This window comes from Hevea brasiliensis, chromosome 2 (genome assembly GCF_030052815.1).
Source record: "Hevea brasiliensis isolate MT/VB/25A 57/8 chromosome 2, ASM3005281v1, whole genome shotgun sequence".
NCBI classification, from domain to species: Eukaryota; Viridiplantae; Streptophyta; class Magnoliopsida; order Malpighiales; family Euphorbiaceae; genus Hevea; species Hevea brasiliensis.
The window spans coordinates 76,433,154-76,577,332 of record NC_079494.1 but is presented as its reverse complement, the minus strand read 5'-3'; the positions used below and the strand labels follow the sequence as shown (position 1 = coordinate 76,577,332).

Genomic DNA, 144,179 nt, shown 5'->3' with positions numbered 1-144,179 from the left:
GAATGTATAAATATTATGATGAATGTATATATTATGGAATTTGTCATGAAATAATGAAGTCATAAAATGTAATATATTAATATTTAATGATATTATTTTCCCTTGTATTGCCTAGACATGTGTGTCAGATTGGATAGATTGGCATGCCAATAGGGTATTGTTTTAGCAGTACTACGAAAGGCTTTATGCCCATATTCATGGCTTTATGTCCTTATTCATGGCTTTATGCCCGTATTCATGGCTTTATGCCAACATGCATGGCTTTTATGCCCGATTACGTGTTATCATGGCTTTTTTGCCATACTGACTGCATACGTGGTTGATGTACTGCGTCCCATAGTATGACGGCCCGAGGCACCGCGGTGTCCAGTGCCCAATGACCAATGACCCATTATCCAGTTTAGTCAGCCTGTCGTAGGTTACTTGGGTAGTCTAATTTATTAAAATAAGTTATGAATATTAGCAATTAAAAAAGTTAGAAAGTAAATAAATGAGAAGAAGTTCTGAAATAAATTAGATTAGCTCTGAAAATTTGTTCATTAGAATGATCTGAAGTAAATTAAACTAGTTCTAAAAATTTTAAATACTACGAAATGATTGTAAACAACTTAGAAAGTATCAAGGAAGTGATACAAAGACTAGTAAAAGAATTATAACTTAAATAACATTACAAATGTGACTTTCATAAGAATATAAGTATAAGTATAAATTTTAGATTTATTTGTACATTATATAAATGATTATTATAAACTTATGAAAGAAGTGATTCTAGAGAGCAACATAAATGATGAAAGATATATTGTATGGAAAATTTCATATAAACCCAGTAAAATTCTTGAGTATAGAAAATATGCTCCAATTATTTTTACTTCTTATATTATTTCCTTGTTATATTATTGCACTACTAAGCAGCAATGCTTAGCGCGATGGATTTGTTCCTCGCGCAGGTACTGAAATTAACGCCCAGCGAATACTAAACAAAGATTTTGGAGTCTGATCTGCAGAGTGTTCAAGGTTGTCACCTCCTCGGCAATGCATGTAGATAGGGCCCATATAGATCATATTATGTATTTTGTACATTATAATTAATTATTATTTGTAATGTAAACTATGAATTGTATGTTGAAATATAGATTATGGAACTGTAATTAATTTGTAGATCATGTCAATTATGAATTTATTTAATCAGTCTGTAAATCATGTAAATTAATGAAACTTGAGAACTTATATATATAAATTGTGCATGAATGAAAATGCATGGAAATGAATATGAATGAGATGTGAATTATGAGATGATTATGAGAATAATTGATGAGATTTTTATTTTAAAATATTATTGAAATTTTTAAACAGGTGAATAGTAAAATACGTCAAATGATAATAAAATAGGGAAAAATCCGTTAGTTTCTCCATCGAAAAATAATTGATATTAAATATAACAAGAATAAAATTTTTAAAGAAATAAAGTAAGATAAGTTAGGGTGCTCCGGCACCAAATGTAGCACGCCTTGCTCGGTTATACAGTAGTTGGGTGAGGAGTGTTACACGACATCCACTTATCAAATTTTATAATCATAGTATATTGCTATTGCTAATAAAATCCTAATAGATTTCAGCATGGCTACAGGCAAGAATGTTTCTTCATAATCAATCCCTTGCCTTTGTTGAAACCTTTTCGCTACTAGCCTTGCTTTGTAGGTCTCTACCTTTCCATCAGAACTAATTTTTCGCTTGAAAATCCATTTATTCCTTATTGGTACAATAACTTCATGTGGATCTATAAGATCCCAAAATTAATTCTTATATATGGAATCCATTTCAGATTTCATGGCTTCTATCCATTTTGAAGAGTTTATATCTGATATAACTTCTTCATAGGTCATAGGATCATTAACATATCAATTTCTTCATGAACAAAAAAATTTTATTCATTCTCGTAAAAAAATTCATATCCATCCAGAGGATGAGATATTCTAGTTGATCTTCGAGGAATTGATGTGGAGACACCATTAATAGGTGTAGGCTCACTAGAAGGATCAATATCCATTTTATCTATTTGTTGGTCAGAAGTCTCTACTTCTAATTTTATCTGTCTTCCTTTGCCACTTTCTTGAATAAACTCTTTTTCAAGAAAGATAACATCTCTACTTATTGCAACTCTTTGTGATGTAGGAAGATAAAGATAATATCCAAAACCATCTTTTGGATATCCAACAAACCATCCCCTTTCAGATTTTGATTCTAATTTATAAGTCTTTAGCTTTTTAATATAAGCTAGACAATCCCAAATTTTAATATGTTTAATACTTAGTTTTTTTTTCATACCATATCTCATATGGGGTGGAAGAGACTAATTTGAAAGGGACACAATTGAGAAGGTACAAAGTTATTTCTAATGCAAATCCCCATAAGGAGATTGGAAGGTCAGTATAGTTCATCATACTTTGTATCATATCCAATAAAATATGATTTCTCCTTTCAGATATGCCATTTAATTATGGTATTCCTGGAGGAGTTAATTGAGAAACAATGCCATGTTCTTTTAAGAACACACTGAATTCAATACTTAAGCATTCACCTTCTCGATCTGATCTTAGAGTTGTAATACATTTTCCTGTTTATTTTTCTACTTCTAATTTGAATTCTTTGAACTTTTCAAAAGATTTATGTTTGTTTTTCATCAAATATAAATACCCATACCTTGATTTATCATCAGTAAAGGTAATGAAGTAGTGATAATCGCCTCTTGCTATTTCTTTAAATGAGCCACATACATCACTATGTGATAGCTCCAAAATTTCTTTAGCTTTTAATCCTTGTCTAACAAATGGTAATCTAGTCATTTTGCCTTGAAAATAGGATTCACAAATTAGCGTAGGTTTAGAACATAATAAAGATAAAACCCTCATTTTCTCTAATTTTATAATCTTATCTTCTATAATATGACCTAATCTTAAGTGCCATATTTATTTTGGACTTAATTTGCTTTCAATGATGGCATTAAACTCAATTTGATTACTTGAAATTGTTTTGTTTTAATTATCCAAATAATAAAGATCATCTTGTAAATAACCCATGCCAATAATTTTATTTCTAAAATAAATATTGCAAACATCATCTATGAAATGAAATTCATATCCATTACTAGTCAAACTAGATACAAAAATGATGTTTTTAAAAGAATAAGGTACATACAATATATGATCCAAAAATAAAACATGTTCTTTTAGATACAATGATTTAGACCCTATGGCTAATGCTGCAATAGTTGCTCCATTGCCAATCCAGAGTCTAACATCCTGTGTATCCAAGTACTCATTGCTTGCTAGTTTCTACATATGAAAATATATGTGAGAACTTGTACCAGTATCTAAAACCCAAGCTGTAGATAAACTATGAGTATTATTAGAATCTAAATAACAAGATATGGACATACCTTGTCACACCTTACCCCTCTGTAAGGCATAACATGATCCTGTAGTATATCTAATGAATTACCGAACTTCGCCTACCGATAACCCATTAAATACACTGCAAGGGATTTTAAACCAATTTTCATTTCTTTTTAAAGTGGTGGGTAATTTTGAACAGGTATTAAAAACCTTTAATTGAAGTTAAGTCATAATCAAATTTTTAATTGATTTAAAATCTCCACAATTTTTACAAAAATTTCGATAGAGTGACATCTATAATTTGGGAAAATAGTTCTTTAAAAACCTGTGAAAACACTCCCAATATATATATCTCAACCCCAAATTCCGACATTTTCAACTTAACTCAATTTCAACAACACAATCTCAGGCAATTCATTATAAAAAAAATTACTTTTCAAACATAAACTCAGGAATTTTCATAGCTAGGGAATAACAGTTTCATATTACAAGAATTTACATTGATCAACAATAAAATTTTAAAATTTTGTTTTACAACTACTCATGTCTTATGTACATATATACAGTTACATATACATTGAAATAATAATTTACAAGGGCATAATTTATATAACTGGTAGTAATACAAAAATTCTGATCACTTCAGTCCTAAGCAGCTTTCTCTGTGGCTTTATCCGTCTCTTTACCTGTGACAGCAATAAAAAGTTGTTGCTGAGCCAAAGACTCAGTGGTGCACAACTTTAAGAAACTAATAAATTAAACAGCCCATAAATCACAATTGCTCAAATTAAATCAATTGAGATATTAACACATATAAAATCACGCTTTATTTTCTAAAGCCAAAAAATTTCTTAGAATAAATCAAATCACAAAACTATTTCTTTTGAAATATCACACAGCTTAATCATAACCCAAATATCCAATTCATCCCAATAGCCAAAGACTAATGAGGAATACCAAGGCTAGTTAGCACAATATATGAGTACTCATTCAATTCGTCCTCAACTAGCGCACACCTCACTACCTCAGCCAAAGAGGGAATTCAAAACCAATTCAACCCACTAAGCAAGCTAGTGAGGAATTCAAACAATTAATCATGATTGTTGTGATTTCAAACCATTTTAACCAATTTTCAAACATCAAAATAGCCATCAATTCACATTCAAACTAATTTCCCAATATTTGGGCCAACAACATATAAATTGTATTATTTCAAATATTCAATATAAATAAGGTCATAAATTAAATAATTTAATTTCACAATTCATTCAAATCAAAATCCAATTTGCAATTCGAAAATGAACTAGTTGTTGTGCACAAACCTCAAATGAGTCGCCTCTTGGCCTTTACTTACTTTTTCCTTATCTTTCCCAGTTTCTTTCTCCACTAAAATACACAATTTAAGGCATTTCAATATTCATTCAACTCATTTTCATTATTAATCCAACATTTAAATGCATGCATACTAAATTTCTCTCACAATTTCCCCTCAAAGTTGAATTCTTTGCATGTGGTATGTTATGGTTACTATTAATTTGATCATTTGGTCAAAATATTGACTTTTCATACTAAATAGATATGCTAATTTTAATTATCCCCACATACCACATTTTGAGTCACAATTATATTGGCATTGATTGTCAATTGAAATTCCAAACTCCCTAAATGAAATTTGAAAATTTCACTTTTTGTCTTTTGGGTTTACTATTCCATTAGCCTATGCTACAGTGGAAATTTGGCCAACTTTCCTTTATCAAAGTTGTTCCTTAGTGTATCTAGTTTATTTCCCCTTTTGAATCACTTAATTTGGAGCTTTGTAGCTCAAGTTATGGCCATTTAACTATAACTGGCTGGATTGACTAAAGTCCAGATTTCTGGGTAAGTTTAGGGTTCTGGCAGTTTTAGTGAACCAAATTTTGTTGGCAATTTGATTTGGTTCTGGCTAGAATTTGAGTTTAGTTTCTCCATGAAAGTTATTTTACTATGTCATAGCTTTCTAATGGTATAAAAATCAGGTCATTTGGGCCTTTCTACACCAAGTTATGACCATTGGAACAAGTGCTGTTCATATGATCAGTTTTGCACTGTGGTAGGGCACCTAATCCAGATTTGACTAAATTTTTTACCCACTTGTAGTCAGTTTTAGGGCAGGCTTTTTATATGAAAATTTTTGCATTAGATCATAATTTTCATCTCCAATTAGCCTCATACCAATTGGAGTAACAGAATTTCAGTTTTAACCATTTAAAGGGACAAGGGTCAAGCTGTCCAGATTGGGACAGCATCACCTTCAATCCCACTTCAATTTCCATGCATTCAATCAACTCCCAAACATACCAATTGACCAATTTAAACATCAATTTGGTCAATAGGCATTAATTACTCAAATTTCCCATTTTTTCCCCAAAACCCTAAAGGTCAAGAACCCTAATTCCTCAATTGGTTCAATTCATGAAATCAAAGTGTATAATTTATATCTACACACTCATTTTGACCTGTATACATGATTAATTAAAATACAACACATCATCTTTCCCAACATCCCATGGCTGTCTAATTCTCTATGGTTCCTTAACTTGTCATTTTGTTTAAATTTTTAACAATTCCTAATTTAGTTTAAGTGCCTAATCATAATTATAAAGAGAGAAATTGAAGAATCACTACTAACCTCTTGTGTAGCTTTTCCCTCTTCAATTTTTCCACTTCCTTCTTGAATTTTTCTTTCTCCAATCTTCTTACCAAGGCTCAATTACAAGTTTTAACTAAGGAATTTACAAATTTTATGGCTAAATTTTAGGGTTTAAGAAGCTTCAAAGTGAGCTTTAATGGAGGAAGATAGAAGAGATGAGAGAGAGAGGTGAGAGAAGGTGGACGACACCTTTAGGGAAAAGAAGAAGCAATTTGTTTTCTTTTAATTTTTATTCTTATTTATGTATAATTATCCCTAAAATTAATTAATTAAAAATTAAAATTATTAATTGAGTCATGCTTACCTAAGCTTGATGATGTAATAAAGCTTTTTCATTTGAAATTTTCTTTTTCTTTTTCTTTTTCTTTCACATACCTCTTCACTTTGAATCTATGTTTCATAATTTTAATTTCTCACATTTTATTGGATATTTAGGCCATGAGTCACCTTTAAGGGTGAATTGACCAAATTACCCCTTACCGCTCTGATCCGTTTTTCCAATAACACTGTATTGCTTCCTGAACCCTGATTCAATTATTTGACCTTGTTCTCAACTCTTTTCCGTAGTTTTCACATTTCCCCTAGCTTCGCAATAATTTTTAGGCTTGGGGTGTCATAATATCCCACTCGAAAATAGGGCAGTGACTGATCTCACAGTCACTTCCCGGTACGATCACCCATCGCTGTGGCCTTGGCTCATTTAACTTTTTATACTTTGTTTTTCTTATTTCCATTTTTCCTTCATATAATTTCTATTCATTTTTATTTATAGCTTTTCTAAGTGACTTAAATATGTTTCTAAGCCTCTTGACTGTCTGGACTGGCACTGGTCACCGGAATAGTGAAATGTATAGAACTAGTGAATGTAGGGGTGTTACATACCTTTTGAAGGCTTATCCTTCTTGTCCTTCAAAAATGCCAAATACTAAGGGCAATTCCTTTTTCAATGCTCTTATTTCTGACAGTGGAAACACTTTTCCTTATCAGCAATAGCTTTAGCTTTCTTTTTCTTTTGTGATTGGTTCTTGGCTATCCTGTCAGATGGACCAGGGACAAAAGCTTTCTTCTTCTTGTTGCTTTTTTTCTTCTTATACTTTTTATAAGAAGAAGCAACCAAAGCAACTTGATTTCTTTTATAGCCGGACATATTTTTTTGTGCTATGACCAGCAAATTCAACAAACCAGCTAAGGTGCATTCTTGTTTAGTGATGTGGAAGTTTGTGATAAAAGATTCAAGTGACTCTGGAAGGGACTGTAGGATCAAATCCGTTTGTAATGTAAAGTCCATTGTAAAATCAAGAGTCTCAAGCTACTCTATGAGCCTAATAATCTTATGTATATGGGCTCCCACATCCATCCTCTCTTTTATCCTCATCCTAAATAGTTGCTTAGACATCTCATATCTAGCATTTCTATTGTGTTCACCATACAACTCTTGTAGGTGATCGAGGATTTTGGATGTAGATTGCATCTTTTCATGTTGCTTCTGTAACTCATTGGTCATAAAAGCCAACATATAGCACCTAGCTCACATGTCATGTTCCTTTCATCTATCCAAAGTGTCATATTCCTCTTGTGTGGCCCCTTCTAGTAGAGGACTAGGAACTTTAGAATCTAGAACATATCGCTCCAAATTCAGGACAATCTTTAGATTTCTTAACCAATCTGAAAAATTAGGCCCAATTAGCCTATTGTTATCAAGTATGCCAGCTAGAACATTGAATGGTTGTGTGATCATTTTATCAGATTAAATTGCAAAAAATAATAAAATTCCAATTAGTATATTATACCATGTAACTAACTAAAATAATTATAGTCTTTTAATCAAATTAGTTCTCCCACTAATTTGGCGAATTCTACACTTCCAAAATAGCAAATGGAAATTCTAGTTAGAATGGATTTCTAGTGAGTGATTGATTTCTTATAAATTGTTAATTATCTTCCAGTACAACTATTTTGGATTCAAAACAATTCATAAGCGATTAATTCTTTACTCATCATATCTCATGTGAGATTTAATCAATTATTTAGCCCCTAATGCTCAAAACCTCAGGAACATCCATTCTTGATTTATCTTGTATTAGTTAAGTTAAGCCCACTAAATCAGCAAGTATCCAAATTTGCACGTCAATGACCTCAGGTACATCCATTCTTGATTATTAAAGTATTTACATACTTACAACATCTCATGTTTAATAACTATTTTAAGAAAATCTCTTAAACTAAATACATCATTCCTATGTAACCATAGTCATCAATGTAAATATTTAAAATTTCTTAAATAATTGCTTTAGTAGAGAGTCATGATGCAATTTCTAAAATTACACCATTACTAACTTAATTATTTTATTGGAAGATTTCTCGGCCGACTTAATTACTATTCGGTCTCATTTTACACATTAACCATTTTCATGCATATCTCATATACATCATGAATATACATATCTCACACATACATTCATCAATAGTAATATAAAAGGCATGATCATGGACTATTCTATGGGAATCCAATCCCAGCCACAAGGATTAAATTCAAGGGGATGCTCATCCTAGATTATCATTCATCTATTTGAAGCCTTGCTTGACAATCTTCAACTCTTGAAGCCTTATACTCCTATTGATCTCCATCAATGATTTAAGCTCCTTTTCTTCTTGTAATCTCTACCAAAGCCAATTACATAATGTATGCTTGGCATACCAAGGTGAGAAATACAAAAGAATTGAGCATGCAAGCCCAAACAAATAAATTTACAGCCTAGTACTAATCAGAACAACTTTATGATATATCCCTTTATAAATAATTAGATAATTATTATAATCCCATAAGAAAAAATAAGAAATCAATCACATTAGTCTCCTAAATCCGTGATCATCCTTCATGCAATTCACACATCCAACACTTAAATATGTAATTTAATACTAAATATCCAATATTCAAAATTAAATTAATTTCACTTGAATCTCATTCACAAGCATACTATATTTATGTTGGGACTTTGGTTAAATATTTTAACCAATAAGAAAAATAAGAAAAGCCATGAAAACAACATTTGAACATCCATGTTCTCAACATGGCCAAACGGTATCACTCTAAATTTGGTAAGAAAACCATAAAACAACACTTGAATACCCATGTTCTCAACATGACCGAATGGTATCACTCCAAATTTGGCAAGAAAACCATAAAACAACACTTGAATACCCATGTTCTCAACATGGCCAAAATGTAACACTCCAAATTTCGTAAGAAAACCATAAAACAACACTTGAATACCCATGTTCTCAACATGGCCGAATGGTATCAAACTAGATTATTTGGTAATTTTTTCTTGAATTTTTCTTGCTCCAACTTACATCTCATGCAACTTTCAAGTGTCCCGAACATCATATAACATGAATTAATATTTCTAATGATAAATTAGGACAGCTCTGATACCAATTGAAAGAAAAATGCGCCTAAGGGTGCAAAGTTAGCAATTTTAAAAATTTTTCAACATAGGGTTTCATGCAACATATAAACTATTTTATACTATTGCAAAACCACATAATTTGTTTAAAACAAATAAGATCTAAATTGCTAATATGCCTAATTACCATTAGGAAACAAAAGCCTTAAATTCAACTAGTTAAAGATTAGGGATTGTACGCTTTAGGTGCAGAATCACGTCCAAATACCTAATCCAGAGAGTGAAGACCAACAATTGTTGGCCCTCTAGCTTGTTCACACAAGCAGGGTGATCAAAACACCCTTGATGAACCAAAGCCCCTTGATTCCTTTCCTTTTTGATTTGGCTAAGAGTAGAAAAGGATAGTTATTGGGTTTTTCTTGGTTCTAGGTCAATAAAAGTATGTAGATACACTTTCTAAACCCTTAATTCAAGAGTATCTACTTCTAATATCTCTTGAAATTAAGCAAAAAAGCAAGAAAGAAATTTGGCTATGGAGAAGGATGGCTCAGCCAAAGGAGAAAATGGAGGAAGATTAATTTTGTCTTCTTTCTTTTCCTTTTCTTAATTTCAATTTCTTTAATTAAAATTGATTTAACAAGTATCTAAATTTGATTCAAATATTAAATGAGTTTTCTAACTCCAAATGGACCACTTATCAAAGCAAGATAATTAAGAAAATGAAAATTACAATTAATTAGTATCATATAATAATTAATTTAATTTTCCTTCTCCTTTTAATCAGGTTAAACTAGTTAAAATTTGACCAAGTTAAAATAGTCAAAATTAATCAAAATTAATTTCCTAAATTAATCAAGATTAATTTTCTTTCTTATGCTTAATTAATCAAGTTTATATTTAAACACTTTAAATATTAACTTAAATACTTCCATAAATAAATTTCGTTTCAAGTCATGCTAGGGACTTTGTAATCTTATTGTTGTAGACACCATATTTTGGTCGACCCTCAAATGCAATGCTCTTTTAAAATTGAAATTTCATTATGTTATCCATTCTCAACCGATGACCCGATCACAGGTCACTTTCCGAACTCACCAATGGTCTTCGGAATAACTCATTCTCACGTTCAAGTTAGATTACTTTCCGATCTCTTCACCTTTATCCGATGTGTTTGGATCGGTGTTGGATCTTCGAACCATTCAATCTTACATGCTATTGTTTTCTGATCTCTCTATGTTCAAATACCTCAAAATTCCAAATCTGCATAGTATTGTGATCAGGTATCTCGCTCGAATTGTTCAAACATTCCTCAAACAAAGCTAAGGTTTTATCTAATCTTTAAATAATGATTCCAATCCTAATAAGCTCAAGTCATTTTCAAATCTTTACAATTCTACAAAAGCACTCTTCAAATGTTTAAGGTTTCAGTCGATATTCGGTCACAGCACTATCTGATCTCATGTTCACGTGTGATGGTTTTCCAATCACTCAAGGTGGCTTGATGTTTTATGATTAATAACCAATCTCAGGTTTAATGTTCAACTGTATTCAATTGATTAAGTACTCAAGCAATTTGGTTTGGATGTTTTCCGATCTCATCAAGAAAATTGAGCATGAAAAGACTAAGATTCATTTCAAAATATAAAAAATATACAAGTCATTCGGTAGGAGGGTCTCCCCTAACTTGCTCTCCATGCACATTTTCAGTTCTGTCATTCTCTCTCCCTCTCTCTCTCTGGCTCCTCCTCATTGTCTTCTTCAGCTCTTGGGATGAGATCCACCATCCAAGATATCGCCATGTGCATTCACATAAGCACTAGCCTCCCTTGCCAGAGCCTCTTCTTCTTTTGCCTTGATCTCTTCGGTAAGTCGAGCGACATCGGCAAATCGGCAAGCCTGAGCATCTTCAAGTTCCTGCTCCAGTTCAGCTATCCTTTCCTCGTAAGATTTCGTCTGACCTTCTATCTCAGCGATGTAGTCCTGAGGAGTAAAGAGTTGGGCCTTGGCGGAAGATGCATCCTAGACCGCCTTCAAAATCTCTTTCTCAAGAGATGAGCCTTTTCTCTAATCAAATATTGGTCCGAAATAGCCTCTAAACCTAGGCTAATCGCCTGAGCCAGGAGTTCGTCGATGCTATCCTGAGCCAATCTATTCTAATCTTATTAAAAACAGATGGTGGCACCCAGGACCTTAGCTAGGTTAGGATTACCCCGAACAGTACGGTTCCTTTCCAGAGAATGGATAAGGACCTGAGCACCTCGAGAAAGAGTCCTTACTGCTGATCGGGAAGGCCCCCCTTCTGCACTTGAAGAGACTGGCAGAGGTGGAGGTTTGGCCTGTTGAGGTGGAGAAAGAACCACCTCTACCTCTGAGACTGGCTGCTTTAGAGGTCAGAACGAAGAGCTCGATGCTTTTACTGGGTCCCACCTTGGTGTCTGAGCAGCAGCAACCTTTATCTCCCGCACTTTTTGGGCGAGCTCCTTCTTTTGCTTGCAGCTTTCCTTTGCACTCTCGCCTGAAGGAGCGAAAGCATGAAAAACACAAAGTTTATACCATTGAATTCAAAAATTTTCATCTAAAGTCACATGCATCACGCAAGATTTATTTTTATCTATTTGATTTCAATGATAATTTGGATCTGTATTTGCCATTTAAGATTTTAGAATTAATCAAATTAATTTTAGAATCCTAGATTAAATCAAGAATAAATACACTAACCTCTTGATGCACTGCAGCATATTTATACCTTTAGGATGCGTCTTTAGGACACCAGATGTTGTCCCTCTAGCTTGTCTACATGAACAGCTTCTAAAGCTTTTTCTATGAATTAGAAAATCAAGTTTTGCATTTTAAGAGATTAAAGATGTAAACAGGACACTAGAAACGATTTCTAGTATTTTTAATTTAAGAGATTGTTTGCTAATCTCTTGGAATTGATGAGAGATGAAGAAGAAGAGGGAATGGGAGCCTCAAGGATGGCGGCACCAAGGGAGGTAGCAGCTGGTTATTATTTTTCTTTTCATAACAACACCTATATAGCTAGGTCACCATTTAAAACCCTTGCCACATGTCACATTCTGATTAGCTCTAGGTTTAATTGACCCAATCACATTGTGCCAAGTGTCAAACCTATATTTAATCTTAATTTTAATCATCTTACATGATTAAAAGACATTTGCCAAGCTTATGTGTAATGCCATGAGTCACATGGTAACACGTCACCCTGTGAAATGACTAAAATGCCCTATGTCTTAATTTTGAGTTCTCAACCCAAAATAATTATTTCTCTTCTTCTAATCAATTTATATCAAATATAAATTAATTAATTAATCTTTGTTAATTAATTTTTCATTAATTAAATTCATATTTAAACACTTTAAATATAAATTTAACTTATATTATACATCCAATAATCTAGATTTGGTTTCAAGTCATGCTAGGGACTTTGCAATCTAATTGCAAACCAAACCTTTTTAATTAATCAATTAAACTCTTTAATTAATTAATTAAATCATATTTAATTTGGTGATTACTTGTGCATGTATGTGACTTACTAGGCTCATCACTAATTAGCAATGAGACATGATATCAACTCTTAATATCATCATAACTCTTTCTTACTATAAATGATTTCTCTAAATCATTTTATGCACCTCATAGACCATGGTTAACGCCTAGCATAGTATGTCATGGCTACCCAATCAGTAATAAGATTTACCTTAAATGAACCTATAATCTTATGTTACCATGCACTAGAATCTCTCTATTACAAAATCCCAATTCAAGCTGGAGTCATGGTTTATGTCAAACCCCATTTACTATGAATATTATGTTCTCTTTTAATTCCAGTTCTTGATTAAAAAGATTTTCTCATCAGAAACTTTTTTCTGATTAGATCTATCTGTCCTAGCTAGGAACTTGAAACATCAAGAATAATTAAATGAACATAGGATTTTATCCCTATTTACTTAAAGGAACAGATTCCATCTTGATCAACACCTACCTCCATATATAACTAGTAGGAGCCAACACATGCCCGTATACCCATACACAGTACAAGTATGAAAGTAATATCAAACTCAAACCACCTATATACAAGATAACTGTGCTATCTCAAGTCTAAAGATTATATGCACTGATATGATTTATGACAATACATTGACAAGAGTAAACTCCATGTGCTTGTCATAAGTGTCACTAGTTCGACCTACTTATCATTTATAAGTGCCTATCATGTTTGTCGTATGGCATGAGACTCACCATTCCATTTTATTTATGTGTCATATAAATAACTTAGGAACAAACATGAATACAATCTTTCTGGATAAGTCATGTCCTTTGTCACACCCTACTCCCCTGTAAGATGCAACATGATCCCGTAGTACACCTAATGAATTACCGTACTTCGCCTACCGATAACCCATTAGATATACTACAAGGGATTTTAAAACAATTTTCATGAAATTTAAATCCTTGGTTAAAATTTGGTATTATAATTTTTTTTTTTCAGAATTTTGGCAAAGTGCCGGCTATATTTTGAGAAAACAGTTCTTCAATCCTGCAAAAGAAAATACTCCCAATATGTTTTCTCAAATACAACTTCAATAACTTCATTTCAATTCACAATTCAATTCTCAATAAACAATCAATTCATTTTCAAACTACTCTTATCATAAAGAAACATTTCATTGATTACAAAACTCAAAATTTATAATACAAAACTATTCAAGTAAAAGAAAACTCAACTTTATATTTACAATAATTTACATTTAATTACATACCAAAATATTTTACAAGAGTTTTTACACAACTGCTCAAATAATTTACATACATTCTATTACATGCATACATCAAAACCTATGTACATGGGTATACCTATGATATACCTGGAGCTGATCTGAATATGTCTTCAAAGAAACTTATTCACTGCTCTATGTTCTTTTACTGTGAAGATACAAAGCTATCGCTGAGTGGTGAACTCAGTGGTGCACAACTATAATTTAAAACATAGTACAATATACATTGACAAAATTTACAGTAAATAATTTGGAAATCTGAATACTCATCAAATTCCAAAACTCAAAATATTCATTGACAATAATGTAAATCATTTGTATAAATGACTTTAATCACAAAATTCAATTTATCAAATCATGACTAACCATTTAAGTAATTCCAACAAAATCAATTATACATAAACCATAATTGAAATCACAATTCTTTACCATTCAAAAGCCATTCTGTATCTCAAAAATCATTATGTATCTCAAAAATCAATCTTTATCTCACTAACTATGCAAGACTAATCCAAAAGGGCCATATTCGATTTGATTCTAACTCCCTATGGTCGAGGAGGTCGAATCAGATTCTAACTCCCTATGGTCGAGGAGGTCGAATCATCGTGCACAATACCATCACAATAATGAATCTTCCGCAAGGGTCATAACGATAAAATAAACTTAGATCTAACCTCAAATCAGAGGAAAATCTAAGCCTGTGCACGTACCATGGTAATCAAAACACAACTAACTCCATTGTCTTCTCAACAAATGAGAGACGGGTAATAACCTAGTCAAGCATCTATAGTGAGATATAAAACAATATCACAATCCTTTTAGTGAGCATAAATCACAATATAATTCAATTCAAAGTCAATTCCAACATCCAATAATTTTTATGCTCATCACAATTCAAATCATAAATTTGCATTTTTCCATGAAAATTACCATCACAATTCAAAACATGTTCTATCACAATTTCCCAAAACATAATTTATTCAATCTATAACAATGCTTAATACTTGTGGAAATACCATTTCACAAAGCTAAATTCATACATACTATAACAATTTCAATAATTATTGAATTAAATCCAATGCTTATTAAACATAATACATAAGAAAAGTATGTCATTTAATCATATGAAATATTCAAACAAAATCAGTTAAAAACTAGTTGTGTACAAACCTCTGATAATTGTCTCTTGGTCTTGACTCAGTGTTTCCTTCCCTTTCCCGGAGTCTTTGCTAACTGAGAAACACAATTTGAAGTGTTTCAGTACTTAATTAAACTGTCTCTAACGATAATGTTTGATAAATAATTCACTGAATGCTATTATTTGCTTAATCAACTTAATATATCGACCCTCGATGCGTTTTAGGTGATTTAGGTTTTAACGTTACTAATATGTCACATTCGATAGTCTTTTAGGGTTGGTACATATTACCAAGTTCATTTCCGTGTATACTGCATTTTCTTTCAATTTGCTGGATTCCGGGACACTAGTTTGACCTAGCCGGACGACCTAGTTCCCTCGATTTTCGGGTTTCGGTCTAAACTACAAACTTGTAGATCTATGTCTTATGGAACGCGGGGAAAAATTTCAGGTCATTCTGAGTTATGTAGACCAAGTTATGGTCATTTTACTATTGCTGGTCAAATTGCACCAAAATTGGTCATTTTATGTCACTTTAGGTCATTTTAGGTTCGGCCAGTTTTTGGACCCGAAATTGTGCAAGCTGTTTGACTTGCTTATGGTCATTTCTGGGCTTTAGTGTCTTCATAAGACTTGTAGATATGGGTCTTAACTATTCATGGTTAAAATTTCAGGTCAATTGGACCTGTTTTGAGTGAGTTATGGCCTAAACACTAACTGCTGCCCAAATGGTCAATTTTCAAGCCTTACTTGCACTTAATCCGGATTTGGTCATTTTTCAAGCTACCTTGCAAGCAGAATTTTGGCAAGCTTCCTTCATGAAAGTTGGCACATTTTGTGCCTAGTTTCACCTCCAATTGGTCTCATAGCAATTGGAGCCACACAATTAAAGTTCTAGGCCTAAAACTCAAACTGCCTTATTGAAATTCTTGCATACACATCAAGCATCACTTTTAACACTCACCAAACTTAACATTTAAACCAATTCTGGTTGTACCACAACCTAAACATAATTTACAACATTTTATAGGTCATTTTGGCAGCTTACAATTACATTCAATGTGCACCAACAAGTGCAGAATTTGTCTAACTCAATTTACAACAATTCAATCACCAATTCATGCTCATTTACATGTCAAACTTCACACCATCATTCATGCACTCAAACTGCCATAACAACCAACACATTTTAACATCATTATTCCATAAACCAAGCATGAATTCCAGCATTCTTCAAGAGCTAACAAACTGTCACAATGGTACATTTACATTCCATTAATTTCCAAGCTTTAAATTTCATTTCACATTTACATATCCTAAATATACATCACCCAAATGATTACCCATACACATAAATAATTAATCAACCTTCTAATCCACCATTTACAAGCAAGAGTAAACTATCTTCAAGGTGTTTCCATGGCTGCCAAAAGTACACATTCCCATTCAACATCAAACCTCAAAATTTTCTTCATAAATCAAACACCCATAACACCCTTACAAACTTTAACAAAGCAACAATCAAAAACTCAAACTTACCTATGGATGAGACTTCTCAAATCTTCACTAAACTTCCTGATTTTGGTATCAAACTCTTCCTTGTGATGTGGGGATAAACTTTAATGAAGCAACCTAGGTGTTTGGAGGTGAAATGAAGAGGATGATGAAGCTTGAACCAATTGCCGCAATGGAGGTTTTGAGAGAGTTCAATTCGGCATGGTGAGTCTCAAGGTTGAAGATGAAGTTTAGTGGAAGTAATCTGCCCATGTGATGTTAATTTAATCCCCAAAGTGCTCCACTCACCCATTTTTAATGATTTAATAAGTGAAAAGTGTTAATTACCCAATTTGAACCCCATTTTTGCTATTTATATTAGGTACCCCTAATTTAATTTTTCATTATATTTTTTCAAGTGTAATATCATGTATTTTCAATGGACATTTAGTTCAAAAGACAACTCGGGGTGTCAATGACCACAATGCCCCTGTTCGGGTTGCATTCCCGATTTTTCGGTAACACCGGGTTTTGTCCGTTTTACGATTTCTCACTTTTCTTTGTACTAATTATTTGATTTTTCTTTAATATTTCTAATGATATTTATACTTCAATTGATGTCTCTTTAAGTCTTAAAATTAATTTCCAGGGTTCCCCGCGGTCCAGGGCTAGTCAATGGTCCACGCCATGACTTCCCCGTGCGGTCACCCATCGCTAGGGTTCCCGGCTCGCTTAACTTGGTTGCATTTCTTTACTATTATTTTTCCTTTGTTTTTCTTGTATTTTCTTTTCTTATATTTCATTATTTAATGTCTCCTCACTCATATCGAAGTGTAGTTCTAGGCATCCTAGCTGTCCGGATAACACTGATCACCGGAACAGTAGAACGCATTACCGAACATAGGGGTGTTACATCCTTATTGTGAAGTATCCTCGATTGTGAACCTATTTATGATACTTTATACTAGAAATACTGTCACTCATTTTCTTAACAACTTAAGAATAGAATTTCTAACAAAATATCAATGGACCTTTTCTATTACACATAAATATATTATGTAAACGGAAAAGTGAAAATGCCTTTTATTAATAAAAACATGTACAAGATACATACTAAATGATATGCTCTAGGGCATACTATAAACAATCTCCCACTAGCACTAGAGCCATTCATTACAATATCTTAGACCCATCTTCTCAAGATGTTGGTCTAGTTGAGTCTGTGACATAGGCTTATTGAATGGATCAGTTGAATTTTCTGCTGATGCTATTTTCTGCATGGCTACATCGCCTCGTCCAACTATTTCTCTGATAATGTGGTAGCACCTTTCTATGTGTTTGGATTTCTGGTGAGACCGGGGTTCCTTAGCTTGTATGACTGCTCCATTGTTGTCACAGTGTAGTGGAACTGCTGACTCAATGGAAGGAACTACTACAAGTTCTGTCATGAACTTTTTTATCCAAACAGCTTCCTTTGCGGCATCTGATGCAGTAATATACTCAGCCTCGGTAGTGGAATCTGCAGTCGTGCTCTGTTTGGAACTCTTCCAACTGACTGCACCTCCATTACAAATGAAAACATACCTAGAGGTAGACTTTCTATCATCGATATCTGATTGGAAATCAGAATCAGTATAACCAACCAATTGCAAGTTTCTACCTCCATAGATAAAAAATAAACCCTTAGTTCGTCTCAAGTACTTGAGGATATTCTTGACAGCTATCCAGTGTTTCAAACCTGGATTGGATTGATACCTGCTAGCCAAACTAATAGCATATGCGATATCCGGCCTAGTACATAATATTGCATACATTAAACTTCCAATAGCCGAAGCATATGGAATCCTGGCCATTTTATCTCTTTCTTCAGGTGTCTTTGGAGACATTTCTTTAGAAAGGTGGATACCATATCTCACTGGCAACAATCCTCTCTTGGAAACAAGCATTTTAAACATCTTTAACACCTTTTCCAAGTATAGACTTTGGGATAAACCAATTATTCTTTTCGCTCTATATCTATAGATGCGAATCCCATGAATATAGGTTGTCTCCCCTAAGTCTTTCATGGAGAATGTATTTGACAACCATACCTTTACAGTTGTCAACAAACCTGTGTCATTACCCATCAATAGTATGTTATCCACATATAAGACAAGGAAAGTGATAGCACTGTCACTAACCTTCTTATATACACATGGCTCATCCTAATTTTTGATAAAACCCAATGATTTAATGGCTTCATCAAAATGGATGTTCCAACTCCTCGAAGCTTGTTTCAACCCATAAATGGATCGCTTTAGCTTGCATACCTTAGAACCATCTTGGGATTTAAAACTCCTAGGTTGTTCCATGAAAATGTTTTTTTCAATGTATCCATTGAGAAAAGCTGTTTTGACATCCATCTGCCAAATCTCATAATCATAGTATGCAGCTATTGCTAATAGAATCCTAATTGATTTAAGCATGGCAACAGGCGAGAAAGTCTCCTCATTGTCGATTCCTTGCCTTTGGCGAAACCCTTTTGCTAGTAGCCTTGCCTTATAGGTCTCTACCTTTCCATCAGAACCAATTTTCTTCTTGAAAGCCCATTTGTTCCCTATAGGTACAATACCTTCAGGTGGGTCAACAAGATCTCAAACTTGATTCTTATACATGAAATCAATCTCGGATTTCATAGCATCAATCCATTTTAAAGAGTCTATATCTGATATAGCTTCTTCATAGATAAGTGGATCATCTCCATGATCTATTTCTTCATGAGTAGACAACTCTTATTCTTCTGCATGAAGGAAATCATATCTCACTAGTGGGTGAGATACCCTGGTTGTTCCACGAGGAATAGCTGTAGATATTTCATCAATGGCTGTAGGTTGACTAGATTGATCTATATCCATCTGATCTGTTGGTTCTCCAAAATTCTCCAATTTTAACTCTATTTGCCTTCCTTTGCCTCCTTCTTAAATAAACTGTTGTTCAAGAAATGTGGCATCTCTACTTACTACAACCTTTTGTGAAGTAGGCAAATAAAAATAAAATCCAAAACTAGCTTTTGGATATCCAATAAATCGACCCTTTTCTGATATGGTTTCTAATTTATCAGTGTTCAGCTTTTTAATATAAGCTGGACAATCCTAAATCTTAACATACTTAAGACTTGGTTTTCTTCCATGCCATATCTCATAAGGTGCGAAAGAAACTGATTTTGATAGAATCCTATTCAGAATATATAAAGCTGATTCTAATGCAAATCCCCAAAAGGAGATTGGCATATCAGTATAGCTCATCATACTACGTACCATATCCAATAGGATACGATTTCTCCTTTCAGATACATCATTCAGCTATGGTGTTCCTGGAGGAGTCAGCTGGGAAATAATGCCATGCTCTCTCAAGTATTCATTAAATTTAGTACTCAAATATTCACCTCCACGATCTGATCGAAGAGCTTTAATACTCTTTTCTGTTTGATTTTCTACTTCAGATTTAAATCCTTTGAACTTTTCAAAGGATTCATGTTTGTATTTCATCCAATACAAATACCCAAACCTTGATTTATCATCAGTAAAGGTAATAAAATAATGAAAACTGCCTCTTGCCATTTCCTTAAATGGACCACATACATCACTATGTATTAGCTCCAAAATATTTTCAGCCATTAGCCCTTGTCCAACAAAGGGTGATCTAGTCATTTTGCCCTGAAGGCAAGATTCACAAGTTAGAGTAGGCTCAAAGCCCAATGAGGATAGAATCCCCATTTTCTCCAGTTTTGCAATCCTATCTTCTGCAACATGACATAACCTTAAGTGCCAAATATATTTTGAACTTGAGTTGGTTTTCACCATGTCATTGCATTCATTTAGATCACTTGCATTCATTTTGTGTTTGTCATTATTATCCAAATAATAAAGACCATCATTCATATAACCCAAACCAACATATTTATTTCTAAAATAAATATTACAAACATCATCTATGAACTAAAATTCATAGCCATTTCTAGTCAAACTAGATATAGAAATGATGTTCTTAAAAGCATCAGGTACATATAAAATATTATCCAAATACAAAACATGTCCAAACATGTAAAAAGATTTAGATCCTATGGCTAAAGCTTCAATAGTTGAGCCATTGCCAATCTAGACTCTAACATCTTGAGAACGCAAGCTGCTACTATTTGCTAGTTCCTACATATCATGAGAAATGTGAGAACTGGCACCAGTATCTAAAATCCAAGCTGTAGATGAACTATGAGTATCATCAGAATCTAAATAACAAGATATAAACATACCTTCCGAAGGTCTATCCTTCTTTTCCTTCAGAGAAGTAAGATACTCTAGGCAGTTCCTTTTCCAGTGCCTATCCTTCTGATAGTAGAAACACTTTCCTTTGCCTCTATCAGCTTTAGTCTTCCCTTTCTGTTTAGCTATTTTCTTGGAAGGACTAGAAATCTGAGGTTTCTTTTTCTTATTACCCTTCTTCTTGTTGGACTTTCCAGCAGAAGAAGATGTAATCAAAGCTACTTCTTTTCCTTTATTGCCTGGCATATTCTTTTGGGCAATAACCAACATATTGAGTAAACCAGCCAAGATGCATTCCTGTTTGGTCATATGGAAAATTGTCACAAAATTCCCAAAAGACTCAGGAAAGGACTAAAGGATCAAATCCGTCTGCAGTTGGAAATCCATGTTAAAGTGAAGATGTTCTAGCTGCTCAATTAGCCGAATCATCTTGTGGACATGATCCCCAACATTCTGTCCCTCAGACATCCTCGTGCAGAATAGCTGTCTAGATATCTCACACTTAGCATTCCTGCTGTGCTCACCATACAACTCTTGTAGGTGAAAGAGGATCTCACTCGCACTTTGCATATTCTCATGCTGCTTATGTAACTCATTACTCATGGAAGCAAGCACGTAACACTTAGCTCTCATATCATGCTCCTTTCACTTGTCCAGAGTTTCATGTTCCTCTTGGGTGGCCTCTGGAGGTAAGGGACTAGGAACATTTGAGTCTAGAACATATCCTATATGTTCAAGGTTCCGGACAAGTTTCAAATTTCTTAGCCAATCAGATAGATTAGGTCTTGTCAACCTATTGCGATCAAGTATGCTTGCAAGGATATTGGATGGTGGTGGTTGTTCTATACTCATTATTATCAGAAAATTAATTGCAGAAAATAACTAGATTAATTAGTAAATGTATCATGTAATTAACCAAAATGATTATGGTCTTTTAATCAAATTGGTCCGCCCACTAACTTAGCGAATCCTACACTTCCAAAAGTAGAAAACGGAAATCCTAGTAGGATGGATTTCTAGTGGATGATTGAATTCTTATAATTCTATTGATCATCCTTAGGTACATCCATTATTGGAATTATAATAAACTATAAGTGAGCAACTCTTTGCTCATCATATCTCATGTGAGGTTCAATCAATTACCTAGCTCCTAATGCTCAAAATCTCAGGTGCATCCATTATTGACTTATCTTGCATTAGTTAAGTTGATTCCATTGAGCCAGTAATTATGCAAATAATTTTAATGTCCTCAGGAACATCCAATATTAGCCACCAAACCATTTACATATTTATAACATCTCATGCTTAACAATTATTCTTAAGAAAATCTCTTAAATTAATTGCATCATATGCAACTATTTAAAATTTCTTAAAATAATTGCTCCAATGGAGGGCTCATGTTATAATTACTTTAATTATAGCATTTCCAACTTAATCATTTGTTTGGAAGATTTTTTGGTCATCCTAATTACTATTAAAGTCTCACTTTGCACATTATCCAATTAGTATGTATATATCATATACTTGCATGCATTCCCATACATCTCATGCATTCATGGACAATAAATAAATATGATATGATCATGGACTTTCTAAGAGATTCAATTCTGAGTCACCAAGAATTGAATCAGGACATTCCTAGGTGCATTTCATTCATTCATATTACAAGAGTTGCTGAAGGAGTATATAATCAACACTTGATATTAAATTCCTCCCACTGGTCCCACCAATGCTCTTGACCTCCTTGATCTTCTTGCAATCCAATTACATAGTAATCCTTGGCATACCAAGGTGAATTTATAAGAACATAAATAAATGAAATTACAACCCAAAATTATTATAACCTTAATAATACATGCCCAAAATAAATTAAAATTAATTAATTAATTTACAATTCCAAAGAAATATAAAAGAAATAAATCCAATCACATTGGTCTTTTATAGTCCATGATCATCCATCATGCATACTACTATTTAACAATTAAATAAAACATACATACTTAAATTAAATTGAATATCTCATATTCAACTTAAAAATCCAGATTTGAATATGATTCAAACAAATTTAAAAATTCAGATTTGAATCATATTCAAACAAATTTAAAAATTCAGATTTAAATCACATTCAAACAATCTTAAAAATTCAAATTTGAATCACATTCAAACAATTTTTAAAAATCAGATTTGAATCACATTCAAACAATTTTTAAAAATTCAGATTTGAATATTATTCAAAAAACTTTAAAAATTCATATTTGAATATGATTCAAACAACTTTAAAAATTCATATTTGAATCACATTCAAATAATTTTTAAAATTCTGATTTGAATCAAAATTTAATTGTGAGATTAAAACTATTAATTAAACACTTTAATTAGTCATAGGATAGGCCTTAGATCATACAACAATTGCAGAATTTAAAACCAAACCTTACGCCACCCATGAAGCCTAAAGATGGCGGTGAGATCAAGTATGCTGCCACACTTCTTTATCCAACCAGCAATGGATCTATCATCTTATAATTATTTCACACAATTAAATCATATAATCAACAATCTAAATGGCAAATATGGTGGCTTTGATACCAATTAAAGGAGTGGAAGCAAGAAAAACACAAAGTTTATACCATTGAATTCAAAAATTTTCATCTAGGGTCACATGCATCATGCAAAATTTATTTTTATCTATTTGATTTCAATGATAAATAATATATTAAAACTCTTTTAATATGTTTTTGGATCTGTATTTGCCATTTAAGATTTTAGAATTAATCAGATTAATTTTAGAATCCTAGATTAAATCAAGAACAAATACACTAACCTCTTGATGCACTGCAGCGTATTTGTACCTTTGGGATACGTCTTTAAGACACCAGATGTTGTCCCTCTAGCTTGTCCACACCAAGTTCACCTATGGCAGTGCTTGAATAGCTTGTAAAGCTTTTTCTATGAATTAGAAAATCAAGTTTTGCCTTTTAAAAGATTAAAAATGTAAACAGGACACTAGAAACGATTTCTAGTATTTTTAATTCAAGAGATTGTTTGCTAATCTCTTGGAATTGATGAGAGATGAAGAAGAAGAGAGAATGGGAGCCTCAAGGGTGGCGGCACCAAGGGAGGCAGCAGCTGGTTATTATTTTTCTTTTCATAACAACACTTATATGGCTAGGTCACTACTTAAAACCCTTGCCACATGTCACCTTCTGATTGGCTCTAGGTTTAATTGACCCAATCACATTGTGTCAAGTGTCAAACCTATATTTAATGTTAATTTTAATCATCTTACATGATTAAAAAATATTTTTCAAGCTTATGTGTAATGCCATGTGTCACATGGTGACACATATCACCCTGTGAAATGATCAAAATACCCCTGTGTCTTAATTTTGAGTTATCAATCCAAAATAATTATTTCTCTTCTTCTAATCAATTTATATCAAATATAAATTAATTAATTAATCTTTGTTAATTAATTTCTCATTAATTAAATTCATATTTAAACACTTTAAATATAAATTTAACTTATATTATACATCCAATAATCTAGATTTGGTTTCAAGTCATGCTAGGGACTTTGCAATCTAATTGTAAACTAAACCTATTTAATTAATCAATTAAACTCTTTAATTAATTAATTAAATCATATTTAATTTGGTGATTACTTGTGTATGTGTGTGACTTACTAGGCTCATTACTAATTGGCAATGAGACATGATATCAACTCTTAATATCATCAGAACTCTTTCTTACTATAAATGATTTCTCTAAATCATTTTATGCACCTCATAGACCATGGTTAATACCTAGCATAGCATGCCATGGCCACCCAATCAGTAATAAGGTTTACCTTAAATGAACCTATAATCATATGTTACCATGCACTAGAATCTTTCTGTTACAAAATCCCAATTCAAGCTGGAGTCATGGTTTATGTCAAACCCCATTTGCTATGAATATTATGTTTTCTTTTAATTCCAGTTCTTGATTAAAAAGATTTTCTCATCAGAAACCCTTTTCTGATTAAATCTATCTGTCATAGCCAGGAACTTGAAACATCAAGAACAATTAAATGAACATAGGATTTTATCCCTATTTACTTAGAGGAACAGATTCCATCTTGATCAACACCTACCTTCATATATAACTAGTCGGAGCCAACACATGCCCGTATACCCATACACAGTACAAGTATGAAAGCATTATCGAACTCAAACCACCTATATACAAGATAACTGTGCTATCTCAGGTCTAAAGATTATATGCACTGATATGATTTATGACAATATATTGACAAGAGTAAACTCCATGTGCTTGTCATAAGTGTCACTAGTTCGACCTACTTATCATTTATAAGTGCCTATCATGTTTGTCGTATGGCATGAGACTCACCATTCCATCTCATTTATATCTCATATAAATAACTTAGGAACAAACATGAATACAATCTTTCTAGATAAGTCATGTCCTTATTGTGAAGTATCCTCGATTGTGAACCTATTTATGATACTTTGTACTAGAAATACTGTCACTCATATTCTTAACAATAAGAATAGAATTTCTAACAAAATATCAATGGACATTTTCTATTACAAATAAATATATTATGTAAACGGAAAAGTGAAAATGCCTTTTATTAATAAAAATATGTATAAAATACATACTAAATGATATGCTCTAGGGCATACTACTAACATCGCCTCCCACCATACCTACAAAGAGAACAAGTTAGTGAGATCACCTAAGTTAGGTGACTAAAGATTTAGATTATACCGATCCCGGGGTCGAGGTCAGAGAGCTGCAGTTCATAGTCCTCATGGGTGATCACTTGCATCAACCACCATTTCAATTCGGCCATAACCGCGTCCAGACATGAGTACTTCTGAGTAGCTGCCTGATCCTTCAACTCCTTCACCATGGCATCCTCATCTTTATTTAGGGCAATCTTCTTTGGAACTGAGAGAAAAAAATATTGCCAACTACGCGAGATGCCCTCAAAGCCTTTCGGATCCTTGCTCCTCAATATGAAGAACCGTTAGGCTTGAACTTTTTAGCTCGGCATAAACCTTTGAAAGCCACCAGAGTCCGCTAGGAGTTTGGATGCACCTGGGCTACACAGACATGATGGAACTTCAGAACGGCTCTATAGAATTTGTTTAGGGAAAACTGAAGCCCGACCTTTAATTATTCTTCATATACCATGATTAGGTCGGTTTCTTCAAAGAAATGATCGGCTCAGAGATCGCCATGACATCTGATAAGTTTGAAGGAGTTAGTTGGAAGGTTATACTCTTGGCTAATGGACTGGAGATCGGTCTCCTTGAGAACCGATGGCAACTCATCCACGGGTAAGTTCTCTTTCCCTGAAGATGATGCTTGTTTTGATTTAGTCGCCCAACCATGGGCTGGGACGGTGGTTGTAGAAGGTTCGGGTCGCTCATTGGCTTTGGCCACTTCACCTTTATCCGATGTCCATGAGATGTGAATAGAAGGAGGACTAGCAGCTCTCTGACCGTCGGTATCACTCATTTTTAAAGGTAAAAGATAAAATTGATCGAAAAAAGATTAAAGCTCTTACCGGAGTATAAATCAGCATCAGAAAACTCTAGGAAATAAGGGAGAGTGTCGAAGTCACTAAAAGGAAGTCTGAAAAAGACATAAGGGAGCAAATGGCTAACCCCCTCTCTATTTATACCCGCCCTAGCATTAAATACTCACGAAGCCCCAAGGGATGCATCAATTAGCGAGACTAGGCCGTTTCAATGACACATTGAAAGAAGATTCCAGAAACATAGTAAAAGGTGGGACAAATAAGATTGGTTAACGAAGATCATAAGATAGAACAGGGTTCCAAACCAACATATCGGCAGAATAGCGATTCGTCTAGGGATCAAATCGAGCACATTTATCAAAGATTGGAATAATAATCATGCAATAATAAAAACAAAATAAGCAAATCCAAATTTCAATAATAGATTTCATTTCATTTCCAAAAGGTTAGATTACATCATTTGGACGATCTCTCAAGATCGGCAATTACAAATGTTCTTGCACTGCATTCTACCTAACTTGGACTACTCCCGAACCCATAGCGTCTCACAATAGGCTTGTGTTAAAGCCTAGTCTTATGGCTGAATCAAAAGATGTGTTTAATCAGAAAGCCAACAATAAATACTGGACAGATATACAGCTCAGATGGGGTGACTATGACTCTCATGATATTGAGCGGTATCATTGTCGATGTCATCAACTAGAACCGAGCTACGATCAGGACCCCCGAGATGGTGAGGAACCAAATAAACTTCAAGAGGTGGTCACCGATATTAAGATTGAAATTAGCAATCCTCTTATCAGAGATCGGTCTGCAAGCCATATCGATGAGCCAATCCGAGATTGGCGCGATAGTCAGTTTCGACCTTGATCGGTCAATTAGTTCAGTTCCCTCACCGCCATCAGACGACGCCCTCATAAACCTCTGATCACCGAAATTGCTCATTTTCAGGAGATGAATAAAGAAAACATTCGAAAAAAGATTAAAGTGGTTGTCATGAGAAGAATTCTTGCCGGAAAAGCCAAGAACTGGGAAATAAAATGTTGAAAATTCACCAGAGAAAGAAAGTTGTGAGTATGTGAAGAAAAATTCATCAGCATATATATAGGGCCTTGGCATTTATTGCATGCAGAACTCGAAGAGGCTCATCAGCAATTGGAAAATTTATTGCTTTGACCAACACAGAGAAGGGATGAGAAGGAGGTCGGAGAACATAAAGAGATCGAGAAAGTGGAAAGGACCAGATGCAAAAGAAAATAGAGATTGGAATAACAATCTTAAGATCGATCAGTCACAGTGAGAAGATCGGAAAAGGGAAGGACGACCTATAGAGATCGGGGAACTCAGGGAGTTGAACAGCTTCTAATCATGACATTTAATTCACAAACACTAGCTCCCTCCACCGTAAGATCAGAGTCAGTTAAAGCATTGCAGGCATGATCCAATCTTCACCACACATCTCATTCGTAAGGACACACTCCTAGCTGTCAGATTCCAAATGGTTAAAGCAGCCCAGTATATCTTGATTTACACTGTTGATTATAATTATAAGGATGGATTGGAGGCCTTCGGATCAAAAATAAATGATAGATTCAACACTTTTTGTTCCCAGCCATTGGATCCATTTCATAAAACAAGACCTTTGACCGTTGGATTAAGGGGCAAAAGGACAGAAATTCCAAACGAAATCCCAACCCTCAATTTTGATTCTCTTTAATTCCAGGATGTCGAATTATGTCCTTTTGAATCTAGGCCTTCCGTCTCCTCCTCCTGGAATCCTAGCCCTCTATTTTGAGTACCCATCTCCTATAAATACTTGCATGCAATGCTATAGAGGTAGTGGTGATTATTGAGGAAAAACCCCAGAATTTTACTGTAGCTTTATTTTTAATCGAAAACTCTCAAGGTTCCTAGAGACTTTAGAAACAAGTTTTATGAAGGATCTTACCATGGAAACTATAGAGCTTGCAATCCATACTTTGGATAACCTTGCACAGTCTTGGGAATTCAATCATCGTTTCTTGATCTCACTTCAGTTGTTTACAACTCCTCAAAATCACCTTACTGTCTTAGTATTATTGGTGCCGGATACACGAAGACATCAGTACCAGCTTCCTCGTTGTTTTAGCCTTTTCCACAGGTGGCTGTTCGACTTATCATTCTCAAGTGTTCATGGCATAGTTTGTCGCAACAAATGTTTAGAATAGGATTACGTCAAAACTGGACTTATTTCACTTTTTGTGACGTCCACGAGTTTTACCTTTTATTTTTATGTTGTCTTTAATTTCTTTACGCTATTTTGTGTAAAAAAGAGAATAATTTAGGATACTGACATTCTGTAAGTACCACAAAGAGTACGGATGGGAGAAAATAATGTGGAGATTCTCGATCAGAGTAAAAATGATTAGGAATAGTACAGATGAATTGGTAGTTTAGTTATTCAGTCTAGCTCTAAAAAGAAATGAGATCAAGATTCGGGATCAAGTTCGGACGGGAACTCTCGAAATAAGATGTCTAGAAGGTTCAAAATGAGGAGTAGTAATAAGTTGAGGGAAGTTCAGTAAATAAATCATGAGATCGGAAATGAAAGTCTGGGATAATATGAAAAACGGGAGGTGATATAAGGAACGTTCTCATATCTAATAGAGTCAAACGAGATCGGTCTCACGACCGTGACCTTTTAAATTTCATTTTGACAAATTAAAAGAGATCGGGAGAGAGTCCTTACCCGAATCCTTTTAACAAAATTCTAATATACACATTTTAAGAGATCGGGAGAGAGTCTTTACTCGAATCCTCTTAGCAAAATTCTAATATATACATTTTAAGAGATCGGGAGAGAGTCCTTACCCAAGTCCTCTTAACAAAATTCTAATATATACATTTTAAGAGATCGGGAGAGAGTCCTTACCCAAATCCTCTTAACAAAATTCTAATACACATATCTTAAGAGATCAGAAGAGAGTCCTTACCCGAATCCTCTTAACAAAAATTCTAATATACACATTTTGAGAGGTCAGGAGAGAGTACTTACCCGAATCCTCTTAGCAAAATTCTAATATACACCTTTTAAGAGATCGGGGGAGAGTCCTTACCCGAATTCTCTCAGCCAAAATTCTAATAAAGATATTTTAAGAGATCGGGAGAAAGTTATTTTCTGAAATCTTTTCAATCAAAATTTTAATATTTAAATACCGAGATACCTAACATGTGAGCCGAGAACCTTTCTCATTCATTACGGATCTTTAGGGACTCAAATAACATCTCTTTAAAATTAGAATCCCAAAATGAACAATTAAATAAGATATGTAACAAATTAGACAAACAAAACACTAATTCACCTTGGGGACATCCCATGTACCCGTGTTCTTGGAAAACCCAAAATGGTGAGATATTGAACGCTCCTTCTGTCAATAAAAGGACCGACAACATGACTTTAAGACCCCTAAATTATTAATCATAAGTAATTAAGAGCCCATCATTAAATTTGCTGACCCTCGTTAAGAGACGAGGTGGGGTGCCCAACACCTTTCCCAACCGTAAACGAACTCCGAACCTAGAATCTCTATTTCGAAAGTGGTTATTGTTTTTAGTAATGGTTTCCTTTAATTTCCCTTAAAATTAAAGTGGTGACTCCTCACTTTTTCCACTTCGGTGAGAATCGTCCGGCTACCACAATGTCTTTGCGACAATTATAAACTAAATTTATTAATTCAATTAATTAATTAAATTATTTAATTAGTTAATTAAATTAATTATGCTTTGATCATATTACTCTTTTGTGTGTGACTTACTAGGTTTATTACTAATTGACAATGAGAATTATATTAACTCTTTAATATTATTAGAACTATTCTAAACTTAAATGAAATTTCCTTTTCACTTAAATTCTTATAAATCATGGTTGACATCGTGCATAATGTATCATGACTGCCCAATTAGTTATGAATTAATCCTTAATTCATGAACCTTGATCATATATACCATGCACTAAAATCTCTCCATTATAAAATCTAGATTCTAGCTAGAGTCTTGATTTATGTCAAACTCTTAATACTCAAAATCATATGTCCACATTTTAATTCTAATTCTTGATTAATAAAACTTTCCAATCACAAACTCTTTTCTGAGTAAGTCTTTCTGTCCTGGCCATGAACTTGAGTTATGAAGAACAATTTAAATGGGCATAGGATTTTATCCCTATTTACTTAAGATAATGGATCCCATCTTGGCTAACACTTATCTCCATATATAACTAGTCGGAGCCAACGCATGCCCATATACTCATACATAGTACAAGCATGAAAGCAGTATCAAACTCAAACCTCCTATATACAAGATAACTGTGTTATCTCAAGTCAAGGAATTATATATACTATTATGATCTGGATGATTATGTATTGACAAGAGTAAACTTCATGTGCAAATCATCTCTCATTATTAGTTTGGCCTACTTATCTCATAAGTGTCCATTTTGTTTATTATATGGCATGAGACTCACCATTTCATATCATTAGTATCTCATACTAATCATGGAAATAAACAAATATGACAGTCTATATAGATAAATCTCATCTTGTGAAATATCCAAAACTACAAACCATGACTTATAGTATTTGTACTATAATGTTTCATCACTCATGTTCTTAACACTTTAAGAATGAAATATCTGACAAGCTACTAAAGGATATTTTCAATTAAATTTAAAAGAAAAGAATATGTGCCATTAAAGGGGAATAAATATTTACAAGATACAATTTTATGATATGCTCTAGGGCATATTACTAACAATTCTGCAACCTCCTTAACTAGATTTGCATTATTTGCATTGGTGGTACTAGTAGCATTGTCCTTTTTGAGCTTCTTTTTGAACCTGCAATCACATTTAAAGTGCCCTCCCTTTCCACAATTATAGCAAGTTTTTTCTTTCTTTGATTTATTTAAGTTATTGGAGTCACTTGCTTCAAAACTCTTCCTCTTCTTTCCTTTATTGCCTTTTTGAGATTTATTATTTCCATCAATGTAATTTACTTTAGTACCAGACTCAAAAGCAAATTTCTTTTCACGAATACGTGATTCTTCTTCAATGCCCAAATGCTTCATGAGTTGGTCTAAGGTAAAACTTTCAAAAGTATGTAACAACTTTTTTTTGCAGTCATTCCAACTAAGAGAAAATTTAGAAATTATGGTACCAACTTGTAGTGGTTTAAAAACTTCTACTTTCAAATCTTTAAGTTTTGAAACTAAGATTTGAAGTTTATGCACTTGATCCAAAATTGAACTACTTTCATCCATAACAAAATCAAAAAATTTAGAAATTAGGAATTTCTTAGCATCTTATTTTCTTTATTATACTTAGTCTCCAATGCAGTCCAAATCTCTTTTGGAGATGTCATTGAAGCAAACAGGTCATACATAAGATTTGTCATAGAATTGAGAAGATGGCCTCTTCACAAAAATTCATCATCCTCATGTTTTTTTCTTGCTTGTTTGTTTGCTTTAGTATCATCAGATATTAGTACAAGGAGTGGCGCTAAGGAAGGATCCAATACATAACCAATATTCAAAGTAATACGTATGAATAACATCTTATCTCTCCATCAAATCTGTTTAGCTTCAGAAATTCTTGATTCATAATCTTGATTGCAGACTTTAAACTAGACTCCATTGCGAACATCACTTTAAAATTATTGGGATAAACACTCAATAAAAATAAATCAACTGTTGATTTTGAGGTGTGAGAACACTTTCTTTAAAGTGATGTTTGCCCCCTTATATTTAGCTGTAGAGTTATGACAAATCACTTTCAGGATACAACAAAATCAACCAAAACCTGTAGTTAGCAATTTCTAAAAGTTTTCTTGATATTTCTTGAAATAAAAAGAGTGCAGAAATAAGAAGGAGAAGAAAAGAAAAATTGTTTAATCTAGAGAACCTATATCATATATATATATATAGAAGACAGGAAGTATAGCTATTAGCATTGTTAACCAACACAACTAATTATAACTAGTATGATTGTTGTGAACTAACATAATTAATCACAATCAATATGACTATTGTGAACCAACACAACTAATCATAATCAATATAACTCTTAAAAGCTAATGGTAAAAACCGTTATTTCATAATTATTTTTCTTATATATGGATAAATGGAATAAAGTTCTATTAACTTGTATTACAATATACTTTTATCGAAGATAAATTAGAAAAAATACAAAAATATTAGAACAGTTAAATATTAATCAATCTTTTGTGTCAGTTATAAATAAAGATAATTCTGGTATAGAAGACTTAAGTGATCAGTTTAAAGAAGACTTAGAAATTAGTAAAATTTATCATGGTAGAAATAATTATCGTCAGACTATGAATTAGTATCTTAGACCTACCCCTCCTGATGTTCAGTATAAAGAAAGAAATCAAATTACACAAGCTAAGTATGATGGTGAATCAATTTATGAGTGGAATTTAGATGGTTTAAGTGAATGTCACATTTTAAATGGATAAATTTTAAAAACTATCCTTTAACTTATATAGTTATAACATTATAGTATTTTAACTTTAAATGTAACATAAAACCCCCTAAACTTTTAAATTTTGTATAGTAAAATCTCTCTAACTTTCAATTACTAATTTTTTAACTATAAACTGATGTGAATAGCTCCCGCATAGTGCTTAGTCAATATTTCTCTCTCCTCTTTTATGCAAAGTATAAAATTATTTTCTTTACGCATGAAAAATTATTATGTCTATAGAGAGAAGGATGATTCAAATTATACATAGCTTGAGAGTGAAAAGAGAAATACTGACTATGCTCCATGCTGGAACTGTTCAGATCAGCGTCTAACTGAAAAATTGATTATTGGATGTTAGAGGGGTTTTATTGTGTAAAATTTGAAAGTTGATGGGGTTTTATATTACATTTTTAAGTTAAGGGACTGTAATGTTATAACTAGATAAGTTCAGGGACAATTGTCGAAATTTATCACATTTTAAATACTTTAAAAGAAATTACTATGGCTAATACTGCTCATAAGGCTAAAAGTAATTTTGATGCTTAAATTGAACACATTTTGGTACTAGGATTTATAGGAATTCTTAAAGGATGGTGGGATAATTATCTTAGTTTAGAAGATTAATATAGAATTTTAAATTTTAGAAAAGTAGTAATTAAAACAAAAATTAATCAAATTACTCAAATTGAAGAAGAAGATGCTATTACTATTTTAATATTTGCAACTACTAAAACATTTATAAGAGAACCTAATAATTATCAATAAAGGTCTTTAGAGGTTTTAAGTAATTTAACTTGTCTAAAATTATAAGATTTTAAACGGTATAAAGATGTGTTTCTTACTAAAGTATTTAGTAAAATAGACTGTAATCATGTTTATTAAAAAGAAAGATTTATAGCTGAATTACCAAAACTGTTTGTAAAAAAAAATTAGACAAAGAATTGCGAATAGCTATAACTCAGAAATACCTTACGATATTTTAACGTATGGTGAACTAATTAATTTCATTAATAATGAAGGTTTAGTTTTATGTGCAAATTTAAAATTAAAAGCTAAAATGAAAAATTAATTAAAAGAATATAGAAAAGAATTAGAAGAATTTTGTTCTCAGTATGGTTATGAGAAAATTATTGCCTTTTTTAGTTACCATTAAAGAAAAAGAAAAATTTATAAGGAAAAATCTTGAAAATATTATAAGAAATCTTACAAGAAAAATGAGTTTGTTAAGCTAAGTTCTTCAGTGTCTACCGATTTCACTATAACGGCTTGCTCAAAATCATAATAATAAATTATTATTTAATCATTAAGCTCAAAAAATCAATTCAATGCAATATTTTTTTAGGAAACATTAAAATTAATGAAGAAAAATTCATTTAATAATAAAAAACAATCGATTTTTTTTTGTTGAATTACAATTTGAATATTATGAAAGACTCAACTCTTATTACAAATGAATTTACCAAAAGAAAAAGTCTTTTCTATCTAGAAACTACTGCATTTCCTGGTGTTTTTCCTGTTGTTTGAAGACAAGTTAGGAATATAGAAAGATATTCTTTTATAGTGAAAGAAGTTAGAAAGAGGTTATTAATAATAGATTACCGAGAGAAATAGGTAAAAGAAATTTTCATCCAAGATTTAAAAGTTAGTCCATTCTTAGTCTGTGTAAAGTCCATCTTGTTGTGATAGGAATGAACAAGAACAAATAAGTTTTACGCAATGTAATAAAGATATCAATTGTGTTGCAAAGACTCTGCCTATTTTTTTTATTTCAAAAAGCTCTGGAACAAATATATACGAAATAGAGATATTCCAACCGCCCATGTAAAGAACTATTACAATTAAGAATTAAATGATGACTTTGGTTTATTATAGACATTGGCATCTTGTTTGAGCTCGATGGAAACAAAATGCATTTCCTAAGGATTCTCTCAAATAGAAATAGAGAACAAAGTAACTTGAAAGATTATATAAGCAAATGCATAGAGATTTGTTTATTACTCAAAGGACGTATTAGTAAAAATTTGACTCTATTTGTTTTGTCTTCCCCCTTCGTAGTCTAATCGAAACCTTTTTTTAAAGGAAATGTTGCAACAAAATATATCATTTTATTTTGCAATTAACATGAGACCTGTTACTAAATTCCCAAATTATAAACTAAATTTTAATAACCTACGATCCAAAGAGGAATTCTCCCAGTAGTATCAGCCATTTATCCCACTTCCTTCCACATTTAATTAAGTGGTTATGCTAGAGACGTAAACAGTCATAGATAATTATGAGAAGATATACTTTCGATAGGATAAGAAGGCTCTTGGAGTGGTCAGTCTGGCTCTGACCTGCTTAGCTTAGAGGTTAGAGCATCGCATTTGTAATGCGATGGTCATTGGTTCGACTCCAATAGCTGGCTTTTCTCTATTTGTTTAATTTTTTTTATATAATTGATAATTTTTTTTTAAATCAAAGAATATTGAAAAGGCCCCTTTCCCTTCTTTCTGAGGGTGAACGATTACTATAGGGTAGAAACTTCCAATATCGTCCTAAAAAAAATATCTAGCATAGCTGTTCATAAATATGATCCAAAAATTATGTATCAAGAATGAAAAAAAAAATGTGGATATAGTCGAATGGTAAAATAACACTTGGGCTAAGGGTCAAATTGGTCTAGAAACGAATTCATTACCGTATGGCTAACCGGTGATTACTTGCGATTCTGGCTTCATGTAGGCGAGTTGCAGCCTACAAATTTAACTGAGGACGAGTTTTTGGAGTTAGCTCACCCTCGTGGGATCACGACCCAAGTTCTTCTAAGAAAAGGTCTTCTAGAAGAATAGAAAAACCTCCTGTTTGTTTTAAATATGAAAAAGTAAGTCATTACAAAAGTCAATATAAAATAAAAGAAAAATTAATAATTTAGATGTGTCAGATAAGTTAAAAAAACAAATGATGAATTTATTACTTTTTGATACTGATTCAAAAAGGAATGAAGAGATTAGTGATTTTGAAGATAATGATTTAAATATTTTAGGTGATTCTTATAGTTTTACTAGTTTTGAAGAATTAGATACTTATGAAAGTCCCAATATTTGCACCGGTCCTTGTTGTAATAAAGCAATTAATATAATTTCTAGTAAACAAGAGTTTTTATTATATATTATAGATAAAATAGATGATCCAGAAATTAAGAAAGAATATTTTTTAAAATTAAAAAATTTTATAATTAAAGCAAAAGTAGTTAATAATTTAGAACCTTATAAGTTAACAGATATTTCAAAGATTTGAAATTAAAAAGAATATTTTTCCTAATATAAATGATTTGCAAGAAGAAATTAAAACATTAAACAAGAGATAAGAGAATTAAAATAACAAAACTTTAAATTTAAAAGAAAACTAGTAAAATTAGAATTAATTAATTCTAAGCTACAAGAAATAATTAAAACTAATGAGGAAAAAGTAGAACATAGTAAAAGTCATTACAATGTAGATGAATTTATTAATCATTTATCAATAATTAATTATCATAAAAGGATTGTTTATGTTACTATTTCTATTGGTAATTTTAGTTTTTCTTCAACTGCATTAGTAGATTTTGGTGCATATCAAAATTATATCTAAGAAGGTTTAATTCCATGTTTTTTTATTAAAAAATCAAAGAAAAATTACATGGTGCTGATGGTAATAGATTACAAATTAGATATAAATTAAGTAAAGCTATAATTTGTAATCAAGGTATTTGTTTTAATTTACTTTTTTATATTAGTCAAAGTGTTATTTTAGAGATAAATTTCAACAACTGTCCCTAAACTTATATAGTTATAACACTACAGTCCTTTAACTTTAAAATGTAATACAAACCCCCTAAACTTTTAAATTTTACACAGTAAAATCCCTCTGACTTTCAATTACTGATTTTTCAGTTAGAAACTGATGTGAATAGCTCCCACATGGCGTTTAATCAATATTTTTCTCTCCTCTCTTATGCAAAGTATAAAATTATTCTCTTTACGCATGAAAAATTATTCTATCTATAAAGAGAAAAATGATTCAATTTATACATGACTTGAGAGATAAAAGAGAAATACTGACTAAACTTCATGATCGAACTGTCCAGGTCAGTGTCTAACTGAAAAACTGATAATTGGAGGTTAGAGGGATTTTACTGTGCAAAATTTAAAAGTTAATGGGGTTTTATGTTACATTTTTAAGTTGAAGGACTGTAATGTTACAACTAGATAAGTTCAGGGACAGTTGTCAAAATTTATCTGTTATTTTAGGAAACCCTTTTTTTAAACATAATATATCCTTTTAATGTAGATAAAAATAGTATTAATACAACTATTCTAAGAAAAGAAATTTATTTTAAATTTATTTTACCTGTTCAAGAAAAAGATTTAAATATATTAAAAAAAATTTCAATATCCTCAGTCAATATAATTAATAAAAAGGAAAGCATATTAAATATTTAAATGATGAAATAAAATCTTTAAAAATCCCAAAAGAATTAAACAAAGATTTTATTATTCAAAAATTAAAAATTTAGAATCTTTATTTCAAAAGATGTTTGTATGCCTGTTCTTAATGCTTTTGGAATAAGAAAAAACATATAATATATTTACCTTATGAAAAAGATTTTAATAAAAGATTAATTCTAACTAGAAGTCATGCAATTCATATGAATGAAGAATTAGAAATGTATTATAGAAAAAAAAATTAAAGATTTATTAGAAAAATAATTAATCAGAGAATCAAAGAGTCCTTAGAGTTATTTAGCCTTTTATGTTTAAAATACAGTAGAAATAGAAAGAGGTGCTCATAGATTAGTAATCTATATCTATATATATATATAAAGCAAAAATATATTTACAAGAAAATGACACGTGGCACTTTTTTTTAAAAATTTATCACGTGTCACCTTCTATAAATATTTTTCCTTATACTAATTATTATTTAGTTTTTTTTATTTCTCTTTTAATTATTATTATTATTTATAATACTATCTTAACATTTATGACTTAAATTATTATTTTCTTTAAAATTTAATTTTTAAAAATTAAAACATTTTATAATTAAATACAATATTTAAAAATTATTTATATTATTTTATAAATACTAATTATTATTTATTTATTTTATTTCTCTTTTAATTATTATTATTTACAATAATACTTTAACATTTATGATTTAAATTATTATTTTCTTTAAATTTTGATTTTTAAAAAATTAAGAACTTTCATAACTAAATGTAATATTTAAAAATTATTTATATTATTTTCTTATAAATTTATTCATGCAAAAATATTATTTACCACATGCTACTCTTAAAATAATAATAATAATAATAATAATAATAATAATAATAATAATAATAATAATAATAATAATAATAGTTTAAAAAAATAATTTAAAAGATAATAATAATAATAATAATAATAATAATAATAATAATAATAATAAAGGTCATTGATGGTCATTAGTTTAAAAAAATATTAACTATTAATTTATGATCTTATAATCAATCATAAATATTCTCCTTAATACTAATTATTATTTATTTTTTTATTTCCCCTTTAATTATCATTGTTATTTACAATACTATCTTAACATTTATGATTTAAATTATTATTTTCTTTAAAATTTAATTTTTATAAATTTAAGACATTTTGTAATTAAATATAATATTTAAAAATTATTAATGTTATTTTATAATAATTATTATTATTTAATTTTTATTTCTCTTTAAATTATTATTATTATTTATAATACTGCCTTAACATTTATAATTTAAATTATTATTTTCTTTAAATTTTAATTTTTAAAAAATTAAAACCTTTTATGATTAAATGTAATATTTTAAAATTATTTATATTAATTTTTTTATAAATTTATTTATGTAAAAACATTATTTACCACATAATAATAATAATAATAATAATAATAATAATAATAATAATAATAATAATAATAATAATAATAATAGGTTTTTGGCAGCAATTAGTTTAAAGAAAATTGACCATTAATTTATGATCTCATAATTAACTATCATATAATTTAATTAATCTTAAATTAATTCATATCTTTAATAAATACTTTTATTACATTGTTATATATTCTATTATTTTTATTATGAAATATTTATTAAAAAATTTAAGAGATAAAAAGTGTATTTTACATAAAAAATTATAAAAATAAAATATCGATATTTGACTTGTTTATAATTAATATGTATTATTTTTATGTTAATAATTTAATATTCTTCTATTTTACTTTCGTAAAATTAATTAATGTTTATTATTATTATTATTATTATTATTATTATTATTATTATTATTATTATTATAGCCAACTTATGACTATTTAATTGAAATGACCAAGTAAATAAGAAATATTTTACTGTTATAAAAATTGAATTTGAATGTTTATTACCGTTTTTCAATCAAATAATATCTAATTATAAATTAATTTTTTATGTAAATGATTTTCATTTGTTTATTTATATATAGTATGTTATATAAGATATTTAATATATATCAAATACTCTCTTCTCACAAAGTATTTTTATTTCACCTAAATGCTTTTCAATTTTTTTTATTTATGCTTTTTTTATTATTTTTTAAAAAAGTTATCGGTTATCATTTTCAAAATTTATTTATTTAAATATATTTAATTATTAATTTTTTATAAATTTTTTATTTAATATTTTTTAAATTTTTTATATTTTATTTTATTATCATTACAAATCAAATACAATAATAACTAATATTTCGATTATCCATACTTTATTATCATTAATTTTTAAGAGAATTATTTTTAAATTTTAATTAAATATTTATATTTTTATGTATAAATTATCTTTCAACTATATTTTTATATAAAAATAGAATTTTAAAAATAAATTACAAATATGATTATATTGAAAATTTAGCTATAAATAAATATAATTAAAAATAATTAAAGTTATAGTATTAAAATTATGAAATCTATTTTTTGAAAAATAATATGTATTTTTAATATTTATTATATAAATAAAAAATTAAAATATTTTAAAATTTTAATTTTTTGAAATATATTTATTTTATATTATAAATTTAACTAAAGTGATAACTATTTTTGTTAAATAATTATTTTATAAAAAAATATATCAGATTAATAAAAAAAATTTACACTTATATATAGTATTTTTAAAAAATATGTAATATAATGATATTTTTAATTAATAATAATGTTCTATATTTTCATTATTATTAAAATAAAATAATTTAATTTATTATTACTAATTTAATTTTTTATTATATTAATAAAAATTATTATATTTATATATTTTTAAAATAATATTATTTTCTCATTAGTTTAATGTATTTTTTGTAATTTATAAAAAGTAAATATTGATTTATATAAGTTATGAGATAAAATATAAAATTTAAATTATTTTTTGAATAAAGTATTTTTATTACATTTTAAAATAAATAATAATGAAACTACTATTAATATATGTATAAAAAAATCAATAGGTATTTTAATTAATTATATTATAAATTAATTAAAAAGTTATTATTATAACAAGTAAAAATATATTTAAATTAAATTAAATTAAATAAATAGAAATTTTAATTTAAAATTAATTTAATAATAATTTATCTTATTTAAAATATAATTAAAAATTAAATTAAAAAATAAAAATTATAATTTACCCATGCATAGCATGAGCAATATACTAGTTAATTATAAGCTTTTAAATAAAGTTTTATAATGGATTAGGTTTCCAATACTTAATAAGAGATATTTGTTAAAAAGATTGCATATTGCCTAAGTCTTTAGAAAATTTGATATGAAAAGTGAATTCTGGTAAATTCAAATAGCTGAAATAGATAAATACAAAACTGGTTTTAATATTTTTTTTTATTATAAATGGAATGTTATACCCTATGATTTAAAAAATGCTCAAAGTGAAATTCAGAATGTTTATGAATGATGTTTTAAGGGATTATGAACATTTTACAATATTTTATATAGATGATGTGTTAATTTTTTAAAATCATTAAATGAACATTTTATGCATTTGCAAAAATTTTATAATATTATTAAACAAAATGGATTAGTAGTTTTTGTTTCTAAGATGAAATTATTTTAAACAAAAATTAAATTCTTGGGACATAAAATTGTTGAAATTAAAATTTCACCAATTTCCAGAGTTTAGAATTTACATTTAAATTTCCCAATGATTTAAAAGATAAAAATCAATTATAAAAATTTCTGTGATGTCTTAATTATGTTTCCAATTTCTTTACATATATTAAAATTCTATGCAAATCTTTTTATGATAGACTTAGAAAAAAATCATGCTCCTTGGACTGAACAATATACAAAAATTGTTTGTCTTGTTAAATAAAAGATTCTTCATCTTTCCTATTTGGCCATACTCATCTCGATGGATCCTTAATTATTGAAACTAATGCTTCTGATTTAGGTTATGAGTGTATCCTTAAACAATATCCTCCTAATAAGAAAAAAAAAATCATTAGTAATATTTCATTCTGGTGTTTGAAATGCAATTCAAAAGAATTACGTTACTATTAAAAAAGAACTTTTACCGATAGTTTTATTTATTATAAAATTTCAAGATGATTTAATTGATAAAAAATTTCTATTAAGAATTTATTATTCTGTAACAAAAGATGTTTTACAAGAAGATGTTAAAAATCTTATTTTTAAACAGATTTTTTTATTAGATGGGAAGCTCTTTTAAAAATTTTTAATAAAAAAAGTAAGCCACGGTGTTTGAATTTTTATTTTTTTATAGAATTTTGTTTTGAATTGTAATAGAAAAGTTAATTTAGTAAAATTTAAGTAAGAGTATGATTAAGAATTTTGAATTTATAAAATCTTTAAAATTAATTAAAATAATAAAAACTAATATAATAGTAAATAATATAAAAAATTGGAGATATTTTTGGCTATTCAAAAGTTCATATTTATGTATATTATAAATTAAAAAAATAATAATTTTATTTAAAAATATAAAATGATTGCAATTCCATAAAGTGAAATTGTTTTACCAGATAAAACCTAATTGAGTTTAAAATTTCATTTTAATTTATCTTTTTATTGTTTATATTTTATATTTTTAAAATCATACTAAAATTTTGTGAATATTAAAATTTTTAATTAATTATGTTAAATATAAATTAAATTTTATTAAAATTTTAAATATTAGTATCATTAGCTCGTTACTGAATTATAAAGTAATACAAATGGAAATAGGCATTCTTATGATCAATTCTACTTTCATTACCTTAGTTTTGGGGCAAATGTGTTTTTTAAATCCAATGCCAATAATTATTAAAATAAAATTATTAAGTCAAATATTATCTAATACTAATAATTAAATTTATAATTAAAAAATAAGTTAAAATAAACTCAATTATGCCTTATCTGATAAAAATTTATCATATTTTGTATTGAGTTTTTTTTTCTGTTCTTTTCAATAAAAATTTGAACTCGTTAATAGGTTTTTCAAAAATTAAATAAAAATAATAAAAGAAATTTATATTTAGACCTCATTTATCATAAAATGCAGCATCCATTAAATAATATATATATATATATTAATTAAATAAACTATATATAAAATATATATTTTATTTAATAGATATTATAATTCACGTGGGATATATTTTTCAATTATATATTTTCTTAAGAATTACCTTATAAAAAAGTATGAATTTATTTTTATATTTTAATGTAAATACATAAATTTGTTTTGCCCAATTTAAAAGATAATTACGTTTTTTAATATCAAATATATTTTATTTTAAATAAAAAATTTAATCAATAAAAAGTAAACATTTACGTTAAATTACAATCATATTCATAATCTTAATTTTGTGTAATTTTCAGTGAAATAAAATTTCAATTATTATATTTTAATTTGGCTTTAAGTGTCTGTTTGGGAGAAGATTTTTTTAAAATAATGAGAATAGAAAATTTGTTAAAGTATAATTTTCAAAGATTTTTAAAAATCTTCAAAAAAACCTTCATTTTTAATCCATTAAATTGGTAAATTAATGAAGTTTTGTCTTTAGAAAAACAATGAGAACTCTTAGACTTGGTATATATATTTCTATTAAAAAAACAAAAAACCTTATTTTTCCTCCAAATAGTACAAAATTATAAAAATTTAAAACATTAAAAAACTTTATTTTAAAAATTTTAACTTACAAAACTTTTTGTTTTTCCTCTCCAAACGAAGTACTTTTCAAAATTATTTTTACTCATTCTACAAATTGAGACAAATCTTGCTATTCAATTGGCAATAAAAAGCAAAAATCAACAATCCTTGCTTTGTTTCTTTCTGCGACTTCTTCTTCTAATTCAAAATCATATCAACCCCAAATTTAGACCAAAAATCCATCTCTGCTTAAAGTCACCGGCATCACTCTCACTGTTCACTGGTGCTGCAATACTTTTCTAACTTATGGGCAATAGCACACGATAGTTGAAGTCACCACGACATCATCGTTCATTGTTGCCGTTCTTTAGCGTCGTCGTTCACCGCTTGGAAGCCATTGCCTTTAGGGGTAAGCACAATTTGATTTGAATTAAATAAATTAAATTGAACCACTTTAATTTAGTAATTTAATTTAATTTTATATTTTAAAAATTTTAATTATTTCGATTTAGTTTAATTTTAAAGAAAAAAAATTAATTGAACTAAACTGAACGAAATTATTTTATTAAATTTTAAATTAATTTATTTTTATAAAAAATTTATAAATTATATGTAATTATATATATATAAATTATATAATTTTATTAATTAATGATTATTAAGTTTAAATAAAGATCAAAATCAAACTAAATAATTTGAAAATTAAATTTAAATTAAAAAAATCTATTAAAATTTAAAAATTAATCGATTCAAATCGAATAAAATTAAAATAAAATGATTTGATCTGATTTAAACTGAATATTTAACCTTAATTGCCTTCGCGTCTTAGATAGTACACAAGGGAGTTAGAGTCCAAAATAGCTGCCCAATAGTTTTCTCAATTAGAATCCCTTGTAAATTGAGGTAAAATCTCTGTATTAAACTGATTATTTTGTTTGCACTTCTTTGTGCAAATGTGGATTTTGGTGGTGAATTTTGATTTTGTAGAAGAGGCCTATGGCGAAGAAGATGCTAAAAAAGGAAGTAAAAAACAAGTGTATTTTTTTTTTTATTTTAAGAAATTTTAATTCTTCAAATATAATTTTCGATTATTCAGAATATATTAAATAATATTTTATTCATAAAAATAAAAGATAAATTGTTGGACCGGCTAAATTGAACCCAAAATTGAAAAGAACAAGTAAAACTTTTTTTTTTTTGACCCAATTGCACTTCGCGGACAAGTTCACCATGTTATTTTCAGATCCTCCATGTATAAAAGGAAAAAAAGCTCCCTGTGTCACCCAGAATCTATCTCCTCCTCAAGAGTGAATTGTTTCTATTAAGATAGGAGTGAAAAATTTGAAACAAAAAAAAAGAAATCTAATTCATTACTGCAAATCTGTATCGAATCAAGACTCAACAATCCAACAAATCAAGGCTTGTTCGAAATTTCAAATAAAATCTGGTAAAGTTTTATATAATTTGCCTTCAAAGTTATGTGATTTTTACCTTTTATTTTAATTATTGCGTTTCTCATTCTATCTCCATGTTGTTCTTTAAATTTTGGATCTATAAATTTGATTGTTTTGGATCCGCAAATGCACTGCTTTTGGGAACGGGATATTCGAGTTGCAGTTGCTGGCAGTCTTGTGTACATTAGGTTGATATTAGGTTGATTGCATATATGGGTTTAGCTGAATAGTCTATTGATTACGTGGGAAATGATTTTAATTCCCAGCCCCCTTTTCCCTTGCCAGTCCCTTGTTCACTTAGATTTGGTTTGTGAAAGATCAATTTTGTGAGATTGGGGTATGGATATCGTTAGAGAAATGTTTCTCATTCCTCATTCTCTCAAGTTGCTGCTGCCATCGATTCCACCCCTCTTCCCCGGTCTTTCCCCGAATTATATCTCACATGCTCCTTTTTCTGGTTGGGATTTTGAAGATGCCAATTTAACGTTTTGCTTCAATTTTGTGTTTATCAATTTTTTGTTAATTGATTTTGCGATGGGATTTTCATTTTATTAAATTTGAGATGATAGTGATAAATTGAAAGGGAAAAACAGTGTGGGAGGGGATAAAAAATTTTATGGTAGACTTAGTTTACCATATCATTTATAGACCAACCCAATGGAATCTTTCCATGCTAGTATAATCATGAATAAATATATGATTTATTTTTAATTAATTTTGAATTATGGGCAATATGAAATATGAAATGATATAATCATAAATAAATATGTGATTTATCATTAATTATCCTTGAATTGTGATGATTTAAAATGTTTTTATTAGTTAGTCTATGGATGTAGCGATAAACTAAGTCTGCAAGAATTTGTCGAGGGAGAGAGAGAGAGAGAGAGAGAGAGAGAGAGAGAGAGAGAGAGAGAGAGAGAGAGGAGGGATTAATTAAGTAGGATTTCTTTGGACATTTTACTTATCACTAATGGAAATTTCTGTTCAATTTAGACAGATTTGATTCAACTGTTGACAAAATTAAACCTAAGGGATCAAATTGTTATGTTTTCAAATGGCAAGTCCTAATCTGTGATTTTTGCTAAACCTTAGGGGTCATCATATAATTATCCATTTATTTATGATATTTCTAATCCATTTTTCCTTTCTATATTTTTTTTTTAATAATATTAAGTCACTTGCTCGTCTCTCTTTTTCAGTTGAAATTGATAAAACAAAAAGATTTGCTAGGAGTGTTGGTCTCATTGTTGAAATAAAAGGCACAAGATGGGATTTTTTGATGGCTTGCCTGTTCCTCCTGATAAAGAGGTAGGCCAAATTGTTTGACTTTTTGACAGAGTTTAATTTTTTTCTTTTTTAAATGTATGTTGGTTATGTTCTGGGTTTGTGGGATTTTGTTTGCAACATTAGATTCTGACTTTTGGAATTAAAATTTTTTTTAGAGTACTTGGATGGTATTGTGTTTCAGCTTAGAACTTAAGTAGAATCATATTGCAAGAATCAATAACAAGAGAACAAGACATAAATGCATGTGTTGCTATGTCAAACTTCTTTTCTTGGAGTTTTTGATGGTGACATCCCTTTCCAAAACAAAATAAGGAAAGTGGTGTCCCCATGTAACTTGAACTTTATGATTTAAGAGTCTCCTCAATAAAGGCTATTAAGAAAAATTTACAAAAGCAAGATGGTTTAAGCGAAAATTCTCAGCTTTCCATAGGTAAAGAGAATGTATTCTCTAATGTGTTTATGAGGCTTACTTTTGTGATCTTTTTCTTGGAATTTGAAATGATAACATGTTAAGTTCCTGAACTTAGGATCAGGTCACAGGTCTATTAATGAAGAAATCTTCAAAGGCCAAAACCTTGGCCTTGCCCTTGTTCCTGTTTCTGCCTATGATATAAAATTAGGACTCGTTAGAGGGAGTTCTCATCTAAAGACTTGTTCAGAAAGGGAGAGTCTCAATCTCGTGAATTAATAGAAATCTTGCTTAAGTTTTATTATATTAAAATTATGTCGCTTATATAGGAGACACTTACAGCAAGGAGATTTATAATGGAAATAGAAGTTCCTACTAATAAGGAATCCTACTGATGAAAGGAAACTAATAATATTACAGTATTAAATAGGAAAAATTGCTGCATTACTAGTGATCTTCATGAGCCACATGCCTCTTGTAATTTTGGCCCACAAATGCGTCTATAACATAACAGTTATTATAGAAGACTAATTTGGATTGCCAGTAGTAAAAAAAGGGCAGTGCCCAAGTTACTATCCCATTGTATTACTTTACAGGCTTGCAAGTTACAATGTAAGCTACACTGCATATACTCCTTAGGAGTTCTTTTTTTATTTTTATTTTTTTTTAATAATTCTTGTTTGTCTCAATTGTCGCCTATGTGCTTTTTTGCAAATGCAGTATTTGAGGGGGGAGCTTTCACAAATAGATGAGAGTTGGGCTGCTGCACGTTTTGATTCATTACCTCATGTTGTCCATATTTTGACATCAAAAGATCGTGAAGGTGAGGTCCAAATTTTGAAGGAACAAAGTGATGTTGTTGAGGAGGTTGTGGATGAAGTGGTGCATGCTTATCATAGTGGGTTCAACAAAGCAATTCAAAATTATTCTCAGGTGTCCTAAAATTCTTCTCCTTGATTAATTTTAATAATTTGTATTTGGTCAACTTTCTGGATTTATTGCTTTACTGTATCAATGAAACAATTAACTTCAATTTTGTCCATTCTTTTCTGAATGTAGTTGTTATTCTTCTGCATGCTTTCAATAAAAATTCGTATGCTTATTGTCTCTTGAATTGGAACATACACACTGTTCTGGCGTTATTGTTTTGTGCATGTGGTTTGAATTACATTTGGATTCTCTTACCACTTGGGGATGTTAAAATATGGCACTGGCCTTTCCTTCTGTTTGGTACTGCTGTTCGTCACTCCTGAACCAGCAAATAGAATCTCATGACTGAATTACATGGGTTGCTACTACTCTTCTTAGAATCCAATATAGATAGGGAAGCTTGGTTGTTTTCCTTTTCTTTTAACTACATAAAAATGAGTGTGAAGTTATTGAGGGAAACTGACTTTGATTTAATTATTTTATCTTCCTTTTGCTTATTTTCTTAAACTAAATTTGTGCATTCCTGGCTTCTTGAATGTTGAAGTTAGCGAAATTTTATCTTTGGCTTTACACTTGAGTTCCCTTTGGGATGCAAAAATAGTGAATGCTATTAAAGGGAAAAATGGGGGTGCCAACTTATATAGGGTATTGAAAGAATATTTATTTAGAAAAGTTGTTGGACTTGTCTGTATCCAAAAATCCTTTCCTTTTTGGACAAAAAATTTAATGTATTTAGTCATCCATCCTTTAGCAATGAATGGGAGAGAGAGAGAGACAATCTCTTCAAAAGTTGCAAACATAGAGAAGGATTAAATCTAGCACTTTTTTATTACAAGAGTATGTACCCCTCTAGTGCTTCAATTCATTTTTAAGTGGCCTTGCAGCGACCTGAGAAACGTCTGAGATTTGAGCCCAAGTCCATGTTCCAGAAAAATAATCTGTCTAGGACGCTTTGTTGAAGTTTTGGTCATAAGAACACTAAGATAACAAAATAACTTTTTTTAAACTGTTCTTTTAATAGCATCTAAAATGGTGCCTTTTTTTTTTCTTTCCTGAAAAGCAGTTTTAGCCCTCTAATCTCAATGCCAAATAGGCACTAAAGGGGCTTTGTATTGGTACTCTTCGAAGAGCTGACACATTGTGCTTCATTTTGAGTTTCTAATGTGAAAAGAATAAAAATCTAGGTGAGAATATTGAGATAAATTATAGGCTAGACTTGTTACCCTTGTTCTTGTTAATGTCTTTCCTTGACATTTAAGATTCCTCATATGTAATTGGTTTTTATCTGGGGTTTATTTTCCCTACTTTCTTTAAAAAATCCTTAAATTTGTTTTCTTGGCCAATTTATTTCTAATTTTTTACGTTTTATTTTATTAATCTAAAAGTCCCATATTGTGGTATTAACTATAAAGCCCTGATTAATGCCTTTGGTAAATGTTGGTAAATTATTGATTGATGGATGGTCAAGGGGCATGGATGAAGCAAGTGAAATCATGGACTGGGTTTGTTTTGATTGTCATGAGTTTTGCAGCAACATGTTTGGTTGAGTGCTTTATCTGCTCACAACTTAACCTTGTAAAGATCCTATATATGTTGGCTTCATCTGTTTTCCATTTCTTTGAAATATGAGAAAAGTAGAGTTGGCTCTTATATTTTGTATTATCATTCTGTTATTTTCCTTCAGATCTTGCGGTTATTCAGTGAATCTGCAGAAAGTATTGTCACACTAAAGGTCGATTTGGCTGAAGCAAAGAAGCGTCTTGGCACCCGGAACAAACAATTGCATCAGCTATGGTATCGGTCTGTTACCCTGCGGCACATTATCTCACTACTGGATCAAATTGAGGGCATAGCGAAGGTTTGTCTAAAGTCACCACCGACCTTTATTATGAATTGCACTATGTAGATTTCCTCTGCTGGCACATATGCTTAAGACTTTTTTTTCCCTTCTTTTAAGGTAGACTCAAATGTGTTTTCCATGTCTCTCAACCTGTACCCAGCCTTTTGTACTCATTGTTAGCACAACTGTGTTCACAGTTTATTATTTCCACATCAAGATCTGGTGATTTTTAATAACCTTTTTGTTTGTTCCCCTTTTTCTTTTTGTTTGGTGATTCAGGTTCCGTCACGTATTGAGAAACTCATTGCTGAAAAGCAGTATTATGCAGCAGTTCAATTACAAGTTCAGTCAACATTGATGCTTGAGCGAGAAGGTCTTCAAACAGTAAGTTCACAAATTTCTTTTACTAACTGTCATGGGAAGAGTCTGTGTCCTTTTATTCTTTATTAGGTTTGATTCTATGGTCTGTACCTAAGATATTATAAATTTAGCACCACCTAGCTTTAGTTAAAGCCTTGGGGCACCAATTCTATACTTATTTTAATGTTTAATAATAGATGTGCAATTCAACATCGTAAGTCTTCAATTAATAAATTTATCTTTGGAATTTGTTTCTGATTAATATCCTGTCCATTAAAGATTGAATTGTCAGCGAGCACATGCATGTGGTGAAGCCTTTTGTTTCCTAGTCATTGGTCTAGAAATAGGAGTTATTGAAACTTTGTTCATTTGATTTAGTTATTTTGTTTTTACTTTTTACATTGAGTTAATCCAAGCATTGAATGCATTTTAGGATGACTTGGTGAACATAATCGTTGTGCATGTATAGTAATTAGTGTAATCCATTTGCCTCAGGTTGGTGCTCTTCAAGATGTTCGGTCTGAGTTGACAAAGTTGAGAGGAGTTCTTTTCTATAAAGTTTTAGAGGATTTGCATGCTCATCTTTACAACAAAGGAGAGTATAGGTATCTTTTTCTCCTTTTTCTCTTCTTGTTCTTTTACTCATAAAAGAATTTTAGCCCAGACTCTTTAGTGTTATGCTATGCTGTAGAAGTATTAGTTCCATTGACCAGTTTATTTGTCAGTTTATATTTTCAATCTTGGGACTGAGAGTTGGGGGGTGGCCAAACTATTTTCAATGATGCACATTCTTGCTATGTAGCATACACATGATAATGTGACTTACTATTTGAATTGTGTAGTTATTGAATTAATGAAAACTCATGGCATTTTTGAGAAATTTTCTCTTGTTGTGATTGGTCAATTAACTAGCTTTGTAGATTTTTTGAATCCCATGGAAAACTATATTGAAAGATATTTTTTGAAGAATTTATTTGTGCTTACTCTCAGTGTTTTTTCCCTCCAGCTCAATTGCCTCAAGCATGAATGAAAGAGATGATGAATTGCCAACCACCACTGTTGTTGCTTTTACAATGAGTAATTCACAATCTTTATCACGAAGAACCAGATTAATGAAAGGTGACAATCATGGATTCATTGAAGGATCATATAGATCTGGTTCTGTTGATGGAGGGTGAGGTTCCTATATGTTCTTTATCTAATTATTTGTTCTTTTGATTGCCATAAATTAAGCATTTATTTAATTTAGTGGTTGAGGCTAGTGTTTAATAGTAGGGGTGGCAATTTGGGTTGGTGGGTTCCGTTCGTGTTGTGTCGACAAGAACAAGAATATGATTAGGGTCAAAACAAACATGACATGATTCAGAAATCGTACAAAAATCTAAACACAAGCATGACCTTTCTATTTTATGGTTATACAACAAGACATAATTAATAGTAAAACTTGGGTTAATTCAACTAGACCTGTTTAAAACAATTTGACAAAATCGACTCGTTTAGCAGGATTTGATATGACTTGATCCATTTAACATGATTTGACATAACTTGAACAATTTAACCCAATTTGACACGACTTGAACAATTTAATATGATTTGATACGACTTAACATAACTCATTCGACATGTTTTGACCCAATTCAACACTTTTAATCTATAAAATAATATATTACATGAAGTTTACAAATTAGTTTTAATCATGTATAAATTTAAAAATATAAAATCTAACATTAAATAAGCAAGTGATATCTTAACATTTAGATAATCAATATTTTAACTAAAAAATTAAAAAAAATTAATATGAAATAATATAATTTATAATTTGTCGCACAAATTTACAAATTTACTATACTCAACTCAACTAAGCTTTTATCCCAAAAATTTAGGGTCGACTATATGGATTCGCTTTCTCCACTCTAAACGATTTTGGGTTAAATCCTCAGAAATGTGTAATGCTTCTAAGTCATGTTGTATTCCTGTTCTCTAAATCAATTTAGGTCTATCCCTTTTTTTTTTTCTATCCTCTAACCTAATGTGCTCTACTTGTCTAACTGGAGCCTCCGTATGTCTACGCTTCACATGACCAAACCATCTCAATCTCCCTTCTCTCAACTTATCTTCAATTGGCACCACTCTTACCTTTTCTCTAATACTCTCGTTACGGATTTTATCTAGTCTAGTATGGCCACTCATCCACCTTAACATTCTCATCTCTGCAACTCTTATCTTAGACGCATACGACTCTTTTAGTGCTCAACACTCACTACCATATAACATAGCCGGTTGTATGGCTGTACGGTAAAATTTTCCTTTCAACTTATTGGGGATCTTACGATCACATAAACGGGTAATAAATTATACAAACCAACTATGTGTTAATAAATAATACAAACCAACTATTCAACTCAACTCAACTAAGCCTTTATCCCAAAAATTTGGGGTCGGCTATATGGATTCGCTTTTTCCACTCTGAACGATTTTGGGTTAAATCCTCAGAAATGTGTAATGCTTCTAAGTCATGCTGTACTACTCTCCTCCAAGTCAATTTAGGTCTACCCCTTTTTTTCTTTCTATCCTCTAGCCTAATGTGCTCTACTTGTCTAACTGGAGCCTCCGTATGTCTACGCTTCACATGACCAAACCACCTCAATCTCCCTTCTCTCAACTTATCTTCAATTGGCACCACTCCTACCTTTTCTCTAATACTTTCATTACGGACTTTATCTAGTCTAGTATGGCCACTCATCCACCTTAACATTCTCATCTCTGCAACTCTTATCTTAGATCGTAAGACTCTTTGATGCCCAACACTCACTACCATATAGCATAGGGTAAAATTTTCCTTTTAATTTATTGGGAATCTTACGATCACATAAAACTCCGTGGCACGTCTCCACTTCAACCATCCGGCTTTAATCCTATGACTAACATCCTCCTCACATCCCCATCTACTTGAAGGACGAGCCTAGATATTTAAAGTGATTACTTTGGGACAGTGCCACTCCATTCAAACTAACTCCTTCCCTATCACCGGTTTGGCCTTCACCGAACTTGCAATGCATGTATTCTCTTCGTTCTACTTAACTTAAAACCCTTTGACTCTAGAGTACTTCTCCAAAGTTCTAGCTTCCTATTGACTCCTTCTCGTGTCTCATCTATCGAACAATATCATCCGCAAACATCATGCACCAAGGAATACTCTCTTGTATATGTTTTTCATCTAAAACTAATGTAAAAGGTAAGGGCTTATGGTGATCCTTGGTGTAATCCAATTGAGATCGGAAAATCTCTTGTGTCCTCTCCGCACAATAGTAGTTGCTCCTTCATACATATCTTTCAATACTTGTATATACCTAATAGATACCCTCTTTTGTTCTAACGCATTCCATAAGACCTCTCTTGGAACACTATCATAAGCCTTCTCCAAATCAATAAAAACCATGTGTAGATCTTTCTTCCCATCTCTATATGTCTCCATCAAGCTTCTAATGAGAAAGATCGCTTCCATATTTGAACGACCAGGCATGAAACCAAATTGATAGAGAGAGATAGAAGTATCATGACGTAGTCGATGCTCCACAACTCTCTCCCACAACTTCATAGTATGGCTCATGAGTTTAATTCCCCTATAGTTTGAGCAACTCTGTATGTCTCCCTTATTTTTAAAAATAGGTACTAAAATACTCTTCCTCCATTCATCAGGCATTTTCTTTGAGTTTAGAATCTTATTAAATAATTTAGTTAACCATGCCACTCCCATATCTCCCAAATACTTCCACACTTCAATTGGTATTTCATCGGGTCCACAGGCTTTACCTACTTTCATTCTCTTAAGTGCTTCCTTTACTTCTAAAGATCTAATCCTTCTAGTATAATTTACATTCTTTTCTATTGTTCTATAATCTATATTCACGCTATTTCCATTTTGACTATTATTAAAGAGATCATTAAAATAATTTCTCCATCTTTCTTTAATGTGCTCATCTTTCACCAACACTTTTCCTTCTTTATCCTTAATGCACCTAACTTGATTGAGATCTTGACATTTCTTTTCTTTACTCCTTGCTAATCTATAAATATCTTTCTCCCCTTCTTTAGTTCCAAGTTTCTCATATAACTTTTCAAAGGCCTGTGCTCTTGCTTGGCTAACTGCCTTTTTTGCCTCTTTCTTTGCTATCTTGTACTGTTCATATGCCTCATTATTATCACATTTAGGTAATTTCTTATACCATTCCCTTTTTCTCTTCACTGCCTTTTGTACTTCCTCATTCCACCACCATCTCTCTTTTGAGGGTGGTCCATGTCCTTTAGACTCCCCAAGTACTTTTCTAGCTACTTCTCTAATCTTTGATGCCATCTGTATCCACATATCATTGGCCTCCATATCTAGCTTCCATACTTCGGACTCAAGAAGCTCATTTTTGAACTTCACTTGCTTTACTCCTTTGAACTCCCACCACTTTGTTCGAGCTACACTATTTCTTCTGACCTTACTTGAATTGTTCCTAAACTTGACATCCAAGACCACCAACCTATGTTGACTTGTTAAAGCTTCTCCTGGAATGACCTTGCAATCCTTGCATAGAGCTCTATTTGTCTTCCTGGTTAAGAGGAAGTCGATTTGGCTTCTATGTTGCCCACTTTTGAAAGTCACTAAATGTGACTCTCTTTTTATAAAGTAGGTATATTACAAAGTAATAAATTTCTAATATAATAAATGATTAGTCTTATATTACTAATGTATTGTTTTTTAAAAATGTTATTTGCAAGTTGAAGGGTCAAAATGAGTTGGCGAGTCAAAATGGGTTAACGAGTCATGAGTTGACACGTGACACGATATGATTATTGTCGTGTTATAAATGGGTCAACACGATTTCGATACGAATACGAATAAGTTCAACCCTAATTCTCTATTTTCGTGTCATATTCATTAATTCATGTCGTGTTCGTAGATCATGTCTAAAATTGACATCCCTAAATCAAAAGTTGAGAGCTCAACCACTAAGTTGTGGGTGTTTGGTAACCAACAAATATCAAAATATAGATATTACAAAAAATCATTAAAAATTATTCATCAAGTGCATTTTTAACATTTGTAATATTCATATGCGTTCAAGTAGCCAAATAGACACCACTTCATGAAAACCATGAAAGGAGTAATTAAAAATGAGGCTAATGATCTAAAATATCCTGAACTTTGTGTGCTTTTTCTATTGTATTCTGTACCTTTAATTTTATCAATTTGGTTAATAAGTTATTGATTTTATTTCAATTATATACTGTGTTTAAGGTGTGTTGCTTGTATGGCTCTGTGATAGAAGACAAACAAAGACATAACTTGATGACTTGGAATAAGTGGTTTCAGTTGAGTCCTAATAGTCATCAAGGGGTGGTGTATTGCAAAATTTTCTTTCATAAAGCTACGTAAATGCTTTTACACCACCCATTGGTGGCTTTTAGAGCTTAAAGACCCTATATCATTTGAGTTAATGATTTTTATTCATATTGGAATTACATGTGAGCTGACATCCACAACAGACCTATTGAATACAATTGAAACAAAATCAGTAACTTATGAACCAAATTGATAAAATTAAAAATAGAACATATAATTGAAATGATGCATACAGTGGAGTATATATAGGATCATTAGGCCTTAAAAAAGAAATAAATTAATAATTTTGTACATATGAATGCATATATACACTAATCATTTATTTATTTTATTGGAATATTGCTTATGGAAATAAGTCCCACATTGGGAGTGTACAAGAAAATTAAAGGGCATATGATTGTTGGCAAACAAAACTAAAATGGCTTCGGCCATTCTGGTGATGGGAGCCCAATTAAGCATGTAGCCTGTCAGTTTGATATTCATACTCCTGGGTTCAAAATTCAACATGGTATTAAAGCTGGTTAGGACCCGTTTTCAGTTTCAGTTCAATTTCCTAGTATTGCTGCTGTGTTTCAATTTCAAGTTTCAAGTGTCAATCAAAGGTCTCTGTTGTCACTTGAGGGGGATTGTTGGAATATCACTAATGGGATTAAGTCCGACATTGTTAGTTTACAATAAAATTAAAGGGCATATAAGTGTTGGAAAATCAAATCAAAATGGATGAGGAGCCTAATTTCAAGCCTGGTTCAGCATGTAAACTGCCAGTTTGATATTCGCACTCCTAGGTTCAAAATTCAATATGTTTATTTATAGGAAAAAAAATTAGGAAAGACCAATTCTTGAACTTTTGAACTTTTGTGTCTTGTCTATTGAGTCCTTGTACTTCAATGGTGTGCTATTGAGCTTGCAAACATTTTAATTTGATGAAATTGAGAACTTTTTTAACAGAAAGAATAAAATTAATTATTAAAAGTTTGCCATTTTTTTAAGCTTTAACTTTTATAGAGTGGATCCATTAAAACTTAAAAACCAAGAAAATAGAAGAACAAAAAACATTTAAGGGAAACAACAGTTGAGAGAAAGGCCAATGTCCTTCCATTGGGCCATGATGCTAGTGAACCTTGAAGGTTAAAGTTGTCCTCTCTAACCTCCTTTGGCCCCCATTATTCTTCATTTGGCTAGAATTGTTGGAAAACTAAAGAAAATTGCATATTGTAGAGGATGATTAGAAAATTTTACAACCTTCGATTTAGATTACTTGAGGAGAATATCATTGCATCACTGTCCTTTCTAAGGCCTCCAAGAGGGGGAAAACAACTGGCAATTTTGCCTTCATAGATTGATAGTGAAAGGTGACACCAAACATTCACACACAAGTTTTGGTCGCAAAAGTTGTAAAATTGATGCCAACAAGGTAATTTTTCTAAAACAACTTGATGCATTAAAAAGAAATTGTGATAAAAAAGGCTAAATCATTCTACACTTGAAACATCCTTGATTCACAAGGAAAAATAAATCTGTCTACTAGATAATGAAAGAACAGAAATTTTATTTTAAACTCTCTCACTCATAATACATGGAATTCCTATTTATGAGAGTAGAAATACTAATTATTCTTGGACAAGTTTACTAACATAGAAATCCAGAAAGCTCTAGGAATACCTGAAATACAAGGAAATTAAACCTAAACTAAGTTACTACAATTTCAAAAAATAAACTTTCAGGTTCACACTTTATAAATTGACTATTGGTTATGGTCGGTCGAAAAATTAGTTCTCTTTCATGTTATAAATAAAATCATTTGTAAATTTATGTGAAGGTGTACAGTATTTATTTTAAAAGGGTGATGCTATTTCCACAATTTGAATAGCTATAAGCATAGTCTAGTACTTGTTATTAACTTAATTGGACAAAATTATTCTCATTATATATATAATTATTAACTTCCCTTTCTTTCCTTAATTCAATTTTGACTTTCCTAATACAAGCTTCTTTTTTTTTAATTGCCCTTAATTTCATGTCAATGATCATTACATCTTTCCTCCTTTCTTTCCTTTGTCATCTTCTCAATTCTTTTCTCATTAATAATCAAAGCATGTACCTATCTTTTCTCCTCCAACAAGTCTCCTATTCTTTATTCATAAAATCGTAACCAAACCGAAATAAATCTGTTTGGTTTGATTGTAAACTGTTGGTTTTGAGTGAAAGCCCAAGTTTTGCCATTTCACCCCAAACATGTCGTTCCAAACTCTGCGATTTTCAACCCAAATTCCTTCCCCCCCCCCCCCCCCCCCTCTCTCTTTTTTTTTTTTTTTTAATTCTCAACACACATTGCACAATCACAAATTTCACAATTCATAGATTCCTAGTTTAACATGAAAAAAAAAATCCAAAATTTTAAAGAGCAAACCTCAATAACTCATACAAATATAAATATACCAAGAATCAATTAACAATCCCAATTGCGAAATTTGCATTCAATTTCAACAAATTCAAAAATTCAATAATCAAATCTCATATAAATTCAACAATCTAGATAACTGCCCAAAACTTAATAATCCATGCTTGTGAAACAGATATAGCGAGAAGCGAGGAGAAGTTTGCCACAGAATTCCTGAGTTAGGATTTCTGCTTCGAGAATGGGACATGAGATAGTAGAAGAAATAAGGATGAGAAATAGAGAAAGAATAGATGAGAAAAGAATAATATTTTCTTTATCGATCACAATTGCTTCCTTTCTCATGTTATGTTTATATTTATAGTCGGCCTCTCAATTGTTACAACAAAGCCCGACTTTTCTAACAACTTTAGTTGCTAATCAGTTACAAAGTCCGACTTAACAACCTTTAGTTATTTCCCTTAGCTCCTATTCTTCTTATTATCATAACAAAGACCCATATGAGATAATACAAAATTGTAAGAAAATTACCTGAGAGATAATAAATTAGAACATCAAAGGAAAAATGAGAAGCAAGATGTGACATTAACAAGCCTAAGAGATTGTGAAATGACAAATTGCGATGAATAATAAGCCAAAAGCCACAAGCAAAGGGCACGTACGACGACAAGCCATTGGATGGGGTGAGTAAGAGGAAGATAGTGTGGTGGGCAAACCGCAAACCAATTGAATTTAGAAAGGTCGGAAGAGAAGTTAAAACTCAAAAAGTGAGAAAGGGGAAGGGAACGATCAAGAATTGAAGGAGAGGATGAGTGTCGAGGAGAGGAGACTGGAGAATAGAGAGGGGCAACTTTTGTGTGACATGACGGGTGAGGGGTGTGATTGAGGCAAACAATGAAGGTAGGGGAGGGATATTTTGCTTTTATACCTAGGTAAAACGACTATGTTTTATGTGGAGGGATATATGGGCCTGTTTGATTAGTTTGTGTTTTCTCATTGAATTATCTTTACCGATTAATTGAATTTCTTTAAATGTAATAGCCAAAGCTGAACTAAACCATTAAAACAACTCATTATTTTCTGCTTTAAGTTGTAAATTTAGAGTCATTGATGCATTGCAAGTTTTATCATCTATTTTTTCTATTTCTGCCAATAAGTCAAAGACATACTTCCTCTGAGATAATAAGATACCTTTATACTTGTTATAACTTCAATACCCAAGAAATACTTTAACAAGACCAACTCTTTTGTTTGAAACTGGGGAAGGATTGTAGGATTAGATATCTACAAAATTACTCCCAGTGATAACAATATCATTCACATAAACTACTAGCAGGATTAGGTCAACTTAGAATGCCTATAAAACGTTGAATAATCACACTTACCCTTTTGCACACCAAACTCTTGTACCACCCTACTGAATCTCCCAAGCCAAGCTCAAGGACTTTGTTTCAAACAATAAAGGGATTTGCAAAGCCTGCAAACTTTATCCAACTTCCCTTGAGGAACAAATCTAGATGGTTGCTCCTTATACACCTTCTCTTGAAGATCAACATTAAGAAAAGCATTCTTGATATCTATCTAGTAAAAGGCCAATCATGCATAGTTGCCAGAGAGATAAACAAGTGAACGGAAGCTAGTTTGGCCACATGAGAGAATGTGTCAAAGTAATTAACGCAATAAGTTTGAACATACCTTTTGGCTACAAGGTAGGCTTTTAATTGAGCCACAAAATCATCTAGATTCACCTTCACTATAAATACCCATTTGCAATCAATAGCTTTTTTATTGGTGGATGAAGACACTAGTTTCCAAATACCATTAGCATCTGAAGTCTCCATTTGCCCTTTCATAGTAGCACACCAACCTGAATTGGACAATGCCTCAACAATAGTTTTCGGAATAGAAACATAGTCTAGAGAAGTAACAAAACAATGAGCAGAAGAAGACAAATGATCACAAGAAACAAAGGATGAGATCGGGTAAGTATGTTGACATTTACTTTTATGTAGACCAATATGAAGGTCTAGGTTAGAATCATGATCGGTGAATGGATCTTCTAATGAAGAAGCTGGTGGAGGTCCTGAGTTGAGAGTCGCCAATCTCCTGGAATAGACATGGACAATAGGAGTCGAATAATCGCTGGGATAGATGAGGTAGGAGGATTTTGAGCACTGGACATTTGTTTGATAGTACATACCAAGAAATCATCTTCCTCCCCCTGTCTCTTATAAATAGATGATAGAGAAAAGAATGGAATAGACTTAAAGAATATAAAATTTTCTTTCAATGGGAAACAAAGATTTAGACGAAAACAAAATAGTACAAGGAAGTTTACCATTAAGGACAAAAGAATGAATACAATTAATTAGAAAGCAGGATGTAGAAATTGCATTGGCCCAAAAATATTTAGGAAGTTTCATTTAGAAAATAAGAGCTCTAGCTACCTCAAGAAGATACCCTTTTTCGTTTAGCAACGCTATTTTGGATGGTGTATTAATACATGAGGATTGATGAAGAATTTCGTTTAATGTCATATTAATCTAAAGCTTTCTAAAATATATTCTTTGGCATTATCATTTCTCAATAGTCGATATATGCACAAAAATATTAAACTGAGCTTTGATTTTAGTACAAAAGGCACAAAAAATGGAAAATGACTCAGAATGATTCTTAGTAAATATAATTAGGTGACACGAGAGTAATCATCAATAAAAGTAACAAAATATCTAAATCCAGTTTTAGAAATAACATGATAAGGACCCTAGACATCATAATAGGCTAACTCAAAAGGGGAGGTAGTGTAGAGGCCTCCAGACTCACGAGTTCTACCAATAATCTGTTTTGTTATAAGATCCCGAAATAAACAATGGTTGCGAAAGAATAAAACAGAACAATTTAAGGTTTGGGTAAGTTTACTAACAGAAAGTAAACTAAAGAAGAACTTAGATAGGCACAAAACAGATGACAAAGAAATAGATGTTGTTAGATTTGCCTTTTTGGAACCCATTACACAAGTAGACCCATCAACTAAGGTGATACAAGATGGGGTTGTGTCGGATTGAAAAGCCAATAAAAATCTAGAATTACTTGTTATATGTTCTGGAGCATCAGAATCAATGACCCATTTGGATGAGGAAGACACAAGGCGTGTAGTTGATTTACATGACTTGTTGATATTAGTAACATAGAATTGGTAGGTTTTAATGATGCCTGATAATGAGAAAACTGTGCAAATTTCTCAATAGATACTAAGATAATTTTATGAGAAGATGAAACCATCATAGACTAATTTTTTGAGAAGATGAAACCACCATAGACTCCTCAATTGCCATATTTACCATTTGAGATTGTTGGGATTTATTTTGAAGTTTCCAACATGTTCTTTTTGTATGTTTGTGTTCATGATGGTAGTAACAATTAACAAACAATTCCTCCCGAGGCAGCTTCCCCACTTTGTTGATTACACGTTTCTTAGTTGCTATTGACTCCTCCCTTATTCCCTCCTTTATTTCTCCTGCCATCCAGTTTCATTACAGCTAACAAGAGCAATATTAATAGACTAGAAAAACTGAGAATTTTCCCGTATGAAGTATTCTTGTGAGGGTATCATGTAAAGATGAAATCTCAGAATTGGAGAGAATATTAGATTTTGTTATCTCAAATTATGAAGGTAGACCAGATGACCTAACTAGATTCTTGGCCTAGGATGTTAGTGGGTCATTTCTAGAAATATAGTATCTGAAAAAAAAAAAAGGAAACCAAAGAGTACAGAGCAAATTGACTAAGATATAGCTCTGATACCATGAAGAGAATAATTTTCCTTGTATTTCATAATGATTTGATACGTGTATATGTACAATTTTCTTCCTATAATTATGCTATCTAAATAGGAGTATAAATCTTTGTGATTATGCTGTAACATGCTAGGAATACAATCCTAAATAGGAGTACATATGTGCACTAGTGCTGAGAAGGATTTTTGGAGCAAAGAGTTTTTTTTTTTTTTTTTTTTTTTATATATATTTGAGTATGTATTTCTCTTGTACACTATTCCTATTTATATACAATGGTCCTGAATACAAAAGAGGAAGATATCTACATGAAGGAAAAAAGAAATACAATACAATACAATCCCTTTAATTTAGGGATTTACAGTCTAGTAGGATTTCAACACTCTCCCTCAAGTTGGTTCATGTATGTTACACATGCCCAACTTGCAAACTAGAGTATGAAATATCTTGCTATTCAAACCTTTAGTAAACACATCGGCCACTTGTTCTTTGGAAGTCACGTAAGAGACACTAAAAGACCCATCAACTATTTTCTCTTTATAAAGTGATGATCAATCTCTATATGTTTGGTCCGATCATGTTGAACTTGGTTATGAACTATATTGATAGCAGCTTTGTTATCGCAGAATGGGGACAAATTGTTTGTTTCTAATAAACGCATTTTCTCTATCAATTTCCGCAATCACAATAACTCACATATACCCTGTGCCATGGCTCTATATTCTGCCTCTGCATTGGATCTTGCTGTTACATTCTGCTTTTTACTTCTCCAAGTGACTAAATTGCCATCAATAAAAGTGTAATAACCTAATGTCGATCTCCTATCATCGAGAGATCCGGCTCAATTTGTATCTGTAAAGGCTTTTATTTGGAGATAGCCATGCGTTGCAAAAAGAAGTCATTTTTCAAGTGCAGAATTTAAATACCTCAAAATACGAAAGACAACGTCTAAGTGAGGTTTTCGAGGATCATGCATATATTGGCTCACCAGGCTTACAACATAGGCTATATTTGATCTAGTATGAGAGAGATAAATCAATCTCCCAACTAACTTCTAATATCTTCCTATGTCAACTGCCTCCTCAATTCCAGCTTGCAGCTTCTGATTAGCTTCAATAGGAGATTTTGCTAGCTTGTAGCCCAACATGCTTGTCTCATCTAAGCGGTCTAATATGTATTTCCTGTGAAAAATAAAAATCCCTTTGTTTAATCTGGCAACTTTTTACCTCTACGGTGTTTTATGAATAGGGTATCACCGACATTACTTTGATAGAACTCAAAGGAAATCATGGCCTTACTAAATTTATCAAACCATGTTCTTGGTCATTGCTTCAAGCCATATAGTGCTTTTTTCATTCTACAGGCTTTTTCTTTGGTCTTTTCACCCTTAAACCTTGACCCTGAAGGGATTTTCATATACACTTCTTCTTCTAAATCTCCATGCAGAAAAGCATTCTTCACATCAAACTGCTATAGGTCCCATTCAAGGTTTGCAGCACATGGCAGCAGGATCCTGATTGTATTCATTTTAGCAATAGGTGCAAAAGTCTCTTGATGATCCACCCCATAGATCTGAGTAAATCCGTTTGCCACTAACCTGGCCTTATATCTTTCAATGGAACCATCTGCTTTATGCATTACAGTGAACACCCATTTGCATCCAACTAGTTTCTTTCCCAGATCCCATATCTCATTTTTTGCCAAAGCCTTCATTTCTTCTACCATTGTTGATCTCTAATTTGGATCAAGGTATACTTCATTCCGATCCTATGGGATAAAAACAAAAGAAACAAACAAGACAAAAGCTCTATAGGAAGGAGATAAAGAATCATAGGAAATAAACTTGGATATAGGATGTTTAATGCAAGTCCTAACTCCTTTTCTGAGAGCAATGGGTATATCAAGATCATTAACAGAAATATTAGGAGTATCAAAAGAACGAGACTCACCACATAATTCTCTAGGCTCAAAATGTTTAGGAGCGGAATCCAGAGGTTCTGATTGATAAGTCATATTATGCTCAATGGTTGTATCTGTTTTATTCCTACGAGTGTTGGTTCTTAAATCCAATTTATTTAATTTCTTTATGGTTTGAGATTGGAGTTGAGGAACTGATGGTAATGGTTGGTCCTTATCCTCAATGATATGATTGGGTTCAAAAACCATCTCCCCCTGGAAAGGTAAAATAGACGCCTTTTCCTTATTATGCTCCTCCTAAAGAGGTGGCTGGAAATAAGGTTCATATTCTCTAAAGGTAACATCTATACTTACAAAATATTTTCTAGAGGGAGGATGATAACACTTGTAACCCTTTTGAGTGCTAGAATAACCCACAAACACACATTTTTAGGCCCTAAGTTCTAGTTTCCCAACATTTGATCCATGAACAAAGCAAACACACCCAAAAACCTTGGAAGGAATAGTATATGAATTCTTAACCTTGAGAACTTTCCAGAGGACTCTTAAAGTTTAGTGTGTGAAGGGGCCTTCGATTAATAAAATATGTTGCAGTAAGAATACCATCCCCCCAATATGATGTGGGAAGGTTCATTATAAATATGAGTGATCGAGACACTTCAAGTAAATGCCTATTTTTCCTTTTAAATACTCCATTTTGTGCACTTGTATTCGCACAACTAATTTGATGTAGGATTCCATCAGACTCTAAATAAGTTTGAAAGACTTTATTCATATACTTTGTCCCATTGTCAGTTCTTAGAATTTTGACCGGTGCATTAAACTGGGTGCAAATTATTTATGAAATTGTTGAAAACAAGAAAAAACTTCATATTAGGATCTCATTAAATAAACTCAAGTTAACTTAGTGCATGTGCAGCAATCAATAAAAGTGACAAACTATCTATAACTAGATAAAGAGGTTTTTTGAGCAGGACTCCATACATTAGAATGGATAGTTATAAAGGGAACCAAAGTTTTATTATTTATTGAAGGATAAGAATTTCTTGTGTGTTTGGCAAGTTCACAAGCATCACAAACTAACACTTATTTACATTGTCTAAACAAAATGGGATATAATCTTTCTAAGGTTGAAAAAGAAGGATGTCTTAATCTCCTATGACATTGAATGATCTCCTGATTAGCTCTTATTGAATTTCCTACCAAAGCTTTGGGGTTTGAGAAACCATTACTATCATCTAGCAAATACAAGCCATCTTGCAATCTACCATTGTCAATCATTCTCTCTGTTTTCAGTTCCTAAAACACACAATGGGTAGGGAAAAATTCAACTTTGCAATTAAGGGCTTTAGTAATGGAGCTAACAGATGAGAGGTTAATAGGAGAACTGGACACATGCAAAATTGAAGCAAGATTTATAGTAGGAGTACATTCAATAAAACCTATTGCAGAGATATTGGCTAAGGATCTGTCCGCTATGCGGACTTTTTTTTTTTCCTAAATATGAGGAATAGGTTTTAAATTTATTTGAAGAGCCTGTCATGTGCTTGTTTGCTCTATAATATATAATCCAAGGAGATTTTTCAAAATTAGCAAGAAAAGTATTACCTGATATAACAAAATTAGAAAAAGCAACTATGGCAGTTTGAGATTCTAACTGTGACAGCAAACACCTCAGGGACTATACTTCTTCGTTGAGAGGTTTCCAGTGGTGGCAGTAGGAGCATTGTTTTCAGAAAAATTTACTGTCTTAGAAACATTTACTTGTGGTCTTGCTGAGCTTATCTGTTTACCTCTATGCCCTTTGGATGGGCGACCATGTAGCTTCCAGCAATGTTCATTAGTATGCCTTGATTTCCCACAGTAATCACAGTGTAAATGATCGTTGTTTGATGGACCATGTGAATGTTTTCGGAGGAAGCAGCTACTAACCCTGCCTTGTCAGTAGGTAAAGAGTGGATCATGACACTTCTCTTGCTTTCCTCCTGCTTTACATATAAATAAGTTTGCTTTAGGAAAAGTATGGGATCCTTACCAAGCACTTAGATCCTAATCTGATCATACTCTATGTTTAATCTAGCAAGGAAGTCATAGATCTGTTCTTTCTCAATTAATTTTTGGAATTTAATAGTATTAGCAGTACTGGTGGCTTAAAAGCCTTGGTAATAGTCTAGTTCTTGCCACAAACCACTTAATTCAGCAAAACATTGAGCAATGGTTATCTCGCCTTGTTTCATGTTATGAACCTTGTTCCATATCTCATAGATCTGTGCGTTATTGCCCATTTAGGAATAAGTTTGAGATACAACATTCCAAATAGCAACAATATTATCCAGAAGCAAATATCCACGGGCTATTTGTGGTTGCATTGAATTAATTAGCTAAGACATCACTAAAGAATGTTCTGATTCTCACTGGCTATAAGTAGAACTTCTAGCTTCTGGTTTGGTTTTGACTCTAGTGATATATCCCTGTAGCCCTTTAGCCTGAATCAACAGTGAACAAGATTTCGACCATGCAAAATAATTAGTACCATCAAGCTTTACGGGGCTAATTTGTAATGAGAGGTTATCACTCATATGGCTCATCTTTGTTTCAGTAAATTCCTTTTTTCCATTAGCCATATTAAAGAATCAGATCAAAAAAGGAGGAAACGCAGCAAAAAAAAAAAAAATTATCAAAGTAACAGCAGTAGAGAGGGAAAAACTAAACCCAAGAATCAAAAGTGCAAACCAAGGTGAGAAACCGGTTGGGAAAAGGCGCAAAGACCTAGGGAGATTGTCAGAGGAGAAATCTGCCCCAAAAAAACCCCAGAAACGGCAACACGCGCTGGCGCGTGGGATCGGTAGCAGAACTTGTGATGTAGAATAAAGGGAAGAAAAATAAAGAACTAGGAGAAATTAAGGACCAATCATTGGAAAAGAGAAGTAATTTTTAATAATTTTATTTAATTTCAATAATAATCGTAATCCAAAGCTATTGAATAATAAAAATTAGCTTTATGTATAGAGCTTATAACCTTAATCAAATTAGGAATTGAAATCCTAATTTAACTCTAATTAGGAATACTAAATAAGATAAATTAGAAAATAATAAACCTAGTAATAATAAAATTTTTAAACAATAAAAACTCTTTAAATTTCTAATTCTATAATAATTAAAAATCCTAAATAAAATTCTAAACTTTCTATTCTGCATTATTCTCCTCTTGTTGGAAAAAAACTCGACCTCGAGTCTTGAAGTGCGAGAGAATCAAAATCTGCATCAGGAGAACAATCAACTCTTCATTCTTGTATGGTAGCGACAAGCTTGAAATCAAGCACTTCATACTTTCCTTTGCATCTCTTAAAGGATCTAGACAAATAAAATCAAGCTTATTAACCGTTGAAAAGCTCTTCAAATCATTAGGAATAACTTAATTTTCTTCAATCTCCGTTAAAGTTTCCATGGCTTGAATAGCCTCATCAGTTTCTTGCTCTAGAATAGGCTCTTCAACAAGTGTATGTTCAATACTCAAATCTTCAGATTCTTCAATTTTAGATTCTTTAAGTTGTTCCTTTTCAATTTCATCTTCAACCTCAAGTTGCTTTTCAAATTCAAGCTTCTTTTGTTGTTCTTCTTCTTGTTGTCTTGCTTTTTCAAGAATTTTTGCGTTTATATTTTTAATACTTTTTATTGTATCCAACTGTTCTCTCAATTGAAACAACTGTGCTTCTTTCCATGCTTCAAAATGTTCAACTTCTTTATTCTTAACTTGTTGATGAACCTATTGACGATGATACTCATTCTTACATTCTTCAAGTGCTCTCTCCCTATATTGTAAGATTATTTATATATGTTGATATTCATTAAATAAACTGTAAGGAGCATAATTAGGACTACTGTGTAAATCTATCAAATAAGATATTTCATCAAGTTGTTCATAGTAGTTATTGATTTCAGCTTGTGTTCTTTGAATTGTATCCCATAATTCATCTGATGATGCCTTAGAATCAGTAATTCCATTATGTAGTCCTTCATTATCGGTCCACCACATGGTATTCAAATTAAAGAAGCATACTTCATCCAAGAAAACTCCAACTTCTCCTTTTAGTTGTGGCACAATCTGCTGTTGGAGAGTGATGTGGGAGGCAAAGGAGAGCAACAAAGAATGGAATCCAGTGCAACATAACTTAAAGTAAGCTACGTGAGATCTACTTCAAGCTGTGGCGGATTCAGCAGTTGGATCTGACCAGACCTAAAAGGAATTGGTGCTAGGGACAGCGGATGGTACTTTCGACAATAGGGATGGGTAGATCGGCATTCGGAGAAGGGCTTGGGAGTCATATTGGAGGAAAATCTGTTTTTGACTTTTGGATTTTTTTTTTTTAATAATAAATAGTAAACTAGGCAATATATGTTTTGAAAGCTGAATGAAAATTTTGACAGGGAAAACGAAGGAAATTTTGAAAGACGTTAAAACACAGGTTGAAAGGTTTTTGAAAGTTTGCGAAAGCTATGGAAATTTAGATTGAATTTAGGCTCTGATACTAAAATTGATATAGAACAAAGGGAAGAAAAATAAAGAACTAGGAGAAATGAAGGACCAATCCTTGGAAAAGAGAACTAATTCTCAATAATTTTATTTAATCTCAATAATAATCATAATCCGAAACTATTGAATAATAAAAATTAGCTCTATTTATAGAGCTTACAACCCTGATCAAACTAGAAATAGAAATCTTAATTTAACTCTAATTAGGAATACTAAATAAGATAAATTAGAAGATAATAGACCTAATAATAATAAAATTTCTAAACAATAAAAACTCTTTAAATTTCCTAATTCTATAATAATCAAAATTCCTAAATAAAATTCTAAACTTTCTATTTTGCATTAACTTGTGGCGGCGTGTGTGATCACACGTGAAGTCGGACGACGAAGATTTTCTAGGAACAGGCCGATCCACGGAGGCTCTTTCCTCTGGCAGGGGTGGTGTAGTACTACTCCTTGGTGGTTGGTGCCTATAATCTTTCCCTAGCAACCCTAACACTATTTGCAGGAAACTCATGCCAAAAATTAATGGCAGAGCTTTGATACCATGTTGAGAAGGATTCTTGGAGAAAAGAGTTTTTTTTTTTCCAAGTACGTATTTGCCTTGTACACTCTTTCTATTTATATACAACAGATTTGAATACAAAAGAGGAAGACATCTACAAAAAAGAAAGAAGAAATACAATACAATACAATCCCTTTAATTTAGGGCTTGAATTTAAGGATTTACAATTTAGTAGGATTCCAACAACTAGTTGACTTCCTATAACAGCAACCACAATTGCCCCACTTCTTTCACTACCTGTGCACCTCCACATGACAAACTCTAAGGAGAATTCCTAACTCCTTAACCACAATAACCATCATCACCTAGCAAATAAAGAGGTAGACCTTTGTGAAATCTTTAACTCGTTCCATATTACCTCTTCAGGTATCTCTCATTTGTTCAGCCAATTATTTCTCTAAGTCATCTATTTAACATTTGCTTATGTGGCTAAATAAAACAAATTTGATAATCAAATTAAGATTGGATCAAAATCTATAGTCATACCATGATTAGGCACAACTTATGTTAATTAAATTAAAGATGTTTTTAATTCACCATCATATTGCTATGTTATTAATCTTTTTGTATGTCCGTTTTGAATGCACAAAAATAGAAGTCCACTGCAAGGAACAATCTTATCTGTTTTGAATGCATACAAAAATACAAGTCAAATGCAAGGAACAATCTTAACATTTGGGTGTGTTTGGTAGAGGGAAAAAAGGGGTTCAAAGTTGGAGACAAAAGGGTGCAAGTAAACTATAACCAGAGATATTAAAGGAAAGGAAATAATTTGATTATTAGGTTGTACATAACTACATATAGCAATTCAAGTTGTATAAATTGTCCCACCAATTTTAAAAGCCTTAATATGCTTAGTAATTTGATTATTAAATGAGTACAATTATACTGTTAAAAATAAAAGTACATCAATCTAAATTATTAATAAAGTTGTAAATGAGCTGGCTTCACAGCCTACAAACAATTTAGTTCACAAGTCTAGAAAGGTGGTAAGATTTACCTAGCTTAGGCTTGGCACATTTATTAAAAGGGCCTTAAGAGTAAGTTTAAGCTTGGCTCATTAACTATAACAGACAAGTTCAAGTGAGCTCAAGGGAGCTTTTTTCTAGCCAAGATTTTAGTAGTTCACAAGCTGTGTTACACAGTTGCTGCCCTACCCAATTTGATTCATAAATTTGGAACCAAATGTGTGCTTTTATTAATCTTTTGAAACATTTTATGGTTGCTCGATATCTTGTAATATTTGCTTTAAACAGTTGAGCCAACAGTCAGGACCCGTATATCTCTTGGTATTGTAATTCCTGTACTCTGTACAGTGTTTGGTTACTTTAAAGGGAAGAAAATCCTTTTAACTATTTTTGGCAATTCTTCCTGGTTAATAATCATCAATAATGGATTCTTGATCCTCTCACAGAATTATTTTCATTTCCTTGGTTACATATACCAAATACTTTCCTTTCTAAGAATTTGCTAGCATATATGAATATGCTATAAAGATTGATCAAGTTTTTATTTGATTATTCTTTGCTGTTATTTTTACTTCCCTTATATTTATGTCTTTCTTCCCTTCTCAGTTCGTCGTTGGATGGCCATGATGAGGAGGGTACTTTGGAACCACAGGATGAATCGAAGGACATAAAGAGTGGTGCACAAATTCCTCGTCAAGTACCACGTTGGCTTTCAAATTCCACTCCTGATGAATTTGTTGTATGGCACTATCACATTTCACATTGATTTTTAATGGTCCTTGTGTGTGTGTGTGTGTGTGTGTGTGTGTGTGTGTGTGTGTGTGTGTGTGTGCGCGCGCTCGCGTGTTTTAATGCTGGCTTTTACACATGAATGCAGGAGATAATAAAAAAGAGTGGTGCTGCACTTCATGTGAAATATTTGCAGACAATGGTTGAGTGCCTCTGTATGCTGGGCAAAGTTGCAGCTGCTGGTGCAATGATATGGTTTGTTATCTGTCTGATGTTTCTTTAATTCTGTTTGTGATGAGAATCTAATATGTAAAATTTCTATGGAACGCAATAAATTGGGAGATTGGAAAAAAATTACCAGTTCAAAGCGTGGTTTTGATTTCATTCATCAAATAACCCAGTCATATACAGAACAATTGATAAATTATAAATATAAAGCCTAAAGAAAATAAGATGAAATACAGGAGGAAGAAACCTTCCGAGTAGAGTACTACTGCGCCGCCCCCCCCCCCCCCCCAAAAAAAAAAAAAAAAAAAAAAAAAAATTCTCAAATGGCTAGAATAACTCCTTTACAAGCATACTATTGCAATTTTATACTCTAGTCTCATATATGTCCTTATTTGCGATAAAATCTTGAACAAAATACATTTCTTCTTCCTGCTGCATTACAACCAGCTGCAATGATTTGATTCCCTGATCTTTTCCTCCCTTCTTAGCTCTTCTAGAATAAACTCTCCAGCAATTGTTGTCTTTTGTGGGCTTGTTTCTCGGGCCTTGGATTGTTTCTCTATCATTTTGTCTTAGAAAGATTATATTTTTTTTAGAGGTGTTTTCCTGTGCAATTTTATACAATGATTCATATTTTTTCCTGTGCGCACAGGATATGGATATATATGGATTTCTAGTGTTATTTAATTCTGTTTTCTCTGAGAAAGATTATGTTCTTCTAGAGGTGTTCTTCGTCGCAGTTTTATACTATGATTCATATATTTCTCATGTGCACTAAGGGTGTGGGATATCCATTGATTTCAAGGTTTAAAATTGTGGTAGTGGAGTGCTGTGGCCAAAATGTAATTGTCACAAGCAGCACCAGGCTGGACTTTTTTCAATGAAAATTAGCTTGCAGAAAAGAGCTGGTCTGGCCACCGTCTTATCTGCCCAGAATCGATGGTTCAGGTCCTAGGCAGGGAGTGAATCGGACCAAACCAGTCTGGTTCCAGCTGGTTCTGATTTTTATTTTTGGCAATTTCAGTTCTGGTTCAAAAACAGATTGGTCCATGTGGAGCCCTCTAAAGCTGCCACCTCTTTTTTTTTAAATGGTTTGAATTAAGTCGGAACTGGCAGTTCAAACAGCCGATTCCAGTCCGGTTTCAATTCAGGGCCTGGGGGGGTGGACTGAAGGCAGCCCCCTCATAGTCGGTCCGGTTCTGGTTCAGGCCCCTGAACTGTTGATTTGGGCCCATTTTAGGTTTCACTCGAACCCTGAATTGGGCCAGGTGTAGAAAAGAGGGTAGATCCTTTGTAATGGCTGGAACTATTGTTGTAATGAAAAAGGACAATGCTTGTACTTGTAATTCTCAAATAACTATACTTCAATGTAGTGGTAGGCCAAAAATTCAGTACATAATTCCTGTCCTTTAACAACCATTGTTGAAATCTATGTTTATGTTTCTTTCTACAACCTCACCTCCTAAAAAGGTAAAGCAAAATGAAAGGTTAAATCTATTGATAGATTCTGCTTCCCGAAAAAAGGAGGAAAAAGAATAATGGGAAATTTCATTACCTATTCAATGTCTGTGTACGCCACATTCTTATGGTAATGTTCATCATTTATGTATTTAGGATAAATTTTGACAACTGTTTTTGAACTTATCTAGTTGTAACATTACAGTCCATCAACTTAAAAATGTAACATAAAACTCCATCAACTTTCAAATTTTAAACAGTAAAATCTCTTTAATCTCCAATTACCGTTTTTCAATTAGACGCTGACGTGGACAATTCCAATATGGAACTTAGTCAGTATTTCTATTTTATTTCTATTTTATTTCTCAAGCTATGTAAATTGAATCCTTCTGCTCTCTATAGATAGAATATTTTTTCACATATAAAGAGTGTAGAAAGAGATGATTCTCTTTTAATTTTAATTAATCTATACATGGGTATAGATATATACAATTGATTCCTATAATTGTGTTCTACTAATTAGGAAGAAATCCTAAATAAGAAATCCTAAATAGGAATACAGGATACAGAATATACAGAGAAATAATATAGTGATTGACTTTCCATAACACTCTCCCTCAAGTTAGAGCATAGATGTTAATCATGCCCAACTTGTTACAAATGTAGTCAATCCTAGCTCCATTCAGAGCTTTTGTGAAAATATCTTCTAACTGCTCTCCAGTTTTGATGTGTCCTGTTGAGATGATCTGTTGTTGAATCTTTTCACGAATAAAGTGACAATTAATCTCAATATGTTTGGTCCGCTCATGAAACACCGGATTATAAGCAATATGGAGAGCAGCTTGATTATCACACCACAATTTTGCAGGCAGGGAGGTCTTAAAACCTGTCTCGTCTAGTAATTAAAGTATCCACATTACCTCACATACTGATTGTGCCATGGCTCTGTATTCGGATTCAACACTAGATCGAGAAACTACACTCTGCTTCTTGCTTCTCCAAGACACCAAATTTCCTCCAACAAAAAAGCAATATCCAGTAGTTGACATCCTGTCAACCTTAGATCTAGCCCAGTCGGCATCTGAAAAACATTCAACATTCAAATGCCCATGATTACCATATAGCAAACCTCTTCTTGGAGCGCCCTTCAAATAACACAAGATTTGTTCCGAGGCTTTCCAATGAGTAACAGTTGGGGAAGACATAAACTGATTTATCACACTAACAACATAAGCAATGTCAGGACGAGTGACTGTAAGGTAGTTCAATTTTCCTACCAATCTCCTGTATCTCTCTGGATCTTCAAACAACTCACTATCCCCTGCTAACAGTCGTAAAGTTGGAGTCATTGGTGCACTACAAGGCTTAGCACCTAATTTTCCTGTCTCTATCAATAGATCGATGACATATTTTCTTTGAGACAAGAAAATACCCTTCTTACTTTTCATAACTTTGATACCCAAGAAATACTTTAACAATCCCAAGTCTTTGGTCTGAAACTGGGTTTGGAGGAAGGCTTTAAGAGATGAAATACCTGCAGAGTCACTCCCGGTGATGACAATGTCATCCACATAGGCTACCAGGAGAATTAGATCAGTCTCAGATTGCCTATAAAATACTGAGTGATCACACTTACTCTTTTGCATACCAAATTCCTGTACTGCTTCACTGAATCTCCCAAACCATGCCTTAGGACTTTGTTTCAAGCCATAAAGAGACTTCCAAAGCCAACAAAATTTACCCAACTCCCCCTGAGCAACAAACCCAGATAGTTGCTTCATATACACCTCCTCCTGAAGATCACCATGAAGGAAAGCATTCTTGATATCCAATTGATGCAGGGGCCAATTATATGTAGCTGCTAAAGAGATAAACAAGCGAATAGAAGTAAGTTTAGCTACAAGAGAAAAAGTATCAGAGTAATCAACCCCATATGTCTGAGCATATCCTTTTGCTACAAGGCGTACTTTTAACCTAGCTACAGAACCATCAGGATTTACCTTTATTGTAAATACCCATTTGCAACCAATAGCTTTCTTACCAGTGTGCAAAGGCAACAGTTCCATGTACCATTAGCATCTAAAGCCTTCATTTCCTCTTTCATAGTATCACACTAGCCAGGATGAGACAGTGCCTCACCAACAGTATTAGGGATAGGAACAAAGTCTAAAGAAGTAACAAAACACCGAGAACAAGAAGACAATTGATTATAAGAAATAAAAGAAGAGATAGGGTAAGTACATGAACGTTTACCTTTACGAAGAGCAATGGGTAAGTCTATATCAGAATAATGATCGGTACGAGGTACAGGATCTCCCAACGAAGTTGCTGGTGGAGGATCTGAGTCAGGAATCTCCAATCTCCTGGAATAAACATGAACAACGGGAGGTCGAGTAGGTCTAGAGACAGAAGGAACAGGCTGTGGGAGAGGACTAGACATTGGTTGGACAGTATATATTAAGAGATCATCCTCCTCCCCCTGACTCTCATACACAGATGATTGAGGAAAAAATGGAGTGGACTCAAAAAATGTGACATCTGCAGAAACAAGATAATGATTACGAGTAGGAGAGAAATAACAATACCCTTTTTGGAGCAGGGAGTACCCAAGGAAGACACATTTGAGAGATTTTGGATCCAATTTAGTAACCTGTGGATGAATACTACGCACAAAACAGGTACAACAAAAAATACGGGGTTCAATAGGGAACAAAGATTTTGTAGGAAACAAAGCAGTATAAGGAATATCCCCATTAAGGACAGAAGACGGCATACGATTGATAAAAAAACATGTCGTAGAAACTGCATCTGCCCAAAAGTATTTTGGAACTTTCATCTGAAAAAGAAGAGCACGAGTTACCTCAAGAAGATGCCGATTTTTTTTTTCGTCCACCCCATTTTGGGATGGGGTATCCACACAGGAAGACTGATGAAGAATGCTATTTTGTGTCATATAAGACTGAAATTGTGCTGAAAAGTATTCTTTGGCATTGTCACTTCTTAATATGCGCACATAAATATTAAATTGAGTTTTGATTTCATTACAAAAGGCACAAAAGATAGAAAACAACTCAGAATGATTCTTCATTAAATATAACCAGGTAACACGAGAGTAATCATCAACAAAAGTAACAAAATAACGAAATCCAGTTTTAAAAGTAACAGAACAAGGACCCCAAACATCAGAATAAACTAACTCAAAAGGGGATGAAGCCCATTTATTGACTCTAGACACAGAAGGCAAACGATGATGTTTTGCAAACTGACACGACTCACATTCTAGTGCTGATAAAGATTGAAATTGAGGACACAGCTTCTTCATAGTAAACAAAGAAGGATGACCCAATCTACAATGAGCTTCAAGAGGTGTTAAGGTACTGGAGCAAACAAGCGACCTCGGTACATGATTTTCCAGAATGTAGAGACCATCTGACTCGCGTCCTCTACCAATAATCTGTTTCGTCGTAAGATCCTGAAATAAACATTGGTCAGGAAAAAAGGAAACAGAACAATGTAAGGCACGAGTAAGTTTACTAATAGAAAGTAGATTAAAAGAGAATTTTGGTAGACACAAAACAGAAGACAAAGAAATTGACGAAGTCGGGTTCGCAGTTCCAGAATCCATGACACAAGAAGTAGAACCATCTGCTAAAGTAACAGTAGAGGAAGTGAGATTAGACTGAAAAGCAGATAGAAGACTAGAATTACTTGTCATGTGATCTGTCGCACCAGAATCAATAACCCATTTGGATGAGGTAGACACAAGGCATATAGTGGATTTACCTGACTCAGCGATCGTAGTGACAGGCGAACTGGTAGGCTTTAGAGATGCCTGATACTGGGAAAATTGTGCAAAATCCTCTGCAGATACCAAAATAGTTTTCTCAGAGGAAGATACTGTAGAATTCTCTGCTGCCATATTTGCCATCTGTGATTGCTGATTTTTCCTCTGAAGTTGCGGGCAATTATATTTTGTATGGCCAGGCTCATGGCAATAATAACAAATGACTCCTTTTGAGTCCTGATTAGAACTAGCCTCTCCATTATGCTGATTACTTTTGTTGCCTTTAATTCCTCCTCTACTTTCTCTTCTATTACCTTGTTGTCCATTTGGATTACGGCTAATAAGAGCACTACTGGCAGGCTGTGAAGATTGGGTACTCTCTGTACGAAGGACTCGTGTGAACGTTTCATGCAAAGAGGAAATCTCAGAACTAGAGAGAATCTGAGATTTAGCAGTCTCATACTCTGAAGGAAGGCCTGCAAGAAAACTCATAACCAGTTGCTCCCGTTGGGCCTGCTGAACTTTCACATTAGGACTAAAAGACAACAATACATTAAGTTCCTCATATACCCGTTTAAAATCCATAAAATAAGCTGTGAGAGACTTATCCTCTTTCTCAGCATGGTAGAATGCTTTATAAACATCATAAATACGGGAGATATTCCCCTTACCAGAATACAGAAAATCTAAGTAATCCATCAATTCCTTAACAAATTCACAGTGATTAATTAAACTAATTACCTCACTGTGAATCGAGTTCCGAAGCTGCAAAAACAACCGAGTATCCTCCCTTAGCCAAGTTTGTCGTGTATCATCAGTGGGTAGATCTTTAGCAAGGTGATCATCCTTATCAATGCTACGCAAATATACCCTAACAGTCTTACTCCACTCCAGGTAATTCGAACTATTAAGTTTGTGTTCCATGATCTTAGTCATCACCAGAATCACATCAGAAATAACATTCTTATTGTCTGTCATTTGTTGAGACAAAGAAAATTAACCGAAACGCTAATCCAAAGTGCTTATAGCAGCAAAATAATCCAAAATCACAAATCAAGCAAATAACGAAATAGGATCTGAGAGCTAAACCTCAGAAGTCCTTTAATGGTGTACTGGATCAGGCAACAGCACACAGTGGTGGAATGATTCTCCTTTAATTTCAATTAATATGTACATGGGTATATATATACAATTGATTCCTATAATTATGTTCTACTAATTAGGAAGAAATCCTAAATAAGAAATCCTAAATAGGAATACAGGATACAAAATATACAGAAAAATAATATAGTGATTGACTTTCCATAACAAAGAGAATAATTTTACACTTTGTGTAAGAGAGGAGAGAGAAATGTTGACTAAGCGCCATGCGGGAGTACTTCACGTCAGTTTCTAACTGAAAAATCAATAATTGAAAGTCAGGGGGATTTAACTGTGCAAAATTTGTAAGTTTATGAGGTTTTATGTTATATTTTAAAGTTGAAGGACTGTAGTGTTACAACTATATCAGTTCATAAACAGTTGTTGAAATTTATCCATGTATTTAAGCAAAATTCTTAATTCAAAAATATTATTGTTGGAATGTGGACATCTCACATTGGCTAAAACACAAGAGAAATGAGGCACTTATAAGTGTAAAGACAATCAAATCGAAAAGGCTTAGGCCATTTTGGTGTTGTGCCGATCTAGCCTAATTCCTATAGCAGTGCTAGCCCATTTGTGCTCTAACTAGCAGATTCTTACATGGCATCAAAGTAATGAGGCCTATGGTCGTAGATCTAGGACCCGAAGAGCATTTTGGGTGAGTTGTAGCTAGCTAAACCTATGAGTTGAGTTAATTGAGCCCAATTCAGGTGGATCAATGGCCAACCTAGCAAGCTAGACCTAGAGAGTAGAGTCAGAAGATGTCATATCCAAGTAGATGGACCAACCCGTGCAATTACAAGTGACAATTGGGCTTCAACTAGTCTAGCTTAGTTGCACTTAAGGGGGAGTGTTGGAATGTATATGTTCCTCATCTACTAAAAACAAGAAAAATAAAGGGCGCGTAAGTGTAAAGGCAATGAAACCTTAGTCCATTTTGGTGGAAGGGTGCTAGTCTAGTCCAATTCCTATAGTAGTGCCAGACCATTTTGTGCTCCAACTCCAACCACCCCAGCCCATTGATTCTTAAAATTACTAAAACATGCTAGTATGCAACTCTTGCGCTCACTTATCAAGTGAATGATCTAAATATTGGAAGAAGTCATAATGCCCATGTTTGTGGTCTGGTGTATATGTTGGTGGGTAGTTTAATAACCTTTTAGATTATTCAACCTTTGTTTGACCAACATTAAATTTTCTAGTTGGTTTAGGTATTGACAAGTAGTCAATTTGTTCATGGTAATGTCTACGTTCTAGTTGTAGAAAAATGTAACATCGCAGGCCCAACTGACCCAAATAACTTGCAGGGCCAAATACTTGGCTTAGAATAGCGAACCCAAGTTATTTTGGTAGTTGGGGTCTTGGGTATATATAAATCCTTTTACTTTCCCTTTTCCACCCAATGTGGGAATGTTAGAATCTCTCCATCTTAAATTTGTGGCATTCTCGTTGCAACCCATGTTGAGGTTGTGTTAATGCTGCTCTATGGTGTTGGGTACAATTGCTAAGCCAAGACCTCTCTCTGGGTTATTTAGTTCATTGGTGTCTGGGGAGCCTCTACCTTGCCTCTAGTCACCGGTAGCACTTTAATTTGCAGGCCTACCAGTTCTGCACAATTTTTTGACACAGGGTACTAATTATAACACCTTAGGCCATATTGGTCCAAATAACTTTTAAACCTTAAACCACTAACTCAAAATTGTTAACTCAATTTACTTTTAGTAGTTGGGGTCCAGGGTATATTAACCATTTTACTTCCCCTTTCCCCGCCTGATGTGGGAATGCTACACTTGCATATGTCCAAATAACTTAGAAACCAGTTTGTATGATCTAATTAAGGTTGAAATTACACATTTGATGTGCATGGATAAAATATTAAAACCATATATTGGTTTGAGTTTTACTTGAATTCCATACAAAGTTCAATGATGTAAAACTTAGCAATTTTACATCTAGTATAACCTGAATTTACATCTATTACCATTTATGTCTGATTTATATTTGAAGAGTAAGCTTGTATTGTTTTGATCTTTACTTGAATTGCTTATAAAGTTATGCAATGATGTAAAACTAGTTGTTTTACATATATGACCATACATGTCTATTGTCTGATTTATATTTGAAGTGTACGTTTGAATTCTTTTTTATTTTCTCCATCAACAGCCAGAGATTGCGACCCACAATTCATGACATTATCACTTCCAAGATAAAAGCTCATGCAGAACTTGTTAACTCTTCAAAGTCTGGAACTTGTCAGGCTGCCCAAACTGCTACCACAGGTCTTCATTTTCTGAAAGGACAGTTAGAAAGCTACCAGTTACCAAAACAGAAGCTTCAGAATGGGATATCAGTGGCAGCAACTTTATTGTCAGTGAGCCCTGTTTCACCAGTAATGGCTCCTGCAGGGAAAGCACAGGCTGCTGCAAAGGATCTTCTTGATTCAATTTTGGACACCGTTGTGCGAATATTTGGTAAGATATTGAACTTGACTTTATGCTTATAAATTTTGAATTAGAAGCTTATAGTTCAGCTTTGGGATGGTTAGAGAATCATGTTGTTGTTGGAGAGCTTTTGGAGTCAAAATCTACTCAGAATGCTGATATGAACACACCAAGGTCAATGATAATAGATGTAAATTTCCCTGATTCTGAAACATCTCAAGCTACTGGAGGCTACAGCATAGGCTTTTCCTTGACAGTTTTGCAGGTAGTTTTTTGTGTTCTGATATTTGGTTGAATTTCTGAATATAAGGTTTCAAATCTTGAAATTTGTGCCTTTGGAAACCTTTATTTATTTATTTATTTTTACCTCTATTCAAGTTTTTTGTTGAATGTTTGCCTCATGCTTTTGTGCTGAAGAGTGAATGCCAACAACTTATATGCGAAATTCTGCGAGCAACTCCTGAAGCTGCATCTGCAGATGCGGCTGTTCAAACTGCTAGACTTGCAAGCAAAGTTCCTTCTGTGGAAAAAAAGTAAGAAATTTTCTTTCTTTTTAAATTTACAATTACAATTCTTTTATGATTTTCTTTTCCTCCCTTTTCCTCTTTTTGCCATGTATTATTTATCCTTTCGATTTTGTGGTAATTTTAAATAAAAAGGGGAAACTGTTTAAACAGGAGATTTAAAATATAGCCACAAGATAAACAATTGTGATATTTCTCAGTGAAATTATATAATGAAGCTGTGCTAATTCTGGTTGGCGACAGGGATGGTTCAGAAGATGGCCTTACCTTTGCTTTTCGGTTCACAGATGCTAGTATATCTATTCCTAACCAGGGTATGCTGAATTTTGTACTATTGCACTTTGTCATGTCTGGATTGGTTTTCCTTTATAAAGAAATTGGCATGGTTTTTTTGTGATTTATATATGGTGTTTTACAATTAGTTGTCATTGGTTGAATGACAAATATTTACTTTTTATTTTTTTGAAAAAATAATTTTACTGTATCATTTTAAGTGAATCTTTATCAATTGTGAGGTTGATAAAGCTGATGCACTTATGTTAAGAATAAGATACTTGCCTTGACTAATGTAAAGTTGAATCTCAAAGATAGCAAGTTGTAGTCATTAGAGTCGCTTTGGCAATGCAGCAGAGGGTAGGAAATTATTTAGATTGCTAGGTGATAACGGTATTACAGAAAGTCAGTGATGAAATGAGGTGATGGAGTTCATTTAATTTTTAGAATTCCCAACATTTGTATTGTTGGTTGCACTCACATTAGTTTGTTTTATTTTTTGCTTGTGTGTTGATGAATCTGGTTTGCATTATTAATCTTTTGAATTGATGAAATTAGTAATTTTTTGCATTGTTAGTAGTTAAAAAAAAGAGGACTAATATTATTTCAAGGAGAGATTAGAGATTTATGGAATCTGGGTGCTCACAGTTTTTTCGGTATTCTTTCCTTCAATTTCTTTCTGAACTTCTTTAAGCATGGTACTCTGTATTATTTTTCTTGTCTTTGCTTTACACTCTTGTGCAAAATTATCACTTGTCATTGATTGGATTTCGTGAAAGCATGTGATAATTTATGGCAATTGCAAGTCTTGGATACCATTAAATTCTAAAATTTCCTTCTTGACACTGCCTTTAACTTTGGTTGCTTTATTTTCAATCTCTTGTATAAGGTGAGCATTAAAGATGAGTGATTCAACCTTTCCCTGGCCAAGTTTATTATTCTCAACAACTTGCTGAAACCACCACGTTCATTAACACTTTCCAAATTGAGAAGACAATATTTCCTTGAAACTGTATATGGCTTCTAGAATTAGAGTATATTCTTGTCCACAATTTTTGAATTTCCAATAAATCTCTCATGGTACATGTTCAATCACTTGCTTAGATGATAAAATATCTCATAATAATCATATAAAATTTGCATACAAATTATTTTTCTGCTCTTGACCTTGAACAAGTTTTAGCATTTTCTCAGCTCTCATGTTTGAGTTTAAGCAAGCAACTTTTACCTTTTCCTCCTAGTGAGACTCATGAAAATCAAAATGTAACTCTAGTTCAAACAAGCACTTTTATGAAATCTTTCTTGAAAAAAATCACCATCAAAATAAGAAATACATTTAAAATTAGGAATGCGTGTATGAATAGACTGATTTCGAGTGAAATCTTTATTGCAATTTTTAGTCATATCCATGATTCCAAAAGTTTGCTTTCAAGAGAGTCTTCCTTTAGTGTTCGTAGTCAACAAGGAGTTTGCTTCAAACTCCACGCTATGCCATTGAAAAGCCATGAGAAAATTTGCTTTGATACCAATTGACACAACAAAATAGCGATAAAATATTAACACTTGGTTAAACCTTGATTAGTATACCAGAAGTCTCAGATCCAGAAACTTAAAACTCAATTTTGAATAAAAAGTATATTATTCATTTTATTTCAAAATATTCTTAACATCACGTACTTATAGGATAATGACGTAGCTTGTAGGGTAACCTAAACACTTGATACACACTTTCCGAGATGTTTAAGTACAAGCACAACTTATTAAACAAGTTATCATACAGCTAGACGCTAAGAAATTGTTGAACAAATAAATGAGTCAAATCAAACACATTGACTAAAACTCTATTAAATATTCGTGCCATTAGATTGCCAAATGCAGGGCATGGAGATATTGTACCATTAGTTATCTGTATATTTGCACAGAAGTAGTACACAACTTACTAAACAAGTTATCATGCAGCAAGACTCTTTATTGAACAAATAAAATGAGTCAAACATATTAACTAAAACTCCATTAAATGTTCATGTCAGTAGATTGTCAAATGGAGGGCATGGAGATGTTGTACCATTAGCATTTGCAAGGAAGTAGAATGTAACTTTTTTCCTATTTTTTTTGTTTTGGATTTACCTTACATTATTCAACTGGTTCAAAACCTTGTTTGCAATTTTTTTTAAGGAAAAAGTCTCTGTTCAATTTATTTAGAATCTGCTGACAACTTGCTTGAGATGACAATGTACAAGTTGTGATCCTTCTGTAACGTGAATGGAATTCTTTTTAGAAGAAAAAATGATTACTGGAGTATCTTTTGTGATATGATTAGGAGACTATCAAAATCTTAAGATTTTAGTAGCTTCCTTGATAGATGTGATACACCCAAGATTGGATGGTGTAAGCTAAACATCAATGGGTTTTCTAATTGATACTTACATTTTGCATGAGCTATGGGTATTGTCCATGATTCATGAGGCAACTGGGTGAGTGGTTTTAGCCAAAACATTGTGGTAACTTTCTCAATGAGAGCTGAATTATGGAACATCTTTAATAGCTTGAATTTTGCATGGAGCTTAGAATGCAGGAAAGAAATTCTGGTGGTGGTGTCGCTTAGTGCTTGTCAGTTAATCCAAAGTCCAAATACAATGGGATAAAGAAAATCATAATACTGATTTGTTTGTGGCAATCAGCAAATTATCCATTTTAATGAGCATTTATATTTTAGACATGTTAACAGGGAAGCAAATTTATATGCTGATTGGTTGACTTCTTAGGGGAGTTCATGTGTTTGTTTGTCCTTCCAAATGTGTGATTTAGTTCGTGCACAGGGACATGAGGGATGTGGCATCCCCTGGTCTTGTGCCTTTCTTAGATTTTGGTCTTTGCTGGCTTGCCTTCTGATTTATACTTTATTTCCATGCTTGCCTGCATTATCCATTATCTAGGCGTTGATCTCATTCGTCAAGGATGGAGTCGAAGGGGTCCAAATGTCATACAAGAAGGCTATGGGTCTGCTGCTGTCTTGCCTGAGCAAGGCATATATCTCGCAGCATCTGCATACCGGCCTGTCCTTCAGGTTTGAAATTTCCCCAGATGCCGGCTGAAACTTGTAATGCATTAGCTATCCATGGATTCTTTGCTTGGCCATTTCTAATTAGATTTTTTCTACAGTTCACTGATAAGATTGCTTCAATGCTGCCAAAAAAATATTCGCAACTTGGGTAAGTTTGGGAACTGCTTTGCTTCTTTTCTCATTTCTCACATGGCTGAAATTGGAATGTAGCTTTGGGTGACAAATTATGTGGCAAGTTGTAGAAAGGATGTGTGACTTGTTTTCAGACTATAGTTCACTGTGTATAATTTGTGCAAATTCCCTCCCATGGATTAGCAGCGACGCCCCCCCCCCACACACACACACACATATTTAGCCATGCCGAAGTTGTATCTTCTAGTGTTCTGATTTTTATGGCTTCTTGGCTATTTGTGGTGTGCTTTGAAATTGGATTATTGAGAACATACACAACAATCAATTTGTTACTTGAAATCAAAAGGGTTGAGAATTTTGTGCTCAAGGAGTTAGCATCTTCATTATTAAATGGTTGAACATGTGAGGAATTAATTGCTAACCTTTCTTCTCTTATTGTACTGTTAAAGAATAAAGAGTCATGTTGTGCCTAAAGAAGTGTCACATTAGTGATAGTTTAATTGTGCACAGAACCATGTGAATCACTGTGATTGATGCCACAAGACAGAAGGATCATCCCATGATTGAAGCACCAGCAGGAAGTAATGCACCTTTTTTGGTTTAAGTTATGCCATTTCCCTATTTTTGTTAGCAAGCATATTGCACCTCGGTATTGTCCTATCACATAGGTGTCAAAGGTAGTTCAATTCCAAAAGAAGTAAAGATACTTATTTTCAACGGAAATAGCAGTGAGTAGATATCTGTGCAGTTTAGTTCTAATTGTTTGCGGTTTGACTTACAAATAAATGCAACTGTCCAAGCTACTGTATGTACTAGTGATTTAGATAGAAGACTCAAAAAGGGATGAGAAAGAATTCTCAAAGTTTGTATTAATTCTTAAAATGAATTCTCAAATTGTCAATAATGAAAGTCTCTCATAAAATGCCTAGATAACATAGGTATTTGTAGTATAATAACTAATCCTACTAGTACTAGGATTAGGAATCCTAAGCAAGAAAATACTGAACAAACACTAATTAGGAATTCTAAACCAACTCAAACTTCCTAAATAAAATAAAAATACTACTTCCTAAATATTAATAATAGAATTCTTAATTTCATAATACTAAAAGATCTAAATTAAAGGTCTTGTAGAAAGAGATGATTCTCATTGATATCAATTAATCTGTACATGGGTATTTATATACAATTGATTCCTATAATTGTGTTATACTAATTAGGAAGAAATCCTAAATAAGAAATCCTAAATAGGAATACAGAATACAAAATATACACAGAAATAATATAATGATTGACTTTCCATAACACTCCCCCTCAAGTTGGAGCATAGATGTTAATCATGCCCAACTTGTTACAAATGTAGTCAATCCTAGCTCCATTTAGAGCTTTTGTGAAAATATCTCCTAACTGCTCTCCAGTTTTGATATGTCCTGTTGAGATGATCTGTTGTTGAATCTTTTCATGAACAAAGTGACAATCAATCTCAATATGTTTGGTCCGCTCATGAAACACCGGATTAGAAGCAATATGGAGAGCAGCTTGATTATCACACCACAATTTCGCAGGCTGGAGGGTCTTAAAACCTGTCTCATCTAGTAATTGAAATATCCACATTACCTCACATACTGATTGTGCCATGGCTCTGTGTTCGGATTCAGCACTAGATCGAGAAACTACACTCTGCTTCTTGCTTTTCCAAGACACCAAATTTCCTCCAACAAAACGCAATATCCAAGAGTTGACCTCCTATCAACCTTAGATCTCGGCATCGAAAAACATTCAACATTCAAATGCCCATGATTACCATATAACAAACCTCTTCCAGGAGCTCCTTGGATAGCACAAGATTTGTCCCAAAACTTCCCAATGAGCAATAGTTGGGAAGACATAAACCGACTTACCACACTAACGGCATAAGCAATGTCGGACGAGTGATGAAGGTAGTTCAATTTTCCTACCAATCTCCTGTATCTCTCTGGATCTTCAAACAACTCACTATCCCCTGCTAACAGTTGTAAATTTGGAGTCATTGGTGCACTACAAGGCTTAGCACCTAATTTTTCTGTCTCTGTCAATAGATCGATGACATATTTTCTTTGAGACAAGAAAATACCTTTCTTACTTCTCATAACTTTAATACCCAAGAAATACTTTAACAATCCCAAGTCTTTGGTCCAAACTGGGTTTGGAGAAAGGTTTTAAGAGATGAAATACTGCAGAGTCACTCCCGGTGATGATAATGTCATCCACATAGACTACCGGAGAATCGACTCACCTCGATTGCTTATATAATTCTGAGTGATCACACTTACTCTTTTGAATACCATATTCCTGTTCTGCTTCACTGAATCTCCCAAACCAGGCCCTAGGACTTTGTTTCAAGCCATAAAGAGACTTCCGAAGCCTACAAACTTTACCCAACTTCCCCTGAGCAACAAACCCAGGTGGTTGCTCCATATACACCTCCTCCTGAAGATCACCACGAAGGAAAGCATTCTTGATATCCAATTGGTGCAGGGCCAATCATATGTAGTCTAAAGAGATAAACAAGCGAGCAGTAAGTTTAGCTACAGGAGAAAAAGTGTCGAGTAATCAACCCCATATGTCCGAGCATATCCTTTTGCTACAAGGCGTGCTTTTAACCTAGCCACGTAACCATCAGATTTACCTTTATCAGAATACCCATTTGCAACCAATAGCTTTCTTACGTGGGCAAAGGCAACAGCTTCCCATATACCATTAGCATCTAAAGCCTCCATTTCCTCTTTCATAGCAAAGACACCGGCCAGGATGAGACAAAGGCCTCACCAATGATATTAGGGATAAGAACAGAGTCTAAAGAAGTAACAAAACACCGAGAACAAGAAGACAATTGATTATAAGAAACAAATGAAGAGATAGGGTAAGTACATGAACGTTTACCTTTACGAAGAGCAATGGGTAAATCTAGATCAGAATCATGATCAGTATGAGGTATAGGATCTCCCAACGAAGTAGCTGGTGGAGGATCCGAGTCGAATCTCCAATCTCTGGAATAAACATGAACAACGGGAGGCCGAGTAGGTCTAGAGACAGAAGAAGCAGTGTGAGAGAGGACTAGACATTGGTTGACAAGATATATTAAGATATCATCCTCCTCCCCGACTCTCATACACGGATGATTGAGAAAAAATGGAGTGGACTCAAAAATGTGACATCTGCAGAAACAAGATAACGATTAAGAGTAGGAGAGAAACGGTACCCTTTTTGAATCCGGAGTACCCAAGGAAGACACATTTGAGAGACTTTGGATCCAATTTAGTAACTCATGGACGAACATCACGTACAAAACAAGTACAACAAAAAATACGGGGTTCAACAGGAAACAAATATTTTGTAGGGAACAAAGCAGTATAAGGAATATCCCCATTAAGGACAGAGGACGGCATATGATTGATCAAAAAACATGCCGTAGAAACTGCATCCGCCCAAAAGTGTTTAGGAACTTTCATCTGAAAAAGAAGAGCACGAGTTACCTCAAGAAGATGCCGATTTTTTCTTTCGGCCACGCCATTTTGGGATGGGGTATCCACACAGGAAGACTGATGAAGAATGCCATTTTGTGTCATGTAAGACTGAAATTGTGCTGAAAAATATTCTTTAGCATTGTCACTTCTTAATATGCGCACAGAAATATTAAATTGAGTTTTGATTTCATTACAAAAGGCACAAAAGATAGAAAACAACTCAGAACGATTCTTCATTAAATATAACCAAGTAACACGAGAGTAATCATCAACAAAAGTAACAAAATAACGAAATCCAGTTTTAGAAGTAACAGAACAAGAACCCCAAACATCAGAATGAACTAACTCAAAGGGGGATGAAGCCCGTTTATTGACTCTAGACACAGAAGGCAAACGATGATGTTTTGCAAACCGACACGACTCACATTCTAGTAATCGATAAAGATCAAATCGAGGACACAACTTCTTCATGGTAGACAAAGAAGGATGACCCAATCTACAATGAGCTTCAAGAGGTGTTACGGTACGGGAGCAAACAAGCGACCGCGGTACATGTTTTTCCAGAATGTAGAGAACACCTGAATCACGTCCTCTACAAATAATCTTCTTAGTCGTAAGATCCTGAAACAAACAATGATCAGAAAAAAAGGAAATAGAACAATTTAAGGTACGAGTAAGTTTACTAACAGAAAGTAGATTAAAAGAGAAATTTGGTAGACACAAAAAAGATGACAAAGAAATTGATGAAGTCGGATTCAGCCTAACCCATGACACAAGAAGTAGAACCATCGGCTAAAGTAAAGAGGAAGTGGGATTAGACCAAAAGCAGATAGAAGACTAGAATTACCTGTCATGTGATCTGTTGCACCAGAATCAATAACCCATTTGGATGAGGAAGACACAAGGCATGTAGTGGATTTACCTGACTCAGCAATCGCAGTGATAGGGGAACTGGTAGGCTTTAGAGATGCACGATCTTGGGAAAAGCGTGCAAAATCCTCTGCAGATACCAAAGCAGTTTTCTCGGAGGAAGATATCAGAGAATCCTCTGCGCCATATTTGCCATATGTGATCGTGATTTTTCCTCTGAAGTTGCGGACAATTATATTTTGTATGGCCAGGCTCATGACAATAATAACAAATGACTCCTCTTGAGTCCTGATTAGAACTAGCCTCTCCATTACGCTGATTACTTCTGTTGCCTATAATTCCTCCTCTACTTCCTCTTCTATTACCCTGTTGTCCATTTGGATTACGGCTAATAAGAGCACTACTGGCAGGCTGTGAAGATTGGGTACTCTCTATACGAAGGATCCGTGTGAATGTTTCATGCAAAGAGGAAATCTCAGAACTGGAAAGAATCTGAGATTTAGCAGTCTCATACTCTGAAGGAAGGCCTGCAAGAAAACTCATAATGACCATTGCTCGTTGGGCTCTTTGAACTTTCACATCAGAACTAAAAGGCAACAATACATTAAGTTCCTCATATACCCGTTTAAAATCCATAAAATAAGCCGTGAGAGACTTATTCTCTTTCTCAGCACGGTAGAATGCCTTACAAACATCATAAATACGGGAGATATTCCCTTTACCAGAATACAGAAAATCTAAGTAATCCATCAATTCCTTAACAAATTCACAGTGATTAATTAAACTAATTACCTCACTGTGAATCGAGTTTCGAAGCTGCAAAAACAACCGAGCATCCTCCCTTAGCCAAGTTTGTTGTGTATCATCAGTAGGTGGATCTTTAGTAAGGTGATCATCCTTATCAATGCTACGCAAGTAGACCTTAACAGTCTTACTCCACTCTAGGTAATTCGAACCATTAAGTTTGTGTTCCGTGATCTTAGTCATCATCGGAATCACATCAGAAATAACATTCTTATTGTCTGCCATTTGTTGAGACAAAGAAAACTAACCGAAACGCTAATCCAAAGTGCTGACAGCAACAAAATAATCCAAAATCACAAATCAAGTAAATACCGAAATAGGATCTGAGAGCCAAACCTCAGAAGCCCTTTAATGGTGTAATCGGATCGAACAAAGACACACAGTGGTGGAATGAGGGGATTGAGGCGACGCTGGCAATGTTGATCGGAGTCGAAACGGCCGGTCGGCGGCCAAGGTCTCTCTTGAGCTGGGTGGTGAGAACAAATAGTCACCCTAGATGGCCTGCTCTGATACCATGTAGAAAGAGATGATTCTCATTGATATCAATTAATCTGTACATGGGTATTTATATACAATTGATTCCTATAATTGTGTTATACTAATTAGGAAGAAATCCTAAATAAGAAATCCTAAATAGGAATACAGAATACAAAATATACACAGAAATAATATAATGATTGACTTTCCATAACAGGTCTTAATCTTCAATTAAAAAATAAATAAAAATAATTCCTAAATTGATTCTTCCTTGACTGCATCAACTAGTTCTTTCAAGCTAATTAGAGTACTTATAGCCAAATCAAAGAGTTTACAGAAGATTGTTGCACTTTTATTGTGGTTGAAGTTTACCTTATGTCAGTTATTGGCTTCTTTGCGTTATGGTTTATCTTTTGATGTATTCCTTAAAATCAACTAAATTTTCTTATCCCTCATCTTGTATCCTTCCAACCTATGATTCCTTGCTTTTTTCTTTGTTTTTTTTTCTAGGATTTTATCTTTATTGTTTTGTATTTCAAGCTGGCCTTGTGATTGGTTTTATGGAATTTGTAATAATGTATGTATTCTTTTAATTTTTCATGCACATGATTAAGTTTCATCATTTAATTTATTGGCTTCCCCTTTTTTGCTCTCTTATAGAATCTTTTGGAATCTTACTGTGGTTTTATATTCATTATCTAAACTGCAGGAATGATGGATTGCTAGCATTTATAGAGAACTTTGTTAAGGACCACTTTTTACCAACTATGTTTGTGGACTACCGGAAGGGTGTTCAGCAAGCCATATCAAGAAAGTTTCATATTCCATAAAACTTTTTCTGATTTTACGGTTTAATAATCCATATTAAGTTCTTATTTTCCCTGTTGATTTAAGTAGAAAGAAATGTTTTTCTTTGACTTATTCAACTCTTATTTCTCTCATGTATTTACCGGTATTGGATTGAGTAGCTCAAAATATGTCAATCTAGGTTACCATAGCATGTATTGATGAGTTTTCACTGCAAAACTATCTAGGTGTACAAAGAGTCATGAGATTTTGCACTATGACCTATGGAAATGGAGAAAATCTATGGAAATAGGGAAATGTGTATAATTGTGACAGACAAAAAGCCTTTTGAGGGCCATTAACATGTAGACAATCAGCACAGAGGACAAATCTATCATTTGTCCATGTTGGGCATGGCAATTGTTGAATATCACAATTTTCTAAAATTGGAGAGCAGGAAACATCTAAACACTTTGCAAACTAACATTATTGTTGATGAAAAGAAATTTAAAAGAAGAATCCAGCAGCATTTGGTATTCAGATAATGTGCATTCTGCATGATCTGTTTTGGGATTGTTGAATGTCACCTGGATTTGTGTTATACATACAGTGATTGTGCTTTTCTTTATTTTAGTTTTTCTGTTCTAAAAATTTAATTTTATTGAGCACTATTACAGGTCCAGCTGCATTTCGCCCTAGGGCACACACTACTGCTGCTTATACCTCGTCAATTGAGAAAGGTCGACCTGTCTTGCAGGGACTTTTGGCAATAGATTTCTTAGCAAAAGAGGTGAGTATTATCTTTTCAGCCAGTCATTTGTTTGAACAGCTGCAACATAGTGTATGATTGAGAGTTTTTATCTGTTATTGACTGCTCTCTAACATTTTGTATTAGTTACTTTACTTTAGTGATGCATTTATGTGATTTGAGATACCTAATTCACAAATTTCATATGCTCTAGGTGTTTGGTTGGGCTCAAGCAATGCCAAAATTTTCTAGTGATCTGGTGAAGTTTGTGCAAACTTTTCTTGAACGAACATATGAAAGATGTCGAACATCATACATGGAGGTATGGGTGTTCTCCTATCTGTTTTGTTAGGAGAATTATTACTGTGTTGCTATGCTTTTTACATAATTTTTAATTATATGTTTTTCATGTATTATATTTTTTTGATTTTGTCAGTAAATTATCTATTTAGATAGTTTGTGTTGCTGCAAAATTTTCTTAAAATTTCTTGCAAAACATATTTTCAGCAGAAAGGGAGCTGTCTATAGAATCTATGTAATCAATTAAATGTCTATCACCAATATTAGACCTGGAGCTCTTTTATGGATAAGTTCCATTTAATCATAGCATCTACATCCAAATCAAGCATTAATCTTGCATAAAATGAAGGGGTCATCAAATATGTGAACCTGATCAATTGCTGGCTGGTGAGAAGTACAAGATACCCTCACAATCTCAATATTTTTCAAAAGATTTTCCATTGCTGTAGAGTTTCGGTGGCCTTAATCACAACGAGCTTTCACTCCTATTTGTAGAACCCTTCTAATTCATATTTGGCTATCTATGGTTCTTGATAGGGATGACATAGTGTAGGATTAGAGGAGGATAGAAGATAGGAGGCACTAGGAGGAGCCTGGCCACTTGAGGTTTAGGGATTTTTATTATACAAATTGAAGTTAAGGATGCCGCTGATACAACCAGCTGAGTGGAGGGATGATAGGTGAAATTAACCCTATTTTCTTCTATCTTTCCTATCATTCTAAATTGCAACGTGGCATGTTTGGGTGCAAAAAGAGTGTGTTGTCCCACGTCAGTTTGGGATAAGGCAATAGGTCTAAATATAAAGACTTTGGCAATTCTCTTCCATAGGACTAGCTTTTGAAGGTGAGCTAAGTCTGGTCTATTTTTATATCATGGTATCAGAGCCTCCCTAACCAGTGTTGGGCCTTTCATAACTGTTTCACATTCCAGATGCTAGCCTTAAGTGTAAGGGGAGTATGTTAAGTATGCCACACTAGTTAGGTATGTGGGTAATGTGCTATTTATAAAAACTGGCATTTCACTTTTGAGCTAACTTTTGAGGATGAGTTAGACCCGATTCATTCTCTACACGGTATTAAAGCCAACCTTTGTCTTGATGTTGAGCCACCCGCAAATGTTCATAACTGGGCGTGGGGGCTATGTTGTCCCATATCGATTTAGGATAAGGCAAAAAGTCTAAATATATGGACTTTGGCAATCCTCTCCCCTAGAGCTAACTTTTGAGGATGAGTTAAGTCCGGCCTATTTTCTTGAGATGGTATTAAAGCCTCCACTACTAATGTTGGGCCTTCTACAAGTTTTCATTCTCTAGGTGTTGGGTCATGGGTGTGAGTGGGGTGTATTAATATCCCACATCAATCTGGAATGGGGTTAATATGCCTTTATAAAGCCTCAGGCACTCCTCCTCCTTTTGGGGTTGAGTTAAGCTTTGTCTATTTTCTCTACATGGTATCAAAGTTTAGGTTTTAAGTCCTAAAGCTATTTTCTCCATATTCTCCTTCATTTTAGCTTAGGGTTGGAGTCCCAACGCTATTTTTCTCCCATATTTTCCTTCTCTATTTTAGCCTAGGGTTGGAGTCCCAAAGCTATTTTTCTTGTATGTTCTCCTTCATTTTAGCCTAGGGTTTGACTCCTAAAGCTATTTTTCTCCTATATTCTCCTTCTTCATTTTAGTGTAGGGTCTGAGTTCCAAAGCTATTTTCTCCCTAATTCCTCTTCTTCTACATGATAAGGAAGCTTGGTGATGGATTCATAACTTAAGCAAAGTATTATTAAGGAGGAGTATTGGAAGTTATGAGATTTTTCCTTAATTCATGGGATATAATTTATGAGAAAAATATGTGATTGATTAGCAAAATTATTAGCTTGATAGATATATATATATATATATATATATATATATATATATCTTGTATCTTTCATTGCAAATATAGAGTTTCATGTATTATGTGAAACACACAATAAAAGTAAATAAAATGTTAACCCTTATGAGTTTTTGTATTTGTGGACGTAAGCTCTCGATAGTCGAACCACGTAAATCCTTCTTTTGTTATTTTCTCCTTTTTATCATTCTAAATTTCAACAATAAATATATTTAAATTATAAATGCTCGAATAGGCTTGTGAGACACTCGGATCAAACATTGTAATGCTCAATCTCAATTCAGTTGGGTTAAACCCATGTCAAATTCTAATAAGTTTTTAGTTTAGTCTGAGTAGCTCATAAGTAAGTTGTTTACACTTCTATGTGGATATAAAAGAATGGATAGGATAAGGAATTAGAACATTTGTACGCATGTGGAATTGGCACCTCTTAAGGGTTAGTTTAGACAAGAGAGATTGAGATGACATGTTCACATGCATTATATGCTAACAAATGCATCAGTGTTGAAGGTTGAGCCCATTGAAATGTAGGATAAACTTAGGATGATGTGCAGGTAAGTAGTAAGAAAGGCTATAGTGGCTCTAGATCTTGTTGAAGATATGTTGTCAAATTGAGTGAAATGGATGAAAAGGATCCATACAGATGACTTGATGTAGAACAAGAAAAACAAGAGAGAAATTCTTAGAATAGTTTGAGATTTAGTTTCTCTTCAATTTGAGAATTTGTTTCTCAGTCCAAACTACGTCAGCTGTTAGCATCATGTCATCACTACAATGTTAGCACCCGTCGGCAAATTTTGACAGTCTCTCATTGAGTCCGATTGAGTCCGATTTTGGCCTCCATTTTCAGTAGATAAAACTTCGAAGGGCTGAAATTTGAGTGTTTCAGTGAGATACCACTGTTATCAAAGGCATCACCCGAAGGGAAGAAAGGCACGACACATCATCGAGGCATGCCCTAAGGAGGCCAAGCGCAGGAAATAAAAAAAGAAGGGGGGGGGGGGGGGGGGGATGGGGGATTCTAGGGTTTCTTTTAAAAGCCTGTCGGCAATACCAAAGAAAGAGGAGAAGAAGAAGAAGAAGAGGAGAAGAAGAAGAAGACCCAAACCTATGATTTCCAGCCGCTCCAGCCAAGTGTGTTTTAATTTTGCTTGTTTCTTCTTCTTCTCTCTCTTTCTCTCTCTCTCTCTCCTTCTCTCTGTTTTGTCAGTGCACTACTGCACTTCTTTTTTTTTTTTTTCCTTTTCTTCCATGCTCTCTTCGTCCCATATGCCTCTTTCTCTCTCTCTTTCTCTCTATCTCTATCTCTTTTTTCTTCTGCCATGCTCATATGTTTTTTTTTTATTTTTTTTTATTTTTTTATTTATTGTCTAAATTTGTGATTTTGTTTAGTGTGAATGTGAAAGAATGTTGACAATTTGGCATGTGATGTCCATTTGTTGAGACTTGAGATGCTAATTCCGTTACTCTAAATTTCTTATTAGTTATTAGCTTTTAGTTTTATGATTGATTTAAATTGAGTTCATTTTCTTATTGTTAATTGCTATTAAGTCTTATTATAAATTATTAGAAATATTGTAATTGAGTTTATGACTATGTTATCAAAATTATTAATGTCTATTATTATAATTGGATTATGATATTATAAATTGATTTGTATATTGCATTGTTGCTACTTGCTATTAGGTGCATATGGTTTATACTATTATAAATTATTAATTTTCTTGTCTATAGTTTACTAGTTTATTAAATTTTAACTTTTAGGAGTTTATTAGTGTCTTTAACTTTTAGTAGTTTATTTTTGCCTCTTTTGGATTGTAAAATTATTATTACTTGAATGCTTGTTAGTTATTATTATGTGGTTTTATGTTACTTGAAATGTGAGAGAATACTTATAATATTTTTAATTTTTAATAATTTTTTTTTTAATTTTTGCGCCTTAACTCGTTTGGGCACTCATGCGCCTTGCGCTTAGACTCCAGGACACCTTGGCGCCTTGGTACGCCTTGAGCCTTTAATTACTATGTGAGATACGCTTTTTCTAATTACAATGTCATGTTGTCGATTTACATCGAGAGACTACAAGAATTGATAACACAAAGTTGATATTGAACAACTAAAAGATGAAATTGATTACTACAGGGTTGAATTACGTATCTTTATTATTGGTTAAATAAATATATTGGTAATTCCAACGTATATTATGATTCATATTATAAATATCAAGATTTTCAATAAAATTTACAAGGTAGAGGAAAAAAAAGAATATGAGATGAGGGGAAAAGAATAAGAATTCACGATTTCAAGCATTACAAAAATGAAAGCAGAGCTTGATGGCATGCTTAAAGTGAAAGCAGTGTTTGATGATTTATCAAGAGTTGTTAAAGATTTAACGCAAGAACAACAAGAAAAGCTTGAATTCAAAACGCAGCTTTAAGATGAAGTTGAAGATGAACAAGAAGAAGAATTCGAAGAGCAAGTTGAGTCTGAAATTGAAGAACTTGAGCAGAAATCATTTGAAGATTTGATTGTTGAGTGCTCACATGTTGAAGAACCTCTTCTAGAAGAAGTTGATTGTTGTGGAAAGTCAATAACTATATTATTTCTCTATATATTCTGTATTCTGTATTTCTATTTAGGATTTCTTATTTAGGATTACTTCCTAATTAGTAGAACACAATTATAGGAATCAATTGTATATATATACCCATGTACAGATTAATTAAAATTAAGGAGAATCATCTCATTCTACATGGTATCAGAGTAGGTCATCTATCTAGGGTGACTATTTGTTCTCACCACCCAGCTCAGGAGAGACCTTGGCCGCCGACCGGCCGTTTCGACCCCCATCAACATCGCCGGCGTCACCTCAACCCTCTCATTCCACCATTGTGTGCTGTTGCCTGATTCAGTACACCATTAAAGGACTTCTGAGGTTTGGCTCTTAGATCCTATTTCGGTATTTGTTTGATTTGTGATTTTGGGTTATTTTGCTGCTGTAAGCACTTTGGATTAGCGTTTCGGTTAGTTTTCTTTGTCTCAACAAATGGTAGACAATAAGAATGTTATTTCTAATGTGATTCCGGTGATGACTAAGATCACGGAACACAAACTTAATGGTTCGAATTACCTGGAGTGGAGTAAGACTGTTAGGGCCTATTTGCGTAGCATTGATAAAGATGATCACCTTACTAAAGATCCACCTACTGATGATACATGACAAACTTGGCTAAGGGAGGATGCTCGGTTGTTTTTTTGAACTTCGATTCTGATGTGAGGTAATTAGTTTAATTAATCACTGTGAATTTGTTAAGGAATTGATGGATTACTTAGATTTTTTGTATTATGGTAAAGGGAATATCTCCCGTATTTATGATGTTTGTAAGGCATTCTATCGTGCTGAAAAAGAGGATAAGTCTCTCACGGCTTATTTTATGAATTTTAAACGGGTATATGAGGAACTTAATGTATTGTTGTCTTTTTGTCCTAATGTGAAAGTTCAGCAGGCCCAACGGGAGCAACTGGCTGTTATGAGTTTTCTTGCAGGCCTTTCTTCAGAGTATGAGACTGCTAAATCTCATATTCTCTCTAGTTCTGAGATTTCCTCTTTGCATGAAACGTTCACACAGGTCCTTCGTACAGAGAGTACCCAATCTTCACAGCCTGCTAGTAGTGCTCTTATTAGCCGTAATCCAAATGGACAACAGGGTAATAGAAGAGGAAGTAGAGGAGGAATTATAGGCAATAGAAGTAATCAGCGTAATGGAGAGGCTAGTTCTAATCAGGACTCAAGAGGAGTCATTTGTTATTATTGTCATGAGTCTGGTCATATAAAATATAATTGTCCGCAACTTCAGAGAAAAAATTAGCGATCACAGATGGCAAATATGGCAGTAGAGGATTCTACAGTATCTTCCTCTGAGAAAATTGTTTTAGTATCTACAGAGAATTTTGCACAATTTTCCCAGTATCAGGCATCTCTAAAGCCTACCAGTTCCCTTGTCACTGCGATCGCTGAGTCAGGTAAATCCACTATATGCCTTGTGTCTTCCTCATCCAAATGGGTCATTAATTCTGATGCGACAAATCATATGACAGGTAATTCTAGTCTTCTATCTGCTTTTCAGTCTAATCTGAGTTTCTCTACTATTACTTTAGCTAATGGTTCTACTTCTTGTGTCATGGGTTCAGTCTTCTTTGTCTTCTGTTTTGTGTCTACCAAAATTTTCTTTTAATCTACTTTCTGTTAGTAAACTTACTCGTACTTTAAATTATTTTGTTTCCCTTTTTCCTTACCAATGTTTGTTTCAGGATCTTACAACGAAGCAGATTATTGGTAGAAGACGCGAGTCAGGTGGTCTCTACATTTTGGAAAATCATATACCACGGTCGCTTGTTTGCTCAAGTACCTTAACACCTCTTGAAGCTCATTGTAGATCGGGCCATCCTTCTTTGTCTACCATGAAAAAGCTGTCCTCAGTTTTAGTTTTTATCAGTACTAGAATGTGAGTCGTGTCAGTTTACAAAACATCATCGTTTGCCTTCTGTGTCTAGAGTCAATAAACGGGCTTCATCCCCTCTTGAGTTAGTTCATTCTGATATTTGGGGTCCTTGTTCTGTTACTTCTAAAATTGGATTTCGTTATTTTGTTACTTTTGTTGACGATTACTCTCGTGTTACCTGGTTATATTTAATGAAGAATCATTCTGAGTTGTTTTCTGTCTTTTGTGCTTTTTGTAATAAAATCAAAACTCAATTTAATATTTCTGTGCGCATATTAAGAAGTGACAATGCCAAAGAATACTTTTCAGCACAATTTCAGTCTTATATGACACAAAATGGCATTCTTTATCAGTCTTCCTGTGTGGATACCCCATCCCAAAATGGCGTGGTCGAAAGAAAAAATCGGCATCTTCTTGAGATAACTCGTGCTCTTCTTTTTCATATGAAAGTTCCTAAACACTTTTGGGCGGATGCAGTTTCTACAGCATGTTTTCTGATCAATCGTATGCTGTTTTCTGTCCTTAATGGGGATATTCCTTATACTGCTTTGTTTCTTATCAAATCTTTGTTCCCTGTTGAACCCCGTATTTTTTGTTATACCTGTTTTGTGCGTGATGTTCGTCCACAGGTTACTAAATTGGATCCAAAGTCTCTCAAATATGTTTTCCTTCGGTACTCTCGGCTCCAAAAAGGGTACCGCTGTTTCTCTCCTACTCTTAATCGTTATCTTGAATATGCAAATGTCACACTTTTTGAGTCCACTCCATTTTTTTCTCAATTATCTGTGTATGAGAGTCAGGGGGAGGAGGATGATCTCTTAATATATACTGTCCAACCAATGTCTAGTCCTTTCCCACAGCCTGTTCCTTCTGTCTATAGACCTACTTGACCTCTCATTGTTCACGTTTATTCTAGAAGATTGGAGATTCCTGACTCAGATCCTCTACCAGCTACTTCGTTGGGAGATCCTGTACCTCATACTGATTATGATTCTGATCTAGACTTACCCATTGCTCTTCGTAAAGGTAAATGTTCATATACTTGCCTTATCTCTTCTTTTGTTTCTTATAATCAATTGTCTTCTTGTTCTCGGTGTTTTCTTACTTCTTTAGACTCTGTTCCTATCCCTAATACTGTTGGTGAGGCACTGTCTCATCCTAACTGGTGTGCTGCTATGAAAGAGGAAATGGAGGCTTAAGATGCTAATGGTACATAGGAACTGTTGCCTTTGCCCACTGGTAAGAAAGCTATTAGTTGCAAATGGGTATTTACAGTAAAGGTAAATCCTGATGGTTCTGTGGCTAGGTTAAAGGCACGCCTTGTAGCAAAAGGATATGCTCAGACATATGGGGTTGATTACTCTGACACTTTTTCTCCTATAGCTAAACTTACTTCTATTCGCTTGTTTATCTCTTTAGCAGCTATATATGATTGGCCCCTGCATCAATTGGATATCAAGAATGCTTTTCTTCATGGTGATCTTCAGAAGGAGGTGTATATGGAGCAACCACCTAGGTTTGTTGCTCAGGAGGAGTTGGATAAAGGTTGTAGGCTTCGGAAGTCTCTTTATGGCTTGAAACAAAGTTCTAGGGCCTGGTTTGGGAGATTCAGTGAAGCAGTACAGGAGTTTGGTATGCAAAAGAGTAAGTGTAATCACTCAGTATTTTATAGGCAATCTGAGGCTGGTCTAATTCTCCTGGTAGTCTATGTGGATGACATTGTCATCATTGGGAGTGACTCTGCAGGTATTTCATTTCTTAAAACCTTCATCCAAACCCAGTTTCAGACCAAAGACTTGGGATTGTTAAAGTATTTCTTGGGTATCGAAGTTATGAGAAGTAAGAAGGGTATTTTCTTGTCTCAAAGAAAATATGTTCTCGATTTATTGACAGAGACAGGAAAATTAGGTGCTAAGCCTTGTAGTGCACCAATGACTCCAACTTTACAACTGTTAGCAGGGAATAGTGAGTTGTTTGAAAATCCAGAGAGATACAGGAGATTGGTAGGAAAATTGAACTACCTTACAGTCACTCATCCTGACATTGCTTATGCCGTTAGTGTGGTAAGTTAGTTTATGTCTTCCCCAACTATTGCTCATTGGGAAGCCTTGGGACAAATCTTGTGTTATCTGAAGGGCGCTCCGGGAAGAGGTTTGTTATATAGTAATCATGGACATTTGAATGTTGAATGTTTTTTAGATGCCGATTAGGCTGAATCTAAGGTTGACAAGAGGTCAACTACTGGATATTGCGTTTTTGTTGGAGGAAATTTGGTTGGTGTCTTGGAGAAGCAAGAAGTAGAGTGTAGTTTCTCGTTCTAGCGCTGAATCCGAATACAGAACTATGGCACAATCAGTATGTGAGGTAATGTGGATACTTCAATTACTAGATGAGACAGGTTTTAAGACCTCCCTGCCTGCGAAATTGTGATGTGATAATCAAGCTGCTCTCCATATTGCTTCTAATCCGATGTTTCATGAGTGGACCAAACATATTGAGATTGATTGTCACTTTATTCGTGAAAAAATTCAACAACAGATCATCTCAACAGGACACATCAAAACTGGAGAGTAGTTAGGAGATATTTTCGCAAAAGCTCTGAATGGAGCTAGGATTGACTACATTTGTAACAAGTTGGGCATGATTAACATCTATGCTCCAACTTGAGGGGGAGTGTTATGGAAAGTCAATCACTATATTATTTCTCTGTATATTCTGTATTCTGTATTCCTATTTAAGATTTCTTCCTAATTAGTAGAACACAATTATAGGAATCAATTGTATATATATACCCATATACAGATTAATTGAAATTAAGGAGAATCATCTCATTCTATCTCATTCTACATTGATGAAGCTGAGCAAGAAAAGCACGAGGAAACTCGTCTAGAAATTTAAGAAAATTAAGCCAATCAAGTCGTGTCATGGAGACTTTGGAGACTCATATGGAAATTGAAGAAAATCAAGTCAATAAAACAATGGAAATTGAAGATTTTCAAATTTCGTTGTTCCTACTGAATTAAAGAGCCTTTCAACTATTGTGAGTTTATCGATACAAATTTATTGCTGTCTTCCAAGAAGATATGACTTTGTGTTCTCCTCACTTGGTTCCTAAATCTTTGGCAATGCAAAACTCAAAGTTGAGTTTTCTCCAACCCATGGAGAATGATGTAGTATTAGAAGAAGAATCAACTTAGTATACTTAGGAATTTTATTCATTGTAGAATTAGGAAGTTTAAAGTTTTATTATTTAAGAATTCTATTATGAGGTTTATTATTACTTTTCTAGTTTATTTTATTTAGGATTTCTAATTAGTATTTGACTAGGGTTTCTAAATCCTAATGTGATCAGGGCTTAGGTTTTCTATTGTTTAGTAGCTTTGATCATTATGGTTATCATTGACAATTATATGAAGTTATTGAGAATCTCTTTTACCTCGAGAATCTGTTTCTCTTGTTCTTCCTATTCTACATTATGACCCCAACTAGTTTGGGATTAAGATTTAATTAAGCGTTCAGTTTTATTTTTTGAATAACTTTGTGAATGATTTCATTTACAATTCTTTGCTTGATTTTTGCTTATTTAACAAATGAGGTGAACCTGAGCTATGAATCTAAACGGGCTAAGCCTAAACATGCTAAAGCTTGGTTCAATTTGGCTTAATTGCAGTCATAAGAGCAAGAATAGTGGTTTTTTTGGTAAAAATAACATAGTTAAAAATAATAACAGAAATATAAGATAACACTCAATATAGGTATATAATGCACAGATACATAACCTCAATGCATATGGAGTATGTGTTTAGTAAAATTGAAATGAAGTTTCTTGCCTTGTCATTAATGTTGCTGAAAAATCATGCAATCACCTATACTTTCTTTCTGTTAACATTTTTTGTTGGTCATGTTTTAGGCAGTTCTGGAGAAGCAGAGTTACATGCTGATAGGGAGGCATGATATTGAGAAATTGATGCGTCTTGATCCCGCAAGCTCATGTTTGCCAAATCCACTTGGTAAAGCAAATATGAACAATGCCTCAGATTCTGAATCTGCCAGTATCGAATCTGAACTGATTGAATTATTTTTGAATTTGCGCCCTATCAAGCAGGTAATGTAATCTTTCATCCAATTTGTTTTGCTATGTGCTAGGCTTTTTTTTTCCTCCTTCTTTAACTGAGTGATGGAGCATGTGCAGTAATTGCAAGCATTTGTGATTTCCACTTCACTCTCTTACGGGCTTGCAGATTTTAGTTTTCAACAGATTTATTATTTTGTTGAGTCTTTATGAGGTGATACTTACTGCAGAGATTCCCTCTAGTATGTGTACAGGGGTTACACATTGATGTTTCATGTTGCAGGAAAATCTAATTCGTGATGATAACAAACTAATTTTGCTAGCATCCCTTAGTGATTCATTGGAGTATGTAGCAGACTCAATTGAAAGGCAAGTTCTTATGTTTCCAAAAATTTATCCTGTATTGTTCTTTGTCTACCCTCATGGGGTTAAATAGACAAGTGTGCAATTGGAAAAGTAATGCTAACTTGAGAAAACATGATTCCTTCATTTTCAATTTTGTTTGAATATTTGTCCATACTAATTGTTTTTGGTTTCTGATCCTGTGGGATGAATTGATCTTCCTGGGTTGGTGTAACCGTTACCTCCTGTTATTTTATTATTATTCATCTTAGAAGTGTACACGTGCTATTTCCTTGATGCGGTAGGCTTTTCCAACTCTGCGTTTTAGGTTTAAAGTTGCCTATCCTATACGACCTCTATTAGTGGACTAGCAACTAATTGATTCCCTCCCTCCTATTAGTGGGCTTAACAACTAATTGATTTTCTCCCTCCTGTTGGTGGACTTAACAACTAATTGATTTTCTCTTCTTTAGCATATCAATGACCTTGACAATAAATGGATAATGCTGCCTGGTCTTGTGTGGTACCCTGTTTCTCTAGGCTACTCTACTTCCTCCCAGCTGGCAGCTGTCATGCTCAAGCAACATAAACCCAACCACCGCCCCCCAAAAACCCAAAAAAAAAAAAAAAAAACCTTCAAATCCAGGTTAAGTGATCTTTCTTTTCCAAAAAAGAATTTATCTCCAAATTGTTCCAAGAAATGCGGATGGAGCAACTTTCCACAGGCTTTATCCTTCAAAACATGCCCAGCAAATATCAAGACTACCATATATGTCCAAGATAATGACGTCATCAATTGGATATTGCTGTTTATTATACTTTGATTTTGTTGTAATATATGCTTTCACTTATTTTTTTGCTGTGATGAATGAGATGCATTGTTAAGGGCTTATTTTGTCTTATGTCCAGTGTGGAATTCACTGTTTATGCCAATGTGACATTTCAAAGCAGAAAATTTTTCTTTGAAAAATTTTCAAATGAAAATCATGTCCAATAATTTATATGAAACAAACAGTTAACGTAATATGCAGGCTGACTTTAAGAACGTCAAATCAAGTGGAAGTGAATGGCAAGAATCTGGCATCATTTGCAGATGATTATAGAAAACTGGCAATTGACTGCCTGAAGGTTTTGCGTGTAGAGATGCAATTGGAGACTATTTTCCATATGCAGGTTTGAGAAATGTGTAGTTAATGAATTCTTTGAATCAATTGGGTCTGAGATGATTCAAATTGTTAAATTTGGAGAGAGTGCTAATTACACTTTAATTTAGTTTCATACAGGCTTATACAAGTGATTATGTTGCTTTACACTTCAAAATGATTCAATGTTGCACCCCAACCATTTATATGATGCCCCTTTATTTTGTGTATTTTCAATGTCGGACATTTTTGGCCCAATTCATTTCCCAGCACAAACTAATTCTACATTGTAAATATCTTTAAATAGGAAATGACAAACAGAGAGTACTTGGAGGACCAAGATGCAGAAGAGCCTGATGACTTCATAATTTCACTCACAGCCCAGGTTTGTATCTTTATCTACCGCTTTGGTGAGAATTATCATAGGTTTCATATTCTTGCCTGAACTGATGTGTTCTTCTAGAACCAAAGGGTTGGTGTCTGCATTTATCTTTGACTGCTATTTTGATTATTTATTTTAAAATCTTTGTTTCTGGGGCTGAATGTCTAACATGTTTCATTGTTAAGGAACTGAAAGGCTGTGTAAAGAAATTCAGTAATGCGCGCAAAAAGGAATTGCATTTGATAGTATTTGTAGATTCATCTAGGGTTTGTCAAACCTTTTTCCCCATAGTTTAATAATATATGTACCGATTGAAGTGAAGTTTTGTGGATATGCTTTTTTAGATTTATTGTTGTGGGAAAGAAACTGCATCTATGCCACAGTTGGAAACTAGGTATGGTGGGCTCTCACGACAAAGGGAATTGACTGTGAAGTTTTTGGTTAAGCCATTGGTTCTACTGGTGTTGTCTTGTTCTACACTTAGTAGAAAGCTCCTATGAGGCTCCTAAAAGTTAAATTCATGTGGATATTCATTGCTGCAATTGTAAATAATCTAGTTTGTGGTATTTTTAGATGCTTCTGGGGTTGTCTTTTTATTGGATTTCAGGAGTGCATGCTAATTTGTTGGGATATTCTACAGTTGAATTTGATTATAGGAGAATATGAATTATTTGTTTGCTGCCTTTTTTTTTTTTTTTTTTTGGTAGTAAGCTCTACCGAGGATTGAGGCCCTTTAAAGGAGGACCTTAGTTCATATAGCAAGACAGCATGCATTCTGTTATTGATAATAATAGTTAACAATAGGAGAATAATCATAATGTGCATTTTAAAAATGGTTCATGTGGAAATTGTATTCTGCAAATGATAGAAGTTTTTGTTTTAGCACTCGAATGCACACTTCTTTTTTGCAGCTTGTATTGTCATGTGACCTGTTCTCTACTCTCAACACACAACAGAGACTTAGTTCTCATGTCTACCTTGATATAATTTTCTTGGATTTTTTTTTTTTAATATTTTTATTAATATAGGGTATTTCTGAAATTTACAATTTTTTTAAACCTTTGACAGTTTTGACTAATGGAAAAAGGTGAAAAAGTGAATCAAGGGACTAAATTGTTGATGGGATCAAAAGATAGGGAATAACTAATCTGCTTTTAAAAATACAGGGACAGAATTATTAATTTTATCAAACCTCAATGACTAAATAATAATTTACTGTCTTCTTTTGTCTATTTCATAAAAATTGCAATCGATAGAATGTGAAATTATGTACACAGACATTTACATACTTGTCGTATGGAGCTACATGTGTATATATACCAAACTACTAGTTGATACAAATACGCACAAAATGAGCTCAGTTTGGAGAACGAACAATGACTAAGTGGTGAGGTCTAGATTCTTGTTTAAATATGGCCTTTTTGAAGAAGATACTATTTGTGAAACTGAGGAAGGGGGATCTTAGTTGCTATTTGAACTTCATGATTTGCAAATGCATTGACAAGATGCAAATGAAGAAAGATCATGGAACCTTTCTGTATACTATCGTGCTTCTTGATCTAATTATGTTAACTTGAGCATGTATGCTGTAATTCTAAAAGCATATGCAATGTTTTAGGAAAGGAACTGACATTGAATTCCTTTCATCTTTGTTCTGTATGCTGTACTTTTGGAATCAAATTTTAATTGTCCTCCGTTTCTACAACTTTAGATAACACGTAGGGATGAGGAAATGGCACCTTTTGTGGCAGGAGTAAAGCGGAATTACATATTTGGTGGAATTTGTAGCGTTGCTGCAAATGCATCAATCAAGGTTTGGATCTATACTTTCCTGAACATTTGGTTAAGACCATGAAGTTTTTGTGCATTTTTCTTTCCTTCTGCTTTTAGATTTGTGGTTCTCTGTATATTTTGGTGTCCTTTGTGCGCTAACATTTGGAAACATAATGTCTTAGGCTTTGGCTGACATGAAAGCCATTAACCTTTTCGGGGTTCAACAGATATGTCGAAATTCAATTGCACTGGAACAGGTAAACTTTATACTTTAATGCAGTTCATCAGGCCCAAATTTGCTTTCTGAAATTTGGAATCTTGTTTGAAGTTTATTGTATGTTAGGGGAGGGTCATTAAATTATTTAAGCCTAGCTGAATTGCATATTTTATCGCTAAAGCAAATGCAACTTGCATTTTTAATATGAAAGTTTTTACAATATTGGCATTACAGGCCCTGGCAGCTATTCCATCAATTGATAGTGGAGCTGTACAGCAGAAATTAGATCATGTCCGCTCCTATTATGAATTATTAAATATGCCATTTGAGGCAAGTCAGCTGAATTTAGTTTCTTTTCATTTATAATGATTATTTATGCTGCAACTAGATGACTGTTATATCCATGGTTTGCAGGCCTTGCTTGCTTTCATCACAGAGCACGAGCACTTGTTTACAGCCACAGAGTGGGTTGCTATGTCTTTATCTGTTTATTTTAGTCAGACTGAAAAATAATATTATATTAAATAACACATTTAAACGTTTTTACAGGTATGCTAGTCTTCTAAAGGTCCAAGTCCCAGGAAGGGAGATTCCCCCTGATGCGCAAGATCGAGTAGCAGATATATTATCCCGTTAGCTTTTCTATTGGTGGATGAGGATTGATTTATCATGTAAAGAATATAACTTCATCCAGAATGTGGTGCCGGCAGAATTGATCGATAATTAGATGCAAAAGCCAGCTTAGCTTGTGCCACGTGAATTTTTGCCGTATATAGTAGACGCAAGTATCTTGCAATTTCTTCTGTTGTCATTTGTTGTTAGTATGCTCGTGTTTCTTTTGGTTTCCGGTGGGGCTTGTCAATGTTGATGAGAGAATGTTAATGCGATGTAAGCTTCTTGCTACTCCTTTTAAATTGTTCATGACTGGTCTTGCTCTTGACTATTAATTTTAAATTACTCCAGGCCTCTTAATTAATAAAATGGGATAATCTATTAAAAAAATTAAATAAATTATTGGCCTAAAATTAATTTTTACTAGAGTAAATTATTTATTATTTTATTTTGTTAACATAATTTAATATTTATTTTTATATTTTATATTTTAAAAATTTGTGTTATAAAGTTTATTAATGATAAAATTTAAATTTAATTTAAATTTATATTAACATTTTTAATAATGATATACCTATAAAAATTAAATTAAATTAAATTATTTTCCTTTATATGGTTTTTATTAAGGCTGTGTGCGGTTATCGGGGAATCGAACTAAACTAAAGAACCATATCGAACTGATAGGAATTGTATCAAATCAAATTTATTTTGATAATTTAATTCGGTTTTGATTTTTCACTAAGAAACGGATTAGAATCATATCGAAACTAAATTAGAATTGAATTTATATGTATGTTTTTTAATATTTTTAGATGTATTTCAATATAATTATATATATTTATATATGTATATATGATTTTGTTTAATATTATTCTTATGATTATATGCTAATTTAGATGAAGAGAGAGACTTACCGCTGTTAAGCTCCTTTCAACTCTTCAAGTCTTTCACTTTTCCTTGAAATTATTCCTCCTAATCTTCTTATCAAGGCTAAATTAAAAGTTTTTGGTGGAGTAGCTATAAAAATTAGGGGTTAATTTTACGGTTTTAAGAGCTTAAGGTGTTCATCAATGGTGAAAGGAAGAAAATGGATAGGGAGATTGAGGAATTCGGCCACTCTTGGGAAGAAGAAGATAATTTATCTTCTTTTTATTTTTTTAGTCTTTATTTATTGATAATTATCCCACAAATTTATATAAATTAAAATTATAAATTAATTAGGTCATGCTTACTTCATGTGATGTCATAAAGCACTTTAAATTGAATTTTTCTTTTCTTTTTCTCTTCTTCCCTTATACCTCTTCACTTTTAATCTATTTTTCAATATTTTAATGTTACACATTTTAATGGGCATTTAGGTCAAAAATCACCTCTAAGGCTGAATTGACCAAAATGCCCCTCATCGGTTCAATCCATCTTTCTAATAATGTTTGGTAGCACTTTGAATGTTGATTCAATTATCTGAACTTGTTCTCTTTTTATTTGCATAGTTCTCTAGTTTCCAATGGTTTCGCAGTTATCCCTAGACCTGGGGTGTCATAGGGTTCCACACGAATTTAGGGTAACAATTGAATTCGCAATAGCTTCCCAGGTTGGTCACCCATCGCCGAGACCTTGACTCATTTAACCGATTAGGCTTTATTTTTCTCATTATCATTTCACCTTCATGTGATTTCTATTAATTTTTATTTATGGCTTTTCAAGATGACTTAGATATGGTTCTAAATATCTTGACTGTCCGAACAGACACTAGTCACCGGAACAGTAGAATGTATAGGCTAATTAGTATGGGGGTGTTACACGACCTCTAAAAGTCTATTTTTAGCAATCAAAAGTCAACTCAGTAGCAATAACAAATTTGCTACTTCTTTGTCTAAGGTTTTATTACATGCCTATATATGATGAGTTACATGTTGCTTAGTGTGTTGGGTTAAGGGTGAGCTGAGCTCTCCTTTACATGTGTCTATGGGAGTAGGTCGAGTGTGCTATTGTAACACCCTCACTGTAGCAATTCCGTACATTCTATTGTTCCGGTGATTGGTGTCAGTCCGGACAGCTAGAACGTCTAGAAAAATATTTAAACTAAAGTGAGGAACCACAATTAACTCAATTATTAATAAGAAAAATTTAAGAAAAATTTTAGAAATAAAATACAATCAAGTTAAATGAGCCGGTGCCCTAGCGATGGGTAACCCAGTAGAAAGTTGCGGTCCTCGCAACTAGGAACCCTAGACCTAAGCAAAAATTCATAAAATAATTTTTGGGACTCCAGAGAAGAGTCATTAAGGGTTCTATGGCATTAGAATGCCAAGAAAATACTTAGAAAAATTTTTCAATCGGTACAGACAATTTTAGTCTGTTAAGCCAAACGGATGGCATTTTGGTCATTTCGCCTTCAGATGTGATTTTTAGCCGGCTTGTCTAGTTAAATAAATAATTATTATGACATAAAATATGAATAAATATTGCTAAAAATTAAATTGAAAATAAATAGATAAGAAAAGAAGAGAAAATAAGATAAAATGCCCATTTATGACATCATTATGATGTCATTAAACAAATTCCACCAATCATATTTAACTAACACTTAAATTAACTAATAAAAAGGGGATAAGAATACAAAAAAAATAAAAAAAAAGTCATCAGCCTTCTTTTTCACCCTAACCAGCTGAAACACTCCTGCCACCCAAACCACCGTTGGAGCTCCACCAAAGCTTCATTCCACACCAAATCTCACCTTAAAATCACTACTTAGCTTCACAAAAATTTAATCTTGCAACTTGAACATCCTCTAGGCAGCCAAAAGAGGGAGGAAAAAGGAAGTTTGGTTAGCTTGAAACTCAGCTTCAATAAGGTTAGTGTTCAACTCTTACCATTTTTAGTTTAGTTCATGTTTAATGACATGAATTGAGTAGGAATTATAAGAAAATAAAATAAACATATGTGTGTGTGCACCCTATAAATTTCGGCAGCTAGGGTTGGTTAGGGTTTGGTGATTTTGCTTAATAGCAAAGTGGTGATGATTAAATGAGTGATTGAACATAGTTGTGTAAGTGAAATGCAAAGATTATGCATGTATGAACATGAAAAATTGGACACTTGAACACCATTAGGGTTTGCTCATGCAATGGTATGTTAACCTTATAATAGTCAATTAGTGACCATTTGAATATGTGTGAGAAGGAATTGAAGTGAGTAAGGGTGTTGGAGTTGAAATGTGGTGTACTGCCCTTGGTGACCTGTAGGACTGGGTGTGAGTCCAGCAGGTTTGGGTAGCTATAAATGGAGTTGTAGAGGTTCAATTGGTGCAAGGATAATTGGACATGAAACTAGACACATAATGGCACAACTTTGGTGAAGAAACCCTGCCTAGAAAACCAAACCAAGTTGACCTAAAAATTGCCCTAATCCGAGTGACTTGCATTTTGCCTGGGCAAAATAACCATATGAACAGTGTTTATTCATTTGGTCATAACTCAGTGTAGAAAGGTCCAATTGACCTAAAATTTTACCAGCAGAAATCTGAGACATATACCTACAACTTTCATGAAGAAATAAAACCCAAATTTTGATCATAACATGTTCAAAAACTGACCTGCATTCAATGCACAAAACCTGCAGAATTGGTTCTGTCCAGAAAAATCTGGAAAATTATAATCCGGCCAGTTATGGTGTTTAGGCCATAACTTGAGCTACAAAACTCCAAATAGAGTGATTCAAAAAGAAATGTAACTAGACACAATAAGGAACAACTTTCATGAAGATAACTTTGCCAAATTCCTACTGTACAAATGACCAATGGAACAATAAACATAATGCTTGAAATCTGAAAATTGTGAATAACTAGCACTAAGCTTAGAAATGGTATTGGCAACCAATACCAACAACTTTAGGATGCAAAATGTGGTATGTTGGGAGTATTAGAACTAATGTACCTATTTTCTATGCAAAAGTCAACATTTTAGTTGACTAATGAAATGAATAGTAACACCTAAACTTAAATTTCAAGAATTATAAAATTTAAAAGTGTAACATGCCCTAGTACACCTAGTAAGATTGGTTTGGATAGGTTGGGATGCCAATAGGGTTCAGTTAGCAATACTGAACATGGCATTATGCTATTCTGTGATTTTATGGCTTTTAACCATTCTGACATTATGATAATACTTGGCCTTGTGCCTAATGTTTATTACAGCTTATTAGCTGTTTTGTTGCACGCCGGGAGATATATATGTGACCAATGGTGTGATGGCCCGAGGTACTTGATACCCAGTGCCAGTTTACCCATTTATCCAGTTCAGTCATCCAGTATAAGTTACTTGGGCAACTAAAAATGAAAGTGGATAAATTTAATGAAATAATGAACATAACAAGTACAAAATAAATAAGACTACAAATAATTATCGAAAATTTGTCTACAATGAGACATCAATACATTCGCTATATATTTATTTCCTGTTATTTCTTTTTATTCTATTATTGGCACTACTAAGCATTATTACTTAGCGCGTTGCTTTTTGCGATGCGTAGGTTCTGGAGAGACCAACAGAGAGCCCAGTAGACCACAGACTGGGTGAGACCCTCTATAGCTCTGCATAGTGTCCGTGTCACCTCACCGTCTTCAGTGCATTGGTAGGACACTAGTTTTCATTTTGATATTTTGTAATTAACTTTTATTTTCTCATGTATAATTGAGACTTATGTAATGTATTTTGGTATTAATGTAAATAGTGAAAATTTGTGTTTGTAAATAAAAAATTGAGTATTTATTTATGACTTGTATATGAATATCATGAGGAATGAATGAATAAGAAATGGAATTGTTGTTGAAAAATATTGAGACTTTGTTGATGAAATGGAGTTTGGGAATGATTGAAAACATATTGGAAGTGTTTTTCACAGGTTCCAAAGAACTGTTTTCTCCATTTTTAGCTGATACTCTACCGGATTTTTTATAAAATTTGAGGAACCTCAAATAAATTTATATTTTCTATAAATGACTTAAATGAATTATACTTCACAAATTGTACTTATTACTATGAAAGAAATAAATAAGGAAGGATAAAAATAATTGAAATAAAATAGAGTGTTCAGGTACACTGTGTGACATATCTTATTCGGCTATACTGTAAACGGATAAGGGGTGTCACATTTAGTGGTATCAGAGCCGCTTGCGTGTCCTCTTGGGCGATGGTGGGGCAAACCTCAGCGAGGACGCTGAGCCCCGAAAGGGGAAAGAAAGGTCCCTTAGGCAAATTCCACATCGGCAAAGCAAGGAGATGGTCTTGGGTTCAAAAAGTAATGATATATAAAATGGAAAAACTAATCACTAGAGGTGCCTTTTGGTGGAATGGCCTGGAGAGTTGGAAGAACTCCAGGGTTAAGCGTGCTCGCTTGAGAGAAATCCTAGGATGGGTGACCTCCTAGGAAGTTCTCCATTCCACCTATGGGACAAAACCGTGAGGCTTATGGCCAAAGCGGATAATTTCTATAGTGATTAGAGCCCGATCATTATAGTTATACTCCCTATCATGTTGCTTAATATAAAGTTGGATTTTGTCCGTTTGATTTTTTAGTAATGCGCTTCTCTTATAGGCTTGGATATGGAACTATCAGGCTTACTATAAGCTTTAGAGCCTTGTACTAGCCTAAGTCCTAGTACTCATCATAACTCACAGGATTAGGTTATGACAAAGTCTGATTGTGGGAGTTAGGTGAGGTGAAAGGTTGAAATGGTTCTAAGGGGCAAGGTTTGAGGGAAATTGTATCTTTGTGTGGCACCAATAAAAGGCCTAGGCAAAGGTGGGGAATGGTGTGGAGCTAAGGTAAGGTGAGGGAGATGGGTTGAGGAAGTTGGGTGCTATGGAGGTGCGAGGGAGAGAGGTGAGCAATTGACTAAGTATGGTTGTGAAGTTTGTGTATGGCCTAGGGGAAAATGGCTTAAGGGAGAGATCAAATGTATAGTTTCAAAAAAATTTCTTTTTTTTTTTTTCCTTTCTTTTCTTGAAAGGGACTCCTCCCTTTTATTGATGATTTTTAGGGTGTATTTATAGCCCTAAAAAGCCTTAAATCTAATGGTCTAGAATAAAGACTTAAAATCAATGGGTCAGATTATATTAGGACAAATTTATTATTTTTTCGTTTTTAGAAGCCCTCAATCCAATGGTTTGAATTTTATACATAAAATCAATGGTTCAGACTATGCCAACAAAATTTGTCCTTTTTCTCTTTTGTAAAATTATTTTTAATTTATAATTAAATCATTTTATACGTTTTTTTTTTTTAAATTATACCTAAATGAATTGAATTAAAGACTCAATTTTATGCCCATTTATTTTCAAAAAGAGAAGATAAACTTTAAATTTGCAATTAATAGTGTTGAGTTTTTAATAAGAAAGAAGAAAAGGGAGAGAAAGGGAGAGAATTGGAATGAATCTCAAAGGTTACATCTTCATTTATTTGGACTTGGCATAATACATAAGAGTCCGTATTTATAATAGAAGATATAATATATATATGGCATTCCTTAAATCACTCCTTAATATAAGCACTAATTAAGCTAATCAATTACATGATTTTCTCACAAGCATATCCCATAAATTAAAGTAAAATCTCATCAATTCTAAGACTCCCCCTTGATTAGATTTTTGTTGAAGTTACGGATCTATCATCAAGAATGAGAATTTAGGAGAAAATTAGCTTGGGACTTAAACCCTAGGCTAAAATGAAGATAAATGAGAATATGGGAGAAAAATAGCTTTGAGAGTCAAACCTTAGGCTTTGATGAAGGAAAAGAAGAGAGTAGAAACTTCAACCATAGACTCTCAAATCATGAAGAAAGAGAAGAGGAAGATGAATAGCTTGGGATTAAAACCCATACCTTTGGGACTCAAACCCTGAAGAAGGAAAATAGCTTTTGGGATTCAAACCCATAGTTTTGTGATGAAGGATGACAACAAGAAAGATGAAATCCTAGAATTTTTTTGCAGACTCTAGTACCATGTTGAGTTTTTGTAAGGAGAGAGAGAGAGAGAGAGAGAGAGAGAGAGAGAGAGTTAGAATGAACCTCAAAGGATTACATTTTCATTAGTACTTGGCATAGTACATAAGAGTCCATACTTATAATAGAAGATACAAGATACATGGCATTCCTTAAATCACTCCTTAATACAAGTACTAATTAAACTAATCAATTATATGATTTTCTTATAAGCATATCCAATAAATTAAAGTAAAATCTCATCAATTCCAACAAGTAGAAATAAAAATTAAAATTGAAATTAATTTTAAAAATTAAAATTAAAAATATGTTAAAATCAAAGATTAAAAACACATTATCAAAATTAGGACCCAATCCAATTGAGCCCAATTGTTTTTTTTTTTTTTTTTAAGTTAGACTATGCCTTTGTCCATTAATTATTTGCTCGCTTTCACTCAATTCCTCTTTTAATTTAATTTAATTGATTTATTTTTTATTAATTCTTATATTTGAAATAAAAGAATTTAATTTTTTAACTTAAAAAAATATATTTTTTAAAGAAATATAAATCAAACATTGATTCCATGACAATTCAGTTGAATTTTTTTCTTACAAATGATTTATTGTAAAGGAAGCTAATAGGAAAGGTTTTATCGCATATTCATGGAGAGTAGCTTTACGCTAGATTGATCAAATACATCACATTTCATATCATAAAAATACAATGTAATTCTTCTCAAGTAATTGACCCACACTAATTAGATTTGAATAATCTCTAGCACAAAAGGCACATCAAAAAGATAAAATTGATACTTGAGGGATTCTCAACAACTATATCATCCTTTATTTTGACATCCATAAGCTTGCCATTTCCAATCTTCACCTTAGGAGTATGTTTTTCTATATGGGCTCATGAAAATATCAGAATTTGAAATCATATGATGAGTAGTCACTGTTAATTAACCAAGGTAAGCCTATAAATTGTTTCATAGTCATATGGTGAATGCTTTTTCAATCTTTGGCATGATCATTGATATCCCTTGTTACTTGTCAATTTTTCATAGCCATTTTTCATCATTTACAAATCTAAACCACTTCTTATGCGCTTATTAAATAAATTATCTTAAAGTTTTATTGTCATCAAAATCATACTCTTATAAAATATGAGGTTAACAAGTACTATAGTAGAAAATTCATTTGCATGTATACACATTTGTATTCACATGAACCGTTCCTCAAATAAAAGCCATCAGAATTTTCAATGAAAGTATGAAGAGTCAGAAATTATGCATGCAGTCACCTACAATTCAAATGTGGATTATAGTTCTCTTGTTGTAATTAATGTGAGCCAATGACGACTGCACCCGGGATGAATTTTTTGCCACATGAACTAGTTTGACATTAATATAAGCTAGGGGAAATGACTAAAAAATATTCCAATCTTTATCAATTTTTATTATTGTACCTAAACTATTGACATCAGTTTAATTGTTAAAAAACCGTTCAGAGTACAATTGTAATAAGAGCAAAGTTTAATATTTTAAAATTTTTCCATTATAAAATTTCCTATTGAAATCTAAAAGATTTCTTTTTTAAATTTTTTATTTAATACAAAATATATCAAATGGTAATTAAATAATGTAAATATTATAAAATAACAAAATGAAATAGTCGCTAATTATGATGAATTTCAAAAACTAATGTCTTGACACTTGTTAAAGAGTAAATAAATAATATGAAAATAGTTTCTTTTAGTAGAAAATTATATTTATAAAAAAAATTAAAATTTATAAATAATAAATATGTTGAAAATGCTAATAATATAAAAACTTTTTTTTTCATAAGTAAAAATTTACTTGTGAATTAAAATAAAAAATCTTAATTATTTTAGGGTATTGCAAAGGCAAACATTACTTACATTTAACCAAAGAAGAATAAGTAGTGACATGCATTTTTTTTTTCTTATTTACGAAAGAAGAGAATAAAAGAAATAAATGAAAATAAATGTTACTTTTATTACTGTTACTCTAATTTAAAGAGAAAATAAAAAATTAAAAAAATTGTTTTTCACATAAAAAATTAAAAATTATCATTTTCATTTAAATTCTTTTTAAAATATATAAGAAAAATAAAGAAAATAATAGACGGAAAATATTCCTCATAAGTTGAGGAAAGGTCTAAAAAATCCCAAACTTTACTCTTAAATATTGTATCCTAAATATACTTTTAAAAACTACATCCTAAACTACTGACATCAGTTTAATTTTACCCTACCATTAATCATTCCGTTATCAACCTGGTAGAACTAAATTAATGTGAATAATTCAAGAAGCAATTGCTAAATAAATAAATAATAATAATAATAATAATAATAATAATAATAATAATAAAAGTTTTAGAGCACAATAAAGTTCTAGATTTTTTAGCCATTTCCCCTTCAAGTTATATGCTCTTCTAATAGTGCGCTAATGACCGACACATTGAAGGGCTTAATTGATACAATTGAACTATACATATCACACTGCATATTTGGTGAAAGTTGAGGGTCTAATTTAGATCTTAAGCCCAAGAAAAACGAAAATTGCCAGGACAGCTGTTCAAAAAATTATCAGAGAATTTTCTGCCAAATTTACTATTGATTTTGTACCCAAGCATTATACTATTAGGGGGAGAGTATGAAAGCTTGACAATTTACTGCTACTCCCAACGTATATCAGCTTGAAATGTTGGGTTCATTTTCAGGGTCTTCTTTGCAAGGTTACGGATATCTTCCCTACTAGATTCAACTGATATTCGTACAAGTTCTTTAACACCTCCTCCAGAAATGAAATCCTTGACATTGTCCTCTGCAAAAGGTAGAGAATTGTGTTAGTTAAATAGATACAGAAGCTGATAGTTAAAAGAGATACATAAGTTGCCCATGACAAACAAGAAAAATGCATACATGAAGCCGAGAGCTAAGAGTTCAAGATGTAGAACTGTTAAATGATCACTTTGTGAAATAAAATCTTAAAAAAAAGGCTGAATTAGCATTCACCACTATTTCTCTAAGCACATGCAGCCTAATAATTTTAACTGAATAAGTTTATCAAATTTATCAACACTTGCATCATTAATCCCCATTTTTAATTAATTTCTATAATCAGAGATACCCTTCTTTTGTTTTTGATTGGTAGGATTTCATACTTATTAACACGAGACTTTAAGCTGTATCATGATGTTTCTTATTCAAGGTAATTCTTCCCAATCTTTTTTCTAGAAAAATTTAACATTTTGTTCCAAACTTTCTCCACTGTAAAAATCCTTGGTATTTAATGTCAAAACTCAAGCCTAAAGCGTAGTTTTACCATTTTGAGCCAAATGACAAAGAGCAAGCTCAACATGGCGCCTGGTTGACACCGAAGTAGTGTTAGAGTAGGCAATTAACCATTCAAGAGCACCATCTTCCATTAGTAGTGAACGGCCCTTTTTGTGTCCTGTAGCAATAATAGTTTAATCACAATAATGATGAGTAGAGATAATTGGTAAGTAACCACATAAACTACTGATTGGCGGCCAAACCCAAACATAGTCAAGTTGATTTGGAAGAAGCATTTTGAGCAGCATCATGGAGGTAAATTTTTGCAAAATACCATCATTGAACTTATATTCATTTTCATCTTTTTTTTTTCAAAGAAGATGAAATTTAATTTTGAATCTTCAGCACAATCCATATATTAGTGAAATATATCAAAATTTTAATTGAATCAATGTTATCTAGGGAAAATTCACTTTTGGAGCGACTATTCCCTAAATCATTATGATATTTTCTTTTACAATTGAATCAATTTGAAAATGACCTAAGTTATTTGATAGCTCTTAAGGCTTAGAAGGGGCTACGTCTTTCAAATTATTTAGTAGTGCTCATGTTTATTTTTGATCTCCACAAAATGCTAACGTGTACACACTCCAAATCAATTGGATAAATTGCAACAAATTAGTAACTTATGAATCAGAAGGATAATGTTAAAATAATAGGTTGTAATAAAAAAAATAAAAAAAATAAAAAAAATAAAAAAAAAACACGTATTCAGTTCAAGATATATTAGGCCATTAAGTAAACTATCTTATTCTATGGCAGACTGTCATCCAATAAAGGCTCAATAGAATGCAATTCTAAGGTTCAAGGATTCAATTGAAGAAATTATTTATTTAAGGGCTCAATAGCGAAAAAGATAATGGTTCAAGAGAAAATTAATGTGTTTAGCATTACTGATCCACAGACCTTGAAGTATGCCTCGAGATTCGCATTTTGCAAAATTAGCTATACCCCTTGCAACTTGTGCAACAACATCATTATTCTTGGATCTTGCCATTTCCAAGAGCGCCTTTATGCCTCCATCTTCTTTCAGCATCATATGTAACCTTTCTGTTATAGAACAAAATTATCCACATTACTAATACTACTCTCTTATATTTAATACATGAGCCATCACAAACCTGTCTTTTTCATTTTCAAGCAAGATATATAGAAAAGTTTTAGCTCATAATTATTTGTTCAATGCAAAGAGAAAATAGAATTTGCAATGAGATCATAGTTTCAAATAAAAGGCAACAACATTTTATAGCCCAATTATATAACAGGCCTCAGAAGCACCTTAAATGACCATTAAGTTATAAAAAGATTCCTCCCTCCACCCTTGGAAAAAAAGAAGGATACGTATATACAGCTGTTGCAGAAATTTCATACTAGTTTCTCATTTTATTCTAAGATAAGTTTAGTCTCTTAGATCTATACTATAGTAAAAGGGGCTTAATATATCCATTTTGTTTTGCATTGTATTTTGTTTTAGCACTTTCTTTCTTTTTTTTGCATATTTTATTTTGCAAAATGTAAAATTTGAATATCACATTACTTTTTTAATTATATTATAAAAATAAAGGAAAGATTCATATTATCTATATTTTTCTTTATTATCTAATTATTATATTTCAATAGTTCAAATTATTTGATATAATATTTTTATATACTCAACTTAACTCAACTAAGCCTTTATCCCAAAAATTTAGAGTCGGCTATATGGATTCGCTTTCTCCACTCTGAACAATTTTGGGTTAAATCCTCAGAAATGTGTAATGCTTCTAGGTCATGTTGTACTACTCTCCTCCAAGTCAATTTAGGTCTACCCCTTTTTTTCTTTTTATCCTCTAACCTAATGTGCTCTACTTGTCTAACTGGAGCCTCCGTATGTCTGCGCTTCACATGACCAAACCACCTCAATCTCCCTTCTCTCAACTTATCTTCAATTGGCACCACTCCTACCTTTTCTCTAATACTCTCATTACGGACTTTATCTAGTCTAGTATGGCCACTCATCCACCTTAACATTCTCATCTCTGCAACTCTTATCTTAGATGCATACGACTCTTTTAGTGCCCAACACTCACTATCATATAACATAGCCGGTCGTATGGCTGTACGGTAAAATTTTCCTTTCAATTTATTGGGAATCTTACGATCACATAAAACTCCCGTGGCACGTCTCCACTTCAACCATCCGGCTTTAATCCTATTACTAACATCCTCCTCACATCCCCCATCTACTTGAAGGACTGAGCCTAGATATTTAAAGTGATTACTTTGGAGCAGTATCACTCCATTCAAACTAACTCTTTCCCTATCACCAGTTTGGTCTTCACTGAACTTGCAATGCATGTATTCTGTTTTCGTTCTACTTAACTTAAAACCCTTTGACTCTAGAGTACTTCTCCAAAGTTCTAGCTTTCTATTGACTCCTTCTCGTGTCTCATCTATCAGAACAATATCATCCGCACACATCATGCACCAAGGAATACTCTCTTGTATATGTTTCGTCAGTTCATCTAAAACTAATGTAAAAAGGTAAGGGCTTATGACTGATCCTTGGTGTAATCCAATTGAGATCGGAAAATCTCGTGTCCCCTCCCACTGTGCGCACAATAGTAGTTGCTCCTTCATACATATTTTTCAATACTTGTATGTACCTAATAAATACCCTCTTTTGTTCTAACACATTCCATAAGACTTCTCTTGGAACATTATCATAAGCCTTCTCCAAATCAATAAAAACCATGTGTAGATCTTTCTTCACATCTCTATATTTTTCCATCAAGCTTCTAATGAGAAAGATCGCTTCCATAGTTGAACGACCGGGCATGAAACCAAATTGATTGAGAGAGATAAAAGTATCATGACGTAGTCGATGCTCCACAACTCTCTCCCACAACTTCATAGTATGGCTCATGAGTTTAATTCCCCTATAGTTTGAGCAACTCTGTATGTCTTCCTTATTTTTAAAAATAGGTACTAAAATACTCTTCCTCCATTCATCAGGCATTTTCTTTGAGTTTAGAATCTTATTAAATAATTTAGTTAACCATGCTACTCCCATATCTCCCAAATACTTCCACACTTAAATTGGTATTTTATCGGGTCCACAGGCTTTACCCACTTTCATTCTCTTAAGTGCTTCCTTTACTTCTAAAGATCTAATCCTTCTAGTATAATTCACATTCTTTTCTACTGTTCTATAATCTATATTCACGCTATTACCATTTTGACTATTATTAAAGAGATCATTAAAATAATTTCTCCATCTTTCTTTAATATCCTCATCTTTCACCAACACTTTTCCTTCTTTATCCTTAATGCACCTAACTTGATATTATATTTTTATATAAAATGAAAAAAAAATGGAGTGATTTATATCTTAAAGTAATATTATAATATCATTTGTTCTTCCAAAAAGTAATTATCACATTAATTGCAACTCTACAAATTATACATGTATGCATGTAACCATAAATAGTATGCAAAAATTTGACTTGCTTTTGCTTGACAAAAGTTAAAACTTCACACAAGACAATTGTCAAACATTTCAAGTCTTGCATTTCTAAATCAAATTAATCCATGGAGATATTGCAAAACAAGGTGTTAGCGGTTATTGCATAGTTGGGTAGGCTTGATTTTGGATTTGATACGGTTCTTTTCCGCTGATATTGATATTTCAACATGGTTTTTTCACTTAGCCTTTCGTGCCTACTTGTGGTTGTAATGGGATGGTTCAGTGACTTTGGCTTTAGATTGGCATATCCAAATATATATATATATATATATATATATATATATATATATATATATATATATATATATAAAAGAAGAAGAAGATAGAGATTTAAAACCACTCACTGCTTCTTCTATATGCAGCTAATGGTTAGAGTTATCACTCCTTTTGGTAGTGTCATGACAAGTTTAGATTTTTTGTTTTAATGTCATTTGACTTTTCTTTTGGTTTTAATACATAAATAATGATTATGAATTATGACTCAAGTACTCAACATTTTCAATTTATGCATTTTATGCTAGTTATTTATTGCATTTTTAGTTGAGATAAATCTATACATTTTATATAATTTGCCTTTCTTATATATCCGTCTATTTGTGTATGTGTTAATAAAACACAACAGCATCAATGTAAAACCATAACTGGGTTTCAAGTGTAGCAATGTTTAGCATATGGCAAAATTGAATATCTCAAGGATGCAACATAGTAATTAAGTACCACCTTCAGCTTACCATTTCCACATAAATTAGCTAGTGCACCAGCTACCATTCTAAGAGTTTGTGAATCATCTGTTTTGGATGCTGTCACTGCAAGCAGTCGTGCACCACCTTTGCTCATTATTAACCCCTGATTCATTTCTGCATAGAATTTGGCATGATGGAAAAATATTATTTGGCATGATGGAAAAATATTACAAACTAATATAATTAGTTCTCTAGCTGTGAATCTCATCGTCTAATTACATTTTCTTACATTTTCTATCTGCTATTATTCATAAAATTTCTTCAGAATGATACGAGTAATGGGAATGCATGTTTTTTTCTTTTTTCAAACATATGAACACAACGCATAACAAGACTTTTTTTGCTCTAGACATAAGCCATGGTCTAATTAGTTGGCCTGACATCGTAGAAAGCCATGCCACTCAGTTTTTATTGTTTTGACTTATATTTCCCCCTAAATAAAAAGGAAAAAAATGATATAATCAAAATCAATACACATCTACATACATATCATCTACAAAACTAAACTTACGTACAACATTGTTAATAATAATTGCCAATATTTAATTGGATTAAAATTTAACAAATGTCTTGGATACAAGCCACTCTCATAAATGAATGGAGAATAGAACATGAGCTTATGAAGCATTTCTTGAAGTTATCAAAACATGGGAGGTTAAGTTACATTTAAGTTTAAGAAATTGTTCTCATGAGTAGAGTGAGAGAGATACGGGCGCTGCACATGGCAACCCTATCATGCTCCTGTGAGAGTACTTTTCCATGAGAAAATACAATTGAATTACAAAAGGAATACAATAGTTACAGTAATTACAGATTAAACAAAAATGTGCCAGACTGCATATATATTATCTATATGTTATATCCACCATAACATGGGTCCACTACTAAGTGCTTGCACTGGGGAGGCGGTGGGGAGGGGCAAACTGAACTGAATAGGTTATATCCTCCCAGAACATGGGTCTGCTCCCAAGTGCATGCACTGCTTAGATTATTGCCCAAGAGTTTATGCAAATAATTCGGGCCACAGTTCCTTATAAAACATCTTAATTCTAAGCTATGGAGGGAAAAAGAAAACACTTCTATATTTTTGATATGCATAATAGGCTTGGATTTTTGAATAAGAACTCAAAATAGCATTGATATCTCCAAATAGATAAAATAAATAAATAAATAAATAAAAAGGAAGAAAAACAAGAGGTATACTACACTCACAATAACATAGACAAGATTCATAATGTATCATCAACTAGAACAAGAAAAAGATTCAAGATTACCATTCATTGCCAAATTGGCTATGGCCCCAGAAGCCACTCTAAGTATAGTTGCATTTTGTGACGATTTCAACAGCATAAGCAATGCATCTAACCCTCCTTCCTCCACAATCTTCTCTTGATTAATATCTAAAAATATAGAATTGTTAATTTTACATGTAAATTAACAACCTCAAGTTTATCGATGATTAAATGTGAGGACAAGGAACTTAGCCACAAAAAAATAACTAATAGCCTTTCAATTGATCATAAAGCATCCTCATAATAATATTTGTCCTACTTGATATAGAACCAAGAAAACAGAAATTAAAAACACAAAAGAAAGAAACAAATTGTCAGAATTTAACTTTATTGTCAATTGAATAAAAAATGACCAAACGCTGAGTATATATGGATCTGAGTTGTTTGTGCCAAGAGTAGATGTAGAATTGTACTCCAATAATAACACCAAAGTAGAAAAGGAGAAAAGGGTGAAAAAGAAGGAGAGCTAAGGAGGGAAAGGACAGGCAATCTTATTGAACCTTGCGTATGTGGCAGATTGGGAGGGACAACCTGACAACTGAGAAGGTATAAGCAAAAAACATAAGGGCAGTACACTGTAGTGGTTCGTAAGCAATGATGAAAAAATGAATGGAATGTGGATTGCTAGGGAAATAATAATGAAATTAGAGAATTATAGTTTCTCAAAGAAGAATTTTAGAGAGATAAAGTGTCCATTCTAGAGAGAGAATGGGTAAGATTTCAAAGGTTAATTCTGAGAAATCTACAAAAGGAAACAAAGTGTATTTTTATATCGAGGTGAAGTGAGTAATGACTTACAAACCATAAAGAGATGCCAAATGGCACAATGCTCAAGCTGAGATTTTGTTCTTTAAATGAGGTTCATGCCCACTATTGCACCATCTCATTAAAGATATATGAGTTGTATCAAGTCCATTAAGAAGAGTCAAGTAAAATGAATCCTCCACTTGACAATCACTGCTTTGAGCCCATCAAGCCAAATATTCCTATTCATCCCAAAAACTAAAGGTTAATATTCACGAACCCTGCCACTAGTTCTTCAATCAATCCTTTTCCTTTTATTAGTGATGTCTATTCGTTGTTTGTGAGGGTTTAATGTTAAATTTTAGATGCAACCACAATAAATAATCATAAAATTGCTAACTAGTGGCCCTGGAACTTCCAACATAAGTATTGTAAAGTACAAAGAAGTAGATATTATGAAATTGGAAGCTAACCAGATTGTTAAAATGAGTTCACAACTCAAAAGTAGAAGCTTGGGATGCATAAAATCAGCAATATTTGTCATAATGACCATTAGTTAGTTTTGCCTCTATTTCTTTTTCCTCACTAGTTTCTATGAATAAATTCAAGCATATTATTTGCTTTTATAAGAAGGGATTAAGAAAAGGAGTATCCTAATGTATTTAAGAGAATTCCACAAAAAAGAATAAAGTATGCAGAAACCCTTATGCTATGCAATACAACAATATTATATAATCGCAAAGAAAGGAAAGCACAGAAGTAATAATTGAAATATGAAAAATGCAGAAAGTGTAGAAAATGAGAGCACATAATGACTCAAAAAGTTGTGTGCGTAGCTTCACTAAAAAATTTATTCAAAAAAAAAAAAAGATATTAGTCATGAAGAATACTAAAGTCGCCACCATGTAAGAAGTAGCATACCTTCAGCAGCAAGATTGGCAATCACTTTCACTGCATGGGTTTGGACATCAGAGTCTTCAGACATCAACAACTGTAGTATCTTTTGCAGTCCAACTGAATTTGTGACAACCAGCATCTTGTAATTCAGTATGTCTCAAGAAAATAAATGTGAAGAAACAAAAGAACACATATCTGGACATCTATGAACATAAAAATCTTACCTTCTTCACATATCTTAGCAATTGTAGCCCTCTGACCAGATAGTATCTCCCTTGAAGGATTTGACTTGTGTGATCCTTTACCAACTTTTTCCTTCATGTATGATTGCTTATCCTGAAGGCAGTATAATGTCAGAAAATATGAAAATAAAAGTATAAAGACGACCATAAGGTCCATCGTATATTTGACCTCAAATTTATTGTCACTTTCAGGTTCACTCGTCTTTAGTTTGGCCAGCTCATGTTCAATGCTCTTCCTTTGCTTTATTTCAACTGAAAGTCTTCGCTTCAGGTCACTAACTTCTTCATTTAGTGTTGCCTTCATATTAAGTTGGCATATCTCAATTGTTAGTACACATTCATGGGTCTAACAAAACATAAGATGTACGATAAGATGGAACAGTCACACAATAGAATGCAATTAAAAGTTACTGAAACTTTAAAACCACCCAATTTAATGACCAAACCATACCTTTTCATGCAACAGCTCATTGTTGTCTGACTTCAAGGACTGGAGTTCAGTTTGAGTGATTTCATGTAGCTGATACATTTCTTGTAACTTGCCCCTTAGTTCTTCAATCCCTTCCAGATCCTATATTATGCAACAAACAGTAAAAATTTATCAGAATGACATGTTTACTAAGAAGATGATTTATGCCGAACTCAGAAAATTATCAGCACCATGATTAATAACTCAGAAATTAGAAACACTGTAGACCTCCAAAAGAAAATTGAAAATGCGGTACACAATAGGCATTTTTAAATTAAAAAAAAAAAACATTTGACATTTGGGAGGCGAAGAGTTAATACAGATGATGCATGGTTAAATGGAAGATGATCCCACAAAAAATGTCTGAAGCACAGACATGCTAGTGTTCCAGATAGAGTAATGCAGTGATAAAATTGGAATAAGTTAGTTAAATACTACATTTAAGGATTCTAATGAAATCAATATATAGCTAATTATTAAGCAATTACACATAAAACAATAATTAGTCAGAGGTCCACAAAGTACAATGCTTTCAGAGCTTCCCTCCAAAACTACCAGAGACTCAAATGTTGAAGGATGAGAAGAACCACAAGTACAGATGGCCTCCAAAAGTCTTGTCAAATACATTAAAATATATAATCTACCCTGTCAGGAGGATTCATTTCACCCAAGCTCTGCTTTGCAAGTTACTGATATGTTCCAATTTTTCAGTTGAATAAAAAATAAAGTTATGTTCCAAGTTTTCAGTTGAATAAAAATAGAAAGTTGCTTCCAGACCTTGCACTTATGTGATAGAAATTAGAATACAGCATCATATGGGCGAGCAACTACAACTGTAAGATGTGAAGCAAACTTTTGATTCAAGAAATCACAAAACCTCAATTATTCAATAAAGGGCGACTGCAACTAGAAGATGTGAAGCAAACTTTTGATTCAAGAAATCACAAAAACTCACTTATTCAATAAAAGATGATTCTATAAACCTCTTAAACTGGATTAGTTTTCTGCAAAAATATAAGCTAGAAAGCAGTTGCAGGCATGCATTATCACGTTGAGAAAAAGCACAAAAGATAACACTGATAACCAAAATCATGGGCCAAAACCATCACTGAGCTTTGGAAACAAATTTGCTTTATTACAGTTGCAAAACATAAAAACAAATGTCAAAAAATTTTCCTTTGAAGGCCAATTTTCTGGAAACATCAAATTGATATTTTTCATTTCAATCTTCTCTCAGAATTTCAGACAAGCCATGCTTCAAAAATTCCTTTCATGTCCAGGAAACAACAATAATGAAACTGTTCTGGGAGAGCAGAACTGTAATGCCTAAATGACAGTTAAGCAACTAAGAAGGAGACTGTTTAAGAAATCAACAAAAGCATTATAGATATCCAGATTCCATAAAAGGAACTCATTCAATGTGTAAAACTGAAACACTCCAAAAAGTTAAATCATCAGCTTGAACCTTGAGAAAATGTAATCCTGTTTCTTGTTGCTACAAAGGAAAAAATAATGGACATCAAGCTAATGTGAAAAGTAAACTCATTTATCCTATTAATGAGTAAACCTTAATTGCGTCTTGTTGATCACGTAGAAGCTTCTTGGCTAGATCCAGTTGTTCTTCCACTCCTTCAAAATGGGCATGCTCATCCTCTAATTGGTTAACTAGGTCTGCTATTTTCTTCTCATAAAGCTGTGTGGTTTCTGCAAGTGCTTTTTGATACATAGAATTTTCCACCTCCCTTTGCTATTAGCAACAACAAATTGCATCAAGATTTATTCTTATTTGGCAAAACATAATGACAAAATAAAATTTCTCAAAATCAATAAAACCATTTGAAAATGGCTATTCATGCTTATGAAAAGCAGATGAAACATCTGAAAAGAATTAAAAAATCATACCATTATTAATTTCCATTTCAATATATAACACCCAGAATAAATAATCCCAAAAGCCAAAGTCCCAACAATGAGAAAACAATGATAATTACAATTAAAATAAAAATTGAAGATGGAAAAGGAAACATAAAACGCTAACCTGATTTAACTTTTGACTATCACTTAGGAGCTTCTTCGTCATATCTAATTGTTCCTCAACACTTCTAGTATGGGCATGTTCATCTTCTAGCTGCTTATTTAACTCTGCCATTTTCTTCTCATACATTTGAGTGGTGTCTGCAAGTGCTTTCTGATATGTGGAGTTTTCTGCCTCATGTTGCTATAGCACAAGAACACCATTAGTTTTTTTCTTCATTTAGATCAAAACAATAAAAAGCTTTTCAAAAATATGAGGCAAGATGAAATGTTTCTCAAAATTTGAAACTTTGTCATATGAGGCAGGAAGATGAAGAATCTAAAAGAAAAACATCAAAATTTTGTTTCTAATGGCTTTGATTTGAAGAAGGAAGACACCTAGCAAAACAAAATAAAATCCCCAAAATGAAAGTAATTCAGAGATTTAGATGATCTAAGTTCAAACTAGAGATAGAGTAGAAAACATAGTACATTGATTATTAACCTTAATTGATCTTTGACCATCATTCAGGAGCTTCATCATCAAATTTAGTTGTTCCTCTGAGCTTTCACAATGAGCATGCTTGTCTTCAAGCTGCCTGTTTAGGTCTGATATTTTCTTTTCATACATCTGAGTGGTGTCAGCAAGTACTTTCTGATTGGTAGAATTTTCCAGCTGCTGTTGCTACTAACAATCAAAAGAACAGCATCAGCACGTGTTCAACTGGGTCAAATTTTTGAAGAGAAATAAACGGATTAGGTGTTAAGAGTTAACTAGCTTCAACTACTTCATCAAAAGTATATGTTTGATACTACCACTTTTAAGTTATTTGAGAATATGGTTTTCTTGATCCTGCACTAATGTCAATTTAATACCAAGAGAATATTCTCTCAAAAAAGAAGTTTGGAAGCAAATTGTCACATCCACCTGCTATCCTCCTGATGGCTTCAGCATTGCAGGTTGTCCACCCTAATTTATATCTAAAAGGTCTTCACTGGTACATTTTCTGCACTCAACAAGTAAGCTACTGCTTTTGTTCTGCTTCAAAAAAATTCAGAAGCAATGTTTATTCAACATGGTTCTATTTTCTATGTATTTAATTTGTAAATAGGGCGTCTTGTTGGCAAGTTGTAACTATTCCAATTTCATATCTTATAGTTACCGGCATGCCTTCAAAGACTTTTTTAAAAGGTTTATGATCAATTATATCCTGAACTATTATTCACATTTTTGCAATTGGTGGACATCCTTTAAATTTAATCTATATTATTCATACTTATTTAACCGGTAGCAATTGTACCCAAAGGCTGATGGGCATAGGGCCTCATACTGCTGTGGCATTCAGCTCAATGTCCTACATGGAAAAAAATGCTGACTAGATAACGCAGAATAGGAAGTTTAGAATTTTATTTAGGAATTTAATTATTATAGAATTTGGAAATTTAAAGAAATTTTATTGTTTAGGAATTTTACTCTTATTAGGACCATTATTTCTTAATTTATCTTATTTAGTATTCCTAATTAAGGTTGAATTAAGGTTTCTATTCATAATTTGATTATGGCTGTAAGCTCTATAAATCAAGAACTAATCTATTAAGATAACAATTTTCTATTATTCAGTAGCTTTGACTATGATTATTATTGAGATTAAATAAAATTACTGAGAATTAGTTTTTTTCTTTCCCAGGACTGGTCCTTCTTTATTCTTTGTTCTTTATTTGTTCAACATTAATTTTGGTATCAGAGGCTAAAATCAAGCCAAATTTTCAACACTTTCCGCAAAATTACCAAACTTCCCATTCCTTAGATTCCCACCAGTGTTTTTGTCCTTTGAAATTTCTTCTTGCCGCATGCAGTTCAAAAAAAAAAAAGTCAAAAACTAGAAGAACCCAGCAACTCGCTGTTAACCGATTTGTCTCTTCGCGTCGTCGGAATTTCAGTCCGACGCCCCTAGAGCTTTAACCCGATCAATCAAGTATTTGGATCAACTTCCACACCCAACAAGCTCACCCAGCTTTATTGTGAGCCTACAAGCAACGGATTTGGCCCCAGCAACAACCCACAGCATTGACACCATGCTTGATGATGAGTTCGTTATTTCCTCACAAGGTGGATTTTGTAGATTTCTTGTCAAGTGGCAAAGCCATCCTGATTCTGATACTACTTGGATCACACAAGAGGAATTCCAGACCCTAGATCCTTCTCTCTTGGATGCTTATTTGCAAGTCAACTCTACGGAGTTTGAGTTCTTTTCAACCAAAGGGGAATAATACAAAATATACTCATAAAGATTTTAGGAGTACCTATTTTAGAAAAAAAATATACAAAAAATATGAATTTTAGAGATTTTATGATTGTTATCTTAATAGATTAGGTTCCTAATTAAATTGGGATTTTTCAATTCCTAGTTAGGATTGAATTAGGGTTCTAAAATTCTAATGTGATTGGGATTCCCAATCCTATAAATAAGACCTAGGTTTTTCATTATTAGTAGTTTTGTTATGACAATTTTATGAGATCAATAAAAGTTTGAGAATTAATTCTCTTTTCTTCAAGAATTAGTCCTTGATTTTTCTTTGTCTGGATTCTTTCCCTTTGTTCTACATCACAAGTCCAAGTGAGGTTCTTAGGTATTGACAATTATAGGTGTGAATGTGAAAGTGTCATTACCAAGTCTGATGTTTGCACATGATGGTTAAAACAAAAACACAAGAATTAAATAGACATCAAAAGAATTAATAAATAGAGCAGCTAAGCTCCAACTTATTATTAAGGCAGAAATACCTGGCTATGTTTCAAACTCATGTCCAGCTGTTCAATTTTACCATGCATTAAATCATTCTGACCCTTTTGATGGTCCAATTCATTTAAGATGTCTTTCATCTCCAATTCCAGTTGAGAATTTTCCTTCTCTAAAAACTGCACGCGAGTGAAAATTATTAGAAAATGACAGAATACTATTGCAATGAACATTTAAATAAAGCAGCTATGTCTGTAGCTACAATTAAGTGGTAAAAGACAATGAAAGGAACTCATCACTTCCTAGACATTAAAAACTGTTAACTCATTTCTTGAAATAAAATTATATGCAGCTCTTGTCAATGCATAAATTACAGAAAGGAAATGGTATACAGGCTAGATAGTCAACTACCTCAGACCTTGTGACTAGATTCTTCATTGTTTGAGCAAACGAGTCTTGACATTCTTTGAGCTGCTTTTCCAAGTCATATTTTTCACTCTCTCTCAATTTCCGTTCCCTTTCTATTTCTACAGTAAGGTGATCTACTTGAATCTCAAGTTTCCGACATAGACTTTCATAGTCAAATTCTTCTTTAAGCTTAAGCATGTTTACTATTTTCATTGCCTGCAAAAGAATATGATATTAGGCTTATTGGGAAAGGCCATCTTATGTTTGAACTGCAAAGCAAGAATAGAATACAATAATTTGTCAACTCAAACCATCCAAAATGGAGAATTAGCACTAGAAAACCATCACTGAACTGAAGTGCCAATGCAGTGGCATCCAAAACACAAAATGAGGAGAAAATAAAAGAAATTAAAAAAAAAATTAGAAATATGATGCATGGGCTTTGGCAAAGTAGCAAACTGAAGCATGATTTTAAATAACATAATGGTTGTTAAAATACATGTTTTTAAGGAGGAATTACCATTACCCACATTAAAAACGCCTAAAAAAATAGTATTGGCAATGGCCATTATGTCCATTATGTAACATTAAGTAACATGTACTAGTCATTACTCACGTGGATACAGAGTCCTTTTTATTTTGGAGCAAACAGGTAAGGAGCTTGTTTTCTTTTTGTTTTCTACAATTCCCCTTCCGTTTCTCTCAATTTTTCATCTTTTACAAATCTTCATTTCTTAAGCTAAAATATCAACAAGTGATGATTCATTTAAAGTGGATAAGAGCAATTAATCACACTTCTACATCCATATTTTGCAAACAGTGAGTTATTTATCTTTGTTGTTGCTGTTTTTACTCATTGTTGAAGAAAATTATAGTTATTTTAGTTTTAAATTGATTAATGCCAATGATGATTAAGATTGATAGATTTAAAGTCTTTATTTAATGTATTTAGTCAGTTGTGTATCTTTGATTCAATTATATCCTTAAATATCTATTTATTTCATGAAAATTGTATACATTTCATGAACTTTGTAATTTTTTCATAAAAACTTGTGCAACAATAAGCTGTTGCCGTCATTTTATGGCCATTTTTGAGGGCTTCTTTCCATCACTCGCAAAAACACAGCCTCAACCACGATTAAATACATGGACTGAAGCCAACTAAAGGATGAAGTAACACTTAATTTCATGCTCCATCTATTTTATAAACTATCCCTGCACCATTACCAGCTACGGGTGGATTTATTTGCGATAAATATGAAAAACCCTCCAATCAACTAATCATGCCATGTAGACCTGGCTACAATCCAATTTCGAACTAGAACTAAACCATTCCAACCCAAAATCGAAAACAGTCAAATTTGTATTGACTAAGACTAGACTTGAACCGGACAAGAATTAGCCAGTTTGGTTTCAAGCCAAAGCCAAATTTTTTTCTTTTGAAAAAAAGTTAAAATTTTAACTGTTGGATTTTATCAAAACTAGACTGAACCAGACCAAACCAAAACCAGGGGACCCTTCAGTCCAATTCCAGTTCCCCTGACCTTGGAACCAGACTGTTGCCACCCCTAGTCTCTCCAGAATTTAGATGCCTATCTCATGCTAACATCTGCATCATCAAAGCAAATTCATCCAAAAGACAAATTTGCAACTCAATTAGGCCATAATCACAAACTAATTAGTGATATATTTTAAGGATACTGTCTCAAAAATAAAATGTAGAGCGCGCATGGCATTCCTCACAAAATTCAGATATCCAGAACCATGTACTTGCACAATTATTGATAGATCAAATATCTACGTGATATAATTATGAGAGAAAGTGAGGAAAATTTTCCGATGATACATCACTTGAAATTGCTACTACATCCCAGGAGAATTCCTAAATATTCAATTATAAACTGTTCATGACTCACCCGTTGCCCAAACATAATTGTGCTGGTCGTCTCTGCATGATGCTGTGAAGATGGCCCAATTGTTATTATAAGAGAAGTCCGCGAGGAGCCTATTTAATTAGAAGTAATTGTTGTTTCCATGAGAAAGTTTAGGAAGGACAATCAAGTAAAATAGTAAAACAATCTGGAAAAAAAAAAAGTACTTATAAATACTAGTGCTATTGATGTAGTGACAGAAATATAGAGTACTTAAGCATCAAAAAACCAAACAACAAGTCAAATCAATGCTACTCATCCATTTTCACTTCGCAATTTCACAAAACAGTGTACATGAATATATTAAAAGTTAAAACATAAAATACTGATGTCCTAAATCATGGAAAACTAGGAATAGTTGCTATAGTGTGCATGAGTTTACTTCTGCAATCCTCAGCATTGGAGAAAGCTTCAGCAAACCTTAAGTTCCATAAATTAAATTTGATATGAAAAGCAAAAGGCGACAGAAATAGAGCATAAAGGAAGAATTAGAGAGATTGACCTCCGAATGAATCACGCAGCAATCTGGTCAGCTTAGAATCCCTTGTAGGTATGTGTGGACAGTTTTCAGCCAATGCATTTATGCATTTGCCAAGGGAAGTTAGAGAAAGATTAATGAACTTAGTCTCCTCTAGCAACCGACCTTCACTGCCTGCACTACATGAAATTAACTATGTACTTACTTTAAGAACACAAGCAAAGCTTTATTTATGTTAATTTTCCTATAGATAACATGTTATGCACTGAGACAGTAGTTAAAGGAAAACTTCTAAAAAAAGCAAAAAAAAAAAAAAATTATGAAGTAAAAATATCAGTTTGAGAATGTATTGTTAACACACCAGATTTATCCAATCTTTCGGATCCAGCAAGATCAACAATCAGCAGCTTGCTTTTTCTAACTCTAGGAATGCCATTGCCACCAGCCAAATCAGTTGTCATATCTTGAGAATTGATTTCATCTAACTTTTGATGGATGGATCTTCGTACATAAACCTGTAAGACCAAATAGGTCCAGATACTTAAGTTTATATTATCATTATTAATGAAAAAGCATTATGGAAATATTCTTCCGAACATAAAGGTATATTTACCAAGAAAAGCTAAAATCCTAAAAGAATCCCACCATTAGAATTGCATGACTGCGTGAAGATTCTGTGTTCTGCTTTGTATTAGCAGCATGTCGATTTGCCTCACCAATTTGCAGTAGTTCAAAAAAATGATCAAGATCACGAACTCTGACCACCATAGCACCAGGTAATGACACATCCCCTGTCCTTGGGTCCTCATTAATAGGGATATTAATCTTCTCTGGCGCAAGCAAATCTTGTATAGATTCCATATACAACTGCAGCAATGACATGACTATGAATGAGAATGGAAGAGTGATTTATCCACAAATAATAATAATAATAATAATAATAATAATAATAATAATAATAATAAATAACAGAATGGTTAGCCATTCTACACATTGCTAACTTGGTGGCAAAGCATGTTTAGGAGTTCACTTAGTATAAGCATCAATGGAAAAAGTCATGCTCATGATAGACAATTGTCGACATGTCGAGAAACAAAGCAAGATTCCACAAATTATGACTTGAATTAATTCTATCCTACCATGATACCACAACATACAGAAATATATTACAGAAATATATTACAGCCTTACAGCCCTTATGCCCAACCACTTATTCATTTCACATAGGCTCATATTAAAAATCCGACATGTCTTAATGTAACAGGAGTTTTTTTTTTTTCCGAGGAGGTTGAATGTAGCAAGGACACTTTAGTACCTGCAAATAGGAGACTTCAACAATATCAGAAGCAGGATTTGCATTAGCAAGTATGTCTTCTAGAGCTCTAACCATGATACCACGCTCAGATGCATCATTTTTGCCCAATCTGCCAACCGTATAAGTTTTTCCGGTACCTGTCTGACCGTAAGCCATAACTGTCCCATTATATCCATTCAGTACACCCTGCAAAAGTATATCAAAATCAGTAGTTATTAACATACCATCCAAGATTTTACAAATGTAATTCTTATGTGACAATTAGAGACAAGGGGCATGGTAAACATATACAAAAACACATGCATAATGCATTTAGAATCTTTACACATATTCCTTACTTGGAAAAAAGATATTTAACTGCCAATATAACATTGTGATTTGACCTCCTTAATCACTTACCTCAACAACAGGTTTTGCTACTGCTTCATAAACACGCTTTTGAGAGGCATTTTCGGTAAATATTTCATCAAATTTATATGATTCAGAACTCCAGTTGTTTTTCCTCAATTTCAACCTTCTCAGCTGCATGAAACAAAGAATCACCTTAAATAACCAAAAGGCCCTGGTAAATGCCATTCTGATAAACTTATACATGTGACATCGAAAAGGTCAGCATAGAAAGATGAATCTTTTTGAATTCCTAATTCATAATAGCAAAAGAAGAAGTCACCTCTGGCTGCAATTCGACGCAATCAGAAAAGTCGGAGTCCAAAATAAGTTCTTCAGCGTTTCTTGGTCGTAGTCTGACAGCAACTCTCACCCTTCCAGGATCTGTGGTGAAAATGGAAAACCAAAATAAATACATCATACAAAAGATATTTCTACAAATCATAGTATGTATCAGGACAATATCATCTTATTCATGAGTAAAAACAAAATTCTTAGCAAATTTGGGAACCAAAGTAATAATCAAACATTGTATATCCCAGGGATTTACTTATATTAGTATCAGATGATCCAAATTTCAAAATTTTTTACATTAAATTATTCATAAACATTGAATGAATGCTCGCTCGCTTAATTTGAATTGCATTTGATTTTCCTCTTCCAAAATAGTAGTTTTCCAACAGCCAAACAAAACTGCCTTCAACCCAAACACCCACCCTCCGCGCCCGCCCGCCCCCCCCCCCCCCCCCCCAACAAAAAGGAAGCCAAAGAGCTAGAGCAGTGCTTGAAGAGAGAGAAAGAGAAAGAGACCGTTATCGTCATCATTGTGAGAAGAATAAGAACGAGAAGTAGGGGTAACAGAGCGGCGTGAAGAAGCGGGAGCCTTAGAACGAAGTGAGTGATGGTTGGGATTCTGCTGTGTCACATTTCTTGAACTAGAATTCGAAGACGAAGAAGCAGAAGAAGATCCAAGAGAAGAAGGAAGTTGCTGTTGCTGCTGCTGCTGGTGTCTGTCAGCTCTGTGAGAGGACAACGACGTCGTTCTGCCGGTAGAATTGGAAGCCATTTTTTTCAATGAATGAGAGCATTACAGAGAGAGAAATTTAGAAAGAGGAGAAATATAAAGGACACTAAAAAGAAGGAAATCATTTATTTTCCATGCCGGACGGTTTTTGAAAAATCAAAATTAAAAAAAAAAAGCCGTATTTTTGTAAGAGAGAGAGAGAGAGAGAGATTGAGGACTGCACGACGGATGAGAGAGAGAGAGAGGAAATGGTTCCCGCGTTATGTGAGATGGTGTAGTTGTCAATTGTCAGCAAGTAACGTTTCGTTTGGGACGGCCAATTTGTTTACACAGTGATTCTTTCAGACAGAGATTTATCAACGTACTTTTTCAAATTCCAAAAAGTTTTGTGATTTTTTAAAATTTTATAATGATTTTTACTTAATTAAAATTATAAATTAAAAAATATTTGACATGTGTTTTCTTTATAAAATATTTAATTTAATCTCTATATTTATTAATAAAATTTAATTTAACTCTTTTTATTTTTTTAAAATTATTTAAAATTTTCAATTTAAATTTAATTTAGTTAAAAATTTAAAATTTATAAATTAAATTTTTTGATTTTTTATTTAAATAAAAAATTAAAAAATTAAATTTCTTAATTTATTAATTTAAGCTTAAAAATTAATAAACTTAATTTCTTAATTATTTTTAATTTTTAGACTAAATTAAATTTAAATTGAAATTTTTAATTAGATTGAACAAAAAATCAAAAAATTAAAAATAAATGAAATTAAACTCCTCCAATAAATAAAAAAAATATAATTGAGCTTTAATCCTTTTTAATAATTTTACACTTTTTTAAAATAAATTAAACAGTGCTCCTTTATACCCTAAACTAAAATTTTAATTAAAAGTTAGATGTAAATATTTATTGGCTAATTAAAAATAAATTTAAAAACGCATGTTAAATTATAATTAATTTTTTAATATTATATATTATGGTTAAACATTAATTAGTTATCATAATTATAATTAAATGATTAAATTAAATTTAAAAAAATTAACGATAAATTATAATACAAATTTTGAAATTTTATTTATTAATAAAATAATATATTGATTTGAACTTTATACTTTATATTTATTGTATATGATATATAAATATTTTTATTTATTATATAAAATATATGTTATATTTATTTTAAATTGAAACTTTATATTAAAATGTATTTTTATTAATTAAAGTTAACATTATTATCTTTTAAATTAATATATATATATATACACACACACGCATATATATATATATATATATATATATATATATATATATATACATGGTACATCTAATATAAACTCAAACTTATATGAAAATAAGTTTAATCACCGTTAAATTAGTTATTTGTATCAAGATATATATAAAACTAATTAAAGTGTATATATAAAATGTACAAATTTATTTGTAAAAATTTAATCTAATGATTTATAAGCTCATTCTTATATAAGCTCAAACTTTTTATAGCCGCTTCCATATATAAAATAGGCAGGTATTCTCATAATAATACATGTGGTACTTTCTTTGAAAAGTTTACTACGTGTCATTCTCCATAAATAATTCTCTTGTATACTTATTATTATTTAATTTTTAATTTCTCTTTTAATTATCATTATTATTTATATTATTACCTTAACTTTTATAATTTAAATTATTATTTTTTTAAATTTAATTTTTAAAGATTAATCTTTTTTGTAATTAAATATAATATTTAAAAATTATTTATATTATATTTTTTAATAAATTCATTTACACAAAAACTTTAATTTTTCACCATTAATTCAAAAAAAAAAAGCCATTAATTTATGATCTCAAAATAAATTAGACAGGTTTTCCTTTTAAACTGTCACATAAGTTTTCAAAATCTAATACATTTATGGTAATTTTAAATTGTGTTTGTTGATAGCAATTTTTCTTTTAAAGGAAAATCAAGGCCTATATTTATTTAAAAAAAATAAAAAATCATTTAATATAATATTTTTAGACATATTTATTATAATTAAATTTAGTATTTAATTGCTAATAATTTACAAACCCATTACGTTTAATTTCAAAATTAACAAATATTATCATGACTTTTTAGTTGTTGCTGTGATTGACAGTTTAATTTTCTTTGGAATATTTACTCCAAATTAGAATCAAGTATATGAGAATATTTAAATTTTGTGAGAAATTAATAATTAATTGTTTTTAAACAAGTCTAATTATTAAAAGTAATACATATCCATTAATTTTTAAATTTTTTTTTTAAAAAGAGAAATATCAATATTAATATTTTGTTTGTATTTTCTAAACAATTATAATATATAATTACTAAATATAATTATCATTCATTATCATGTTCCTTTTATAATTTGAAAACGTAAAATCAAAATTTATGTTTATTTTAAAGAAAAATTAAAACTATTTAGTGAAATATTTTTAAGTACATTGATTACAATTATATTTATTATTTATTACTGATGATTTGATAACACAAGATGTTTAATATTTCATTAAATTAAAAAATAATAATTATTATTATTATTATTATTATTATTATTATTATTATAAACAAATAATAACTTATGGCCATTAAAAAAATTTATGACTATTAAGATTATTAGTTTGAGAGCAGCTGTCAATTTATTTGGCTAAAATTTATGACTAATATTTTAAAATTTTAATATTTTAAATAGCAATGTTAAAATATATTTCAATTAAAAAATAATATTTTTTTAATTGACAATGATTTAACATCTAATTAAATCTGATATGGATTTTTTCTACCAATCTGTCTATAAATAGTTTGATATTTTTCATAAAATTTAAATTATTTTTTTAATAAAGTATTTTTATTACATTTTAAACAAAATAATTATAGAAACTACTATTAATATACTTATAAAAAGAATTAAATAAATATTTTAATTAATTATACCATAAATTAATTAAATTTTATTATTATAATAATTAAAATTTTATTTAAATTAAATTAAATAAAAAAGAAATGTTAATTTAAAATTAATTTAATAATAATAATAATTTATCTTATTTAAAATATAATTAAAATTTAAATTAAAAAATAAAACTATAAATTATCCATGCATAGCATGGACAATATGTTAATGTCTCATATGATATACTATATATGGACAAACAAATCAAAAATATTTAAATAAAAGTTTAATTTTACAATTAAATATTATTTAATTTAAAAATGATAACAAGAGCATTTAAATTCAATTTTTATAATAATAAAATATTTCTCATTTATTTAGTTATTTCAATTTAATGGTCATCAGTTAATAATAATAATAATAATAACTATTAATTAATCATAAAAAAATAAAATAAAAATAATATTAAATTATTAACATAAAATTAATATAAGCTAATTATAAATAAGTCAAATCTATATATTTTATTTTTATAACTTTTTATGTAAACTACACATTTTATCTTCTAAAATTTTTAACAAAGATTTTATAACAAAAATAATAGAAAATATAACAATATAGTAAAAATATTTATTAAATCAATGTTGATTAAATTATGTAATAGTTAATTATGAGATCATAAATTAATGACTAAATTTATTTAAGTTAATGGCCACCACTAACCTTTTATTGTTATTATTATTATTATTGTTGTTGTTGTTGTTGTTGTTGTTAAATTATTTTTTATTTTAAACTATTATTATTATTATTATAGAGTGTGACAAGTAGTAAATAATATTTTTATATAAATAAATTTATAAAAATAATAATATAAATAATTTTTAAATATTACATTTAATTACAAAAGGTTTTAGTTTTTTTAAAAATTAAATTTTAAAGAAAATAATAATTTAAATAATAAATGTTAAGGCATAATTATAAATAATATTGATAATTAAAAGAAAAATAAAAAAGAATTAAATAGTTATTATTATAAAACAGTATAACAAATAGTTATTAATGGAAAGTGATATGTAACACCCCTATTTGCATAACCTGGTATATTTCACTGTTTCGGTGATCGGTGTCGGTCTGGACAATTAAGGGGATTAGAACCACATCTAAGACACCTAGATAAGCCTTGAATACAAATAATTAGTAATTGTCAGATAGTTAAGTATAAATAAGAAAAATAGAACACAAAAAGTTAAATGAGCTAAGAGTCACAGTGATGGGTGACCTTCCCGGAAAATGACTGCGAGGTCAGTCTTAACCCGAATTTTGAACTGGAAAATGTGATGACGCGGTCCTTATGACTATTGCAAACACAGTGGAAAAGAGAAAATCACATAAAAGAATTGTTAAGCATGTCAAATAATTAGGTCAGAGATCCGGAAGAAATATTGAATAACTAATAAACCGAATCTGACCGGCTAGAGACAAATTGGTCAATTCACCCCTAGAGCTTACTTCTAACTTAACTGTCCAATAAATCGGAGAAACGAAAATTTTAGATTCGAGAATTACATTAAAGAAACAAGAAAAAATAAATGAAAAAGAAAAAGAAAAGAAAAGTGAGGAAAATTACTTATTACATCATGTTTACCTCATTTTTATGACATCATAATTCAACTTTTGTCACGACCCAACCTATGGGCCGGACCGGCACTAGGACCTGGGCCAACCTAAAGCCCCCGAGGCCCGTAGTAAGCCTAACTATTCACTTAACCCAACTCTAAGGCCCATTTGGGCCCAATTTCAAGAAATCAACCGGACAGAGTCCGGCCATAAAATAGACCTACCAATGGGGAGTTTTTGACTCACCCGACCTGTAAACACAGTAAATACTCAATTGGGGAGCTCAGCTCACCCTCCACATACTCATCAGCATAAAAATAAATGGGAGCTCAGCTCCCTCATCCAATCCATCAAACATGCACAGAATATTAAGTTTACAGTTCCAAAATAATAATTTAGTTTACAGACCCATATCAAATAAACATTCCTAACACATGCGGAAATTCTGAGATTTAACAAGTTTATACAAATATTAATAATCGACCTGCGAGGAAGAAAGCAGGTTAACCTCAAAAATATTCTCCTGTGGCCTAGAAAAATATTGAACAAGAGTGAGCGTTCGACTCAGAGAGTAAAATATCAATTTTAACCATAATTTCTATAACTATCTAAAACTAATGCACCCTGTAGAGTGAAATGCAACACCAGCAATAATATCACATCATAACATCAAAAAGGTAATTTGGAGCACTCACATACCCAGTAGTATCAATCATAATATATGGGAGCTGATCCCCTATACAGCTCTCTTAAATCCAACCTGGTGCCAGCGAAGAACTCAAGCCGGACTTTTGCTTAATAAACCAAATCGGGGGTCCCAGCGAAGAACTCAAGCCGTGACTACCCCCCGAAGGATCGGGTCCCAGCGAAGATCTCAAGCCGTGTCTACCCGTCCTATCCATAGTCCACACCACATCACACGCACGCTAACGCACGCACACTGCTCCAAATTACCACAACAACATCTATGGCACTTTAACAGTTATGAATGCAACATAAATCGTGCCTAAATTTTAACTACATAGATATATACATATAAGTGATGCATGGGCATACTTGAACATATAATAATATCGAAATTACAATTAAAATTAATATTTTACTCACAGACTTGACAATGGTCACTATGGCGGCTGGGCGGAGGAAGAAGGCTGTCCCGGCTCACCTGACAATTACATTACAATTATTTAATACAAGTGACTCAATACAAATCAAGAAAAGACCAAATACGTCCTAAGTCGTGCCAAAAATCCGGCAGAGTCTCCCCTATACCTAGGACCTACCCAACCTGCAAAAGGGTTCAAAACACACTTCTATATTCGCAACTCATATATCCATAATTCAATCACATCACACAACCCCTCATGGGCCCATCAAATTAGTCATCCATCATAATATGTAAAATTTCAATTTAGTCCTTATAATTGATTATTTTTGCAAAAACTACCCAAACAAGCTCTAAAAATTTTAAAACTTTGCCCCGCGGTCCTTAGCAATATTACTAGGCTATTGCAAAAAGAATCATAATTTTCTAAGCTACCACGAATATTTTATGGATTTTTAATCCTATTTAAGCACTAAAAATTTACGAAAAAGCAAGGTTCGGGTTTACCTTTGCCGATTCCGACTCCGGGGGTGCGCTCGGGATGTCTGACAATGGAGGGTTAGCCAAAACCTCGGTCCAATTCGAAGACTTTTCCGGTAACGGGTCTGTTTGGCCGGAAATTCGCAGAGCCGGTCAACTGTCGAATTTCCGCGAATTGAGGATACCTACACGAAGCCCACAACACGGGGGTTAGTACATAAATTTTTCAGAATTTTCTAAGCTCATTTAATACTCGGAAAAACACTGTGAAGTTTCGTGGGACCCACCGAAAAACGGTGTCGAAAAATTTTGAAATTTATATCCCCGAGAAGCTCTCGACGAGTGAAGCACTCTGGTACTCTCGGTTTTCTCGTGGGGTTCACGGTTTGCGAGAAATCTAGCCCAAAAGTCAAAATGGGCTAAAACTTCCCTAGCAAAAATTGGACAAACCGCTCAATGGATTTCAGTGTTCTTGGTGTCTATGGAAAGCTCTCGACGAGTAGATGAGTTTAGACATAAGACCCGGTCCGATTGGTGGCCGGATCGGCCAAATTTTGGCTGGGAAGTCGAACGGTCGTGCACGCGCGTACTCTGCCCGTTTCGGCGTTCAGCGGCGCCCGTGGGTGGGGCAGTGGGGTGGGCGCCGGCGAGCTGGGGTGGCAGGGGAGGCGACGGCGGCGCGGCAAGGGGAGGAGGAAGGAGAGAGAAAAAGAGAGAGAAAGGGAGGGAGGTCGGACGCGCGCGGGGAAGGGGAAAGAAGAAAAAGAAAAGGCCAGTCCGATTCGACCAATCCGATCCGGTCCAATTCGATTCGATTCGGCCGGTTCAATTCATGATACAAAATTTTGAATTTTTACTCTGCCTCAGGACCGAAAACGAGGTCCAAAAATTCCGAAAAAAATTCAGAAAACTCAGAAAAATTCGTAGACTCCAAATATATTTTTAGTTTTGCCACGTGGTCTTTAAATTAATTTTTAAAAATCATCTAAATTTATATTTTCGGAAAAATCGAACCCGATTTTTAAAATCCGAAAAATCTCAAATAATTTCTTAAAATTTAATAAAATTAAAATATCCATAATACTCATAAAATAATAAAGTTTTAAAATTTTGAGGTGTTACATTCTTTCCCCCTTACAGAAAATTCGTCCTTGAATTTTTACACAAGGCAGAATAAAGTATAAGATTACACATTGAACAGATAAGGATACTTGCTACGCATGTCCCGTTCTAACTCCCAGATGCACTCTTCCACTGACTGACTCCTCCACAAAACCTTAACCATAGGGATCTGTTTTGATGTTAGTTGTCTCACTTGGTAGTCCACTATGGCTACAGGTTGCTCCTCAAATGTCAAGTTCTCTTTTAGCTCTATTACATCTGGCTGTAGTACATGAGAAGGATCTGGAATGTATTTCCTGAGCATGGAGATGTGAAACACAGGATGAACATGAGAAAGGTTGGGTGGTAGCTCCAACCGATAGGCAACTGCTCTAACTCTATCAGTAACCTCAAAAGGTCCAATGTACCGAGGTGTCAACTTGCCCTTCTTTCCAAATCTCATCACTCCCTTCATCGGAGAAACCTTCAGGAATAAATAGTCGCCTACTGCAAACTCCACATCCCTCCGTCTGGGGTCTGCATAACTCTTCTGCCTACTGAAAGTTGTTTTCAATCGTTCCCTGATTAAAGGAACTATCTCTGAAGTGTACTGCACTAGGTCTACATCATGCTCCTTCGCTTCTCCCATTTCCGTCCAACACAGAGGAGACCTACACTTTCTTCCATATAGTGCCTCATAGGGTGCCATCCCTATGCTAGAATGGTAACTGTTGTTGTAGGCAATCTCCACCAAAGCTAGCTGATCATCCCATTGACCTCCAAAATCCAAAACACTCATGCGAAGTATGTCTTTCAGTGTTTGGATTGTCCTTTCGGACTGTCCGTCTGTCTGAGGGTGGAAGGCCGTACTGAAGTTCAACTGTGTGCCAAGTGCCTCCTGCAACTTTCTCCAAAACCGAGAAGTGAACTGGGGCCCTCTGTCAGATATTATGGAAGCCAGAACTCCATGCAATCTGACTATTTCTCGAATGTAGAGTCGGGCGTACTGTGCCACAGAATACATAGTCTTCACAGGCAAGAAGTGAGCTGATTTGGTTAGACGGTCTATAATTACCCATATCGAATCATATCCTCGCGTGGTACGAGGCAACCCAGTCACAAAATCTATAGTAATCATTTCCCACTTCCATTCTGGGATAGGGAGTTCTTGCAGCTTCCCTGACAGTCTCTGATGTTCAAACTTCACCTTCTGACAAGTCAAGCACTTGGACACAAAGTCTGCTATGTCTCTCTTCATGCCATTCCACCAGTAGCTATCTTTCACATCATGGTACATCTTGGTAGAACCTGGGTGGACATTGTACAGTGTATAGTGTGCCTCTTGCATGATTTCATTTCTGAGATTGTCCACATCGGGCACACATATCCTAGAACCCTGTACTAGGGCGCCATCATTGGAAAATCCAAACTCACCACCTTCACCTTGTTGTACTCTTTCTATGATTTTCATCAATTGTTGGTCTCTGTGCTGGGAAACTCTAACTCTGTCTCGCAAGTCTGGCCTCACTGAAAAATGAGCCAACAATACCCCCTCATCTGAAAGATCTAGGACTCCTCTACTGAAATGTGCGCCAAACTGCCAGAAGACTTTCTGCTCAAAGCATCTGCCACTACATTGGCCTTCCCAGGTTGGTATTGGATGGTGCAATCATAGTCTTTCAGAAGCTCCATCCATCTCCTCTGTCTCAAGTTTAAATCCCTCTGTTGTAAGATGTACTTCAAACTCTTGTGGTCGGTGTATATCTCGCACACTTCACCATACAGGTAGTGTCTTCAGATTTTTAGTGCAAAGATTACAGCCGCCATTTCCAAATCATGGGTGGGGTAGTTCTACTCATGCCTCTTCAGCTGCCTTGAAGCATAAGCCACTACCTTTTCATTCTGCATCAAAACACACCCTAAGCCAACTCGAGGCGTCCACGATTACAGTGTATCCTTCACCACTCATAGGTAGTGTCAACACAGGGGCGGTGGTTAGACACTCCTTAAGCTTCTGGAAGCTCTTCTCACAGTCATCTGTCCAAATGAATGGAACATTCTTCCGAGTTAACTTAGTTAAGGGAGCTGCTATCCTGGAAAAATCTTGCACAAAACGCCTATAGTAGCCAGCTAGGCCCAGAAAACTTCGCACCTCAGTGACTATTGTAGGCCTAAGCCAATCAGTTACTGCTTCAATTTTCTTGGGATCCACTTGAATACCTTTCCTAGAAACCACGTGTCCCAAGAATGAGATGCTTTCTAGCCAAAATTCATATTTTAAAAATTTGGCATATAGCTGGTGCTCCCTCAAAGTCTGCAACACCATTCTCAAGTGCCACACGTGTTCTTCCTCGGTCCGAGAGTATACAAAAATGTCATCTATGAATACGATGACAAAACGGTCCAAAAATGGCTTGAACACCCTGTTCATCAAGTCCATAAAGGCTACTGGTGCATTAGTGAGTCCAAAAGACATCACCAAGAACTCATAATGACCATATCTTGTCCTGAATGCCGTTTTGGACACGTCCTCATTCCTGATTCTCAACTGATGGTAGCCTGATCGCAGGTCTATCTTGGAAAAGAATCTAGCCCCTTAAAGCTGATCAAACAGATCGTCGATCCGAGGAAGTGGATACTTGTTCTTCACAGTCACCTTGTTCAGCTGTCTATAGTCAATGCACAACCTCAACGACCCATCCTTCTTTCTCACAAATAGAACAGGAGCACCCCAGGGTGAAGTGCTCGGACGTATGAAACCTTTGTCCAACAGCTCCTGTAGTTGCTCCTTTAACTCTTTTAATTCTGCTGGGGCCATCCTGTAAGGTGGCATGGATATGGGGTTTGTACCTGGAACAACATTAATGCAGAACTCTATTCCCCTTTCTGGTGGCAACCCTGGAAGCTCTTCAGGGAAGACATCCATGAATTCTCTGACAACAGGAA

General features: G+C 32.8%; 2 protein-coding genes and 1 non-coding gene across 4 annotated transcripts; 2 read left to right on the top strand and 1 right to left on the bottom strand.

Moving 5' to 3' along the window:
* The first annotated feature begins 35,613 nt into the window (after positions 1-35,613).
* TRNAT-UGU (transfer RNA threonine (anticodon UGU)) lies at positions 35,614-35,686 on the top strand. Its single transcript has one exon. It is a non-coding gene; the product is annotated as a tRNA-Thr (tRNA).
* Positions 35,687-44,643: 8,957 nt separating this feature from the next.
* On the top strand, positions 44,644-105,835 carry LOC110648200 (exocyst complex component SEC8). The gene is made up of 27 exons (XM_058135801.1): positions 44,644-44,888; positions 46,098-46,206; positions 47,315-47,527; positions 49,209-49,382; positions 49,644-49,748; positions 50,220-50,329; positions 50,731-50,898; positions 69,899-70,031; positions 70,170-70,276; positions 78,798-79,105; positions 79,180-79,340; positions 79,493-79,608; positions 79,843-79,913; positions 82,809-82,939; positions 83,035-83,084; positions 89,435-89,539; positions 90,178-90,301; positions 90,474-90,581; positions 100,856-101,050; positions 101,301-101,386; positions 102,391-102,532; positions 102,809-102,886; positions 104,595-104,696; positions 104,839-104,913; positions 105,108-105,203; positions 105,288-105,337; positions 105,423-105,835. The coding sequence occupies exons 2-27, from the start codon at positions 46,165-46,167 to the stop codon at positions 105,508-105,510; spliced, it is 3,138 nt and encodes a 1,045-aa protein (XP_057991784.1). The 5' UTR covers positions 44,644-44,888; positions 46,098-46,164; the 3' UTR covers positions 105,511-105,835.
* Positions 105,836-114,807: 8,972 nt separating this feature from the next.
* Positions 114,808-134,223, bottom strand: LOC110648201 (kinesin-like protein KIN-UC). 2 transcript variants are annotated; one of them, XM_058135795.1, is made up of 22 exons: positions 133,798-134,223; positions 133,271-133,371; positions 133,000-133,122; positions 132,601-132,786; positions 131,931-132,152; positions 131,647-131,800; positions 131,310-131,459; positions 130,793-130,881; positions 128,880-129,092; positions 128,513-128,647; positions 126,233-126,406; positions 125,753-125,932; positions 125,282-125,461; positions 123,697-123,816; positions 123,415-123,543; positions 123,228-123,339; positions 123,028-123,120; positions 121,345-121,470; positions 120,059-120,184; positions 116,729-116,872; positions 115,812-115,940; positions 114,808-115,310 (listed from the first exon to the last, which is right to left on the bottom strand). In XM_058135795.1, the coding sequence occupies exons 1-22, from the start codon at positions 134,051-134,053 to the stop codon at positions 115,162-115,164; spliced, it is 3,291 nt and encodes a 1,096-aa protein (XP_057991778.1). In that variant the 5' UTR covers positions 134,054-134,223; the 3' UTR covers positions 114,808-115,161. The 2 variants fall into 2 exon arrangements, with proteins under 2 accessions (XP_057991778.1, XP_057991776.1); XM_058135793.1 differs by having other exon boundaries at positions 126,233-126,412; positions 133,798-134,222.
* Between the last annotated feature and the right edge of the window lie 9,956 nt (positions 134,224-144,179).

What these genes read in the sequence shown, in the direction of transcription:
- LOC110648201 (XM_058135793.1), bottom strand. Translation starts at nt 134,053, where the DNA reads ATGGCTTCCAATTCTACCGGCAGAACGACGTCGTTGTCCTCTCACAGA. An exon ending in TAGCAAAACCTGTTGTTGAG is followed by an intron (nt 132,787 to 132,999) that starts GTAAGTGATTAA and finishes ATACTTTTGCAG; the next exon opens with GGTGTACTGAATGGATATAA. An exon ending in ATGAGCTGTTGCATGAAAAG is followed by an intron (nt 123,544 to 123,696) that starts GTATGGTTTGGT and finishes CTTAATATGAAG; the next exon opens with GCAACACTAAATGAAGAAGT.
- LOC110648200 (XM_058135801.1), top strand. Translation starts at nt 46,165, where the DNA reads ATGGGATTTTTTGATGGCTTGCCTGTTCCTCCTGATAAAGAG. An exon ending in AAAAAATATTCGCAACTTGG is followed by an intron (nt 83,085 to 89,434) that starts GTAAGTTTGGGA and finishes TCTAAACTGCAG; the next exon opens with GAATGATGGATTGCTAGCAT. An exon ending in TAGATTTCTTAGCAAAAGAG is followed by an intron (nt 90,302 to 90,473) that starts GTGAGTATTATC and finishes CATATGCTCTAG; the next exon opens with GTGTTTGGTTGGGCTCAAGC.